This window comes from Hemitrygon akajei, chromosome 10 (genome assembly GCF_048418815.1).
Source record: "Hemitrygon akajei chromosome 10, sHemAka1.3, whole genome shotgun sequence".
Taxonomy (NCBI): domain Eukaryota; kingdom Metazoa; phylum Chordata; class Chondrichthyes; order Myliobatiformes; family Dasyatidae; genus Hemitrygon; species Hemitrygon akajei.
This window is the reverse complement of record NC_133133.1, coordinates 71,003,916-71,148,094: the sequence shown is the minus strand read 5'-3', so window position 1 is coordinate 71,148,094 and position 144,179 is coordinate 71,003,916. Positions and strand designations below refer to the sequence as shown.

The 144,179-nt window shown below is 42.2% G+C and overlaps 1 protein-coding gene across 2 annotated transcripts; it reads left to right on the top strand.

Moving 5' to 3' along the window:
- The first annotated feature begins 61,129 nt into the window (after window positions 1–61,129).
- LOC140734460 (fatty-acid amide hydrolase 2-like) lies at window positions 61,130–139,677 on the top strand. Of its 2 annotated transcripts, XM_073058434.1 has the most exons (12): window positions 61,130–61,541; window positions 80,750–80,832; window positions 93,174–93,310; window positions 111,837–112,046; window positions 112,520–112,639; window positions 115,733–115,868; window positions 119,999–120,116; window positions 124,639–124,758; window positions 125,813–125,924; window positions 129,287–129,481; window positions 132,887–132,970; window positions 133,726–139,677. In XM_073058434.1, exons 1-11 carry the CDS (start codon window positions 61,353–61,355, stop codon window positions 132,943–132,945), a joined length of 1,479 nt encoding a protein of 492 aa, XP_072914535.1. In that variant the 5' UTR covers window positions 61,130–61,352; the 3' UTR covers window positions 132,946–132,970; window positions 133,726–139,677. The 2 variants fall into 2 exon arrangements, with proteins under 2 accessions (XP_072914535.1, XP_072914534.1); XM_073058433.1 differs by lacking the exons at window positions 132,887–132,970; window positions 133,726–139,677 and adding an exon at window positions 131,799–132,452 and having other exon boundaries at window positions 61,136–61,541.
- The last annotated feature ends 4,502 nt before the right edge of the window (window positions 139,678–144,179 follow it).

Here is a 144,179-nt window from a genome sequence, read left to right as displayed (position 1 = left end):
GGGAGGGAGAAGGGGAGAGAGCAATAGAGAGGGAGGGAGAGGGAGAGGGCAGGAGAGAGAGAGAGAGAGGGATTATAGTATATAGTTCTGGATCACCGGTATTGAATGCCACAGATGTAGCCCTCAGCAGACTACTAATCTTCTGGCTTATCAATGGCTTTTGGTTTGGGTACGTCTGGTATGTTTGTGAAGACACACATTTATCCACACAGGTCTTGATGAAATCGGTGACCAATGTGGTGTATTCATTCAGATTCAAAGATGAGCCCCTGAATATTGTCCAGTGCAGAGACTCAAGCAGTACTGAAAGTGCTCTTCCACTTCCCAAAATTATACCTCCTTGGTAAACTCACCATTGGTGCTGTGGTCTTTAGTCTCTGCCCTATAAACTGGAGTTGAAGTACAGCCAGATGATCGGGCTTTCTAAAGTGTTGGCGTAGGATGGCACAGTGAGCATCGTTGATGGTGGTATCAGAAAAATATGTTGCTCCTCTGGTTCCACAGGTGATATGTTGGTGATAGCTGTTCAAAGACTTCTTCAAGCTGGGCCTGATTGAAACCCCCCGCAGTGACAGGGAAGGCATCAGGGTATGCTGTTTCATGACTGCTGATTACTACCAAATACATAAACTTACATTAAAAAAAAATTACAGCAAGGAAGAAATTCTAGTGCAATACTGCCACTAATCTATAACAATATATTCTCAGACAGAACAAGCTCAACTTCAAAATGTGACAATTTACATTAACAAATCTTTCCACAATTTTATTAAGCAGAAGAAGCAATATCCTTCACTAATTTTCCAGCTATCAATGAACTAATTATATAAGATGAACCTTGACCTCATAACAACACATAAAATGGCTGGTGGAATGCAGCAGGCCAGGCAGCATCTATAGGGAGAAGCCTCAATTTACTTTCTCATGATCTTGCACTTTATTAGTTACCTGTGCTACAATTTCTCTGTAGTTGTCACACTTAATACTGCACTGTTATTTTTTACCTTGTCCTACTTGAATGCATTCTCTAATTATTTGATTTGTAACAGTATGAATGGCATACAAGGCAATCTTTTTGCTGTATCTTAGTATATGTGACATCAATAATATAATACCAATACAGAAAATATTCATTGTCATCCAATATTTCAGTAATATTTGAGTAATCTTGTATATATATTGGTTGATTAAGCATACTTGTTTGTTTAAATAATTAATCAGAACCAGGTTTAATCCTCATGGAGGGATCAGAAGTGGAGAGAGTGAGAAATTTCAAGTTCCTGGGTGTCAATATCTCTGAGGATCTAACCTGGACGTAACTTATTGATGCAGCTTTAAAGAAAGCAAGACTGCGGCTATATTTCATTTGGAGTTTAAAGAGATTTGGTTTGTCAGTGAAAACACTCGAAAACTTCTACAAATATACCGTGGAAAGCATTCTGACTGGCCGCATCACTGTCTGGTATGGGGGAGCTACTGCACAAGATCAAAATAATTTGCAGAAACTTGTGAAATTACTCAGCTCTATCATGGGTACCAGCCGCCACCTCCATCCAAGACATCTTCAAGGAGTGGTGCCTTAGGGATCATTAAGGATCCCCACCACCCATGAGGCCATTCTTCTCATTGTTACTATCAGGATGGAGGTACAGAAACCCGAAGGCACACACTTATCAATTCAGGAACAGCTTATTCCTCTCTGCCATCTGATCTCCAAATGGACATTAAACTCATGAACACTACCTCAGGACATTTTTTTATTTCTGTTATTTTGCTCCACTTATTTGAACTTATCTATTTAATAGACATACGTATATACTTCATGTAACCCAGTTTTATTTTCTCAGTATTTATTTGTCATGTATCTGCCGTAAAGTTAAACAAATTTCACAACATATGCCGGTGATATTAAATCTGATTCTGAATATCACTGGCATATATCATGAAATTTGATATCATTTTGGCAGCAGTACAATGCAATACATGGGTTTGGGTATTTGATCCTCCACAATATTCCACGTGGGAATGTAAACTGGAGGTGGCAGTGTTTTTTTTACGAGGTTGAGGTGCAAGCTCGGCATCAACCCAGTAGAGATGGCGAGCACGCTCGGGAGTGGTCTGTCACTGGATCGAACTCGGGAACCTCCATTCTCGAGCCCGCCACTGATCTCACTGCGCCACCAGCCGACTATACACGATAAATAAACAAAAAATAGAATTACAATAAGTATTATTAGTTAACAAGATTAGTTGTGTAAGAAAGCAGAAATTTTTTTTAAGTATTGAGGTAGCGTTCATGGGTTCGATGTCCATCTAGAAATCTGATGGCAGAGGGCAGAAGTTGTTCCTGAGTCACTCAGTATGTGCCAGTATCCTACCTGATTGTAACAGTGAGAAGAGAGCATGTCATGGGTGGTGAAGATCCTTGATAATGGATAATTACAGGTTCTATGTAAAGATATGTTAATTGCACAAACCATCACGCTACCACATGATATGTGCAAACCTCACTTAAACTAAAAACAAAGTTTCCTTTGAATTAGTTTAATGATTTGAAGTTACAAAACACAACATTGGCGATGAGGTATTTATAAAATTTACCTGAGCAGCTTTCGAACTGCTGAAGTGCAACAAGAAGTTCAAACTAAAAAAAAATCAGCAAGAACAATGGTGGGTTAAAAGAAACAGCCAGCACATGCACAGATGGGTCGAGTTTTTTAAAAAAAACTGTTCTTTGGAAGGGAAGACATGATAGAGTTTTTTTAAAAAACAGAATTCAGATAATCGTAGAATTTAGGGTTCATGAATTATCAGTACCAGATGATAAAGTCATTTTTAAAAAATCAGAAATGGCTGGCTACATCAGAACGATTGAGGAGTTTGATCACACAATGGGCAATTTGCTCATGTATATTGAACTATTGGAACAGTACTTTGAAGCAAATGAAATAGCCAATGAGAAGCGCGTGCTAATTTTGCTAGGTTCATTAGGTTTAAAGGCATACAGTTTGCTTCAGCGATTTACAGCTCCAACCAACCCAGCAGAAATGAGCTTTGGTGATACTGTCAAAGTACGAGGGGTGATTGATAAGTTCGTGGCCTAAGGAGTCAATTTAGAAAACCTAGCACATTTATTTTTCACCCTCCCCTAGTGTTGCCACTATGTCCTCATGGCCCTCCTTGGGTGATAAGCCCTTGAGGCTGAGGTAGTGGATGACTTCACAAAGGCCAATGTTGTCCATTTTCTCAGACAGTGCTTACTTGCAATTTTCAATTATCTGAAACAGAAATACCCAAAAGTTATTAACTTCAAACTTTCTGCATAATCACTCAAAGAGTTAAACTGCACATGCTTGTAACGAGAGCTGTATAACTCATCTCCTTCTACCTTATGCCACGAACTTATCAATCATGCCTGCAGTGGACCACTTTCTGGAGGTCCAAGACTCTGACTTCTACAAAGAAGGGATCCGTATGCACCACGACCGCTGGACTAAGTGTATAAATGTAGGAGGGGACTATGTTGAAAAATAAATATGCTAGGTTTTCTAAATTGACTCCTTCTACCTTAGGCCACAAAATTATCAATCATCCTTCGTAATACAAGGACACTTAGAACAAAAGCCATTGTTGATTGCAGAATGTTTTAGGCTTCATAAGCACAATCACGAAGATTCCACTTATGAGTCCATTTCAGTGTATGGGGCTGAATTGAAGCATTTACCTGAGCATTGTCAGTTTGTTAATGGGCGTAATTATACACTGAGAGCTTAGGAAGAGTAAAGGCGCCTAACGCGGCTTCTTCGTTTGCATCTTCGGAAACAGCTCTATTTCCATCTTAATATTTCTATTTTTCCCTTTCAGGGTTCTCTTGAAGACCTTGATCTGGAGTTACGTGTTGACTTCGGTTCTTAGAGGGAATGTGACCCGCTCTTGGGGTTTCACAACTGGCCGTTGTTCGGCATGCCAAGGGCTCAGCCTAAGAGCTCCGCTCGCCTTCACAGGACCGAGATCTCGTAGCTCTGGAGACAGGTGGATTGAAGATTAGTATCACGGCAGGAGATCGGTGAATCATCAATGGAGTTGGAAGATCTATGGCTGTGTACCCAGATCTTTGGGCACGGAGCTTGGAAAAAGCGAAGCAATGGACTTTTAACATCATAAACCAGTGAGTTGTGTGTTATGTCTACCTTCTTGCTGTGAAACGGTGACACCCCCTTTCTCCCTTATTAGGGAGAGAGAGAGCCTGTGGTATGTCGAATACGGGGTGAACGAGTAGTCGTTGGGGTAACTGCAAGTCTGTGTCTTTGCTGTTGCTTTGTTCACGCTTGAGTGCTCGGTGGCGGGTGTGGGTGCTTTTATTTGCCGGTGGGAGGGAGTGATTGTTGCTTGCTGCTGCTTACACGTGGGAGGGAAGGGAGCTGGGGAGGACTTTGGGGTTCTAACATTTAATTGTCATTCACTCTTTGGGGGCACTCCTCTGTATTTGTGGATGGTTGTGAAGAAAAAAGCATTTCAGGATGTATATTGTTTCCATTTCTCTGACATTAAGTATACCTCTGAAACCTTTGAGTTTAGTTTCTGGAACCTTTAAAGAAAGCATTCAAAAATGGCTTCTAAATGAAGAACAATCTACATTAAAAGAGTAGTTCGAATTGATGTATCAATGGAAATTACAGACAGAGATGCAATTGGGTTGCAGTCAGGAATGAAAATGAGTGTGAACAAATCTGGCCTAGCCAAAGAAATTTTATCACCGTTGTGGCAGGGGCTCACATACATCAAACAAATGCAGATTTTAAAGGCAAAACTTACAGAAAATGTAACAAAGTAGGACACATACAAAGAGCGTGTTGAGCAGACAAAAATAAATGGACTGCACAGAAAAGAGGAAAAGATAAAAGTTCAGTTTGCAGTTTCAAAAAGAGCACTAATCTGCAACCTGTTGATAAAAAAATCAGGTGATGTTGAGAAGAGACACAGGACTTGAGATTTACAATGTGAAAGCTAACAATAGGCCTGCAGATTGGCTTGCACCAGGAGTGAATGGCAAATTAATTAAAATTGAATTGGATACTGGTTCAGCTGTTTCAATCATTCCACAAAATACGCTTGAATGGCATTTCAAAGATACTAAGGTGATGCTTGCAGATATCCAACTAAGAACTTATTCTGGGTAAATGATAACTCATATGGGAATGACCTCTCTAACAGAGAAATACAACAACCAGCAAGCTCATTCAGCTTGTATGTAGTAAAAACAGAAGGACCAGCATTGTGGGGGTGTGATTGGCTGAGGCAATGACAACTTGATTGGAGGTTCATCCACCATTCGGTTGATAAGCATATTGGAACAAGGAAGGACCATGCTGCTCAGAGGAAGTATGAAAGTGACAAAAGCAGTGGTGCAACTACACCAGTTTTTACAGCCAGCATATCTAAGAAAGCTTCTGACATGTTAATCTGGTAGTTACTTGCAAAATATGGATTGGTTTTAAGCTGGAAAAGAGTTCGAGGAGCTACAGGAAAGTTGTAAGCATCCGGCTTTTGCGAGTATAAAGAACTAGAATCTGTTCTGTGCAGATTAAGGTAATTGCATGAGCTTCAAGTGGGAGACAAAAAGCTGCTTGTAAAAATAGATGCAAAGACCAAAGCCCAGCTGGATGAATGGAATGAAAGGAGTCAATGGAGATAGGAAAACAGGGGATTTGTCAGATGATTTTGTGGATGTGGAAACCAAGGGCTGAAATCAGATTGTGCAGCGAACAATAAAAGGATTAATGGGAGAATACTCCAGTGAAGTAAAGGACCTTCCCAACATCAAGATGCACAATCTAGAAGAAGAAAAAGGAAGGAAGAAATGGAGAGGAAGAATCAGAATGAGAAAGAGAGTAGTGTGAAGGAGAGAAGGAACATGAGAAAGAAACAGAAAAGGATCAAAGTAGGTCCAGAAAGAGAAAAGAAGGAGAAAGTTGCTACCACTGTCTGAATCACTTCCTGCAGTTTCAGAGTCATCTCCTACAACCACCATGGAGGAAGCCCCAGAACCTGAGATTGTTTTCACAGCCACAATCTCACCTGCCAATCAGAGTGATTCTGCTCGTCAGGGAAGACTTTATCCCACAAGAGTAGGAAATCCTCCACAGCGATTAATTCATTAAGCCTGAATGGGACAATTTTAAATATACTATGATTTGGATGTCTATGTAGCAATTGTATTATATAATATACTATATGTATTATATAATATATAGTTGAAATATATATTCTCTTTTGAGTTGAAGTTTATAACTAAGCAGGGAGTACTGTTGTGTAGTTAATATTTCAGTAATATTTGAATAATCGTGTATATATATTGGTTGATTAAACATTCTGTTCATTTCAATAGTTAATGGACATGGGATTGACTTCAACAGTACAAAACTACTGTACCATGCCAATGGCTTTTGGGACCACCTGGTGAAGGAAGCCCTTGAAATAAGACTAGAGAATAAGAATTTTAACAAAGAGTAAGGTCCTTAAGTAAGAACTGGAATACAAGGTGGAATAGCAAAAACCTGATTGGTTGAGGACTAACCTATCAGGAGGAACAGATGGCGAGAGTTGAGTATATATACCACTGGACTAGACATGCCTAGGCATCATCCCTGATGGAAATGGCGGAGTTTGTCATTGAAACATTGGTTAAAATCGACACCTGTAATCGCCTGGAAACCTGAGTAACGTATTTGTGTTATTAATAGAAAACAGAAAATGTTTTAAATTTGTTTTGTGTCATATCCAGAAGAGGAACATCCTGTGCAACTATACCTTGGCATCAAACTCAGGAGAGAACATCATTGCTGCCCATATCTCAAAAGCTTACTTCATTTTGTGAATATGAACATGTTGCACCTGAACACCAAATTGCACTTCGAGGTATTCAATTAAATGAAAAAAAATCCAAATTGACATTACATATGGAATTGAATTATTTTATCATATTTATGATAATAAACAGAACAGCAAAGAAAAATGTATTTTATCTGACAGCATGCCAGTTAAACTAATATAAGATTATAATTTTATTTTCTTGGATTATTCGATGGTTCAAAATCAACACAATTAATGCAGTTAAAGAGAAAATTCCTATCCCAGGTGGGCTGTTTCCACATGTTGAAATTAATGAATGATAGACAGCAAAAGCTATTTATAAAACTTCATTGGATAAGGAGAATTATGCCAATGGACTGATTGATGTTTTTGCAACTCCAATACATGACATGGGACACAGAAGATCCAATAAAAACACAATCTAAAATCTTAAAATATGGTAGTTATCACAGATTTTAAAAATGAGAGTTGATCAACTTTATTTAAATCTTTGGTGAAGAAAAAGCAAGATAAAAATAAAGGTAACATAATATTATTTTGATTTCCAAATGCTTTCAATACAGATACTACAAGTAGGCTCACACACAACGTATCAGTATGCAAGCTCAGAAAGTATACCAAAACAAATACAGAGAAGAGCAGGTGCAAAATAGTTACTTAGTTTGGAGCAATACGAGAATCATTAAATATTTTTTAAAACTTTGAAACAATGGAGCAACTGGAATCCAAACTTCAAAATTTGCAGATAGTAACAAATAGTGGTGCTGGTGGTGGCTCTAGTGGGACTGATGGAGTTGATGGGGTGGAAGGTAAGGGGAAATGGTTGTTAACCTTACTGTTGTAATCTGTTTTCAGGTTCCAGATGTCCTTCGTGTTGGTTCTCTCAATACCTGTCATTGATCTAATCTAACAACCACGCCTTTCAGAACTCAACTAGTTCTGACTGTAGTGGTGTCTCCAGGCCACTCTTGTTGATGAATATTAATGGTTCTTCACCCACCTCACATTCTTAGTCACTGTTACTTCAGAGCTTCTTCCAAGTATTATTTAACATGGAGGGTGTCAAAATGGAAAAAGAAAAAAAAATGCAGCATCCCCACTTTGAGAATCCACATTTAAGTCCTCTCAAAGTAAGTCAGGAGTATTGCAAATGGTATTGATGACACGACCCACCCAGTCAGGCATTCCTGTCCAATCTGTGGAAGAATCTGCTGTTGCCGTATTGGTTTCATTACTGACTTCAGAATACGTGGAGCTGCAACAGAAGCAAATCAACCTCCATCCCTTAGCTCTGCTTAAGAAGTAAGAAAGTCTCTATGGCACTAATTGAAAATCTCCAAAAGTCATAGAATCATAAGGCTAAAAGCTGAAAACAAATCCTTCAGGCCAACTTGTCCATGCTGACCAGCATGCCTTCTGAGCTAGTTCCAAATGCCTTCACGTAGCTCATATCCTTCCAAACCTTTCCTATCCATGAGACTGTCCAAAGCTCTACATTACAACTCTACCCAGCTCTACCACTTCCCCAGGCAACTCATTCCTTATTCTACCATCCTCAGGTCCCATTTAAATCCTTCTTTCACTTAAACCTATGCCCTTTAGTTCTAGTCCTGATGAAGGGTCTCAGCCTGAAACATTGACAGTGCTTCTCCTTATAGATGCTGCCTGGCCTGCTGTGTTCCACCAGCAATTTGTGTGTGTTGTTTGAATTTCCAGCATCTGCAGATTTCCTCGTGTTTGCCCTTTAGTTTTAGACTGGTCTGGAAGATGACACACAATATGCCGGGCGATGTCTTACCAACATACTCTATAACTGTTCAAATTATGTCCCAGCTGCTTCTTCACCATCTTTTCTACCTGCATTTCCACTTTCAGGGAATTAAGTATTTCGAGCCAAAGGTTTCCTTGTTCTACAGCAGTCCTTAGGACTCTGTCATTTACTGTGTAAATCCTGTCCAGGCTTAACTTCCCAAAATGATTCACTTCACACTTATCCAAGTTATATACAATATTCCATTCCTTGGACCACTTCCCACTTCTTCTAGATCCTGTTGAAAACTTGGACAATCTTAGTCACTATTCACTACATCTCCAAACTTGCCAATTATGTCATCTATATTCTCATACAAATTATTCACATATATGACAAACAACATGCCCAGGCATCATCTCTGGGGAGGATGGTACGGTTTGTCATCAAAATGTCAGTAGTAATTGATACCTGTACCTGGCTGGAAGCATGAGAAGAGTTTAAAGGAAGATACATTTTCCAAAGTAAATTTCTAAATATATTTGTACATGAGATTCATTATCAAGGTGATTCTTGCACTTACATTAACATCAATCCAACTGTATATAATGGACTGGGTTTCACTCTGAAAATTACAGCAAAGCTAATAGTGATCATGTGAGACTAAAAGTGAAAATTTAAAAGTTACTCACTGAAATTGAAAAATTCTCAATAAAGCTACTTAAAAATGTAATCTCTTTGTCAGGAACTCCAATCAATTGTATGAAATAGCATGAAATTCTTATTCTAACATTGGGTGAGTTGAAATATTCAATAAAACTTTTGCCTTTGTTAAAAAAAGATTATTCACATATATGACAAACAACTTGAGACCTATAAACACGAGAGAATCTGCAGACGCTGAAAGACCTCACCCAACTTCTGTGCCTCCACACATCGATTACCACATTGATCCATAAGGTGTTCTATCTTCTCCCCAGTTACATTTTTGCTCTTAATATACTAATACAATCTCATAAGAGTTTTTCTTCACCTTTTTGCTAAGGATATCTCTCTTTTTTTTTGTCCTCTTAACTTCTGTAAGTATACTCCTATATCCCTTATACTTTTCAAGGAATTCACTTCATTCCCTTGGACCAAGGAACTGATTACTGACTTCAGGAGAAGGAAACAAGAGACCCATGAGCCAGTCCTCATCGGAGGATCAGAGTTGGAAAGGGTCAGCAACTTTAAATGCCTTGGTGTTAGTATTTTGGCGCTCCTTTCCTGGACCTAACATGTAAGTGCAATTACAAAGAAAGCATGGAGGCACCTCTACTTCCTTAAAAGTTTGCAAAGATTCAGCATGACATCTAAAACTTTGACAAACTTCTATTGATGTATAGTGGAGCATACATTGACTGGCTGCATCACGGCTTGGTATGGAAACAATGCCCTTGAATGGAAAATCCTACAAATCTACTTGGATGTGTAAAAAGATTTCTTTTTGTTAAAATGTGTACTCAATTCTTAATACATATTAGTTGATAGCTAATTTGGCTTAAGCCCTCATTGGAAATTAAATGGAAACGTATGTCATTATTATTATTAAAACCTGTAACTTGCAATGCAGGTGAATTTTGTCCTGTCCCATCAACGAGAAGATACCAACCTAGAATTGATTGCAGCCAGGTGAAGTATCAGCCACTCCACAGGTTGCCCTCATCCAGTTTCTCAAGTAACATTTGGCAGTCTAGTGCAGTACCTGACTCACCACGTTATATGTGACTTTGATTGTTGTCTGGGCGTGCTTGACCCTTGGGTGGAATGTTTTTTTAGTTTGGAAATTTTCTGGTTAAAATTGGCTTTGGTTGTTCTGGCATATCCTTGGAAATTGTGAAAATTTAGAGAGTCAGTTATCATTGTCCACGAAATTTTGAACAATGCTGTATGTTCCATTACTGCTCCGGGCACAGTCACGGGGTAGGAATTTGGCTAAATGTGACATAGGATCTGTGTCAGCCATCTGCATTCAAAGAATGTCTCTGACAGTCAGTGGAGCCTGTATTTGGGCTTAGTGGTTGCAAAATTGTCATTGGGACCACTGAATTTTCATGAACATGTTTGACAACCACAAACATACCTTAAACAAAAATAATATTTATTTGTGCAATATTTAAATCTATAAATAAACATCGATAATCATTGAAAAAGTTTCAGGGATTTTTAAAAAAATTCCATCTGCTGTTGCCTCATTTAAGTGGAGATTTCTGTGTTTTCAACACAATTGACCAGGCATGAACTCTGCACAGAAAATTTTTGTTTAGAACTGGAAAGGCTGCAGAAGTTCATGCTGCTTTGTTTGGCTCCAAGAGGAGTTGACTGGCAGGGGAGTAGAAAATGCCACTGCAGTCCTAGGCTCACACTTTTCTTTGAGGGAATATCATCCTGCCATCCAGGATGACATGGGAACAGAAGTTCTGGGAAATAATTTTAAGCAACAGTTTATTGATGTATTTGTTTTCTCTCTGTTTCACATTCTCCAAACCACCATTTAGTTAAGTGTGACCAGAGCTCCCATTTCTTCCTTATTCAGTTCTCACCTGTTTTATGTCAACATTTAAGTGTGTTTTTATGTGGGTTACTTCATAGTGGGTTACCTAATGTGGCTAAAGCTGAAAAAATAATGTTCCCCTTTTCCAGCCCTTTATGAACTAATTGATTCTGCTAATGTTCTAGACAAAATCTCTAGATATCATTGGGTCGGAGAGCAGGACAATCTTATGATCTATACTTAGCTACGTATTCTACTTGCCTATCAATTTTTTTAACTCCCTTTTACTTTGTGAATTTAGCTCCAAGTGTATTTATTAAACACAAGTTCCCACCCATGAGCTCAGCATTGCACTTGTCATGAGAAGAGTGGGGCCAACAAAAAAGCTTCATTTTTAAAATGATTTGTCTTAACAATTTGGACAAATAACATCAAAGTGCACTGAATAATAAACCACTGAGAGCATCGTAGGAGCTAAACAAGCTGCACCATTGTTTGGTGTTTGCAGAATAACTTGCCACATTGCTTCGAATATATTTGACTAAATGTGGTGACACATTTGCAATGGTGATTTGGTGTAATAACAGCACATTTTTCAAACAAATGCTTGTAATATATCTATTGAGTTACATTTTTAACAATGTTTTGTTTCTTTTAGAGAAGGTTATTAATTTTTTCAAGGCTATTCTTCCATGTCAAGATGCTATTTCTTTTAACACATTGCCAGGGTGCGTATTAATATTTGTGAAACTTTCTTGCAGTAGCCACTTCTCTCTGTAGCTCTCACACATCTGACCTTCAGTAAGCATGAATGCACGAATACTGTGTTTTCTTCCAATCATTAGGGTTGTACTTGAAACCTATAGCTATTTAATCAAATAGTTTTAAAAATTGTATTAAACCAAATGCAATAATTTCAAGTAAAGAAGTTTTACCAGAGTAAATAAGTTTAATTCTCTGCCAAGAGCCAGAAGATATTTTCTAAGTAAATTGGGTGCCACGGTAGTGTAGTGGTTAGTGCAACACTATTATGCCTCATGGCATCCGAGTTCAATTCCGGCATCCTCTGCAAGAAGTTTGTGCGTCCTTCCCGAGAAGGCATGGGTTTCGACCCGCATTCCAAAGACATGCTGGTCAGCAGGTTAATTGATTATTCTAAGTTGTCCTGTGGTTACACTAGGGTTGCTGGGCAATGCGGCTTGTTGGGCTGGAAGGGCCTGTTCTGCACTGTATATCAAATCAAAATTTAAATAAAAGTGGATATGGCACAGTCCATCATGGATAAAGCCCTCCCCACCATTCAGCATATCTACACAAAATATCGCAGAAAAGCACCATCCATCATCAGAGATCCCTACCACCCTGGACATCAGGAAGAAGGTACAAGAACCACAGGACTCACACCACAGGTTCAGGAACAGTTATTACCCCTCAACCACCAGGCTCTTGAATCAATGGAGGTAACATCTCTCAATGCCACTTGCCCCATCAATAAAATATTCCTACACCTATGGATTCACTTTCAAGGACTCTTCATCTCATGTTCATCCCAAGCAATTTTTATTGCTTATTTATTTATTTGTTATTATTTATTTCTTTTTGTATCTGCACAGTGCATTGTCTTTTGCACACTGGTTGGACACCCAAGTTGGCATTGTTTTTCATTAATTCTGTTATGTTTATTATTCAATTACAGATTTACTGTGTATGCCTGTAAGAAAGTGGATCTCAGGGTTGTATATGGTTACCTAGATGTGCTTTGAACTTTGAACCTTGAACTTGATTCTGGCTGACATATGCTACATTCTTCCTGACCAAAACCTCAATATCCCTCATCAGCCAGGATTCCCCAATCATCCTGAGCAATAATAACTGCAGAACCAACCACGCAAAGCAGTTTGTATATGCACGAGGTACATACAACTGCCCCACCTGCCATCTCTAATCCACCAGAACTGCAGAGCAAAGTGAAAGATCTTATTTTGTTTTTATTGCCAGAGCCTCTCAAGACAAGAGACAAAGCCTCAGCACTTCCATCTCACATACCACGTCAAGATGACAATTGCCAGTATCAAAGTTCTCTCCAATGCTATAAATATTTAAATATGTATTAATCTAATGGTTATTTATGGAAACTATCTGTTCATGGAATTGTCACTAGCTTTGCCTATATGTTCAAACACAAGGAAATCTGCAGATGCTGGAAATTCAAACAACACACACAAATGCTGGTTCCACCAGCATTTTGTGTGTGTTGCCTATATGATCTCTAGGATTCAAAATATTTAATTGGATATGAAGCACTTTGGAGTGGTTCTGTAATGCAAAGTTTTATACAAGTCATTTTTATAAGAAGAAAATAAACAAAGTTTAATGGTAAAGATTTATTGATTTAACCTTGGGAGTTAAGTTTTCCATCCTACCCTCCTCTGAGCTTGAACCAGTTCATTATCCACTTTGGACACAAATGAAGATCCCCCATCATTTTCCATGGAGTAGAATTTGACTTTCTTCATACATACTTCTTCATCAAGCCTTAGCCTTTTTAAATACAAAATTTACAGTGAAACAAATACATATGTATCAGTTAAAATTAAATAATGTATTAGTGCTCTTTAAACTACCATCAAAACCTTGCAGTTAAGTTTATTTTTATGTGTTTTTGTAAATGTCAGAAAATAACATCTTCAGGCAGAAAATTAAGATCAACAAACTGGTAACTTAAATCTGAAACCACAACAGCACTTTATGCTAAATTATTTGTGGAAAAGTACTAGGCAATTTCATCTGGTTATTATTTGACTTTTGTATAATAACTATTATTTCAATATGTATCATCTTCAAACACAGCAACACCCTCCCAAGAAGAATTATGAATGCTGCACAATATGCTTCAGGTAGCCATTTTACAGCTAGCTTTAAGATAAATTGTCCTAGTTTACAGATGAGGCAATTTACAGCAAAGCTCTAATTTCTCATTTTCCTGCGTCACCAACAGTTTTGATAAACATTTGACAATTGTATAAAATCAGTGAATGGAATTTAGTATTCTATATTTTGACTTCAATGCTTCAAAGATTCAATCCTGGACAAGACAGCACTAGTGAACCATGTGACCAATCACAACATTCTGCAGACAGTTCACAAAATGACTTCTGTCGTTTCTTCTTTCAAATAAGATTCTACGACTAAGCTGCATGTGATTGAAACCTGTGACTTACATTTTGATGGAGTGTTTTTGGGTCGATGGAGCAATTGGTGCTTTGCTGTCTCCGAGGGAGTTCGGCGAGGCTTGGAACAAAGTGTGTGGCCGGAAGCCAAGAAGCCGGGAGACAGCAAAGCCCATAATCAACTCCATTGCTTCTCTCTGACTGAGGCGTCAAGCAGGGTTGAAGTTGGCAAGGACGAGAGTGGAGGTCGGATGGGTGGCTGGCAACATCTGCCTGCATTTGACTGGTTTTCCTTGCCCTCTCGCTAGCTGCTGTCAGAGGAAAGTGCAGGAGCCTTGGATTACACGCTGCAAGGATTGATTAACAAGTCTGTGGACTTTTGGGGACTTTGTGGCTCATGGTGCATGTATTTCTGGAGTCTGGTTACTCTTTTTTTGCTGTTTTTGAGCAGTTTGATCACGGCGATCGATGTGGACTGGGGCACTTCGGCAAAGAACTGCTCTACGGCCTGCATTCTGCTAGTGGTGTGGTGCTGAACCGAACTAAACTGAATACTACTAGACTCCTGGTTTGATATTCTATGTGTTGAACAAATTCTTCTCAGGCTTCAAGCCAGGTATAGGTATTGATTATAACCGACATTTCAATGACTAACTCTGCCATCTTCATCAGGGGTGATACCTGGGTAAGTCTACTCCAATGGTATTTATACCTCCAGAGCCCATCCCTCCTGATTAGTTCGACCTCATCCAATCAGGTTTCCACTTTCCCACCTTAGTTACAATCAAATTCCAGTTCTTATCTTTCATTTTTGTTAAAATTCTCCTCTAATTTTATTTCAATGGTTTCCTCTACCAAGTGGTCTCAAAAGCCATTGGTGTGGTACAGTAGCTTTGTGCTGTCAAAGACAATAGTATGGCCATTGAGAAAACAGTGTTCTGCTACCGCTGATTTTTCCAGGTCACCCAAGGTACACACCTCCCGTGCTCGTTGATGCAGGTTTCCACCAGGTGTCCCATCTGGCTGATCTACACTGCTCCGTATTCACAGGGAATCCTGTGAATGCCAGTCCACCTGAGTCCCAGGTCATCTTTGACCTGCTTAAGCTGTGACTTGAGCTTCCTTATGGGTTTGTGGATGGTACTACTCCGATATTTCTTCAGGATCCTGGCAATCCTTCCAGAAACTGTGGAAATATAGGCAAGACAGGCAGTAGTGACGTGTTCCCCCTCGTTAGGTTTCCTGATTTTTCCTTGGCTACCACCTGTCTTTCCTATGTTGCCACAGTTTTTGGAAGGACCACCATGATCCTGAAGAAATATTCAATTAATACCACCCACAAAGCCAAAGGAAGCTCCAATCATAGCTTATGCAGGCTTTTGGGACCAGCTGGTAAAGGAAGCCATTGAAATAGAACGATAGGGAAAGAATTTTAATAAAGATGGAGTTTTCACTCTGAGTAAGAACTGGAATTTGATTGTAACTATGGTGGGCGAGTGGAAACCGGATTGGATGAGGTCAAACCAATCAGGAAGGATGGACTCTGGGGGTATAAATATCACGAGAATAGGGTTACCCAGGTATCAGCCCTGATGAAGATTGCAGAGCTTGTCATTGAAATGTCGGTTATAATCAATACCTCTTCCCAACATGAAGCCTGAGAAGTGTTTATTCATCATATACTCTGGGAAAGCACTAGATCCTTTTCCATTCTATATGCTGTTCGTTCACTTTTTGCCATTTGCACAGTTTGTTCTTTTTTTGCGCATTGGGTGTGTGGCGTTTTCTTGAACGGATTCCCAGGTGTTCCTTTGTTTCATGACTGCCTGTGGGAGGAGAAATCTCACAGTTGTATTGTGCATATAAATGATATGAATGTACTCTCAATCTTTGAATATTCATTGTTATGTGCATTCAATTAAATGAAGAAAACCAATTTATCTTGGTCAATCTTTGCGGAAGTGGTACAAAGAAAAAAAAGACATCTAATTCTGACCACAATGAGGTTTCATTGTCAGGGGTAAATCCATCAGTAAAACTTCCTTTAGCCTTTTAGAAGCTATTTCAGACAGAAAATTAAGATTAACAAACTAGTAGACTTCAATCTGAAATATATGACAGCATTTTAGGTTAAATTATTTGTAGAAAAGTATAAGGCATTCCATCTGCTCTTTATTTTACTTTTGTACAATAATAAATAATTTTTATTTCTATACTTCAAGTACACAATAGTTTCAAAAATTTCAGACAACATTCTTCTGCTATGCATAATGACACAGAAATAGCTTAAGGGTTAAAATAACATTGATGACACGGCATTTGACGGAGTTTGGGTTCAACGAAGCCACAGATAGAGCAAAGGGAAAACTTTAAAGACTTCGCTCACAATTGTTGCAAAGCCAGATGGTGGGTGATTCATTGCTGCTGTGGCAAGTCACTGCAAAGGATTCCAAATCTGTTCTCTATTCAAATATTTTTGTGTTAATCACCCTCCTGGCATCTATCCTTGCAAGTGGAACAGGTGCTACACCTGCCCCTACACCTCCTTCCTCACTACCATTCAGGGCCCCAAACAGTCCTTTGAGATGAGGCGCCACTTCACCTGTGAGTCTTTTGGGGTCATCTACTGTGTCCAGTGCTTCTAGTCTCCTGTACATCAGTGAGACCTGAGGTAGAGTGGGAGACTGCTTCGCCGAGCCCCTACACTGTGTCCGCCAGAAAAAGCGGGATATCCCAGTGGCCGCCATTTTAATTCCACTGCCTATTCCTACTCCAATATGTCAATCCATTGCCTCTTCTACTGTAACGATGAGGCCACACTCATGCCCCCCCCCCCCGCCCTGTCTTCCACCGGTCCCCATTCCGTCTCTCACCGTATCTCCTTGCTTGCCCATTGCCTCCCTCTGATGCTCCTTCCCCCCTCTCTTTCTTCCATGGCTTTCTATCCCCACCTAACAGACTCCTCCTGCTCCAGCCCTGTATCTCTTTCACCAATCAATTGCCCAGCTCTTTACTTCATCCCTCCTCCTCCTTGTTTCGCCTATCACCTTGAGTTTCTCTCTCCCCTCCCCCCCTTTTAAATCTACTCCTCATCTTTTTATCTCCAGTCCCGCCAAAGGGACTTGGCCCGAAACGTCAACTGTGCTTTTTCCCATAGATGCTGCCTGGCCTGCTGAGTTCTTCCAGCATTTTGTGCGTGTTGCTTGGATTGCCAGCATCTGCAGATTTTCCCTTGTTTGTGACTGACAGGTGGTTTACTTGTGAAGCCTTTAAACTTTTCCACTGTCTAGTACTTTGTCCAAACTGTGATGGATTGTTTGGCAATCACCCAAATAAGCCAGAGAACACAAACGAAAAACAAAATATCATATCACTTCCCTTGATTTAAGCTTCAGTCAGCAACCCCACTACCTGGACCTTGCGGCTGTAAAAAATGCATATTTATTTGGAATGCCTAACCACTCCTCAGCACGCAAAGAAATACAAGAAGTGCAATAGATACACTGCTACTCTGAAGTCATGCAGCATCTTGACTTTTGAATACATTGCTGTTCTTTCATTCTTGCTGGACCAATATCCTATGCAACGTCAGTATGAAAACATCATCAACCGAAGGACTGCTGATGTTCCAAAAGACTCATTGTCAACTTTGAAGTCAATTAGGAAAGGGAAAAATGTAGTTTCTTCCAGTTTTTTTTTTGCTCTATGGATTTTCTCCCTCCACTTTCCTAATACCAATACCTAATAACTTAGCAGGCATCTTTTTCATTGCTTGCCTTATCAGCAGCAGATTCTTCAGAAAGGACTGCAGGACCATCAGATATAGGAGCAGAATTAAGCCATTTGTCCCTTTGCACCTGAATCCACCATTTCATCATAGCTGAACCATTTCTTTCTCAGCTCCAATCTCCTGCCTACTCCCTGTAACCTTTCATGTCCTGACTAAATCAACCTCTGCTTTAAATATGCCCAATGACTTGGCCTCCACAGCTGCCTGTGGCAATGAATTCCACGGATTCACCACTCTCTGGCTAAAGAAATTCCTCCTCATCTCTGTTCTAAATGGAGGTCCTGCTATTCCGAGGTTGTGTCCTCTGGTCCTATACTCCACCACCAGAGGAAACATCCTCTCCACATCCACTCTATAGAGGCCTTTCAACATTCGAGAGGCTTCAGTGAGATCCCCCCTCATTCTTCTAAATTCCAGCGAGTATAGGCCCAGAGCCATCAAACACTTCTCATATGATAAGCCATTCCATCCTGCAATCACTTTCATGAACATCCTTTGAACTGTCTCCAATATCAGTACATCCTTCATTAGGCCCCAGACTGCTCACAGTTCTCCAAGTTAGGCCTCACCGGTGCCTTAGAAAGCCTTGGCATTACATTCTTGCTTTTATATTCTAGTCCTCTTGAAATGAATGCCAACATCACATTTGCCTTCTTCACCACCAGCTCAACTTGCAAATTAACCTTCAGGGAATCCTGCACAAATCCCTTTGCAGCTCAGATTTTTGAATTTTCTCTCTTTTTGGAAAAGAGTCCATGCTTTTATTTCTTCTACAGCAGTATATGACCATACACTTCCTAACACTGTACTCCATCTGGCACTTCTGCCATTTTCCTCATCTGCCTAAGTCCTCTACAACATCTCTGCATCCTCAACACATCCTGCCCCTCCACCTATCGTTGTATGTCCACAAATGTGGCCACAAAGACACCAGTTCTATCATTCAAATCTTAGATAAATAACTTCGAAAGAAAAGGTCCCAACACAGACCACTGTGGAACAGTTGTGGGGGGCCAAAGAAAAATATTTTGCCATAAGTTTTCCTGGAAAGTTTCATGATTAAAGAGTTTACATTTGGTAATTTCCCTTGATATTTTCAGTTTTCTCCTCCTTTCCTCTATGTGGTCATGCCTGTGTGTGTTTTCTCACTATAATGAATAGCTGAATAATGAACATAGGAGAGCTAGAAGGCAGCATGAGAATGACTTGGCGAGTAGAATTAAAGAAAATTCCAAGGCATCCTATACATGTGAAAAAAATGATATGACTAGAGTGAGGGTAGGACCAATTAAGGATAGGAGAAGAAATATCTGCCTATAGTTGGGAGGAGGTATGGGAAGTCCTTAATGAACATTTTACCTCAGTATTTGCCAGTGAGAAGGACCTTCATACATGAGGATCGTGTAAAACAAGCTGATGTGCTACAGCATATCAACAGAATGAAACAGATGTGGTGCAACTTGTGAAAAACATTAGGATAGATAAGTCCCCAGATTCTTAGAGACAGGATTTACAAACATCCAGGAAAGCATAGGGTTAGTAAAATTGCAAATGACATGAAGGTTGGTGGAGTTGTGGATGGAGTAGAAGGTTGTCACAGGTTACAACGGGACAGTAACAGGATGTAGAACTGGGCTGAGAAATGGCAAATGGAGTTCAACTCAGAGAGGTGTAAAATCAAATTTAAACGAAGAATACAGGGTTAATGGCGAGGTGGTTAAGAAGGCATTGACTTGATTAGATGAGGGATTGAGTTCAAGAGTCGTGAGGTAATGTCACATCTCTGTAAAACCTTGCTTGAACTACACTTGGAATATTGTGCTCATTTCTGGTTGCTTCATTATAGGTAATGTTGTAGAAGCTCTAGAAGGGTGCAAAGGAGATGCACCAGGACACTGCCTGGATTAGAGAGCATGTTTTATGAGAATAGGTTGAGTGAGCTAGGGAGTTTCTCTTTGGAAGAAAGAAAGGTAAGTGATGACTTCATAGTGGTGTAGAAGTTGATAAGAGGCATAGATCAAATGAATATTTGGATTCTTTTTTTTGGGAATAGTTAACACTGGGGAGCATAATTTTCAGGTGACAGGAAGAAAGTATAGGGGAGATGTCAGAAGTAGGTTTTTTTTTACACAGAGAGTGGTGGTACATGAAATACCCTACCAGGGATGGTGGTACTGGCAGACACATTAGGGTCATTTAAGAAATTCTTAGACACATGGATAATAGAAAAATGGAGGACTATCCCAGAGGAAAGGGTTAGATTGATCTCAGAGTAGGTTGAAAGATCGACACAACATTGGGGACGAAGGGCCTGTTTTGTGCTGTGGTGTTCTATGTTTTATGTTCTGATCTATAAATGTGCATAATAGTTTGAGTGTTTTTCTTACTTGGAAATGTTTGGGCCAGCCATGACCTTGAGCATTGGAATGAGATCCTCTGCATAACGACACAGGGGACCACTACACAGGAATTTCATTCTCAAACCTGTTACATCTGGAAACTGACCATCATTGGGTACCAAACCTGAAAAACAGAGCGTGAATTCAATCATATTGCAATTGCTCCACCTAGGGATGCCTCCATGATAAGATCATGAATTAATCTTATCTTCTTGTCCAATATTTAGCCTGGTGTAGCCAGCTCCCTGATTGGTTCCTAAAGATGCTGTCCAAAAGAAAATCCCCTCACCATTCTAATAATACTTAATTTAGTCTACTTTTGTCAATCTGAATTTTCCAGTTAATGATTTTAGACTAAAATTCCCTCATGTTCTTTATGACAATCATCCATTACACCTATTCTTTTAATTTGTCCTGCTCTGAAGATTTTGCTAGGAGGCCTGAACATCACTCCAATAAGTGTGACCTCCCAGTGATCCGATGCAGTGCAGTATGAGCACTTGTTATGTATACAAGGTGCGAAATCTGGTGTGAATAATTATACTCTCAGAGCTCCCATCTGATAAAATGGAATGCATCCTTCTAATCATGTCTTACCTATGTGAATATTGAGAAAAGATATGCAAGACCATAAATATATCAGACATGGGAGCAGAATTAGGCCAGTAAGCCCATTGAGTCTTCTCCACCATTCCAACATGGTTGATATATTATTGCTCTCAAAACTGTTCTCCTATCTCCTCCCTTCCTAATCAAAACCCTATCAATCTCCTCTTTAAATATACTCATGTTCACATCACTGTAGTGTTTTTATGGGCTGCAGGTAGTGATTAATGATTATAATTTGCTGAAAAGTTAAAACACAGTAAGTCAAGAGATTGAGCATTTCAGCAATACTCAGGGACCAAATAGGCTGTATTTGTTTTCTGGGGCAGGGAAGGCTGAGGAGGAAACTGTCTGATGTATACAAGATTGTGAGGATCATAGCTAAGGTAATTAATGAGTAATCTTCCCCTTAATAGTGGTGTCTATAACAAAAGTGCATAGGTTTAGATTATGGTGTAGGAAATGTTGATGTTAATTGGGGAAGGATTGAGGTAGAGGCACGTGCTCTCACAACATGCAGTAAGTATTTAGATGAACACTTGAAATGCCTTAGGGTTGAATGCTGTGGACTAAGTGTTGCAAAATGACATTCGTTCGTTGGTACCAATGTGATGGATCTAAAAGCCTGTTTCTGTGCTTTGTGGATCTGTGACACATTCACAATTAGAACTTACAAAAATAATTCTGTGAAAGGCTAATGCCACTTTTAATATATCATAATTTCCTGGGATTTTGACCACTACTCCTAAGGGATCATCAATGAAACAGTACTACCTCTGTGTCCCCAACAAAACAGCACCTGCAAATTTAGCTGTTACTTGAACCTGCAATGAAGAAAATATTTTCAGGAAAAACAGAAAATGGAGGAAAAAATTGTACAGAGTTAAAGATTCACATCAATAACATTCCATCAGAACAGAACTTCCATCCTCCTTCATAAATTTTATTCATTTTGAGCATTTGGATATTGTCAGCAAGCTGAGCATTTATTGCACATCCCCAGTTGACCACAAGGTGGTGATAGTGAACATTTCTACTGAAGTGCCGAAATGAAGCGAATTGCACCATCTCGGATTGCAAGACCCTGCAGCGGATAGTGAGGTCAGCTGAGAAGATCATCGGGGTCTCTCTTCCCGCCATTACGGACATTTACACTACATGCTGCATCTGCAAAGCAAACAGCATTATGAAGGACCCCACGCACCCCTCATACAAACTCTTCTCCCTCCTGCCATCTGGGAAAAGGCACCGAAGCATTCGGGTTCTCCCGACCAGAATGTAACAGTTTCTTCCCCCAAGCCATCAGACTCCTCAATACCCAGAGCTTGGACTGATACCTTACTGTCCTATTGTCTTGTTTATTATTTATTGTAATGCCTGCACTGTTTTGTGCACTTTATGCAGTCCTGGGTAGGTCTGTAGTCTTTTTTTCTGTGTAGGGTTTTTTTCTGTGTTGTTTTTTACATAGTTCAGTCTAGTTTTTGTACTGTGTCATGTAACACCATGGTCCTGAAAAACGTTGTCTCATTTTTACTATGTACTGTACCAGCAGTTATGGTCGAAATCACAATAAAAGTGACTTGACTTGACTTGACTTGGAAACTGGGACATATATGTAATGCAGAAAAGTTTGAAAACTTCCATATCTAGGTGCTGTACAAAGCACAAAAATGCTATAGCCAATACAAAGATGCTTTTTTCTTTAAATTAATACTTATCTTTGCTTCCACCCGCAGTACAATCCAGATTATATGGGTTTCTGGTTGTCCCATATAGATTGTTACTAGATTCATACCACATACACAGTTCACTGCAGTTTGTGACACCTAAAGGGATGGCACCAGCTCTTCGAAGAGCATTCACAACTGCAGCATCTGCAAAGGAAATTACGTTCTTTCGGCTTACAAGTCCACAAGAATTGTGGACATAAAAAAAGGACAAAAAATATCAAGTTCTGTAAATATACAACTGTATATTTAGTTTAGAAGTAAATGAACTACTACTTTGACAAGTGCAGAAATTGCAGGGACCATAGCAGAGATACTTAACATATCATTAGCTCCCGGTTAGCTGACAGGATAGTTAATGCTGTTCCATTGTTTAAGAAAGGCTCTCAGAATAAACCAGGAAATTATAGGCCAATAAGCCTGACATCAGTAGTGGGTAAGTTATTGGAAAGTATTCTTATGTTTAAGTATTTGGATAGACAGAGACTGATAAGGGATAGTAAACAAGCTTTGTTTTAGGTAGGTCATGTCTAATTAATTTTATAGAGTATTTTGAGGAAGTTGCCAGGAAGCCAAGATAGTGAATGTTGACTACATGGACTTTAGCAAGGCCTTTGACAAGGTCCTACATTGGAGGTTAGTCAAGAATGTCCAGAAACCTGATTGTCAAAACAAGGTGGTAATTCAAAACAAATTGAATTAAACATCGTCTTCGCAGGAGAAACCAGAGAGTGGTAGTAGATGGTCGCCTCTCTGGCTAGAGGCCTGTGACAAGTGGTTTATCACAGAGATCATTGCTGCGTCCATTGATACCTGTCCACCTATATCAATGATCTGGATGATAATGTGGTAAACTGGATCAGGAAATTTTTTTGCCACCAAGATTGGGTGTAGTGGATAGTGAGGAAAAATATCAAAACTTGCAATGAGATCTGGACCAGCTGGAAAAATGGGTTGAAAAATGGCAGAAGGATTTTAACGCACACAAGTGTGAGGTTTTGCACTTTGGGAGGACAAACCAGGGTAGGATTTTCGCAGTGAGCTGTAGGGCACGGAGGAGTGCGGTAGAACAGAGGGATCGGGGAATACTGATCCGTAATTCCCTAAAAGTAATGCCACAGGTAGATGAGGTCATAAAGAAAGTTTTTGGCACATTGGTTTTCATAAATCTAAGAACTAAATTGGTGTGGACTAATTTGGAGCATTGTATGATGTTTTGGTCACCTACCTACGGGAAAGATGTCAATAAGATTGAAATAGTGCAGAGAAAATTTACAAGGATTTTGACAGGGCTTGAGGACCTGAGTGATAGGGAAAGGATGAATAGGTTAAGACTTTATGCCTTAGAGCAAAGGAGAATGAAGGGAAATTTGATGGAAGTACTGTATACAAAATGATGAGGGGCATAGGTAGGGTAAACGCAAGAAGGCTTTTTCCACTGAGATTGGGTGAGATTGGACTAGAGATTATGGGTTAAGCATGAAAGATGAAAAGTTTGAGGGGAACATGAGGGGGAACTTCTTCACTCAGATGGTGTTGAGAATGAGGAATGAATCGTCAGTGGAAGTGATGGATGTAGGTTCAATTTCAATATTTAAGAGACATTTAGATAGGTACATACATGGGAGGGGTATGGAGGGCTACATGCAGGTTGATGGGATGAGGCAGATTATTCATTTGACATGGACTAAGTGGGCCAAAGGGCCTGTTCCTGTGATGTAGAGTTCTGTCATATGTGCAGGCAGCAGTATATTTATTTACCAAAAAGTTCAAAAAGTTAACTTCTTTGGAAGACCATTGATTTGAAATCTGTCAAGCAATTCAACTAAGTGAAAGTTGTGATGGTGATAGTCTTTTGTGTCTCGAGACACTCCCACCCATGCCAGCTTCTGAGATTTAAATGCACTAACTCTCCAGACTATGAATAGCTGGACTTTAAGGGCTTAGGATGTTCCCATTAATTGATAATCATGTTTTGGGCAACAAGAATTAAGTATTTAAGGAAAACCTGAACATAGATTCAGTGCTCAATTGTAAGCCTACCAGTGATTTCATCTTGTCGTCGTCTGAACCCTTCGTGCCTAGGTAGCACATGGGGCCTCAGTGATTTCATCTAGTGTTTGATTTATGCTCAGTTTCTTGATCCAGTTTGATACTGGGCCTCGGATACTCCAGCATTTGGGTCCAAGCCATCCTCTTCAAAGACTCTCATCACAGTACGATTGAGCCAACATGGACCCAGCTGGGTATCAGAGTCTATTGTTCACTGTGACCAGCCACAGCGAAGATATTTGCAGACCAAGCCTGGAGATCGATGACCTCCAGGTAGCCATTCTCAACTTTTGCAAGGAAGAAGCCAGAGTCGCTCAGGATAGCCGGTTGGTCCCACTCCCATTACATCTTCCGACCCCAGAGAGATTCGACGGTAACCCGGGCTCTTGCCGTGGCTTCTTCATTCAATGCTTGTTAGTACTTGCATATCAGCCATCCCAGTTCCCTTCAGAGCATGGAAAAGAGATCTTCTTTATCTGGAAGAGCCCTAGCCTGGGCCACCACGCATTGGGAACATAGGTCAGAGTTCTGCGTGAATTTGGAGGAGATGGTGCTGCCGTGACGAAGATGTTTTATGACCCCGCTGGAGCCAACAAGCCTCTGACCGCCTGATGAAGCTTCAATGGGGGGCGGTCATGGCTGACTACATGATCAAATTTGAGACCTTGGCCCAGGGGAGTGGTTGGAATGGGGAGGCCTTGGCCATGTTATACTGCCACAGACTGTGAGATGAACTGAAGGATGCCCTCACCTTGGGAGAGCCAGCAGAGAGCTCAGAGGTCCTCATTGACTAGTCCATCCATCTCGATAATCAACTGGCAGAGTGGAAGTGGGACCACTTCAGGAGGTCGAGCAGAGTTGGTCCGAGCCTAATCCCTATGCTTTGCAGTTCCACTCCCCAGCCTCAGGCCATGACCAGCCCGATGCATGTGCAAGATCCAGTCAAACGCATGCAGTCGATAGCACTAGACTCTCCACCGATGAGAGGTCCCAATGTCAGAGTCAAAGTTGCCGCTTGCTCTGGGGAAGCAGGTCAGCTCTGGGCCGAATGTCAACAACTGCAGCCACCTGGGGAACTGCTATGACCACCCAGTGTCAGGAAGACTGTGACGGGAGCAGCCACTATGCCCAATCCCACAGATTCTGGTTTTGTGCTGAATGTGGAGTTCACCTGGGTTAGGAATTGGAGGCAAGTGAAGGCTTTTGTGGACTCGGGGCAGCAGGAAATTTTCTGGATTTAGAAACCGCATGTTGGTTCAACATACCATTGTGAGAGTTGAGTCAGTCCTTGCCTGCAAATGTCTTGGGCAGCCAATCGCTAGGTTCCAGGCAGATCCCACAGGAAACTGGAATTGCATATGAGGCTAGTGGATCATGTGGAAGACATTAATTTCTACATTATTGACTGTCCACTCATACCCCTGACCCTCGGGTACCCAGCATAACCCATCCATGGACTAGAGAGAGGGGAGAATCATTGCTAGGTCCAGTCAAATTGTAAGATGTTTTGTTTATGACTTGGTGTTCCAACACCCAGACTCTCTAGTGACCAAGGGGTCAGACTGCAATGCAAGGGAACTTGAGACCTGCTGGAGACCTCGTCCAGTCCTCAATAGCGGACAAGCCAGTTCTGGCCAACAGGACACAGTCTAGTCGGAATCCCACAGGAACTAGAGAGGGGGAATTTCTAGCTCAGGAGAAGACCAAGAAGATGCCCGAGCAGTCTAAGATACTTGCCGTTAAGCTGAAGGAACCAGCCACCAGGTCTCAAGGAAGTGAAAGACTTCTTTAAGCCGACCCTTGAAGCCTATTGCAGGGAATGCAAGAACCCTCTGTAACGCCTCACAGCTATTTCCTGTGGATACGGACGGGAAGTTGGACTCTGATTTGGCTACTGTTTCCATGGATGAACTTTGTGTGCTCAGAGAGAGGACTCTGAAACCTGTTGAATTACCCCTCACCAAAGAAGTCTCAGGAGTCATCCTCAAAGGAAGTCTGGAGGAGATAGAAATACCCAAACTGGTCAAAATCCCCTCCGTTTACAAGGACTTAGAGGCCTTCAGCAAAGGAAAGGCCTTGATTCTTCCACCACATCAACTGTGCCACAGACATGGTACTTGTCCCCTGCGAGGTCAATTGTATATGCTCTCCGCCCAGAGAGATGCACCATGGAGGAGTATATAATGGAAGCTCCTGCCCTCCAACTCACCCACCAGTGCAGGTTTCTTCTTCACACAAAAGACAGATGGGAGCCTGTGGCCATGCATTGATTACAGGAGATTATACAGCATAGCGAGCAAGAATCCTCTTCCTCTTATGAATATGGCTTTCGAGATCCTCCAAGAGGGCGAAGGCATTCACAAAATTAGCCCCCCAGAATGTCTACAAACTGGTCTGTATCAGGGACAGAGATGAGTGGAGGATGGCATTCAGTACACTGACAGGGCACTACGAGTACCAGGTTATGCCCTTTGGCCTTGCGAATGCCTCAGCCATTTTCCAAGCTTTTATAAAAGACGTGCTTCGCGATACTCTCCAGAAGTATGCCTTTGTCTACTTGGATGACATCCTAATCTTCTCAAAGTCCATGGAGGAGCACGTCGCTCATGTCAGGGACATTTTAAAGAGGCTGTTAGACCATGGACTTTACGTCAGCTGCAGAAGTCTGAGTTTCATGTGACGACTGTTTCATTTTTGGGTTTCGCCATCTCCAATGATAATCTCGAGATGGACCTTACCAAGACTCAGGCAGGCAGAGACTGGCCACCACCATCCAATATCAAACAGGTCCAATGATTCCTGGGTTGCTCATTTCCACTGGAAGTTCATGAGGGATTTCAGCTCGGTGGCACTTCCACTAACTAAGAAATCCACAAGACCTTTTGTCTGGACTACTGAGGCAGAGGCAGCTTTTGCAGAGCTTAAACAGCAGCTTACTAAAGCTCCCATCTTGGTTTCTCTTAACCCAGGCCTCAGATATTTTAGTAGGTACCATCCTGTCTCAAAGATCACCTTTGGACAGTAAACTGCACTTGTGTACATTCTTCTTCAGACAGCTTTCCCCAGTGGACAGGAACTATGACATCAGAAATCGGGAACTTCTTGCAGTTAAGTTAACTTTGGAGAAATGGCATCATTGGCTAGAGGGGGCCAAGAACCCTTTCATCATTTGCACTGACCATAAAAACCTGACCTATATTCAGAAGGCCAAGAGGCTGAATTCCAGGCAGACCAGGTGGTCTTTTTTCTCCAGTCTTGCCGATGGGCTTTGGCCTGAAATGTCGTCTCTGTTTTTTTCCACAGATGCTGCCTGGCCTGCTGAGTTCCTCCAGCATTTTGTGTTCGTTGCCCAGATTTCCAGCATCTTCAGATTTTCTCTTACTATATGGTCTTTGTTTTTTAACCGTTTTAATTTCATCCTGACCTATCAACTGGGGTCTAAGAACCAGAAGCTGGATGTCCTGCCGCGTCAGTTTGACAAACCGGAACAGGAGGAGCAGCCACCGCCATTTGGGTGGCTGGGTCAGGGTCGCAGGGCCAATTCATTGGAGAATCTGGATATCACATTTTGGGCACTGAGAATTGAGCATTTAAGGAACACTTGAACAAAGGTTTTCTGCTCAATCGTAAGCCTATCAGTGATTTCGTCCAGAGTTTGTTTTGTGCTCAGTCCCTCGATCCTGTTTCAGACCGTGACTTGGTCTCGTCCTCGGGTACTCCAGCATTTGGCTCCAAGCCATCCTTGTCAAGGACACATGTCAGATTTTCTTCTTTTTAAGCAAATAAATAATGTATTTTTAATGAAATCATCAGCTGGTAACATGTTGTGCAGGAGCATGAGTTTGTTTACATAACGTACTAAAAACTAGTAGAACATCTCATGGTTCACATCATGCACAGTATTTGCAAATTTGCAAATTACCGGATGGCAACCAAATTTAGATCACTTTTCTTTCTTGTTTGGCCTTTCCTGTAAATAATTAGAGTCTCCCTAACAATAGTCAGGACAATGAAAGGGTAAAAGAGGCCAACAATATTCAATTGGTAAGGTAGGACAGGAGAAAGAACAAGTGGAACTGTTTTGAGATTCAGACAAGGTCATCACAATATCACAATAAATTACTTACTGACTCTTCTTCACCTCTTCAGCTTGACACCATCTTTCCTATGATAGGGTGACCAAACTTGTACATAACACTCCAAGGGTGGTCTCACTGACAACCTACGGGACTGCAAAAAGATGTCCCTAAACTTGATGCCTGACTGATGAAGGCCAGCATGCTAAATGTTTTCTTCACCACCCTGTCTACTGGAGAGGTCACTTTCTGTGAAATGTGCACTTGTTCTCTCTGGGCTCTCTGCTCCATAACGCTGGTTACCTTCTCATTCGTTCTATGGGGTCTCCAGGTTGGGGGTCTCCAAAGTGCATCACCTTACACTTACCCAAGTAGAAGTCCATTTACCATTTCTCAGCCCATTTTCCTAAATCTCTTTATAACTCATTGTAATCTGCTTCAGATCAACAAGACCCCCTAATTTTATATCATCAACAAGCTTGCTAATTGTATCATTTTCCTTCACATCCAAACTACGTACATAATTAATGAATAACAGAGACCCCAGTGCTGGCCTCTGAGGCACCCCACTAGTCACAGGCCTCCATTTGGAGAACTGACTTTCAACCATCACCCTCTGCTTCCTATCATTGAGACAATGCTGAATCACTAATCCCATGCAATTAGATCTAGCAGATCAGCCTGCCATGTGAGACCTTGTCAAAGACCTTACTCAAGTCCATATGGACAGCATACACTGCCCGACCTTCATCTATCCCCCTTGATACCTGCTCAAAAACCTCCAGAAGATTTGTTAGACATGTCATTACACATACAAATCCATGCTGATAATTCCTGATCAGGCTTGACTATCCAAATGATGGTATCTCTTGTCCCTCAGAATTCCCTCCAGTAACTTCCCTACAACTAAAGTTATTCTCAACAGCCTGTAATTCTCTGGCCTATCCTTGGTATCCTTCTTGAACAATGCATCAACAACATTATTTATTTATTTATTTATTATAACTCCAAAACATAAAACTAATTGAAAGAAAAACACAAAGCTAAGAATAACTGTGTATTTTTCATTTTCTACTTTAGCGAGGTGCATGCATATGATGTGGTAGCATAATAACACATGCCATTCACATACTTTTATATATAACCCACAGTGAATTATTTAAATGAACAAGAATGCTTAATCAAACAATATAATTACAATCTTACTCAAATATTGCCGAGATATTAAAGATCCAAGAGTGAACACAAGGGACAACCCAGGAACAACATAGATGGTGAGTTGTTGGTTCTGAAGTGTGCTACATTGTGATTTACAAGGAGGAAATTGGAGAGCTTCTGATTCAGTGTCAGTGTAGTGCCTTTGCTTGTAGTGTGCTTAGACCCTGGCCAAACCTCTGCACAAATCCATTTGAGTCTGGGTGGTACAGTGCAGATTTAATATGTCTTATTTTATTAATTTTCAGCTGATCCATTAAACATTAAAGTGTAATGCATTGTCACCAGTAAGTGTTCAGGAACACCAGTTCTTGTGATGAGGCTTCTCAACACATCAACAGTGTGTGAGGCTGTAGTGGCAGCTATTGGGAACACTTCTGGCCACTTTGTAGCTGCATCCACTAAGAGATTTGTACCTGTGAATGGTCTGGCAAAATCCACATGAATCCTCTGCCAGGGCAATGCAGACCATTCCCAGAGATGGAGAGATACTGCTCTTGGCATCTTCTGGATGTGTTGGCATCCAAAACAAGCTGCTTGATCAGTTGATCTATCCCAGGCCATCAAACAAAAATTTGGGACAAAATTTTCATTATGACCAAGCTAGGTGGCCAGCATGTAGCACCTCCAACACTTTAACTCCCAGCTTTAATGGTGCAACAACCCTTAATCCCCACATAAGACGACCCCTATCAAGGACAAGTTCCCATTTGTGCTGGTAAAATAGGGCATCTGGAGTTTCTGCTGTACATTCCAGCCATTTTGGGTGGCCATGTACACCTGAAATAGTATAGGATCTTTTCTGATTTCCTTTTGGATCATCTCTGCCATAATAGGGAGACTTTTGATTTGCATCTGGGAAAATACATCAAGAGCACTGTCCTCTTTTGTAAGTTTTTCAGTTATTTCCTTTTCCAAGGGTAAATAGGACAATCCAGCAATGTTTCAAGGATTAGCTGCCCTCTTGAATTCAATCTTGTAATTGTATTGTCCGAGGACCAGAGCCCATCTCTGCATTTGTGCTGCTGTTGTTAGTGGAAGACCCTTCTTTGGACTGAAAATGGAGAGTAATGGTTGATGATCAGTAATGAGGTGAAACTCTCTCCTATACAAGTGCTGGTGAAGCAATTTAAACCCCAAACCAGACTCAAGGCCTCTCGGTCAATCTGTGAGTAATTTAAACCCCAAACCAGACTCAAGGCCTCTCGGTCAATCTGTGGGTAATTTAAACCCCAAACCAGACTCAAGGCCTCTCGGTCAATCTGTGAGTAATTTAAACCCCAAACCAGACTCAAGGCCTCTCGGTCAATCTGTGGGCAATTTAAACCCCAAACCAGACTCAAGGCCTCTCGGTCAATCTGTGAGTAATTTAAACCCCAAACCAGACTCAAGGCCTCTCGGTCAATCTGTGGGTAATTTAAACCCCAAACCAGACTCAAGGCCTCTCGGTCAATCTGTGAGTAATTTAAACCCCAAACCAGACTCAAGGCATCTTGGTCAATCTGTGAGTAATTTAAACCCCAAACCAGACTCAAGGCCTCTCAGTCAATCTGTGGGTAATTTAAACCCCAAACCAGACTCAAGGCCTCTCAGTCAATCTGTGGGTAATTTAAACCCCAAACCAGACTCAAGGCCTCTCGGTCAATCTGTGGGTAATTTAAACCCCAAACCAGACTCAAGGCCTCTCGGTCAATCTGTGAGTAATTTAAACCCCAAACCAGACTCAAGGCCTCTCGGTCAATCTGTGAGTAATTTAAACGCCAAACCAGACTCAAGGCCTCTCAGTCAATCTGTGGGTAATTTAAACCCCAAACAAGACTCAAGGCCTCTCGGTCAATCTGTGAGTAATTTAAATCCCAAACCAGACTCAAGGCCTCTCGGTCAATCTGTGGGCAATTTAAACCCCAAACCAGACTCAAGGCCTCTCGGTCAATCTGTGAGTAATTTAAACCCCAAACCAGACTCAAGGCCTCTCGGTCAATCTGTGGTAATTTAAACCCCAAACCAGACTCAAGGCCTCTCGGTCAATCTGTGAGTAATTTAAACCCCAAACCAGACTCAAGGCCTCTCGGTCAATCTGTGAGTAATTTAAACCCCAAACCAGACTCAAGGCCTCTCGGTCAATCTGTGAGTAATTTAAACCCCAAACCAGACTCAAGGCCTCTCGGTCAATCTGTGAGTAATTTAAACCCCAAACCAGACTCAAGGCCTCTCGGTCAATCTGTGGGTAATTTAAACTCCAAACCAGACTCAAGGCATCTCGGTCAATCTGTGAGTAATTTAAACCTCAAACCAGACACAAGGCATCTCGGTCAATCTGTGGGTATTTTTCCTCTGCAGTGTTAAGAGAATGTGATGCAAATGCTCTGGGTTGTTCACTTCCATCAATCAACATTTCACATGACTGCACCTGTACCATAAGGCAAAGTATCACAGACCAGTTTCACTGAACAAGGTGGATCATAATGTGTGAGCACAGTGTCCACCATCACTAGTTCCTTTAACTTTTGAAAGCCTCTGCACACTGATTTGTCCATGGTCACTTCTTTCTGATCTGCAGTACTGAGTTCAAATGGTAGTGCACAATAGGCAGATTTAGCAGGAACCTATTATAGTACTTGACAGATCCTAAAGAACCACAGCTATGACATGTCCTTTGGCCTTGGGACATCCACTCTGCTTAATTTTCTCAACACACTTGTGTAATCCTAGTGCATTAATGTCATGACCACCTTAAGTAATGCTTTTTTTGAAAGAATTCACCATTTGTTGCATCATGGTCTGAGCCCACAATCTGCCAATCCTTTTTAACACAATCCAGAGATTTTGGAGATGCTCCTTGTAATCCTTACTGGTAACAATTATTTTACTAAGCTCCATGTACCTATCCAAAAGCCTCTTAAAAGACCGTATGGTATCCACCTCCACCACCATTGCTGGCAGCCCATTCCATGCACTCACCACTCTCTGAGTAAAAAACCCACCTCTGACATCTCCTCTGTACCTAATCCCCAGCACCTTAAACCAGTGTCCTCTTGTGGCAACCATTTCAGCATTGGGAAAAAGCCTCTGACTATCCACACGATCAATGCCTCTCATCATCTTATACACCTCTATCAGGTCACCTCTCATCCTTCTTCGCTCCAAGGAGAAAAGGCCAAGTTCAATCAACCTATTCTCATAAGGCATGCTCCCCAATCCAGGCAACATCCTTGTAAATCTCCTCTGCACCCTTTCTATGGCTTCCACATCCTTCCTGTAGTGAGGCGACCAGAACTGAGCACAGTACTCCAAGTGGGGAATTACTCTCACTGCAATCATTAGTGTGTAATATCACATTAAGCAATATACTTTTAAATCAACTTAATGCAATACAGATTTCACAATCTTATGAAGGACTCGATGGATGAAACTCTCAAGCAAGCAAGTATGCCACTCCCTAAAACAAGTCAGTGGTCGGAGGGTGGGGGTTGGTGGATATCTTCAAGCCAGGGCCGAAACACAGAGGATTGAGCCTTCCTGCTGATTCAGAAAAGGCAAAAGATGGAGATGTGTGCTACTTAATAAACTTCCTGTGGTGCTCTGGTGTGGTGGTTTTGTTAAACTCGTGTTCTCCTGTCCTTGAAAATCTAATGGTTAAATGCATTCCATTCTATTTACATAGGGACTTCTCCACCATAAACCTGATTGCAGCTGACATACCACCAGCAGTAGACTATAATCAAGTGCCTGACATCCCCAAACAGGAAATAATCCATTGTGACACATTTGAGATTCAGCTGGTGCCTTCAATCACGCTTATTTGAAGAAAACCCTGCTCAGTTACCATCAGCATATAACCTGCGGTACCAGAGGTCCCAGTGAACAAGACCACTGTTATACTAAGATAAGGAGTACCCACTGTTCCATGTCCAGATCACATTTCGATAAATCTGATTACTTGTCTGTGCTTCTCCAAAGTGCATACAAGTAGTTAAGGTGGGAAAGAACTGAATGCGTATTTGCTTCCAACAGTCAGAACATTGAGTATAAACCATCAGAAAATCATTTTGCCGCTGAAAAATCTTTAGTTAGTCTACAATGGAGTATTATGCACAATTGCACACTCCAGGATGGATGTGGGGTATTTTTGGTGGGCACAAGCTGAAGAGTGACCTGATAGAAATGTATAAAATCATGAGAGTCATAGATTCGGTACAGAGGCTAGATAGACACGTTTCTCCAATGTGGAAATGACAAATATGAGATGGCATTGGTTTAAGATTGGGGTGGAAAGTTTAAAAAAGAAATGAAAGACAAGTTATTTTTGTGCAGGTGTCTGGAACAGCTTCAGGGGAACATGTTAGAAGCAGATATGATGGTAATGCTTCAGAAGCTACTGAAATAGGCACAAGTGCAGGCAGGGAATGGAGGGATACAGACAATGTGCAAGTATATGGGATTAGGTACACACATGAAATGTTAGAGGAACTCAGCAGGTCAGGTAATCCTTGGAAATGAGTAAATAGTTTGACATGGCAAAATTGATCAACTCCTGGCTGATCCATGGTCAAGTTAGGACAGAAGGGCAAACGTTTTAAATAGTTCATCGACTGTTTCAAAGAACTTATTAACTTGAGGAGACAACAATTTTAAAACACCAATGGTATAAGTGCATAAAAACAAATTTGTTTTTTCTGAATGTGGCTTCAATGAAAAATACATCACCTGCTGATCAACTGATTGCTTAGATTTCATGGAATCCTGTTGTCAAATCTACATTTCAGGATTCTATAAAAATCCTGTCAAAATCCAAATCAATTGCACCACACCAAACTGGAAGAAAAATGTGGAACTACGTGATATCACCTTCCTGGTACAATTTTGCAACATAATTCTTTACTGACTGAAAATAAGATTCTGACATTGATTTGAATGCAGTAGTTGTCTGTCCCTCTCCAATGTACATACAGGCAGCAGCTAAACAGCAAAGTTTCTGACATTAGGACAACAAAGAGAAGGTTGCAGGAGGCAGAGGAGCATCTAGAAGACTACTTGGAGTGGTGAACTGGTCTGTGTTTAATGCTTCATCTGTGGATCTGAATGAATGCACCATGGTTGTCATTAAAACAGCTGAAGATGAGCCTGTCCCCACAAAATCATTCAGAGTCCTCCCCAACCAGAAACGCTGGATGAACCATGAGATCTGCAAACTGCAGAGGGCCAGATCAGAGGCATTCGAGTCTGGTGACCAAGAAAATTACAAGAGATCCAGGTAGGTTCTCCAGAAATCCACCTCAAGGGCAGTGTCAATTCTGGAATAAACTTCAATCAATGGAGGATGCTCCACAGCTGTGGCAGGGCTCGAATGTTATCATCACTGACAAAGTTAAATCAAGTGACAGAGACGACAACAGGGCTTCACTTCCAAATGAGCTGAATGCCTTCCATGCTTGTTTTGACCATGCAAACATGGAGAGCAATCACAAACTCCCACAGCCCCCAGTGATGTTTGGTCTGAACAACAACAAAACCTCTTGACCATGTCGGCATACTTTTATGCATTGGGTTGCTTCCATATGATTGGCTGATCAGCTATTTTCATTAACAAGTGAGTATATAGGCTTACCTAATTAAGTAGCCACATAGTTGAATGATCTGGATGCAAATGCAGGAAATCCGATTTGTAAGTTTGCAGGTAACATGAAAATTGGTGGAAATGCTGATAGTGAAAAAGATTGTCAAATATTATATCATCATTATGGGTTGCTTCATGTGACGTAGGCAATCATGGTCCCGTGACTATGATTGTTCTTGGCAATTTTTTCTCCAGAGGTGGTTTGCCATTAGTTTCTTCTGCAGACTCTTTTCAAGATGGGCGACCCCAGCCATTATGAATACTCTGCAGAGATTCTCTGCCTGGGGTGAGTGGTCACCTAACCAGTACTTGTGATGTGCACCAGCTGCTCATACTACCATCCATCACCCACTCCCTGTGACCCTGCCTGGAGCGGGAGGGTTTAAGCAGATACTACACCTTGCCCAAGGGTGGCCAGCAGGCTAGCGGAGAGAAGTAGTGCTTCACAGCTCCTTTGATGGAGATGTACAATATCTCCACCAGGCCAACCTGGGTTATTATTATTATTATTATTATTATTGTATTTTTAATTATTTTCACCTCAAGCTGTTAAAACCTGAGGTATGGGCAAACCAAGCATATTAATTTCTCAATTGCTAGTACCTTTCAGACTATTCGACTGGTGTTTAGTATTGTGGCTTTCTGAAGATTTACATACTGTAAATATTACTATGTAGGCATAATTGTTTAATGTTATTGTGCAGTAACTTGGGGATGATACCAGTGGTAGATGTTTTACTTTCTATCAAAAATTCAAGCACCTTTTCAGGATTTCAAGAACATTTTTGATATGTAGTAATAGTTATGGATAAAGACAAGTAAACTTTTGTACCAATAATTATGAATATTAATAATTCCCAGTTGTGGTTATTTTTGTAATTGCTTTTGTCATATTCATTGTAACTTCAGGGGTTTCCACATCTTCAGTAGTGTGAGTGCATTCATTTTCCTCCCGAATCCAGCTCGTTTTTTTGATTGTTTGACCAGATATTACACCAAAAGTTCATTATCTGTGTTTGCTGGTAGTTCTGTGCTAGCATTGGTGACATTTTTGTTAGCTTCATCATATCTTGTAGGGACACTGTATTTCCTTCGCTTTTCTCTTAATTTTCTTGCTTGGTTATCCATTTTATACTCTATTAACTAGGCTATTTCTGCTCTTAAGGTTTCAGTGTTTTTTTCTTAACCTCTTCTACCATTTTGGTACTTTCATTTCATTACCCAGTTTGGGGTTTCTATTAATGTGTGCCTCTATTCTGAAGCCATTGCACTGCGCTGCTTTTAATGCTGTGCAGTATGTTACTGTGTGTAGTTCTTCAAATGTTTCAAGTTATCCTAAATATGGTAATATAATATCATTGAGAATAATAACAATTTTTGTAATTTTTGATGACATGCTTTGTTTTGGTAGGCATTACCGTTTTGTTGGGTCAGTCCCCATGTATTCTGTTAGTCCGGTGTTGAATGGTAGGATAATTTTGGCTGTAAGCTCAGCTCTGTCATCAGCATTCTGCGGAGGCCCTACATCTGTGTTGTTGCTATTCCCGTCAGCTTGTTGAGCAGTTGTTGATGTAATTCTATCACTCAACATTGATCTGATATTCATAGGCATTTAACTTCCCTGAATGGATATTGTACTATAGACTGTTGATGAAGTTTGTCCCTGTATGCTATCATGTCAGTCTCAAGTTCCATCACTTGATAATATACATGCATTATGAGTGTGGTTTACTTCTGATGATGATTTTGTGCAAGTCTTGCTTCTCTTAACTGCTTGCGTGGACTCGGTTGTAAGTGGACTGCTCCTCTGAGAAGCTCCTACAACAGTCACACCCTATGATGCTGGTAGGCTACATTGAAAGCTGGCTGTACCTTTCTCCGGTTCCCTGCTGCCTGTCCGCCTACTCAACAGCACATCACTCACTCGCGGTTCGCTTACTGTCATGCTCAGTGGCCGTATCACCCTACTCCGTAGACATCTCTCCATTTCGAAAGCGCAAGGGTTTTTAATAAAGCACTTTATATACCTGCAGCCAGGGTTTTTGTTTCAGCAGCCCCTAACATGGTGAAGAAACACTGACTAGAGCACTGCCTAATCTGGGTACAGACATGCCTGGATTTGTTTCTGTTTTGGTTCACAGGTGGCATTTTATTTCTCACCTGCCCTGCAAACCTGCAGAGCTTTCCCCAATCCACCACTTGGGGATGTGCCTGATAGGGGACAGAAAACCCTTCGTGGGTTGTTATTATTATTAGAAATATAGCAGGATAAAAATTAACTGGAAATTTGGTCATATAAATGGCAAATAGAGTTTAATCCACATGTGAGATATTGCATCCTTGGGGGGGGTGGAATGTAAGAGGAAATTATGTGGTAAAAGTTTCAATCCTTAGATTAGATGTTTTGAGGGATCTTGGGGTGAAAGTTCATAGCTCTCTGAAACTGGAAACACACGTAATCAAGGTGGTAAAGAAGGTGTATGGCATGCTTGCCTCCGTCAGTTGGGACATTGAATATAAATGTCAGAAAATCATGTTGCTACTGTATTGGACTTTGGTGAGACCACATTTGGAGTATTGTGGGCATTTCATATTTCTACACTATAAGACAGATGTGGGAGCTTTTGAGTGGGTGCAGAAGAGGTCCACCAGCCTGATAGTATATGATTATGAAAGGCAGTGGAGAGAGTGTAGACAGGCAAAGTCAACTACTAGAGAACATTGGTTTTAGGTGAGGGGGGGACATTTAAAAGAGAAATGGAAGGCAAGATTCTCCCCCCACCACCAGTGTGGAAGGCATCTAGAATAAGCTGCTGGAGGGTGGGGGGGGGGGGGGTAAGAGAAACAGATATGATGGAAATAAGATAAGATTCAAAGCCAAGACCTGTATAATTCTATAAATACAGCAGACAAACACAACAGCAATGGCTGAAAAAACAGCTTAAAATTAACAATTTCAAATAGAACAGCAATTCTAAATACTGGAAACTATGCATACAGTACTTCGGAGTTGATTGATCAATTTGAGGTTTTTAGTTCTTTGTGTACTTTTCAATCAATTTCAAAGCGCAGGAAGTTCAAAGCACAAGTGGTAGAATTGAAACAGGTAAATATTTGTTATAGTGTCTTCAACAAATTCATCACCTGACTTTCATATTCAGATTTCTTAACTTATAGTTGGAAACTGTAGGGCAATCATTCAATCTGAGCAATGGAGAGCTATTTAGGTGAAACCCTGTGTTCCATCAAGGATGAAAAATATAGAGCCAAACATTTGTAACTGATGTAAACAATCATTTAAAATATTAGTGACATGTGATGACACATGGTCTATAGGCACAGCTTAAATGATCAAACTCAGTCGGTGATACCTTCCTTAAGTTCAAATGATATTAATTTCTACAGTCATAGATTATATAGATTATGTACATTACATGGAACAGTACAGCACAGATTGTGCCCTTTAGCCAAAGATGTTCACTGACCACTTAACCTACACCAAGGTCACTCTGTCTTTTCCCCTCTCACTTAGTCCTCCATTTACCTTTCATCCATTTGCATAAGGGACTATGAAATGCCCCTAATTTTTTGTAACTTGCATTTTTAACTCCAAAACATAAAACTAATTCAAAGAAAAGCACAGGAGTCTAGGAATGCAAGTTTAATTTCGAGTTTACATATCATGTGGTAACATCATGACGTATGCAATTAACATGTTTTACACATAAATTGTAATTAACTATTTAAACAATAATGCTTAATAAACCAATATATACAAGATTACTCAATTATTAAATACACAACACTCCTCCCTGCTTAGCTATAAACTCCACCTCAGTATAGAATGCATTTCAATGATGCACACAGTATATCATATAATACAGCTACTATATACGGACATCCACAGCATAATAAATATTTAAACGGTCCCATTCAGGCCTAAAGATTTAATCGCTGAGGAGGATTTCATTCTCTTGCGGGATAACATCTTTCCTAACAAGGGATTACTCTGCTTGGCCGGTGAGACCTTTGGCTGTGAAAATTATCTTTGGGAAATCCTCCATGGTGGTTGTAGGAGTTGACCGAGACTGCTGAAGTGGTTCTGACAGCTCAGAGGTGGGGGGGGGGGGGGGGTGGGCATGTCGGAGGGCAATTACCTCATGTTCGAGAAATCAATGTTATATTCCATCTGGGTAGCCTCCAACCTGATGGCATGGACTTCGAATTTTCAAACTTCTGGTAATTGGCCTTCTTCCTTCACCATTCCCATTCCTCTCACCTTACCTTCTTACCTGCCCATTACCTTCCTCTGGTGCTCCTCCCCCTTCCCTTTCTTTCATGGTCTTCCACCCTTCAGATTCACCCTTCTTCAACCCTGTATCTCTTTCACCTATCAACTTCCCAGCTCTTTACTTCACCCCTTTTCCTCTCCAGTTTCACCCACCACAAGCCACGTTGTACTTCTTCCTCACCTCCCCCTACTTTCTTGCTCTGACTTCTCATATTTTTTCCAGATTTGATTTAAGGTTCTCAGTCTGAAATGTTGACTGTTTACTCTTTTCCATAGATGCTGCCAGGCCTGCCGACTTCCTCCAGCATTCTGTGTTTTGCAGGCCTTTAACCCTAAGGCACTTAGTAAAACTGGTATTGGCTTCTTCTTGGTTATCTCATTTGCTTCAAGATATTGCTAAGTTAGCTCAGTACACATGAACCAATTACTCATTGTGTAAACAAACTCAACCTTTCTGATGTAATCATCCATTTCTGATTTTTTGAAATGATATCACTTGGTACTCACAGTTTTTGAACCCTGAACTCTTCCGTTTACTGACTTTAAAAACTTAATTGTGTTTTCCCTTCCAAAGAACCCGTGTTGGCTGCTTTTGTTTCAAACTCGACCACCTGTCCATGTGCTACGGTGTGTTTTTTACTCACCGATGCTCCCACAGCATTTTCTTTTATTCAGAACATCTTGCTGCATTCAACAGGTCAGTAGCTGCTTTGGGTTAGTTTTAAAATACCTCGTCCACAATGTTATATCTTGTAACTTCAAAACATTAAAGTAATTCAAAGAAAAACACAGCACTCCAGGAGTGCAAGGTTAACGTTGAGCTTACTTTTAGTGAGGCTTGTACATGTCAGTTGATAGCATGACAACGTATTGTGGTGAACTACATATACCTGTCTGGACTGGTCCTGTGGCTCCTCCCACAGACCTCTGTATAAAGGCGACTGAGGCCTGTTGCCCAGCCTCATTCCCCAGGATGTAGTGTTGTTCATTCTTCCAGTCAATAAAAGCCGATACCTCGCTTCTTATGTCTCAGAGTGAGTTATTGATGGTGCATCACGTATGCAATTAACATATTTTTACATCTAACCTGTAGTTAATTACTTAAGTGAACAAGAATGCTTAATCAACCAATATACAAGATTATTCAAATATTAAATACACAACAGTAATGACATATGCCATTCTCACACTTTTGCATATAACCTATAATGATTTCTCTAAACAACAAATGCTTAACCAAAGAATGTTTTTCCAATATTATTCAAATATTACTTTTATCTTAAATACACTACACACTGCCTCTACCACCGCTCCTGGCAGTGAATACTCTTTGTACATCTGTGTTTAAAAACTGCAGCATTTGACATCCCCAACAATACTTTCACTTAAACACCTGCATCTTTTGAGGGATCGAGAGATGTGAACTCCAAGATCACTCTGTTAAGAATCCTACTATTAACCCTCTATTCTGCGTTCAGGTTCAACCTTCCAAAATGAATCACTTCACACTTTTCTGATGAACTCCATCTGCCACCTCTCAGCCCAAATCTGCATCCTATTAATAGATAAGATAGCAATGTTTAAGAGGCCCCTTAGAAAGGCATATGAACAAGTAGGGAATGGAGTGATATGGATCACATACAAGCATAAAGAATTAGTGGGGGGAGCACTAGTGAGATGAGTGCAGTATAGACGTGTTTTTTCCAGCTCCTCACGGCACACCAAACTTTACGAGTTAAAACTGCCACTTTGAATGCTTGACTCTCAGTTCTTGTTGCAAGATCTCCGTTGTTTACTTCTCTTTTACGCTGCCAAAAAGTGTAACATGAACATGTCCAGTAAAACAGCATGAGGTGGGAAGGGAGCCGCTCGTCCACTAGCCGATGCTGCAGCTAATGTTAGCCAGGACCAAGCTAGCAAGAACTATCCAGAAATGTTGTCAGCCAAAGAGCAAGATGAGCTTCCTCTTATTTGGCAGAAAATGTTAAACAAGCTCTTGCAGTCCTTCAATGAGCGGTTTGACAAGTTTGAGCACAGTTTCCAGAGTCTGTTGTCCGCCCAGCAAGCACTCACTGAGAGAGTGTTGAACACCGAAAATCAGACTGCCGACCACGAGCAGCAAATCCACATCGTGGAAACTTCAGTCGCTGAGCTGCAGCAAGAAAATAAAAGGCTGCGGGCCAAGCTTTCAGATCTGGAATGGAGATCCAGACGCAATAACATAAAGACTGTTGGCGTCCCAGAAGGTGAGGAGAAAGGGAGGCCGCCTGAATTTGTCACTAACCTGATCCCCAAGCTGCTGGGGGATGATAACTTCACCAAGCCGGTCGTTATCGATAGAGCGCACTGCTTACAACAGCTCAAACCACCGGAAGGCTCAAGGCCCCGTTCGATAATTGCACGGGTGCATTTCACACAGGAGAAAGAAAACAATCTGCGAATCAGGAGGCAACACTCGTTGGATTACGGAGGTCATCGAATCTTAATCTACCCTGACTACACCGCAGAGGTTATGGAGCATCGGCGGAGTTTCCGTGAGGTGCTGCGACTGCTGAGAGAGAAGGAGGTCCGGCATTTGCTACGTTTCCCGGCCAGGCTCCATGTTCATCACCAAGGGCAAGTAAAAGTATTCAGCAACCCGGTTGAAGCCAAGACTTTTGTAGACCAAAAACCTTGAAAGGCTATTTTTCACAACATAAATGAAGAGAGTCTAAACGTGCTCTGAGCAGACTTTAATTATGGCAGTTCTTCTTTCTATCCTCAATTTGTTCTTTACTATGTGTGCTGTTGAGGGGCTGTTAGTTGGAGGTGTTTTTCTCAGCTTTTGTCCGGCGGTCCCAGATTAGGATGAGGGTAACTCTGCTTCATTTAGGGAAGCAATGGTTGGGGGTTTTGTTCATATATTTGTTAACTGTTCATGGTATTCTTTGTTGGTTTTTGCTGGCTGCCAGACTGAATGTTAAGTTTGCATTTTATTATAATGCAAAAGGTACCACAAATGAATAATACTCTTGACTCCACACCCCTTGGTCTCTTGGAATGTGCGCGGTTTAGGTCACCCAATAAAGCGAGGTAAAGTTTTCACACTTTTGAAGTCACTGAAATCTGACATTATATTCTTACAAGAAACTCAGGTTAAAGCCACTCAGCATAGGAAACTCACGTTAAAGCCACTCAGCATAGGAAACTCAGGGCTAATTGGATTCCACAGGTCCATCAGGCACCTTTCACTTCCAAAGCCAGAGGCATTGCCATTCTCTTCCGTAAGACTGTGCCTTTTCGTTTCTACTCATCCACAATTGATCCAAATGGCAGGTTTATAATTTTAACCGGGCGTATCAATTCACATCACATTACACTGGTAAACGTTTACGGGCCGAACTCCGATGATCCAGGTTTTTTACCATAAGGTGTTTGACTTGATCCCAGATGACGATTCAAGCCACATATTGATTGGGGGTGACTTTAATTTCTACCTGGACCCGTATTTAGATAGCCTCTCCTCTGCAACCCCACCCAATATTCTTGCTGTGCAAACTCTTAACAATTTGATGAAGTCGAAGAAGGTGGTGGATATTTGGAGACTACAACACCCATCTGACCGTGATTATTCTTTTTATTCTCATGTACACAGATCATATATGCAGATCGATTATTTTTTTAGTTGACTCTAGGTTAATCTCTAATATTGACCACACCAAATATCACAGCATATCTGACCATAGTCCTGTCAATCTCAATCTTCAATTGTTCCTCCCTAAGCAAGACTATAACAGGCGCTTTAATCCCTTTTTGCTCAAGGATCAGGCAATTAGAGAATATATTACGATGCACATTTTGCAGTTCCTTGAGACCAATGACAACGGCGAGGTGAATGGCTCAACATTCTGGGAAACACTTAAAGTGTATATCAGAGGACAAATTATTTCTTATGAAGCAACACTGAAAAGGGCTAAGCGAGGTAGATTGGAAATGATTGAGAAAGAATTACTAGCGGCTGAACAGGCTTACGAAATCTCTCTGCTCCAATCAGATTATAATAACATTCTCAAATTAAAATACGAATACAACACCATTCTAGGGGAACAAATTGGCAACATACTATTTAAACTTAAACAGCAACATTTTGAGTTTGGTGACAAACTATAGAAGTTATTGGCAAGGCAGTTAAAAGGAGAACAAGCAAAATGAGCCATTTACAAAATAAAATCCAAATCTGGCCTGATGCTTACGGACTTAAAGGATATTAACAAATGATTTAGTGAGTTCTATTCAGAAATATACACCTCCAAATCAACAGCTACACAGGAAGATTTTGATAAGTTTTTTGATCCGCTTTACTTTCCACAATTAGATGCAGCTTTCAGGGAGAATTTGGATTTGGATTTTTCGCTATCTGAGTTACAGTAGGCCATCAAAGCATTTCCAACCGGTAAGGCAGCTGGACCTGACGGGTTCGGGCCAGAGTTCTACAAAACCTTCTGAGATGTCCTTACACCGACTTCGCTGAGAATGGTTCAGGATACCTTTAAAAACAAGAGGCTCCTACCCTCTCTCAGTGAAACAAATATCTGTGTTTTATTAAAAAAAAGATAAAGATTAAACGGACCCTGGAAGCTATAGGCCCATTGCACTACTAAATTACGATCTGAAAATAATTACAAAAGTGTTAGCAAATCGGCTCGGTAAGCCTATAGCAAATATCATTCACCCGGACCAAATGGGATTTATCCCGGGCAGGTACTCCTTTTGTAATGTCCGCAAAATTCTCAATATTTTGTATGCTGATTATGGGAAAGATGATAGAGCTGCTATACTGTCTCTAGATGCACACAAGGCATTTGATATGATAGAGTGGCCCTATCTAATTGCAACACTCAAGAAGTTTGGATTTGGCGACACTTTTATAGAATGGGTTAAAATATTATATACCAATCCAAAATCCTCCATTTTCACAAATGGGGATAAATCCAATCTGATCTCTCTGCAATGTGGTGTTCGTCAAGGGAACCCATTGTCCCCCTTGCTGTTCAACATAGCGCTGGAGCCCCTGGCAACTGGCATTAGGGGCCACCCACACATTAAAGGTATTAAGTTGGACAATATTGAGACCCATGTGACCTGGTATGCGGACGACCTCCTTATTTGTCTAGCGGACCCAGTGGTCTCTATTCCCACCCTCTAGAATATATAAGTTCCTTCGGGAGCATTTTTGGCTATACCATAAATTGGGGAAAGAGTGAATTCATGCCCTTAGTGGATCAATTTACTGAAGACTTCCTGAAAAAATTGCCTTTTAGAGTAGAAAAGGACTGCTTCACCTATTTGGGGATTAAACTGACTAAGAATTCAAAGCATCTTTTCAAATTTAACTTTACAGAATCCTTAGAAAAACTGAGAACAAATATCGAGTCCTGGAGGACTTATTGGACGGGTAAATGCGATCAAAATGGTGACCCTACCCAGGTTTCTATATCTTTTTCAAAACCTGCCTATATACTGAAATGTATCCTTTTTTAAGAAACTTGACTCTATCATATTGCCCTTTGTGTGGGGCTATAAATCACACAGGATATCTAAGGCTCACCTACACAAACCTCTTAAGAAGGATGGTCTTAGTCTGCCAATTTTCAAACATTACTATTAGGCAGCTAACTCCAGGGCTCTTACACACTGGAAATGTGGAGGTGCTGAGACCGAAGAAAAACCTTCATGGCTACAGCTGGAAGCCTCTGTTGCTAAATATTCCTCACTTCCTGCTCTTCTGCTTTCCACTTATGCCTCAACAGACAAGCCAATCCAACAAAATTTTACCTTAAAGAATTCTTTACGAATATTAAACCAGATAAAAGTGGCTCACCAAATTCCCAGTGTTTCCATACACGCTCCCATTTGTCAAAATCACTCATTTAAGCCTGGACAATTAGATGGGGTATTAGCAGTCTGGAGAGAGAGGGGTATCAAAACTTTCTTAGATCTGTACATCGATGGCCAATTTGCATCATTCACACAATTAAGCACTAAGTTTAACCTTCCAAATTCAGATTTTTTTCACAATCTCCGAGTTAGTCACTACGTTAAGGGAACGGGAAAGCCCACACTTCGAGCCTATTTCCACCACCCATCCCTTTCTTGTAAACCCGTTGCTCCCTCCAGACTCCAAACAGTTAATATCAAAATTTGTGAATTGCTTTACTCCTTTGGTTTCTACAGATTTTACTAGGGAAGCCTGGGCTAGGGACTTGAACTCAGAGATATCAGCGGAGCTTTGGGAGCAGGCAATGTCCCGGGTTCACTGTTGTTCTATTAATTCACGCTGCAGGTTAATCCAGTTAATCCAGTACAAGGTGATGCATAGATTGCATTATTCAAAAACAAAACTGAATCGCATCTTCCCATCTGTGTCTCCTGATCGCGACAGGTGCTGCTCTGCTGAGGGCTCACCAGCACACCTTTTCTGGCTTTGCCCTACATTATACAACTTTTGGACTGCAATTTTTGAGTGGCTCTCAAAAGCCTATTCGAGAGACATTCAGCCCAATCACGACCTCGCTATCTTTGGATGTTCTGCAGTGACTCTCGAGTTGCCGCACGATGTGCAGATTGCTCTGCATCTAGGAATGGTGGTGGCTAAGAAACTTATTCTTCTGACCTGGAAGTCTACTACCCCACCTACCTTTGCACACTGGCTCAAGGAGATGTTGTCCATTATACAAATGGAAAGACTACGCCTGCACAAACCCAATACACCGAATATATTTGAGAGAGTATGGGGACCTTCCTTGGCTCAGTGTCATATTACCTCACATACATAGTGATCTTGACCTGTCTAGTCTCATGAGTGGGTGCGGTGCCTAACCGGATTCCTTTACTCATTTTATTTTACATTGCTTCCGTGATACCACTATTGTGTCAACTTTTTTTTTTGGAAGTCTATTTGTATACTATTGTAAATTGTATGGCAGCCATTTTGGCAGCCATCTGGAGCTGCATTTCCTTTGCATTGTTCTGTATGTCTTCAATATGTTTTTTCTTTGTAAAACTGAAAATTGTAAATAAAGTATTTTTAAAAAATAAAGAATTAGTTACATTGATGGGTGCAGATATGGTGGCTGAACCATATTGTTCTATGTTCTACACTGTCCTCCTACTCACTGCTGATACATGGTAGAGTGAATCATCCTGACCTTCTAAACCTGCTCACCTTCTAAACCTGCTCACCACAAATTCACTCTGAAAGATCTCTTCCCTCTCTACCCATGTCATTTTTACCAACAGGTGCTGTGGCTTCTGCTGCTCTGTTTCCAGCTTTGGAATTTTCTGTCCTCATTCTGATACATTCCTAACCCTGGCACAGGAGAGACAACAAATCATTCTGGAGGACTGCTCTTGGACACAGAAGTGACATCTAAGTCCACTTGCTAACAAGCACCCTGCTACTCAATCTGACCTGCACATTTCCTGTCCAGCTGTGCATCAAAGCCAGCCATGAAACTTCTGCTGCTGCTTCTTTACTCTGATTTGCCACCGCCCCATCCCACAAAATATCCAAAACAATTTAGCCATGTGAGAGAGGAATACCTACACAGGACACCCACTCAACCTACCTGACCTTACTGCCCAACCTGGTGGTCACCCACTTTCTCATTTTTGTAGCTTCAGCTGCTCCATGGGTTTTGACAAAGCAACAGCTGGATATACTTTCTGCAGCTATAGTCACCACCGATATTGGAATTGCCCCTCATCTCCCATATAGTCATAAAGTCATATTGCACCACAGCACAGAAATAGTCCCTTCAACACATCCAGTCCATGCCAAAATGTTATTTCGCCTAGTTCCATTGACCTGCTCATGAAACATAGCTCTCCATACCTGACTTATCCAAATACTTACCCAAATTTCTCTTAAATGTTGAAATTACTTCTGCTGGTGGTTGATTCCACACTCTGACCAAACTCTGAGTGAAATTCCTCCTGATATTCCCCTTAAGTATTTCACCATTCACCCTCAACCAATGACATTTTGCTCTAGTCTCACCCAGCCTATGACTTTCTTGGCAGAGTAGCATCAAGGGACAGAATAGCCATCTTTTGCTTCTAATTCTTATATTCCAAACCACATGCTAACCTCTAGATGTAAGTATTTTACATTTTTTTTTACTAACCTTTCTCCCCATTCCATTAAATTTATGATCCTGTTTTTTTTATCCCTCTGCTAATGTAAGATGTCATTCCTTTCTATTCTGACTAAATATTTATAAACCTCAGTTAAGTCTTCCCTCCAGCTCCCCGGTTTCAAAGATAACTCACAGCCATATTTTCTCACATATCAAATTGCCTACTGACGCAGTATTCCCTTCCAGGGCAATTATATTTGTTTACAAGATGATGACGAAAGTGTACAAAGTGCTCATCGGTGACCTAACTCACAGTCTATTTCATTCCAGACCGTTGTATCTGGTGCATTACTTTGTTCGATCCTTGGAAAGGGCAGCATCTAAATTATTTGGCTCAAAACACAAGGCAGAAGATAATATTACCCAACTAATAAACAAAATAATCAGGTAATAATCATGTATCTCTCATAAAAAGCTCAATCAAGTTGGTAAAACATGACCTGCCCAGCACAAAGCCATGCCATGCTGGCGCTCCCCAATTAGGCCATGGTTTTCCAAATGCTCATTATATCCTATATCTAAGAATTTTCTCCAGCACTTTAGTAAAACTGATGTGAGACTGACTGGTCTATAGTTCCCACTGTTTTCCCTTATTCCTATCTTAAATAAGGGTAAAAAAAATTAGCCACTTGCCAGTCTTCTGGGGCCTCGCTTGTACCGAGATAGGATATGAAGATACTGGTCAAGTATCCAGCAATCTCGCCTCCTGCCTTCCTCTGTAACCTGGGCTACACACCATCAGACCCTGTGGGCTTATCCACCTTAATACACATTAAGAGGCCGAACACTTCCTCCTCCTTGACCTCTAAATACCTGAATGTATTTATACACTCAGCACTGATCTTCTGGTCCTCCATGTCCTTTTCCTTGGTAAATACTGAAGCAAAGTACTCATTAAGTACCTCACTCACATTCTCTACATACAAGCAAATGTTCCTCTCTTTATCCTTGCGTGATCGTACACTCTCCCTCGTTATCCTCTTGCTCCTGATGTATGTATAGAATGCCTTGGGATTCACCTTAATGTAACATGCCAATGACTTTCCATGGCCCCTCCTGGCTTTCTTACTTCCCTTCTTTAGTCTTTTCTGGCTACTTTATAATCCTCATGTGCTCTGGTTGAATCTAACTTCTGAAGCTTTACATACTTTTCCTTTTTTTCTTGAATAATTTTATCACCTCTCTGGACATCCAAGGTTCTCTAATCTTTCTATCTTCTAACAGATATAACAGATGGTCCTATCTTCTAACAGGAACATACATTTCCTGTACTCTGTACAATTGATCTTTAAACACCCTCCCCATGCCTGATGTGAACTTGCCAGAAAAAAGGTGTTCCCAATTAACTCTTCATAGTTCCTGCCTCATGCCCTCATAGTTTGCCCTACTCCAATTGAAAACTCTCCCGCAATTTATATTGTGAAGTTGAAATTAAGTATTGCAAGTATTGTGTACAGTTTTGGTCTCCAGGGTTAAGGAAGGACATCCTGGCTGTAGAGGAAGTACAGCGTAGATTCACGAGGTTAATTCCTGGGATGTCTGGACTGTCTTACGCAGAGAGGTTAGAGAGACTGGGCTTGTACACGCTGGAATTAAGGAGATTGAGAGGGGATCTGATTGAAACATATAAGATTATTAAGGGATTGGACAAGATAGAGGCAGGAAATATGTTCCAGATGCTGGGAGAGTCCAGTACCAGAGGGCATGGTTTGAGAATAAGGGGTAGGTCATTTAGGACAGAGTTAAGGAAAAACTTCTTCTCCCAGAGAGTTGTGGGGGTGTGGAATGCACTGCCTCGGAAGGTAGTGCAGGCCAATTCTCTGGATGCTTTCAAGAAGGAGCTAGATAGGTATCTTATGGATAGGGGAATCAAGGGATATGGGGACAAGGCAGGAACCGGGTATTGATAGTAGATGATCAGCCATGATCTCAAAATGGCGGTGCTGGTTCAAAGGGCCGAATGGTCTACTTCTGCACCTATTGTCTATTGTGCTTCATACCAAAAGGTGATCCAGTGAAATATTTTATTCTGGTGTAAATTCACTTTTGAGTTTTAAAATGTGTTAGCGTGTCGAGGTTCCTCACAGCAGTTTTCTCCAAACCTTGGTTGTTTGAAAATGTGTGAAAGCTTTTCACGGTGAGAATTAACTGAGTAGTTGAGTGTTATAGTTACTTGAGAGGGTTCTGAATGAAGAAAGGTACAAGCATGGATTTTTGTTCTGTCTTATCAGTGTTATTTTCTGGGTTGAGTTTCTTTATTTGTTTTCCATGTGTGGTGAACTAGATATACCTGTCCGGGCTGCTCCTGTGGCTCCTCCCACAGACCCCTGTATAAAGGTGACTGTGGCCTGTTGCCCTGCCTCATTCCCCAGGATGTAGTGTTGTTCATTCTTCCAGTCAATAAAAGCCGATACCTCGCTTCCTACGTCTCAGCGTGAGTTATTGATGGCGCATCAATTTTATTGACTGGAAGTTAAAGCATGGAAACCGTTTTACACCCGGAACAGTTGGATTTGGACCCCCAGGACCCTGAAGCAGCTCTTGCCTTTGAACTCTGGCTTGCATGCTTCCAATCATACTTGGAGGAGGTTCGTGCAACTGACCCCGCTGTTAGGCACAGACTTCTCCTCTCGAGAGTCGCCCCCAAAAGTTTATTCATTCATCAGGGACCTCTCGACCTACGAAGGGGCGCTTGACGCCCTCAAAAGACAGTACCTGCGGCCGGTGAACGCCGTCTACGCCAGACATCGCTTGGCCACCCGAAAACAGCGGCCTACGGAGTCGACTGCTGAATTTCTCCGAGCTCTACAGGCACTCGTGCGGACTTGTAACTGCAAAACACTCACAGCGGAACAGCATGCGGAACTCTTGGTCCGAGACGCCTTTGTGACCGGAATCAGGTCAGTGTATGTGCGCCAGCGGCTGCTGGAAAAAGCTGATCTGACCTTACGCTCAGCGATCGAGACGGCTGATACGCTGGAGGCTGCTCAGTTCTACGCCGATGCAGTCCAGCCACGCGATTCCCCGCCGGATCCATGGACGTCTCCGGCCCCGCTGCCACCGGTTCCTGTGAGCGAATTCGCCAACGCCGCTGCCAGTCACGGTATCACGAAATCCCCGACCTCGTTAGGCAGTAAACTTTGTTACTTTTGTGGGCTCCGGAATCATTCTTCCAATCAATAATACTGAGAAAATAGACATTGTGGTCGGTGGAGGGAAGGGGGCCCTTAAAGTCAACACTCAGTCGCTCAAAAGGGCGGGTGGCCTTGACAAGCTGCGCAGTGTCAGGACGGTAGAAGTGCGGTTTGCACTCAGTGCAGATCTGGCAGTCCCTGGTCATCGTCTTGATGTCCTCCAGGGAGTACGGCAGGTTCCGGGCTTTAACGAAATGGTAAAATCGGGTGACCCCCGGATGGCAAAGATGTGCATGAAGGGCATACAGCTGGTCGAGCTGTGCGCTAGCACACGTTCCCCGGGATAGGGCATCAGAGGGTTCATTGAGTCTGCCAGGCACCACCTCCGGCACCTGTGCAATTGCAGCTGGAGCTACGTAGATCGCAGTGAAAGCTGTAAATATACTTGGGGACTCTTTTAAAACAAAGGGGGGGTGAATGTGGTGAACTAGATATACCTGTCCGGGCTGCTCCTGTGGCTCCTCCCACAGACCCCTGTATAAAGGCGACTGTGGCCTGTTGCCCTGCCTCATTCCCCAGGATGTAGTGTTGTTCATTCTTCCAGTCAATAAAAGCCGATACCTCGCTTCCTACGTCTCAGCGTGAGTTATTGATGGTGCATCACCATGTAATTGATTTCGAGAAACCTAGATTCCATACTGGCCATGTAGAATCTAGTTTACATAGAAGGAAATCTATGCATCTGTATTCTGGATCTGAGATGCCCACATTTCGGAGGGAAATGGGGATTTGGGGAAATTGCTCATTGGTAGAAAGCTAAATTGTGAATTTGAAATCAAAAATTTTGGTGAGTTTGGAATATTTTGGGTGCAATTCTATAAGTTGTTTCACTAAGAAGATTGCTTTCTTTTACAGAATATAAAAGATGTTGCCTAAGACTTTTGACATACTGATTTTGAATTTCAGATTCTTTGGAAAGTAGTTTTGGTGCAATCAGATCATTTTGACTCAGGACCACAGGGTAAGACACAGGCCAATTGTTTATCTTAGTGGTCCGTTAGACCAATAGCCAGAGTTCTACCAGGTTTCCTTTCAGCAGTGGTAGCCTCTTGCCTTGCTGTTCAGCACATGCAATCTCTGACTCTTAATCATCTTGCTCATGTCCATGTTCTACATTCAGTGGAAATGTTACTGACTCACTGTGCCACACAACACCCTACCCCAGCTAGGCAAACTAAGCACAAAATTGAGTTATTTACCAACCCGAATGTTAGAGTTACTCGCTGTACAACTCTGAATCCAACCACTGCTTTCCCCGTGGAATAAAATGGCAATGCACACTGCTGGGAAATGATTACAAGAAACAACAAAACACCTTGTGTACCTTACTGATAATCCCATTGTTAATCCCAATTTAATTTTCTTTGTTGACTGCTCAGCTTTACATGACAATTTGGGAAAACCTTGCACAGGATATGCAATTGTTTCCCTCACCCATGTTGTGGAGGCAGCGGCACTTCCCGTGTCTGCTCAGCACAACAAGCGAGCTCTTTGTGCTCTCTGGGGCTTGTATCCTTGCTAGAGGCTAGTCTGCCACCATTTATACTGAATCACGTTATGCACACGATTATGGACAGATCTGGAAATGACGGGGAACTTTGACCATGGTGGAAGGAGGTGGGGAGGTTTCCCTATTAAAAACTCAGTGCACATACACAACATATTGGCAGCCTAAACAGGTTGTGATTATTAAGTGTGCAGCACATACTGGACAAATGTATGAGGTCTCTAAGGCAATAAAGCAGCAGATTGTACTGCAAAAGAGGCAGCGATTAGTCCTACCCTTGTAGTGTCAAAAACAAGTAATCCCATTGTGGTGAACTACATATACCTGTCTGGACACCCCCCCCCCCCCCCCGGCTGACTGCTCCTGTGGTTCCTCCCACAGACCCCAGTATAAAGGCGATTGAGGCCTGAGCCCTGCCCTCGGTCTCCAGGATGTAGCATGGTGGTCAATTGCTGCTTGTTCTTTCTTCCAGTCAATAAAAGCCGATATCTCGCCTCACGTCTCTGAGAGTTATTGATGGTGCATCACCCATGTTGTGGGCCCTGATGACACCTCCCATTTTGGAGGTCTCACAAGCATATCAGTCCACTGCTCCATTAAGTGAAAGGGTAAAGTGGAAAAAGCAGGGTTGTGTGCAGCATGGTGCTAATTGGCTTAACCCCGATGGGCACATTGCGTCCCCTGGTAAATTGGTAGAATGGACTGTCCAATGTGTTTCCAAGTTCACACATGTGGGCAAGAGGGGAATAACTGATTAGATAAAACAAGCTTGACCCTGGTGTATCTCAAGTTTCAGAACAAATCTGTAGATGGTGTATGATAAGAGCCTTACAGAATCCAGGAAAACTGGTACAAGTAACAGGCTGAAACCCCGCCGACAGATGGCCCATTTATATATTTACAGGTGGACTTCATTGAATTGCCTCAACGTGAAGAGTATGAGTATGGATGAGTCATTATTGAGGTGTTCTCACAATTGGTTGAAGCATTTCCTTGCAGAAAGAATGATGCAGTTACAATAGTGTAATGTTTGTTGAAGGAAATAATCCCGTGATTTGGGATCCCCTTAAACAACGGTACCCATTTCAATGGTAAACTAATTAAAGTAGTAATTAAGTATACAAAGCCCTACAAGTGGATCAAGATATCCATCATCGCTATCGGCCTCAGTCGGCAAGCCTAGTGGAAAGGATGAATTGAACAATTAAAAATAAATTTAGCAAAATGTGTGAGGAAACTGGACTAAGCTGGAAGCAGGTGATCCCTTCAGTTCTGATGACAATTTGAGCCGTCGCTCGTAGAACCATTGGCTTGTCCCTATGTGAAATTATAATGGAACGGACTTTGCGCATGTCATTGGATGCACCACTGGGAGTTAAGCAGATGGATGTTCGTAATCTGGATGAGAGTATTCGGAACTATTGTATTGCCCCAAAAAAAGCATTTCCAAATATCTTTAACAGGAAAAGGAAGCCCAGCAACTGGCAGCAAACACTAAGTACCACGACATTGAACTCGGAGACTTTGTGGTTGTGAGGACATTTAAAAGAAAGAACTCTTTGGAACCTGGATTTGAAAGAACGTTTCAGGTATTGCTGGTCACCAATGTAGCCTTCCAGGTAGAAGAAAAGCCATTGTGGTTTTATGTCACTCACACTCATGAAGACGTACAAAAAAATATAACTACTGAGTGTTCCAATGACATTTGGATTAGTCCTCCTTCTTTCTCTGACAGATATAATGGCCACAAACATTTTCTTACAAATACTTTACGGTATGAATGTGCAGACAGGACTAAAATCTCAAGCAAGCTGCTGGATTTGTATGGCTGTCCTGGCAGATGTAGAAATGGGTGTGCCCCGTTTACCTGTACTCTTCAATGAAACAGAGATGAATTGTTACTTTAATTGGTCCAAGCCCTCTGCCCTGCATATGTTTGGTTCCTGGTACAATGGTGATGAGACTCAGATACGTAGACCCCCTTCTTCCCCTTATCGGTATAGCCAGAATGTCACTGGGGGAAGAACAGGATATCAATTTGGAAAAAATGAGAGGATGGTACACCCCCCATATGATAATGCTAACCCCAGCATAAAGGTACTTAAGTGTTATTCCTGGAGAAGGTAGCACTTACTTGTGGAACCGATAAAGTAGCACAGGAACTGATTAATATGGCATCAGCATTGGAAAAGTTAGCAACTGAAATGGAATATAGTCTCTGTCAAACCCAATAAGCAATATCTAAATAGTCGGCAGCATTGGTGGTGGTCAGTACAGAGGCATTGCAAAACCACATAGCTTTAGACTTGGAATTATGGTGTGTGCATGTGTGTTTGTTTACATAAGAGACAAAACTTTATGTGTTAATTTGGTGAGACGCAGCCACCAGTTGCAAACGGTGGTTGCCAGTGGTTCGGTATGCCAGATTGAGAGCGATTATACTTGTTTGGGAAATTTATTTTAGCATACGATTTTTGCAGTGTGACGCAAAAGAATGCAGCACGTAGCATGGGTTCAGATGCTCAAAAGTGGCAAATTGCAGAGTACGTACTCTGCGGTTTTAAACATGTGCTGTTTAACTGGTACCCATTATTTATATTTGCGTATTGTGGGGGTTATTGTGGAGATATTTCAGGGAGAGGTTTTACCCAGAGATATCTATCAGGATGGCACCTATTGAGGTCAGGCACCGTCAGGCCAAGAGTCCTGATGATCCGAGCCGACCCTTGAATCTGGTTACGACCATTCATAGGCCCTTCTCATCCTGGGAGAAACAGAGCCTTTTAACAGTCATCCTCATTTGAATTCGCATGTGGGGATTTGGAATTCTGGTGCAACCTCGAGGAAAAGGTTTGAATTTCACTTGGTGCACCCTAAAGATATTCATGTGTTGCTAAGAGCAAAATACACGAGGAATACGTCGGACGGTATGGCTCAGGGAGTGCGGGAGGGTACACGGGCAGCTACCGGGAATGCCAGCAATGAAAGGGAAGTGAGGCAGCGACTGGAGGGAGGTGAGAGCAACTGGGGAACGATAATGGCATTGATTCAAAGAGCTGATGAGACAGCCATGGATTATGCAGAACATAAATATAGAGCATATGAGGAGTATTCACGGTTGGATAATCCATTGAGGAATGACCCAGTCTTCCTGAAAAAGATGAAGAAAGGCCTGAGCTCAGCCCACCAGGAAGTTGCAGATTTAGGAACAGCGGTGGGGTTGACCTACTCCGCAATAGTTTCGTGGGTCGGTGAGATAGACGAAAGAAAGTACAAGAGAAATCCTTAAGTGGCTACAGTGGATGCAATGTTTGCCAGTAGCCAGGGCACGAAGCAGGGAATTTCTGAAATAGATGTGGGAGGTGATATGTCACAGCTGTGCCTATCGGGACATGGTTGGAGGCAGTGCCCAAAAAAGAGGAAAGAAAAACAGGTGGAAGTCACGGCAGACACGCAATCTCTCACCCCATCAGCACCCAGTCTGACCAATCAGTCTGTCGATCAGATAACAGAGCTGACGAAGACAGCTTCTAGGTCAGGAAAAGATGTGGCGGCGGCCTCCACTACCAGCGCTGGTGAACCGCAGATGTACACGAAAGGATCGTTTGAGGCCGGCAATGTGATACACTGGTGGACACAGGGGCATCGGTATCGATAACTGACCTGCCCTTGCCAGCGACCAGACAGACTATTTATATTCGGAGTGTAAGAGGGAAAACAGTGAAAGCAGAAAGGAGTGAGCCGCAAATGATCGAAAACGGTGGAGTGCAGCTTCCAGTGTGTTTCTGGGTCTGTCCAAATAATGAAGGTATTTTCCTTGGAATAGACATCTTAAGTGGCAGATGGAATACAGTGTCGGCAAGTGTGTGGTCATGCACTTTGGTAGAAGAAATGAAAGGACTGACTATTTTCTAAATGGAAAGAAAATATAAAAATCTGAGGTGCAAAGGGACACAGGTTAGTTTGAAGTGAGGAAGGTAAATGCAATGCTAGCATTCATTTCAAGAGGACTAGAACATAAAAGGAAGGACATAATGTTGAGACTTTATAAAGCACTGTTGAGGCCTCACTTGGAGCATTGTGGGTGATTTGGGGCCTCTTAGAGGAGATGAGCTGACACTGGAGAGAGTTCAATGGAGGTTCACAAAAATGAGTCCAGAATTGAATGGCTTGTCATATGAAGAGCATTTGATGGCTCTGGGCCTGTATTCACTGGAATTCAGAAGGGTGAGGAGTGACCTAATTGAAACCTAACTTGATAAAGTGGACGTGGAGAGGATGTTTCCTATTGCAGGAGAGGCCTAAGACCAGAGAACACAGCATTAGAATAGAGGGGTGTCCTTTTAGAACTGAGATGAGGAGGAATTTCTTTAGCCAGAGAGTGGTGAATCTGTGGAATTTGTTACCAAGATCAGCCAAGTCTTTAAGTATATTTAAGGCAGAGTATGATAGGTTCTTTATTAGTCAGGGCATGAAGGGATTCGGGGAAAAGGCAGAGATTGGGGTTGAGAGGAAAATTGGATCAGCAATGATGAAATGGCGGAGCAGACTTGATGGGCTAAATGGCCTAATTCTGCTCCTATATCATATGGTCTTACTGCCTTATGATATGGACATGGTGTAGGCCGAAGATACTGGTTTAGTTTAATTAGTTTGGCACAGCATCATGGGCCAAAGAGTCTGTTTCTCTGCTGCATTGTTCGGTGTTCTATCTTCTATGATTTCCCCATTCACATATTCCAGTCACGCAGTGCTTTGGAATACTGAAAGTGACATCGCGCGCTAAGCCACAGATTCACAAGCGCTAGCTGGAGTGGCTGGAGCGAAGTGGCAGTTGGAGCAGAGTGGTAGAAAACATGTGCAAAGCTGTCTCACAGGACGATTGAACTGGGGTGAGACCAAAAGAGTGTCAAGAATTTGCAAATGAATGTAGAGAAGCTGAAAATAACAGAAAATGTTGGAAAGACTCAACAGGCTTTCTGAATAAATTCACATGCTGGAAATCTGATGTAGTTTTTTAATGCATCAGCATTCAAACTTGCATCAGTTTTGCCGTTGATGTTCACTCTTCTTTCAGTCAAGTGGCGTGTATCTGACTCATCTTATCCTTTGCACTAATTCCAAGTAAAAAAAAGTTTGTGTTGGTGGCAAACAAAAATGTTAGTTTAGCCGCTATTGCTAGGGGGTTGGAGTTTAGAAATTATGTATTGCTGTAACGTTCTGATAATCGGCTATCTGAATTTTCTGAAATCCTGTTAGATCATCGTTTGGCTCACTGGGTGTCTTTAACAGGGTCCCTACTGTAATGCTCCTTTTAAAACACCGGGACCCTTCGCACTTCGATTGATACACCAAGTCTTCCCAATAACACACAGGGGCCAAAGTTCCAGCACTCTGTTTATCGCCATAAAATTCTGGATCCCCCAATCCCTTTAATTTACAGCGGTCACAGCTCCTTGTGCCCCCTTTAATATACTTCCCTCTCAGCATCCTTGTCCAAAGAAATAAATTACTTTTTCTCAGATTTATCCAACTATCCAGAAATTCCATTGGCTCACGATTGTGTCTGAGTTCCCTTCCAACTCACTAGGACCCAAATACTCATGCTGCTCGTCTGGTCCAGACCAGTGTTCTTGCATTCCTTCTCCACTCATGAGCTCCCCAGTTAGTGTGCTTCCCTTTCACTTACCCGACCCCAGCTGCAGCCCTTCCTTTCTGTTCGTGGGGCTCTAGTTCCAATGCACCATTTCAACTCACCACCGGACCTCAGATTCCACAATCCCTTCACTCTCAAAGGTGCCTTACATCCCACACTCTCTTTAAATTTACCCAATTCACTCATACATGTTTTAAAGTAATAGGAGCTATTACATAGAAATATCTCACAGTAGTCCAGAAAATCGCAAATTCCAGTGCAATCGTGCTGGATTGTCAAAGTTTTATTTTATCTCACCTCTAAACTCTGGGATATAGTGGCATCTATGATAAATACAACAGCTGTGATCTAACTAATGTCTTATATAGTTCCAGTATAGCCATATTCTATGCCTTGCCTAATAAGGCATATATAATATAAAGGCCCTATAATGGAGCGACTATTTGTATGTATGTGAACATGTACTCCAAGGACTTCCTGTTCCTCTGTGCTTCTCAATATCCTCCCACATTGTCTTACATTTTGAATTTCACATTTCTTGGAATTAATTCCATTTGCCCCTTTGCTGTCCAACCAAATTGACCACCCATATTATTCTGGTTGAAAACTTTTCCCCTCCCTGTCAATCACGTAGATTTCTTTTGTCAACTGTAAATGCACATAAAACAAACAAGGGGTTGAGCACATGGAACCCCACTAACCACAATGGAACCCCACTAACCACATGGAACCCCACTAACCACAATGGAACCTCACTAACCACAATGGAACCCCACTAACCACATGGAACCCCACTAACCACATGGAACCCCACTAACCACAATGGAACCTCACTAACCACAATGGAACCCCACTAACCACAATATTCCAGTCAGCAAGACAGGAGTCATTCGCAATTCTTGACATGCACCCCATGTCATTTTGCAAGTAGAAACATAGAAAACCTACAGCACAATACAGGCCCTTTGGCCCACAAAGTTGTTCCGAACATGTCCCAACCTTAGAAATTACTAGGCTTACCCATAGCCCTCTATTTTTCTAAGCTCCATGTACCTATCCAAAAGTCTCTTAAAATACCCCATCGTATCCGCCTCCACCACCGTTGCCGGAAGTCCATTCCATGCACTCACCACTCACTGCATAAAAAACTTATTCCTGACATCTCCTCTGTACCTACTCCCCAGCACCTTAAACCTGTGTCCTCTTGTGGCAACCATTTCAGCCCTGTGAAAAAGCCTCTTGACTATCCACACGATCAATGGCTCTCATCATCTTGTACACCTCTATCAGGTCACTTCTCATGCTCCGTCGCTTCAAGGAGAAAAGGTCGAGTTCACTCAACCTGTTTTAATTAGGCATCCTCCCCAATCCAGGCAACATCCTTGTAAATCTCCTCTGCATCCTTTCTATGGCTTCCACATCCTTCCTGTAGTGAAGTGACCAGTACTCCAAGTGGGGTCTGACCATGGTCCTAAGTAGCTGCAACATTACATCTCAGCTCCTAAATGCAATTCCATGATTAATGAAGGTCAATACATGGCCACTATTGCTTACCCCAGGTAGGCTGCTCCCCCACCCCCCATAACAGGAGTACTTATTATCAAGGGGTACAGCCACAGGGGTACTCTCTAGTACCTGACTCTTCCCCTTCCCCTTTCCTGACTGTTACCCACTTGTCTGTCTCCCGTGACCCCAGTGTGACCACCTGCCTATAACTCCTCTCTATCACCTCCTCGCTCTCCCTGACCAGGTGAAGGTCATTGAGCTGCGTCTCCAGTTCCCTAACTCGGTCTCTTAGGAGCTGCAGCTTGACACACCGGGCACAGATATGGCCATCCAGGAGGCTGGGAGACTCCAGGACCCCCGACATCTGACACCGAGCACAGAAAACTGGCCTCACTCACATATTCCTCCTTTCCACAAATAACATGGGTAAACCTACCTCACCTTGTTACGGCCTAAGCCCGATGAGCCAAAGCCCTCTCACTCCAAATGCTGCCCGCTGGATACAGTGGTCTTTTTAAACTTTTCCCGCTCTACTGGCTGACGTCACGGGCCTGCGCAGTCTTGCTTCTCTTTTACCCCGAGTAGGAAAACTGCCTTTGCTTTGGAAATCCTTAGCCGTTCACCCTTCAGCCTTCTTGCTCCAAGTGAAGTTGAGAAAGATCGGAGTCAATGCAAAAAGCCCTGCTCATGTTGGAGGTTGAAGTGGGCAGTGTATAAATGCAGACTATGATACTGGAGGCTGTGAGGAGTTTCCAAAGGAATACAGTTACTGTGTGGTACGATGTCCAGTCGTGTTCTAGCGGGACGCATAAGGAGCTGTCACACAGCTGACAATCAGCCAGCCTCTGCTCCCTGTAAGTAATGTCAAACAGCAAGAACATTTTCCTCGTCAGTAAATTGGATGAGAATGTCTCATTGATCCACGACACGCAGGTCAATGCAAGTTCACAGGAATGCAGTGGGAATGTTCAGTCAGCATGGCATCTCATGAACCCCCGTCCATTGACAGGTCATGGAGCACAGCCACTGTGCTCTGCCAGCCCTCCGATGCTTATCGCTCTCCTTCTATGCCCGCTGGCACTAGTATCAACCTCCAGCGCCAGCACACGCTCCGTCACTCTGCTCTGGGCCCTCCTTCCAGCTCGCTTACCGCCCATCTTCCACTTCACTCCGGCCATACCAGAGTGCGCTTGTGGGTTTGCGGCTGAGCGCAATGTCGCTTTCAGTGCTCCAGCGCGCTGCGTGGCTGCTGCTGCGCGCCCTGTCCAATCTGCTCCTCGCCCTGCTCGAACTCTTCCAAAACATCGGCGGGAACAAGAAGCCCCGGACTGTCCCGCCTGCGGTCCACCCGTTCCTTTTGCTCTCGGGACTGGAGTCAGCGCGCAGGATTCGGCGAAGGGAGGTAAGAAGCAGGACCGCAAAGGTAGTAATCTCGGCATTACCGCCTGTGCCACGCGACACTGAGAATAGGAAGAGGATAAATGCGTGGCTGAGGGATTGAAGTAGGAGGCAGGGATTCGGATTTCTGAATCATTGGGACCCCTTTTGGGGCAGGTGTGACCTCTACAAAAAGGACGGGTTGAATTTGAATCCCAGGGGGACCAATATCCTGGCGGGGAGGTTTGCTAAGGCTACTGGGGAGAGTTTAAACTAGAACTGTTGGGGGGTGGGAACGGAACTGAAGAGACTGGGGAAGAGGAGGTTGGCTCACAAATAGAGAAAGCTCACAAATAGTAAAAGACAGTGCGAGAGGGAGGATAGGCAGGTGATAGAGAAGGGACGCGCTCAGACTGACGGTTTGAAATGTATCTGTGTTAACGCAAGGAGTGTTGTGAACAAAGCGGATGAGTTTGGAGCGTGGATCTGTACTCGGAGCTATGATGTGGTGGCCATTACAGAGACATGGATGGCTCAGGGATAGGATTATTTACTTCAAGTGCCTCGTTTTAGATGTGTCAGAAAGGACAGGGAGGGAGGCAAAAGAGGTGGAGGCGTGGCACTGTTGATCAGATCAGAGAGAGTGTCACAGCTGCAGAAAAGGTGGACGACATGGAGGGATTGTTTACAGAGTCTCTGTGGGTGGAGGTTAGGAACAGGAAGGGATCAGTAACTTTACTGGGTGTTTTTTTAAATACGTCGCCCAATAGTAACAGGGATATCGAGTAGCAGATACGGAAACAGATCCTGGAAAGGTGTAATAACAACACAGTTGTCGTGATGGGAGATTTTAATTTCCCAAATATCGATTGGCACCTCCCTAGAGCAAGGGGTTTAGATGGGGTGGAGTTTGTTAGGTGTGTTCAGGAAAGATTCTTGACACAATATGTAAATAACCCTACAAGAGGAGAAGCGGTACTTGATTTGGTATTGGGAAATGAACCTGGTCAGGTGCCAGATCTCTCAGTGGGAGACCATTTTGGAGATAGTGATTGTAATTATATCTTCTTTAGAAGATAGGAACAGACAAGTTAGAAAAGCGTTTAATTGGAGTAAGGGGAATTATGAGGCTATCAGGCAGGAAATTGGAAGCTTAAATTGGGAACAGATGTTCTCAGGGAAAAGTATGGAAGAAATGTGGCAAATGTTCAGGGGATATTTGTGTGTTGTTCTGCATAGGTACATTCCAATGAGACAGGGAAATTAGGTAGGGTACAGGAAACATGGTGTACAAAGGCTGTAATAAATCTAGTCAAGAAGAAAAGGTTACAAAAGGTTCAGAGAGTTAGGTATTTTTAGGGATCTAGAAGATAATAAGGCTAACAAGAAGCAGCTTAAAAGGAAATTAGGAGAGTCAGAAGGCACCATGAGAAGGCCTTGGCAGGCAGGATTAAGAAAAACCCCAAGGCATTCTACAAGTATGTAAAGAGCAAGAGGATAAGACATGAGAGAATAGGACCTATCAAGTGTGACAGTGGGAAAGTGCGTATGGAACCGGAGGAAATAGCAGGGGTACTTTACTTCAGTATTCACTATGGAAAATGATCTTGGTGATTGTAATGCAAACTTACAGCAGACTGAAAAGCTTGAGCATGTAGATATTAAGAAAGAGGATGTGCTTGTTACAAGGACATGGCACCAGAAATGAACCCAAGTGCAGAACACGGGCGTGGGGGCAGAATTGGGAGGCGTTACTAATGTAGCGAGCGTGGAGTTGGTATCCAGGAGTGATGCTAGACCTAGAACTGGTGGTCCTAAGAACCAGGAAATGTGGTTACTCACAACAGAATCGACCAACGAACTGGCAGCTCCTTGTTCACAGGGTTTTTATACTGCATTTGCTGATGGAAAGCAGGTGTTTGTAGTTAGTGGAACCTGAGAATGATTAAAACTAAACAAGGTGATTGAGGCCCAATTCCTGAGGTTAATAGCCCAGTGGGCGGTTGCCAGAAGGGACCGTGACAGTACCCCTCCCTCAACGGGAGCCTCCAGGTGATCCTCCAGGCCTGTCTGGATGGTCCCGATGAAAATCCTGGATGAGGGAAAGGTCTAGGATGAAGGAGCAGGGCACCCAGGAATGCTCTTCTGGACCGTACCCTTCCCAGTCTAGCAGGTATTGGAGACCCCTGCCCCTATGGTGCACATCCAGTAGTCTTTGGATGGTGTATGCCGGATGGTTATCGATGATGCGGGCCGGTGGGGGAGACTCTGATGGGGGACACAAGGGGCTGACGGAATCTGGCTTTAACTGAGACACATGAAAAGTTGGGTATATGCGCATGGACCTTGGCAGCATTAGGCGGACCACTGTGGGATTGATAGCCCTTTCGACCTTGAATGGTCCCAGGAAGCGAGGGGCGAGTTTCCTATGTTTGTTTTTGAGCGGGATGACCTTAGAGGAAAGCCACACCGTCTGCCCAGGTTGGTACTCCGGCGCCGGAGTCCGGTGTCGGTTGGCTGTCTTCTTATTTTAATTTGTTGATCGGAGTAGGGCCGTGCGTGTTTCCTCCCAAATCTTAAGGCACCGATCAATATGGTCCCAAACCGACAGTACCGCAATCTCCTCTTCCTGCGCGGGGAACAGCGGGGGTTGGTACCTCAGGGAGCACTCGAACGGAGACCTCCCAATAGCAGAGCTCACCAGAGAGTTGTGGGCGTACTCAACCCACAGGATGTGGTCGCTCCAGGTCGACGGGTTTTCTGCCGTTACACAGTCTGAATATACCCCAGGTTCTTATGATCAGCCCACACCACAAACGGGCATTCTACCCCCTGCAACCAGTGCCTCCATTCTTCCAGTGCTAGTTTGACGGCCAGCAGTTACCGATTCCCCACGTCGTAATTCCGCTCGGCGGGGGACAGTCGGCGAGAGAGAAGGCGCGAGGTGAAGCTTTTCATCCGAACTTGCCCTTTGCGATAGGACCGCGCCTACCCTAGAGTCAGAGGCATCCACCTCAACGATGAATTGACGGGATGGGTCCGGATGGACCAGGATGGGAACGGTGGTGAAACGCCTCTTCAGGTCGGTGAATGCTGTGGTAGGTGAGGTAAGCCGGGTAAGGGGGGCTGCCACTCGACTGTAGTCTCTGATGAATCTGCGGTAGAAGTTTGCAAACCCCAGGAATCGTTGAAGTTGTTTGCGTGTCATGGGTCTAGGCCATTCCTCCACTGCCCGGATCTTCTCAGGGTCTGCTTTTACCTGATGTCGCCTAGGAAACTGACCGAAGGGACGTGGAACTCACACTTTTCTGCCTTTGCGAATAACTGGTTTTCCCGCAGTCTCTGGAGGACTTGACGGACATGGTGTATGTGTTCTTGGGGGCTGCAAGTAAATATCAGGATATCATCAAGGTAAACAAATACAAACCAATTGATAAAGTTCCTCAGTACGTCATTGATCAGGGTTTGGAAAACGGCAGGAGCATTGGTGAGGCCAAACAGCATGACCAACTATTCAAAGTGGCCCAGAGGTGTATTGAAGGCCGTCTTCCATTCGTCCCTCTCCCTCATCCTGACTAAATGGAAGGTGTTACGAAGATCCACCTTTGAGAAGATGGTGGCTCCATGCAGTGGTTCAAATACCGAACTAATGAGGGGTAGAGCGTACTTGTTCTTGACTGTTATATTATTTAGGCCTCGGTTGTCAATACAAAGACGAAGCGTCCTGTCCTTTTCTACAAAACAAAACCAGCACCTACCGGCGAGGATAAAGGCCTGATAATGCTTGCCGCGAGGGACTCGCTAATGTATTTCTCCATGGCCTCTCTCTCCGGTCGGGATAGGTTAAAAAGGCGACTGGTGGGTAGAGGGGCCCCGGGGAGAAGGTCGATGGCACAATCATATGGGCGGTGTGGAGACAGGGAAAGGGCTCGTTGTTTACTGAACACCGGTCCCAAGTCATTTATATTTTCATTTATATTTATCATTATTATTGTTATGAGCAGAGAGACAACATTTGCCGGAAGTAAATTCCTTGTATGTATGTGCATAGGTACTTGGCGATTAAAGTCTGATTCTGATTCTGATTCTGATACTCTGTGGGGATGCAGGACAAGTCAAGGGGTTCCAAAACAGTAGGGGTTGTAGTAGCTTCTCTGGCAGATGGGGCCGACCACAGACAGTTGGCGTGGCAAGACGGGCTCCATTCAGCTATCCTCGCGGTAGACCAGTCGATATGGGGATTTTGTTGGGTCAGCCATGGATACCCCAGAACTACCGGGGCTTGAAGTGAATGAATGAGACTGAACCGTACCTCCTCCCGATGTTTGCCGGATAGGATCAAGGTCAGGGGTGGCGCACACTGGGTTACCCGAGCCAGTAGTTTTCTGTCCAGGACCCAGGCCTCCAGGGTGGTGGTTAGCGGCTCACAAGGTATTCTGGCCTGGGTGGCTATCTCTTCATCCTGCAGATTGCCCTCAGCACCGGAATCCACCAAAGCAGATAGGGACAGGGACTGTTGTTGGTAATTCACGGTTGCCGGGATCTTCATCCGAGTCTGGGGTGCTGAAGGGAGTAACAACAACACACACAAAATGCTGGTGGAAAACAGCAGGCCAGACAGCATCTATAAAGAGAAGCGCTGTCGACGTTTCGGGCCGAGACCCTTCGTCAGGACTAACCGAAAGGAAAGATAGTAAGAGATTTGAAAGTAGTGGGGGGCGGGGGAAATGCGAAATGATAGGAGAAGACCGGAGGGGGTGGGATGAAGCTAAGAGCTGGAAAGGTGATTGGCGAAAGTGATATAGAGCTGGAGAAGGGAAAGGATCATGGGATGGGAGGCCTCAGGAGAAAGAAAGGTGGGGGGGGAGCACCAGAGGGAGATGGAGAACAGGCAAACAACTAAATATGTCAGGGATGGGGTAAGAAGGGGAGGAGGGGCATTAACGGAAGTTAGAGAAGTCAATGTTCATGCCATCAGGTTGGAGGCTACCCAGCCGGTATTTAAGGTGTTGTTCCTCCAACCCGAGTGTGGCTTCATCTTGACAGTAGAGGAGGCCATGGATAGACATATCAGAATGGGAATGGGACGTGGAATTAAAATGTGTGGCCACTGGGAGATCCTGCTTTCTCTGGTGGATCAAGCGTAGGTGTTCAGCAAAACGGTCTCCCAGTCTGCGTCGGGTCTCACCAATATATAAAAGGCCACACTGGGAGCACAGGACGCAGTATACCACACCAGCCGACTCACAGGTGAAGTGTCGCCTCACCTGGAAGGACTGTCTGGGGTCCTGAATGGTGGTGAGGAAGTGTAAGGGCAGGTGTAGCACTTGTTCCACTTACAAGGATAAGTGCCAGGAGGGAGATCGGTGGGAAGGGATGGGGGGGATGAATGGACAAGGGAGTCACGTAGGGAGCGATCCCTGCGAAAAGCAGAAAGGGGGAGGAGGGAAAAATATGTTTGTTAGTGGGATCCCGTTGGAGGTGGCGGTAGTTATGGAGAATTATACATTAGACCTGGAGGCTGGTGGGGTGGTAGGTAAGGACAAGGGGAACCCTATCCCGAGTGGGTTGGCGGGTGGATGGGGTGAGGGCAGATGTGCGGGAAATGGGAGAGATACGTTTGAGAGCAGAGTTGGTGGTGGACAAAGGGAAGCCCCTTTGTTCAAAAAAGGAAGACATCTCCTTCGTCCTGGAATGAAAAGCCTCATCCTGAGAGCAGATGCGGCAGAGATGGAGGAATTGTGAAAAGGGGATAGCATTTTTGCAAGAGATGGGGTGGGAAGAGGAATAGTCCAGGCAGCTGTGAGAGTCTGTAGGCTTATAGTAGATATCAGTAGATAGGCCATCTCCAGAGATGGAGACAGAAAGATCAAGAAAGGGGAGGGAGGTGTTGGAAATGGACCAGGTAAATTTGAAGGCAGGGTGAAAGTTGGAGGCAAAGTTAATGAAGTCGATGAGCGCAGCATGTGTGCAGGAGGCAGCGCCAATGCAGTCGTCGATGTAGCGAAGGAAAAGAGGGGGATGGACTTGGAACATGGACTGTTCCACAAAGCCAACAAAAAGGCAGGCATAACTGGGACCCATACAGGTGCCCATTGGCTACACCCTTGGTTTGGAGTAAGTGGGAGGAGCCAAAGGAGAATTTATTGAGAGTAAGAACTAATCCGCTAGACGGAGGAGAGTGGTGGTAGAGGGGAATTGGTTAGGTCTGGAATCCAAAAAAAAAGCGAAGAGCTTCGAGACCATCTCGGTGGGGGATGGAGGTATATAGGGACTGGACGTCCATGGTGAAAATAAGACTGTGGGGGCCAGGGAATTTAAAATCATTGAAAAAATCCAAAGCATGAGAAGTGTCATGAACATAGGTGGGAAGAGATTGAACAAGGGGGGATAAGACAGTGTCAAGGTATGCAGAAATGAGTTCGGTGGGGCAGGAGCAAGCTGAGACAATAGGTCTACCTGGACAGGCAGGTTTGTGGATCTTGGGTAGGAGGTAGAAATGGGAAGTGCGGGGTGTGGGGACTATGAGGTTTGTGGCAGTGGAAGGCAGATCCCCAGAGCTAATAAGGTTGGTGATGGTATTGGAGACAGTGGCCTGGTGCTCCTTAGTGGGGTCATGATCAAGGGGTAAATAAGAGGAGGTATCAGAGAGTTGTCACTGTGCCTCGGCCAGGTAGAGGTCAGTATGCCAGACAACAACAGCTCCCCCCTTATCAGCAGGTTTTATAGTGAGGTTGGGATTGGTGCGGAGGGAGTGGAGAGCAGAGCGTTTGGAAGGAGTGAGGTTGGAATTGGAACAGGGTGTGGTGAAGTCAAGACGGTTGATGTCCCGTTGGCAGTTAGCAATAAAGAGATCCAGAGCAGGCAGAAGACCAGAGTGGGGTGTCCATGAAGAGGAGGAGGGTTGAAGACGGGAGAAGGAGTCATCGGTGGGGGTTGGAGAGTCCTTGTCAAAGAAGTAAGCTCTCACCAGGTGGGAGACCGTTTCGCTGAACACCTACGCTCGGTCCGCCAGAAAAAGCAGGATCTCCCAGTGGCCACACATTTTAATTCCACATCCCATTCCCATTCTGATATGTCTATCCATGGCCTCCTCTATTGTCAAAATGAATCCAAACTCAGGTTGGAGGAACAACACCTTATATACTGGCTGGGTAGCCTCCAACCTGATGGCATGAACATTTAGTTGTTTGCCTGTTCTCCATCTCCCTCCGGTGCTCCCCCCCACTTTATTTCTCCTGAGGCCTCCCGTCCCATGATCCTTTTTCCCTTCTCCAGCTCGGTATCACTTTCGCCAATCACCGTTCCAGCTCTTAGCTTCATCCCACCCCCTCCGGTCTTCTCCTATCATTTCGCATTTCCCCCCCCCCCCCCACTACTTTCAAATCTCTTACTATCTTTCCTTTCGGTTAGTCCTGACAAAGGGTCCCGGCTCGAAACGTCGACAGCGCTTCTCCCTATAGATGCTGCCTAGCCTGCTGTGTTCTACCAGCATTTTGTGTGTTGTTGTTTGAATTTCCAGCATCTGCAGATTTCCTCGTGTTTGCTGAAGGGAGTATTATTCATTCGGCTGGGGAGAGACGGTTCTGTCCCAGCTGCATTGGTTCCTCCCCCAGGGGGTTGGGGACAGTCAGAGCAGAAGCCACACTGGGAGCGGCTGCGAAAGGGGGGGCTGGCTGAGACTGGTAAGGTGGACTGTGGGCTTCCCTGAGGAGCAGGTGACTGGTTCTCTCTCTCTCTCTGACGCTCCTGAAGTCGATAATCTAATAGAATGGCGAGCGAGATCAGAGTCCAGACAGTCCGTGTCGTCCCTCGCGGCCAACTCATCCTTATCTTGTCTGAGAGGCCCTGTCGAAACACCTCCCGCAGGGCCTCGTCATTCCACCCGGAGTCTGCGGCTAAGGTCCGGAACTCAGTGGAATATCTGGCCACACTTTGCGAAGCCTGACGAAGAGTAAGCAACCATTTCACGGCATCTTTACCACGAATGGATTGTTCGAAGACTTTCCTTATTTCAGCAACCGAGGAGGAGTAGGAGGAACAAACCTGTGGTTGGTTATCCCATATTGCAGTTGCCCAAGCCAAGGCATCCTCTCGTAGCATCTCCATGATGTACGCGATCTTCGATTTATCAGAAGCGTAGGTACGAGGCTGCAGCTCAAAGACTAGGGAGCATTGTAACAGGAGGGCCCGGCACCCACCTGGGTCCCCGGCGTAGGGTTCAGGCTCGGGCACATAACGGCTCTCGAGGGGATGGGGTTGCTGATTCCGGGGGCGAAGCCATCCCGAGCGGTGAGGTTTGGGTAGTCGGAGTTCTTGGAGGGGACGGAGAAACAGAAGTGGAGACCCGGTCCACTCATTCACTGATCTTCTGCACATTGGTGGTTAGTGTCCGAAGGTTTTCTGTGATCTCCCGAAGTAGTTGGTTGTGGGCGCCCAATAGGTAGCCCTGGCTAGCCAGGGCCTGTTGTACAGGATCCGTGTCCGCTGGGTTCATCGTGGCCAGTTCGTTCTGTTGCAAGGACATGGCAGTGGAAACGAACCCAAGTCCAGAACATGGGTGTGGAGGCAGAGTCAGAAGGCATTATTAACGTAGCGAGCATGGAGTCAGCATCCAGGAGCAATGCTTGAACTGGTGGTCCTAAGAACCAGGAAACAAGGTTACTCACACCAGAGTCAACCAACGAACTGGCAGCTCCTTGTTCACAGGGTTTTTATACTGCAGTTGCTGATGGAAAACAGGTGTTTGTAGTTAGTGGAAGCTGAGAATGATTGGAACTAAACGAGGTGATTGAGGCCCAATTCCTGAGGTAAATAGCCAGGTGGGCGATTGTCAGAAGGGACCATGACAGTGCTGGAGCTTTTGGAAAGCATCAAATTGGATAAGTCGCCAGGACCGGATGAAATGTACCCCAGGCTACTGTGGGAGGCAAGGGAGGAGATTGCTGAGCCTCTGGCGATGATTTTTGAATCATCAATGGGGATGGGAGAAGTTCCAAAGGATTGGAGGATTGTGGATGCTGTTCCTTTATTCAAGAAAGGGTGTAGAGATAGTCCAGGAAATTATAGACCAGCGAGTCTGACTTCAGTGGTTGGTAAGTTGATGGAGTAGATCCTGAGAGGCAGGATTTATGAACATTTGGAGAGGTATAATATGATTAAGAATAGTCAGCATAGCTTTGTCAAGGGCATATTGTGCTTTACGAGCCTGATTGAATTTTTTGAGGATGTGACTAAACACATTGATGAAGGAAGAGCAGTAGACGTTGTTGCAAGGATGAAGCTGAGGATGAATCAAGTGCGGGACACAGGCGTGGAGGCAGAGTCGTGAGGTGTTAGCACCGTCGCGAAAAGAGACCAGTATCCAGGAGAGTCTTTACACAGAGACAAGGTTTACGTAGAGTATCCAGGAAATTATGTGCGGCTTAGAACTGACAGTCCTAAGGAATCAGGAAACGAGGTTTACTCACACTAGAGTCGACCAACATGGTTGGCTGTGACACCCGAGTTTTATCCTACATTCACTAATGAGAACCAGCTGTGCTGTAATTAGTGGAACTGGGAATGATTGGAAATCAGATGAGGGGGTTAAGGCCCAATTAAGGAGGTAATGGCAAGATGAGGAAATGCCAGACGGGACCAGGAAGCGAGGGACGAGTTTCTTAGGCTCATTTTTGAGAGGGATGTCTTTGGATGAAAGCCACACCTTCTGCCCAGGTCGATACTCAGGTGCAGTAGTCTGGTGTCGATCGGCAATTCTCCTATTGCGATCGGCTGATCTGAGCAGGACCGTGCGTGTGTCTTCCCAAACCTTGTGGCACCGATCGATATGGGCCTGAACAGATGGCACCGTGATCTCCCCTTCTTGGGCGGGGAACAGCGGAGGTTGGTACCCAGGGGAGCATGCGAAGGGAGACCTTCTGATGGCAGTACTAACCAGAGAGTTGCGGGTGTACTCAACCCACGCGAGGTGGTCACTCCAGGTAGACGGGTTGTTGGTTGTTACACAATGCAGCGTTGCCTCCAAGTCCTGGTTGACCCATTCCGTTTGCCCTTTCATCTGTGGGTGGAAGCAGGATGACAGACTGACCAAGGGGACCTCGATCAGAGACGATATCCGCGGGGATTCCGTGGAGGCGGAAGATGTGGCAGACGAGAAGGTCTGTGGTTTCCTGAGCAGAAAGGAAGGGAGTTTAGGGAGGGCTACAAAGTGCACCATCTTGGAGAACAGGTCTACCACGATGAGTATGGTGGTGTTTGCGTGTGAAGGGAGTAGACCGGTGATGAAATCTAGGGCGATGTGTGACCAAGGAGGACCAGGGACAGGTAGAGGATGAAGTAACCCCGCAGGTGGCCGATGGGTGGCTTTTCCACGGGCACAGATGCAACATGCAGAGACATAGAACGGGTATCTACCTCCATGGAAGGCCACCAAAAGTGTCTTTTCAGGAGAGCCAGTGTCCTATCACTCCTGGGGTGGCAGGCGAACCGAGACGCATGCCCCCACCGGAGAACCTGAGATCTGACAAAAAGGCGATCAGCGGGTCCATTGCCGGGGTCAGGGGTCAGGGTCATCCCGTTGGGCTTCCTTTACTATGGACTCAATCTCCCAAGTGAGGGTTGCCACCACACAGGATGGTGGGAGGATAGTCTCTGGGCTGGAAGTATCCTCCTTGGAGTTGTATTGGCAGGAGAGTGCAGCCGGCTATCCGTTCTTGGACCCTGGACGGTATGTGAGGGAAAACCTGAACCGTCCAAAAAATAATGCCCAATGGGCCTGGCGGGAGTTCAGATGTTTGACGGTCTGAGTATATCCCAGGTTCTTATGATCAGTCCAAACAATAAACGGGTGTTCCGCCCCCTCCAGCCAGTGTTTCCACTCTTCCAATGCTAGCTTGATGTTCAGTAGTTCCCAATTCCCTACATTGTAATTCCACTTGGTGGGGGACAGTCAGCGAGGAAAGAAGGCACAGGGATGAAGCTTTTCATCTGGACTTGATCGTTGGGACAGGACCACTCCTACCCCAGAGTCGGAGGCGTCAACCTCACAATCAATTGACGGGAGGGGTCCAGTTGGACCAGGATGGGAGCGGTTGTGAACCGCCTCTTCAGGTCAGTGAATGCCAACTCAGCCTCGGATTCTCAACAAAAGTGTTGTAAGTTGGGTAAGGGGTGCTGCCACCCAACTGTAATCCCTGATAAATCAGTGATAAAAGTTTGCAAACCCCAAAAACTGCTGAAGTTGCTTGTGAGTCATGGTTCTAGGCCATTCTTCCACCACCTGGATCTTCTCGGGATCTGCCCTCACCTGCCCACTCTCGATGTAGCCCAGGAAGCTGACCAAAGGGACGTGGAACTCACATTAATCTGCCTTCACAAATAACTTGCTCTCCCACAGTCTCTGGAGGACTAGGTGGACATGGTGAATACTTTTCTGGGGGCTGCTAGAAAATATTAAGATATCATCTAGGTAGACGAACATGAAGTGATTAATAAAATCCCTCAGCACATCATTGATTAGGGCTTGAAAAACCGTAGGGGCATTGGTGACACCAAACAGCATGACCGAGTATTCGAAGTGGCCCAAAGGTGTATTAAAGGCCGTATTCCACGTCTCCCTCCCTCATCCTGACTAGATGGTAGGCACTATGAAGGTCCAACTTCGAGAAGCTGGTGGCTCCATGAAGTGGTTCAAATGCTGAGTTAATGAGGGGTAGTGGGTAACTGTTATATTGTTTAGGCCTCGGTAATCAATACAGGGACCCATCCTTCTTCTCTAAAAGGAAGAAACCGGTGCCCACTGGGGATGAAGGTTGAATTACGCCCGCCGCGAGGGACTCACTAATGTATTTGTCCACGGCCTCTCTCTCCGGTCAGGATAAGTTATAAAGATGACTGGTAGGTAACGAGGCCCTGGGTAGAAGGTCGATAGTGCAGTCATACGGGCGGTGTGGAGGCAGGGAAAGAGCCCGTGGTTTGCTGAATACCTGTCCCAGGTCATGGTATTCTGTGGGGACGCCGGACTGTTATGTGGAACCAGCAATAACGGATGTGGAACGGAGTCAGGGAATTACATCGCGTCTCTTAAACTCTATTATTGCAAAACAACTAAGTTTATTTACACCCAAGCAGAAACATGGACAATTAAACAAGTGACTAACTTAGCAGCAACTTTGTAGCAACTTAGTAGTTTGCTTAGTAGCAACATAACAATGTTAGCAGCACTATACGTCTATAGCTCCAAACAGTTAAAGTTAGAAACAATTCTTAACAGAGTCTTACTGGAGCACAGTCTCAGAACGTCAGTTCAGAAAGTTTCAAGGGATTCACAGGGGAATTGAGAGACTTTTAGTTTTGAAGTGTAGCGAAGTGACAATCTTGAAGACGGAGATTCGAAATACAGTGAAGAAGCAAGTCTCACAGAGATACGCCGGAATCGGCTTTCTGAAGGTGATTCGGCAGACACACAGTACCTCTCGAGCGCTGATCTCACAAAGTGGCTACCGTACCTTTACAGTGGAAGCGAGTTCACAATGCGGTCTGTTTCAAAGAGTCCACAAAAAGTGAGAAATTCACCACGTAACTGACAGCAGAAGTCCCTTTTCCAGGACTGATCACCACATACATGAGACTTCGCAGGGGTCACCAGAGTGGGTGCCAAAAATCCACGTTTGGATTACGAAATGTCAGTCACCTCCGAAATGCACAGCGTTATCGACTACCCACTCCCTTTTGGGTTCGATCGAAGCTTGCATTCTTCAGTCTCACTCACGACTTTGCTGTCCAAACACAATGACCCTCCAACAAAGTGGGTCTCTCCCCAAGCTGTGTCTCTGGAGCAACCTGCGCGGCTGCTTTTATACTGTTGGGGTAGGTCATCGCGTGACACTGCAAGAAACAAAGTCACAGATTTCCAGTCATCATGTACTGTTCCAAGAATTGATACTGGGGTACGTAACACACAGATTCCCAGTATATCACGTACCGTGCCAGGTGTTGAAACTGGGGTTCATAACAGGACAAGTTGAGGGGTTCCAAGACAGGCGAGGTTGTAGTAGCCTCCTTAGGGGATGGTGCCGACCGCAGACATGGCGTGGCAGAACATGGCTATCCTCCCGGTAGACCAGTCAATGTAGGGGTTGTGATGGTTCAGTCAGGGATATCCTAAAACTACAGGGGCCTGAGGAGAATGGATGAGATTAAATCGCACCTCCTCTCGATGGTTTCCGGACAGAATCAAGGTCAGGGGTGGCGTACAGTGGGTAACCCGAGCCAGCAGTTTTCTGTCCAGCGCCCGGGCCTCCAGAGGGGTATTTAACGGCTCCCAAGGTATTCTGGCCCAGGAGGCTATGTCCTCATCCAGCAGATTTCCCTCAGCACCAGAATCCACCAAGGCAGATAGAACAGGGACTGTTATTGATAGCTCACGGTAGCTGGGATCTGCATCTGGGTCTGGGGGACTGAAGGGAGTGTTCTCTGGATCCCTCTTTCTACTGGTGAGCTGTCCTTTTTGGTCACAGAGGACAGGTATCTCGGAAATGTCCTGGCTGGCCGCAATAGTAACAATCCCCATCACTCTGTCTCTGAGGTTGTTCGGCAGGGGAGAGATGGTTCCGTCCCAGCTGCATCGGTTCCTCCCCCAGGGTAGTGGGGACGGTCGGAGCGGGAGCTATACTTGAAGCGGCTGGGGAAGGGAGGCTGGCTGAAGATGGTAAGGTGGGACGTGGGCTGACCTGAGGAGCGAGGTGGCTGGTCTTTTCTCTCAGATGCTTTTGAAGTCGATTGTCTAGCCTGATGGCTAGAGAGATCAGAGTCCAGGCTGTCCACGTTATCCCTCACTGCCAGTTCATCTTTTATCTCATCTGAAAGGCCCTGTCGGAACACTTCCCGTAGTGCCTCGTCATTCCACCCAGAGTCAGCCACTAATGCTCGGAACTCGATGGAGTATTTTGCTACACTTCGCGAACCCTGACAGAGAGTTAGCAAACGCTTACCGCGAATGGTCTGTTTGAAGACTTTCCTCATTTCAGAGACAAAGGAGGGGAAGGAGGAATAGACCTCTGGTTGTTTGTCCCAGATTGCAGTGGCCTATGCCAAGGCGTCCCCTCGTAACAGCCCCATGATGTATGCAATCTTTGATCTGTCCGAGGTGTACGTACATGGCTGTTGCTCAAAGACCAAAGAGTGTAGGGTTCTGGCTCAGGTACTTACGGCTGTCGAGGGGATTGTGTTGCCAATCCAAGGGGCGTAGCCATCCCAGGCTGTGTGGTTTGGTCAATTGGGGTTCTTGGAAGGGACGGAATAAGGGAAGCAGGTACCCGGTCAACCTGCTCACTGACCTTCCTCACACAAAGGTTTTCTGTGACCTCTCTGAGCAGTTGGTCGTGGGCGCACAGTAGGTAGCCTTGGCTGGCTTTTCCCTGTTGCACAGCATCCGTATTCACTGGTTTCATTCTTGGCCAGTTTGTTCTGTTGCAAGGACGAGGCTGAGGATGAACCCAAGTGCGGGACACAGGCGCGGAGGCAGAATCGTGAGGCATTAGCGCCGTTGTGAATGGGGAACCGGTATCCAGGAGAGTCTTTACACAGGGACAAGGTTTACGTAGAGTATTCAGGAAATGATGCGGAGCTTAGAACTGACAGTACTAAAAAATCAGGAAATGAGGTTTACTCACACTAGAGTCAACCAACGAACTGGAAAAGCATGGCTGTGATGCCTGAGTTTTAGCCTATGTTCGATAATGGGAACCAGGTGTGCTGTAATTAGTGGAACTGGGAATGATTGGAAATAAGACGAGGGGATTAAGGTCCAAATAAGCAGGTAATGGCAAGATGGGGAATTGCCAGATGGGACCATGACAGATGTAGTGTATATGGATTTCAGCAAGGCATTTGATGAAGTGAGGAGGCATGGGATCCAAGGGGACATTGCGTTGTGGATCCGGAACTGGCTTGCCCACAGAAGGCAAAGAGTGGTTGCAGACAGGTCATATTCTGCATGGAGGTTGGTTACCAGTGGTGTGCCTCAAGGATTTGTTCTGGGTCCCTTACTCTTCAAGATTTTTATAAATGACCTGGATGAGGAAGTGGAGGGATGGGTTAGCAAGTTTGCTGATGACACAAAGGTTGGGTTTGTTGTGGATAGTGTGGAGGGCTGTCAGAGGTTACAGCGGGACATTGATAGGATGCAAAACTGGACTGAGAAGTGGCAGATGGAGTTCAACCCTGATAAGTGGTTCATTTTGGTAGGTCAAATATGATGGCAGAATATAGTATTAATGGTAAGACTCTTGGCAGTGTGGAGGACCAGAGGGATCTTGGGGTAAAAGTCCATAGGACCCTCAAAGCAGCTGCGCAGGTTGACACTGTGGTTAAGAAGAAATACAGTGTATTGGCCTTCATTAATTGTGGAATGAAATTTAGGAGCCGAGAGGTAATGTTGCAGCTATATAGGACCCTGGTCAGACCCCACTTGGAGTACTGTGCTCAGTTCTGGTCGCCTCACTACAGGAAGGATGTGGAAGCCATAGAAAGGGTGCAGAGGAGATTTACAAGGATGGTGCCTGGATTGGGGAGCATGCCTTATGAAAACAGGTTGCGTGAACTCGGCCTTTTGTCCTTGGAGCGACGGAGGATGAGAGGTGACCTGATAGAGGTGTAGAAGATGATGAGAGGCATTGATCATGTGGATAGTCAGAGGCTTTTTCCCAGGGCTGAAATGGTTGCCACAAGAGGACACAGGTTTAAGGTGTTGGGAGTAGGTACAGAGGAGATGTCAGGGGGAAAGTTTTTTACACAGAGAGTGGTGAGAGCGTGGAATGGGCTGCCGGCAACGGTGGTGGAGGTGGGTACGATAGGATCTTTTAAGAAACTTTTGGACAGGTACATGGAGCTTAGAAAAATAGAGGGCTATGGGTAAGCCTAGTAATTTCTAAGGTAGGGACATGTTCAACACAACTTTGTGGGCCGAAGGGCCCGTATTGTGCTGTAAGTTTTCTATGTTTCTGTTTCTAAGAGGAAGGGTGGTGATTGTCCATGATTTTGGGCAAGAGATGTATGACAGGGGAAATCATAGAACACCAGACAATATAGCACAGGAACAGATGCTTCAGCCCATGATGCTGTGCCCAACCAATTAGTAATCAAGTGGCAACTAAACTAACATCTTCTGCCTAAACCATGTCCATGTGATAAGACTCTAAGACCGTAAGTCATAGGAGCAGAATTAGGCCATCTAGCCCATCAAGTCTGCTCCGCCATTTCATCATGGCTGATCCAATATTCCTCTCAACCCCATTCTCTGCCTTTTCCATGTGTCCCTTCATGTCCTGACCAATCAAGAACCTATCAATCTCTGCCTTTAATATACATAAAGACTTGGCACTCACAGCTGCCCTTGTAACAAATTCCACAGATTCACCACTCTCTAGCTAAAGAAATTCCTCCCCATTTCTGTTTTAAAAAGATGTCTCTCCATTCTGATACTGTGTTCTTTGGTCTTAGCATCTCCCACAATAGGAAACATCCTTTCCACATCCACCGTATCAAGGTCTTTCACGCTTTGTTAAGTTTCAATTAGGTCACTCTTCATTCTTCTGAATTCCAGTGAATACAGGCCCAGAGCCATCAAATGCTCTTTGTATGGCAAGTCATTCACTTAGGAATTATTTTTGTGAACCTCCATTGAACTCTCTCCAGTGTCAGCTCATCTCCTCTAAGAGGCCCCAAATCACCCACAATGCTCCAAGTGAGGCCTCAACAGTGCTTTATAAAGTCTCAACATTACATCCTTCCTTTTATGTTCCAGTTCTCTCGAAATGAATGCTAGCATTGTATTTGCCTTCCTCACTGAAAAGAGATGCAGAAGCCTTAGGTCCCACACAACCAGGTTCAGAAACAGTTATTACCCTTCAGTCATGAGGGCCCTGAACCAGAGTGGATAACTTCACTGAATTGTTTCCACATCTTAAGGATTCAGTTTCAGTGACTATACATCTCATGTTCTCAATATTTGTTATAAGCAATTTGATTTTTCTTTTTGTATTTGCACAATTTGACGTCTATTGCACATTGGTTGGTTGTTTGTGTGTAGCTTTTCATTGATTCCATTTTGTTTTTTTGTACTTACTGAGTATGCTTGCAAGAAAAGAACATCAGGGTAGTATATTTGTACTTTGATAATAAATTTACTTTACTTTATTGTCACCAAACAATTGATACTAGAGCGTACAATCATCACAGTGGTATTTGATTCTGCGCTTCGCGTGCCCTGAAGTACAAATCGAAGTAAATATAATTACAATTTAAATTATAAATCATAATTAGAAAATAGAAAAGGGAAAGTAAGGTAGTGCAAGTCAGGACTGGATATTTGAAAGGTACGGCCCAGATCCAGGTCAGGATCCGTTCAGTAATCCATTACTTTAGAAAGTTTCCAAAATTTAAAAATGAATAAATCAAATAAACAATATATTCAAATATTTTAATGCTGTCAAATAACCAAACTTCAAAGCAAGCTTCATGAATTGATGAAAAATCACATTATCTTATTCTTACCCTTGCTTTTTACAGTCACTACTCTTTATTTAAAGGAATGAGCTTGCTGTTCTTACAAAATTTATACGCAGAAGAAAATTTAGTTTTCTAGCATAATTGTTGAGTAATTTGTCAAACTTATTCAATGCTGCTGGATTTCATTAGGAGAAAAATGCCATCACAGATCCAGGGAATGAATCAGGGAGCACTGCAAATAACTTCAGGATTTTTGTATTGCACAGGAGTTCGAGACTTCATGATGGAGTCACATAAACATTAGCATTTTGTCAGTATGTTTCAGATTCAGATTCAGATTATTGTCATTTATAAACCACAAATACAACACAGTTAAAAAATGAGACAACGTTCTCCAGAATGAGATCATGAAAAAGCACAAAACAGACCACACAAGAAAAACCACATAGCGTTTGGTAATCCCCAATCCAGAGTTTGGAGAGGCTGCTGCGCGTCGATATCACGCTACTGTCTTAGAACATTCCCCAGAAAGGAACTACAAACCCATCAGACAAAACTAAAGCTACAAGATCTACACAAAACCACATAGTTACATATAGTTATAGTTAACATATAGTTTCAACAGTGCAGACAATACCATAATTGATAAAAGACTAACTGACCAAGACCACATAATTATAACACATAGTTTCAACAGTGCAAAGCAATACCGTAATCTGATAAAGAGCAGTCCATGCATGGTTTAAAAGAAAGTCTCAAAGTCCCAACAGCCCATCATCTCACACAGACGGTAGAAGGAAGAAAAACTCTTCCTGCCATGAACTTCCAGCGCCGCAGCTTGCCGATACAGCACTCTGGGAGCCCCGACCACAGCCAACTCCAAGTCCGTCCGAAAACTTCGAGCCTCCGACCAGCCCTCCGACACCGAGCACCGAGCACCATCTCTGCCGAGTGCTTCGACCCCGGCACCGGCCACCAAGCAACAGGCAAAGCCAAGGATTCGGGGCCTTCCTCCCGGAGATTTTTCCGATCGCACAGTAGCAGCGGCAGCGAAACAGGCATTTCAAAAGTTTCACCAGATGTTCCTCCGTGCTTCACACGTCCGCCTCCATCAAATCAGGATTGTACACGGCATCCTACTTGACAGATTACAGATATTCATTCTAAAGTGGCCGCTGCACGCTGCGTCGTGCCGCCATCTTGCTTTACTTTCAGACCATATCTGTAATTTGGCATAAATTGAAATGATGACTGTCTTCATAAGTTACTTTATGTTTATCTGTGATGCCAATATAACTCTTCCCCAAAATGATCATGAAAGATAAAGCTTTATTCTCTTTACAGGTACAATATTTGAAGACATTTGGCTGAGTTCATATTCGTACTACACTTTATATGGTTGTAAGCATCTTGTGCACCTGTCAAATATAGAGAAATGGGAAATAATATGGTTACAGAAATAATTATTTCCTGCATATTACTAATGAAGCAGAACCCATATTGTAAGTGTTTTGGTAGTGTAAATAATGTGTATGTAGAACTCGTGTTTGGTAAGAAAAAGCATTGAATTAATGGCTGAATAGGCAGCTTTTTGCTGTAATGTTGTTTGGCTCTTGATCATGAACAAAAAAAACAACCAGTCATGATAATTTTCTGTGTGAGCATGTGAGTAAGTCTCAACGATGTGAATTATGATGTAAAACAATCTTCTTTTTATTTTAGGTACAGTGTGTGGATATAATACAAGCATATATCAACAGAATTAAGGAAGTCAATCCCATAGTCAATGCTCTTGTCACAGATAGGTAAGGAGTTTATTCTTGTAATTTTTTAAGATGACAATTTTGTTATACTTGATTGACAATGGTAGCACAGTAATTATTTTAAAAATTATCTGCTGCATTTTCCTGTTGGTTCAGTGCTTGTTATTGGTTCATCACATTCCTACTTAGATCTGCGACATTTCACATACTTTCAACTGATCACTTTGATCACTTTAAATTCCCTGGCCCTGTACTCCACATTTTCACTATGGTTATCCAGTTTTATCTCCCATCAGGAAGGCTTTAACACTTTCTTCTTCTTTTGAGATAATACATCTTCCCTTCATCACCCACCTCTGTCTGGCAGAAATAGTTCTCATTCTCAACAATTTCTCTTCCTGCTCTTCTCAATTTCTCCAAGCCCAAGGTGAAGCCATGGGTACACAAATGGGCTCAGCTATGCTTGGCTTTTTGCCGATTATGTGGAAGAGTCTATGTTTCAAGCCTACACTTGTAACACTTAACAATTATTTCAGTTCCACATTGATTACTGCATTGGTGCTGCTTCTGGCACCCATGCTGAACTTTTCAATTTCATCAGCTTTGTCTCCAACTTTACCCTGCCTTAAATTTATTTGGTCCATCTCTAACATCTCTCTCCCCTCGCTTGATCTCTTTGCCTCCATCTCTGGAGACAGACTGACCACTGAAAACAACTGACACTCACAACTATCTTGACTATAGCTCATCCCAACTCATCACTTGTCAAAATGCTATTCACTTTTCTCAGTTCTTCCATCTTCACTGCATCTGTTCTCAGGATGATGTTTTCCATTCCAGAACATCTGAGATGGTTTCCTTCTTCAAAGAATGGGGCTTCCCTTCCACATTATCGATGTTGCCTGCAAGCGCATCTCCAATTTCTACACACCCTCCCTCACTCCATCTTCCCACTGCCATAACAGGGATAGGGTTCCTCTTGCTCTTACCTACCACATGTTAGATTCTGATGTTTTAATCCAAAGTTCTTTCAGAAGTCAGGAAAGGGGCACAAAACTTGTTGCATCTCTCAAGTATATTGTATGTTCATCTATGGAACAGAGTTCAACTTTGTTCCATAATTACAGTTGTCGGGTTCACTCTATACGTTTTCAGACCTTCTTTAATTAGTTTACTTTATTTACTCCTTCCTATGCTGCTGTTTTTGCAATTACATCCATGAATGCATTTCCCTGCTTTTCCATTATAATCATTTTAGAGTAGCTTTCATGCTTTAATACAGCAGCTTCTGACAGCAGTTGACCATTCTTGATTGGGGTTCTTACAATCTTAAGAAATCCTCTTTGTCTCCATAAGTTTCCAAAGACATGAACAATTCCCAAACCATATTGAGAATTGGTGTAACTATTAGCTGATCTTCCTTCTGCCAACTTACAGCGTTCAATCAAAGCTTTTAAAGCCATGCTTCCTTGTGTCAGCACTTCAGTTCCAGAAACCATTGTCAATCCAGCCATTTGACTTCCTCTGTCAGTCATTGAGGAACTATCAGTGCATAGAATCAGGTCTTTGGCGGAGTAGTAGCCAATGGAATGCTGTTCAGTGTCCAGGTTCTTCAGATAATACTGCTATCATGTATTTCTCATTGATATTCAGGGTAATTGGCTTTCCTGTATCAGGGATCCCTAATGCAGGTGCAGACACAATGGCACCTTTAAAGTTTGTGTGGAGTTCTGCACAGGTATGTTCCAATGAGACAGGGAAGTTATGGTAGGTTACAGGAAACATGGTGTACAAAGGCTGTAATAAATCTAGTCAAGAAGAAAAGGAAACCTTACAAAAGGTTCAGAAAGCTAGGTAATGTTAGAGATCTAGAAGATTATAAGGCTAACAGGAAGGAGCTTTAAAAGGAAATTAGGAGAGCCAGAAGGGGCCATGAGAAGGCCTTGGCAGGCAGGATTAAGGAAAACCCCAAAGAATTCCACAAGTATGTGAAGAACAAGAGGATAAGATGTGAAAGATAGGACCTATCAAGTGTGACAATGGAAAAGTGTGTATGGATCCAGAGGAAATAGCAGAGGTGCTTAATGAATACTTTACTTCAGTATTCTCTATGGAAAAGAATCTTGGTGATTGTAGTGATGACTTGCAGGAGACTGAAAAGCTTGACCATGTAGATATTAAGAAAGAGGATGTGCTGGAGCTTTTGGAAAGCATCAAATTGATAAGTCGCCAGGACCGGATGAGATGTACCCCAGGCTACTGTGGGAGGCGTGGGAGGAGATTGCTGAGCCTCTGGTGATGATCTTTGAATCATCAATGGGACGAGAGAGGTTCCGGAGGATTGGAGGGTTGCGGATGTTGTTCCTTTATTCAAGAAAGGGAGTAGAGATAGCCCAGGAAATTATAGACCAGTGAGTCTTACTTCAGTGGTTGGTAAGTTGATGGAGAAGATCCTGAGAGGCAGGATTTATGAATATTTGAAGAGGTATAATATGATTTGGAATAGTCGGCATGGCCTTGTCAAAGGCGGGTTGTGCCTTACGAGCCTGATTGAATTTTTTGAGGATGTGACTAAACACATTGATGAAGGAAGAGCAGTAGATGTAGTGTATATGGATTTCAGCAAGGCATTTGATAAGGTACCCCATGCAAGGCTTATTGAGAATGTAAGGAGGCATGGGATCCAAGTGGACATTGCTTTGTGGGTCCAGAACTGGCTTACCCACAGAAGGCAAAGAATGGTTGTAGACGAGTCATATTCTGCATGGATGACGGTGACCAGTGGTGTGTCTTAGGGATTTGTTCTGGGTCCCTTACTCTTCAAGATTTTTATAAGTGACCTGGATGAAGAAGTGGAGGGATGGGTTAGCAAGTTTGCTGATGACATAAAGGTTGGAGGTGTTGTGGATAGTGTGGAGGGCTGTCAGAAGTTACAGCGGGACATTGATAGGATGCAAAACTGGGCTGAGAAGTGGCAGATGGAGTTCAACCCAGGTAAGTGGTTAAGTTTGGTCGGTCAAATATGATGGCAGAATATAGTATTAATGGTAAGACTCTTGGCAGTGTGGAGGATCAGAGGGATCTTGGGGTCTGAGTCCATAGGACACTCAAAGCAGTTGTGCAGGTAGACTCTCTGGTTAAGAAGGCATATGATGTATTGGCCTTCATTAATTGTGGAATTGAATTCAGGAGCTGAGAGGTAATGTTGCAGCTATATAGGACCCTGGTTAGACTCTACTTGGACTACTGTGCTCAGTTCTGGTCACCTCACTATAGGAAGTATGTAGAAGCTATAGAAAGGGTGCAGAGAAGATTTACAGGGACGTTGCCTGGATTGGGGAGCATGCCTTATATGAAAACAGGTTGAGTGAACTCGACCTTTCCTCTTTGGAGTGACGGAGGATGAGAGGTGACCTGATAGAGATGTATAAGATGAGGAGAGGCATTGATCATGTGGATAGTCAGAGGCTTTTTCCCAGGGCTGAAATGGTTTCCACAAGAGGGCACAGGTTTAAGGTGTTGGGAAGTAGGGACAGAGGAGATGTCAGGGGTTTTTACGCAGAGAATGGTGAGTGCGGGAATGGGCTGCCGGCAACGGTGTTGGAGGCGGATACCATAGGGTCTTTTAAGAGTCTTTTGGATAGGTACATGGAGCTTAGAAGAATAAAGGGCCATGGGTAAGCCTAGTAGTTTCTAAGGTAGGGACATGTTCAGCACAAATTTGTGGGCCAAAGGGCCTGTATTGTGCTGTAGGTTTTCTATGTTTCTATGTTTCTATTTCCATATACCCTCCTTTTTGTCATTTCATGACAACACCGTGAAGCACAATTGTTAAGGTAGGAGTGCAGTAATCGAAGAGAATTTGGATATTCATAAAATGACACAATCTCAGAACTTTAGTTAAGTTAAATACCCTTTTCCTAGTCCACACGAGCAGGTACTCATTTTCGATATCCTCTCCTTCTTAGTCCTACTATACTACAAAAAACTGCAAATGAATAACACTTATTATTATGATACCAGTGATATGCCATAGTGCAAGATAGCCACTCACCATTCACCAACGCCCCCCAACATCCCAAACAGCCACCGTCCACTTCCTGGAATGTTGTAATTGTGAAACTGATCTCCCTTTTCCGTGGCATCATGGATATGATCCGCCAAGTGAGTTATGTCTTCTGATACATCTGGTATGTAAATACAATATTCTTGTCCAGTCAGGGCACACATACCTCCTGCCTCGGCTTGGTAAAACAAAGTCTAAAGCTATGTGGTTTTGCAATGCCTCTGTACTGACCACCACCAATGCTGCCGACTATTTAGATATTGCTTATTGGGTTTGACAGAGACCATATTCCATTTCAGTTGCTAACTTTTCCAATGCTGATGCCATATTAATCAGTTCCTGTGCTGCTTTATCGGTTCCACAAGTAAGTGTTACCTTCTCCAGGAATAACACTTAAGTACCTTTATGCTGGGGTTAGCATTATCATATGGGGGGTATTCCATCCTCTAATTTTTTCCAAATTGATATCCTGTTCCTCCCCCCGTGATATTCTAGCTATACCGATAAGGGGAAGAAGGGGTCTATGTATCTGAGTCTCATCATCTTTGTACCAGGAACCAAACATATGCAGGGCAGAGGGCTTGGACCAATTAAAGTAACAGTTCATCTCTGTTTCATTGAAGAGTACAGGTAAACGGGGCACACCCATTTCTACATCTGCCAGGACAGCCATACAAATCCAGCAGCTCGCTTGAGATTTTAGTCCTGTTTGTATATTCGCACAATAAGTCATTCGTAAGAAAGTGTTCGTGGTGATTATATCTGTCAGAAAAAGGAGGAGGAGGAATTCAAATGTTATCATTAGAACTCTCAGTAGTTCTATTTTTTGATACATCATTAGGCACCTTCTTAAAATGAGAGACATGAATCCACAATGGCTTTTCTCTTACCGTGATGGCTATATCGGTGACCAGCAATACCTCAGAATCAGAATCAGGTTTATTATCATCAGCATGTAACGTGAAATTTGTTAACTTAGCAGCAGCAGTTCAATGCAATACGTAATATAGAAGAGAAAAAAAATAAAATTAAACTAGTAGTAATAATGAATAAATCTATCAGTTACAGTATACATATATTAAATAGTTCTTTAAAAATGTGCAAAAAGCAGAAATACTGTATATTAAAAAAAGTGAGATAGTGTCCAAAGGTTCAATGTCCATTTAGGAATTTTATGACAGAAGGGAAGAAGCTGTTCCTGAATCAGTGAGTGTGTGCCTTCAGGCTTCTGTACCTCCTACCTGATGGTAACAGTGAGAAAAGGGCATGTCCTGGGTGCTGGAGGTCCATAATAATGGATGCTGCCTTTCTGATACGCTTCTCCCTGAAGATGTCCTGGATACTTTGTAGGCTAGTGCCCAAGATGGAGCTGATTAGATTTACAACCTTCTGCAGCTTCTTTTGGTCCTGTGCAGTAGAGCCCCCCCCCCCCACCCCTCCTAACAGACAGTGATGCAGCCTGTCAGAATGCTCTCCATTGTACATCTATAGAAGCTTTTGAGTGTATTTGTTGACATGCCAAATCTCTTCAAACTCCTAATGAAGTATAGCTATTGTCATGTCTTCTTTATAACTACATCGATATTTTGGACCAGGTTAGATCCTCAGAGATCTTGAAACCTAGGAACGTGAAACTGCTCACTCTCTCCACTTCTGATCCCTTCATGAGGATTGGTATGTGTTCCTTCGCCTTACCCTTCCTGAAGTCCACAGTCAGCTCTTTCACCTTACTGACAGGTTGTTGCAGCGGTACCACTCCAATAGTTGGCACATCGCACTCTTGTATGCCCTCTTGTCACCACCTGAGATTCTACCAACAATGGTTGTATCATCAGTAAATTTATAGATGGTTTTTGAGCTATGCCTACCCACGCAGTCATGTGTATATAGACAGTAGAGCAGTGGGCTAAGCACACACCCCTGAGGTGCACCAGTGTTGATTGTCAGCGAGGAGGATATATAATCACCAAATTGCACAGATTGTGAACTTCAGGTTAGGAAATCAAGGATCCAATTGTAGAGGGAGGTACAGAAGCCCAGGTTCTGCAACTTCTCAGTCAAGATTGTGGGAATGATGGTATTAAATGCTGAGTTACAGTCAATGAATAGCATCCTGACACAGGTGTTTGTGTTGTCTAGGTGGTCTAAAGCCGTGTGGAGAGCCAATGAGATTGTGTCTGCCACTGACCTATTGTGGTGATAGGCAAATTGCAATGGGTCCAGGTCCTTGCTGAGGCAGGAGTTCAGTCTAGTCATGACCAACCTCTCAAAGCATTTCATCACTGTCGATGTGAGTGCTACCGGGCAATAGTCATTAAGGCAGCTCACATTATTTTTCTTAGGCACTGGTATAATTGTTGCCTTTTTCAAGCAACTGGGAACTTCTGCCCGTAGTAGTGAGAGGTTGAAAATGTCCTTGAATACTCCCGCTAATTGGTTGGCACAGGTTTTCAGAGTCTTACTAGGTACTCCATCGGGACCTTCTGCCTTGCGAGGGTTCACTCTCTTTAAAGACAGTCTAACATCGGCCTCTGAGACAGAGATCACAGGGTCATCAGGTGCAGCAGGGATCTTCACAGCTGTAGTTATATTCTCCCTTTCAAGGCAGGCATAGAAGGCATTGAGTTCATCTGGTAGTGAAGCATTGCTGCTATTCACACTATTGAGTTTCGCTTTGTAGGAAGTAATGTCTTGCAAACCCTGCCAGAGTTGCCATGCATCCGATGTCACCTCCAACCTTGTTTGAAGTTGTCTCTTCACCCTTGAAATAGTCCTCCGCAAATCATACCTTATTTTCTGGTGCAGGCCTGGGTCACCAGACTGAATGTCACAGATATAGCCTTCAGCAGATGAGGATTCTCCTGGTTCATCCATGGCTTTTGGTTTGGGAATGTACAGTAAGTCTTTGTAGACACACATTCATCCACAGAGGTTTTAATGAAGTCGGTAACATTTGCAGTATACTCATCCAGGTTCAAAGATGAATCCATGAATACAGTCCAGTATTCCTGAAACGGACTTTCAAATCAAGGTTCCGAACAATTCTTCCTTTTAAATGTCCTCACAACCACAAAGTCTCTGAGTTCAATGTCATAGCACTTAGTGGTTGCTGCTAGTTGCTGGGCTTCCTTTTCCTGTAAATGATATTTGGACAATACAATAGTTCAGAATACTCTCATCCAGATTACGAACATCCATCTGCTTAACTCCTAGTGGTGCATCCAATGACATGCGCAAAGGCCATCCCATTATGATTTCTCGTAGGGACAAGCCAATGGTTCTACGAGCGACGGCTCAAATTGTCATCAGAACCTAAGGCATCACCTGCTTCCAGTTTAGTCCATATTCCTCACACATTTTGCTAAATTTATTCTTACTTGTTCAATTCATCCTTTCCACTAGGCTCGCTGACTGAGGACAATAGCGACAATAGAAATCTTGATCCACCTGTAGGGCTTTGCATACAGTACTACTTTAATTAGTTTACCATTGAAATGGGTACCGTTGCCAGTATTTAAGGGGATCCCATATCACGGGATTATTTCCTTTAACAAACACTTCACTACTGTAACTGCATCATTCTTTCTGCAAGGAAATGCTTCAACCAATCGTGAGAACACCACAATAATGACTCATCCATACTCATACTCTTCACGTTGAGGCAATTCAATGAAGTCCACCTGTAAATATACAAATGGGCCACCTGTCGTCGGGGTTTCAGCCCATTACTTGTACCAGTTTTCCTGCATTCTGTAAGGCACATATCATATACTGTCTACAGATTTGTTCTGCAACTTGAAATACACTAGGGACAAGCTTGGTTTATCTAATCAGTTATTCCCCTCTTGCCCACATGTGTGAATTTGGAAACACATCGGACAGTCCATTCTACCAATTTACCAGGGGACGCAATGTGCCCATCGGGGTTAAGCCAATTAGCACCATGCTGCACACAACCCTGCTTTTTCCACTTTACCCTTTCACTTAATGGAGCAGTGGACTGATATGCTTGTGAGACCTCCAAAATGGGAGGTGTCATCAGGGCCCACAACATGGGAGCACTTGTTTCTGACTCAACAAGTGTGGGTCCACCTGCCGCCTCTTTTGCTGTACAATCTGCTGCTTTTTTGCCTTAGAGACCTCATCAATTTGTCCAGTATGTGCCGCACACTTAATAATTGCAACCTGTTTAAGCTCCTGTAATGCTGCCAATATGTTGTGTATGTGCACTGAGCTTTTAATATGGAACCTCCCCACCCCCTTCCACCATGGTCAAAATTCCCCGTCATGTCCAGATCTGTCCATAATCGTGTGCATAACCTGATTCAGTATAAATGGTGGCAGACTAGCCTCTAGCAAGGATACAAGCCCCAGTGAGCACAAAGAGCTCACTTGTTGTGCTGAGCAGACACGGGAAGTGCCGCTGCCTCCACAACATGGGTGAGGGAAACAATTGCATATCCTGTGCAAGGTTTTCCCATATTGTCATGTAAAGCTGAGCAGTCAACAAAGAAAATTAAATTGGGATTAACAATGGGATTATCAGTAAGATACACAAGGTGTTTTGTTGTTTCTTGTAATCGTTTCCCAGCAGTGTGCATTGCCATCTTATTCCACGGGGAAAGGAGTGGTTGGATTCAGAGTTGTACAGCGAGTAACTCTAACATTCGGGTTGGTAAATAACTCAATTTTGTGCTTAGTTTGCCTAGCTGGGGTAGGGTGTTGTGTGGCACAGTGAGTCAGTAACATTTCCACTGAATGTAGAACATGGACACGAGCAAGATGATTAAGAGTCAGAGATTGCATGTGCTGAACAGTAAGGCAAGAGGCTACCACTGCTGAAAGGAAACCTGGTAGAACTCTGGCTATTGGTCTAACGGACCACTAAAATAAACAATTGGCCTGTGTCTTACCCTGTGGTCCTGAGTCAAAATGACCTGATTGCACCAAAACTACTTTCCAAAGAATCTGAAATTCAAAATCAATATGTCAAATGTCTTAGGCAACATCTATTATATTCAATAAAAGAAAGCAATCTTGTTAGTGAAACAACTTATAGAATTGCACCCAAAATATTCCAAACTCACCAAAATTTTTGATTTCAAATTCACAATTTAGCTTTCTACCAATGAGCAATTTCTCCAAATTCTCATTTCCCTCTGAAATGTGGGCATCTCAGATCCAGAATACAGATGCATAGATTTCCTTCTATGTAAACTAGATTCTACATGGCCAGTGTGGAATCTAGGTTTCTCAAAGTCAATTACATGGAAAACAAATAAAGAAACTCAACCCAGAAAATAACACTGATAAGACAGAACAAAAATCCATGCTTGTACCTTTCTTCATTCAGAACCCTCTCAAGTAACTATAACACTCAACTATTCAGTTAATTCTCACCGTAAAAAGCTTTCACACATTTTCAAACAACCAAGGTTTGGAGAAAACTGCTGTGAGGAACCTCGACATGCTAACACATTTTAAAACTCAAAAGTGCATTTACACCAGAATAAAATATTTCACTGGATCACCTTTTGGTATGAAGCACAAGATTAATTTCAACTTCACAATATAAATTGTGGGAAAGTTTTCAATTGGAGTAGAGCAAACTATGAGGGCGTGAGGCAGGAACTATGAAGAGTTAATTGGGAACACCTTTTTTCTGGCAAGTTCACATCAGGCATGGGGAGGGTGTTTAAAGATCGACTGTACAGAGTACAGGAAATGTATGTTCCTATTAGAAGATAGGACAAAGATAGAAAGATTAGAGAACCTTGGATGTCCAGAGAGGTGATGATTTATTCAAGAAAAAAAGAAAAAGTATGTTAATCTTCTGAAGTTAGATCCAAACAGAGCACATGAGGATTATAAAGAAGCTAGAAAGGGTTAAAGAAGGGAAGTAGGAAAGCCAGGAGGGGCCATGGAAAGTCTTGGACAAGTAAGATTAAGGTGAACTTCAAAGCATCCTACATACATCAAGAGCAAGCGGATAACGAGGGAGAGTGTATGATCACTCAAGGATAAAGAGGGGATCATTTACAGGTAGATAGGGTAGTTAAGAAAGCTTGTGGGGTGTTAGCTTTCATAAGTCGAGGGATAGAGTTTAAGAGACGCGATGTAATGATGCAGCTCTATAAAACTCTAGTTAGGCCACACTTGGAGTACTATGTCCAGTTCTGGTCGCCTCACTATAGGATGGATGTGGAAGCATTGGAAAGGGTACAGAGGAGATTTATCAGGCTGCTGCCTGGTTTAGAGAGTATGGATTATGATCAGAGATTAAGGGAGCTAGGGCATTACTCTTTGGAGAGAAGGAGGATGAGAGGAGACATGATAGAGGTGTACAAGGAATAGACAGAGTGGACAGCCAGCGCCTCTTCCCCAGGGCACCACTGCTCAGTACAAGAGGACGTGGCTTTAAGGTAAGGGGAGGGAAGTTCAAGGGGGATATTAGAGGAAGGTTTTTCACTCAGAGAGTGGTTGGTGTGTGGAATGCACTGCCTGAGTCAGTGGTGGAGGCAGATACACTAGTGAAGTTTAAGAGACTACTAGACAGGTATATGAAGGAACTTAAGGTGGGGAGTTATATGTGAGGCAGGGTTTGAGGGTCAGCACAATATTGTGGGCCGAAGGGCCTGTAATGTGCTGTACTATTCTATGGATTTACTTGTATGTAGAGAATGTGAGGTACTAAAGAAGTATTTGCCATGGAAAAGGACATGGAGGACCAGGAGATCAGTTCTGAGTGTATAAATAGATTAGGGCATTTATAGCTCAAGGAGGAGGAAGTGTTGGGATTCTTAATGAGAATTAAGGTGAATAAGCCCTCAGGGAGGCAGGAGACAAGATTGCTGGGGATTTGACTAGTATCTCCATGTCCTACCTTGGTACTAGCGAGACCCCAGAAGACTGGCAAGTGGCTAATGTTTTTCCTGTATTTAAGACAGGAATAAGGGAAAACACTGGGAACTATAGACCAGTGACTCTCACATCAGTTGTAAAGTGCTGGAGAAAATTCCTAGAGATAGGATATACGAGCATTTGGAAACCCGGGGCCTAATTGGGCAGAGCCAGCATGGCTTGGCTTTGTGTGGGGCAGGTCATATCTTACTGACTTGATTGAGCTTTTTAACAAGGTGACGAGAGAGATTCATGAAGATAGGGCAGTGGGTGTCGTCTACATGGATTTTCATAAGGCTTTGACAAAGTCCCTCATGGGAGGCTAATCCAGAAGATTAAGACGCATGGGGTCTACAGCTAATTGGTGGCTTGGATTCAGAACTGGCTTGTGCAAAGTAGACAGAGGGTAGTGGTTGAAAGGAGATCTATAATTGCTGCTGTTCCACAGGGATCTTTGCTGGGACCTCTGCTGTTTGTAACTTATCAAATAGCCTGGATAAAATATAGATGGGTGAGTTAGTAAGTTTGCAGATGATACTAAGATTGGTGGAGTTGGGGAGAGAGTAGAAAACTGGCAAAGGATACAGTGTGATATAGATCAATTGCAGATATGGGCAGAGAAATGGCAGATGAAGTTTAATCCAGATAAAAGTGAGGTGTTACATCTTGGTAGGGCAAATGGAAGGAAATAGTGCACTGTTAAGGGCAAGATCCTGAACAGTGTTGCTGAGCAGAGAGAACTTGAGGTCCAAGTTCATAGCTCCATGAAAGTGGCTACACAGGTTAATAGGGTGATTAAAAAGCTTTATAAAATGCTTGCTTTTAATAGTCAAGATATGGAGTTCAGAAGTCAGGAGGTTATGTAGGCTGAGGGGAGATCTGACAGAGGTTTATAAGATTATGAGAGGCATAGATAGAGTAGACAGGGTAGGGATGTCTAATACCAGAGGGCATGCATTTAAGGTCAGAGAGAGGTAGGTTCAAAGGGGATGTGAGTGGTAAATGTTTTACTCAGAGCATGGATGGTAGAGGCTAATAGATTAGAGGCTTTTATGAGAAGATTAGGCAGACATATGAATGTGAGAAAGGTGGAGGGATATGGACATTTAGTAGGGATTACTTTTTGTGGGTTTTTGATTTACTTTTTAGCTCGCTCAGCACAATATTGTGGGCTGAATGGTTTCTTCCTGTGCTGTATTCTTATATGTAAAATGTGTAAACTGTCATACAATTTTCATTTGGCTATTATACAATGGATGTTATTGTATTTGCCTCAATAACAACAATATTACTTACTAACATTTATATTAAACTCACTGTTTCATAAAGCTAAAATTTTGACTGTACATCACAGAGCTATAGCATTGAATGTTTTTATATCCATTACATTTTTTTGTCTGCCATATTATTGGTCTAGATTTTCAGCTGCCTTGAAAGAGGCCCAGCAGGTGGATAAAAGACTTGCCGAAGGAAATGAAGATGAAAAATCACTTGAAGAGAGTGTTCCTTACCTTGGCGTCCCTTTCACTGTCAAAGAAGCATTTGCATTGGAGGGTATGTCAATACACTTAAATTATTGCTTGATTATTTTGTTTATTAGGTGGGTAATATTATCTTCCGCCTTGTGTTTTGAGCCAAATAATTTAGATGCTGCTCTTTTCCAAGAATCGAACAAAGTAATAATGCACCAGATCCAACAGTCTGGCATTAAACAGACTGTGAGTTAGGTCACCGATGAGCACTTTGTACACTTTGGTCACCATTTTATAAAAAGAATATAATTGCCCTGGAAAGGAATACTGCATCAGTAGGCAACTTGATATGTGAGAAAATATAGCTAAGTGAGTTATCTTTGAAACAGGGGAGCTGGAGGGAAGACTTAACTGAGGTTTATAAAGACTTAGTCAGTATAGAAAGGAATGACCTATTACAAAAAAAGCAGGATCTTAAATTTAATGGAATGGGTAGGAAGATTAGTAAAAAATGATGTAAAATACTTACATCTGGAGGTTAGCATGTGGTTTGGAATATAAGAATTAGAGTGAATTTGGTCTTTTCTCCTTGAAGTGATGGAGGATGAGAGCTGACCTGATAAACGTATAGAAGATGATGAGAGGCATTGATCATGTGGATAGTCAGAGGCTTTTTCCCGGGGCTGAAATGGTTGCCACAAGAGGACACAGGTTTAAGGTGCTGGGGAGTAGGTACAGAGGAGACGTCAGGGGTAAGTTTTTTACTCAGAGAGTGGTGAGTGTACAGAATGGGCTGTCGGCAACGGTGGTGGAGGTGGATACGATACGATAGGGTCTAATAAGAGACTTTTGGATAGGTACATGGAGCTTAGAAAGGTATAGGGCTATAAGTAAGCCTAGTAATTTCTGAGGTAGGGACGTTAGGCACAACTTTGTGGGCCGAAGGGCCTGTATTGTGCTGTAGGTTTTCTGTGGTTCTACGTTAGAAGCAAGAGATGGCCATTCTGCCCTATGAAGCTACACTACCAAGAAAATCATGGGTGATTTTATTTTAGGCCAGTGCCACTTCCCTGCATGAACTCATATCCAATTCCCACAATACCAGAATATATCCCTTAATCTTCCTGGATATATCCTATGATCTGATACTACTCTTCACTTTTGAAGGAGATTCCTGAGATCCACTCCTCTCTGGATGGGCAAGTTTGTTCTTTTGCTGATATTGAATTTGTTACACTTTATTTTGAGATCTCGTGGTTTTAGACAACTCAGCCTAGAGGGAAAGCAATCTTGCAACTAACTATACAAGCTCAATTAGAATGTGGTATGTTTCAATTAGATCAACTCTCATCATCTAAATCTGCTCAATCTCTCCTCATTGGCATTCCCTTGCCCCCTTTACCCCATCTCAGTAATTAACTCAGTGCTCCATTAAAAAATGGTGTCAAAGGAGACTACAAATGTTGGTTGTAAAACAAGGTTTCAAACCAAACCATTGACAATTGCTCTTCCACAACAGATGCTGCTCAACCTGCTGACTTTCTCCAGTAGATTATTTATTGTTATGTTAAAATATACTCTGCTTTTTTTAACTATTGCAGATGATCTCATTTCATACTATATTCTGTTTCCATGTCTCAGACATAATCTTTTTACATTCCCCTGAAGTTTAACTGTACTCACCTTATAACTTTCTACTTAGCCATCCTGCTTTATGTTGTTAGTAAACTTGGATAAAATACACCACGGCCCCTTAATGGAATTATTGACATATATTATGAACAGCTGGGGCCCAGCATTGAACCTGCCACAAACTGCTTGTCACAACCTACCCACTTGCAAGTTACGTATTTATTCCCACACTATTTTCTATCTGTTAGTGTGTTCTCAATCCATGCCTCAAGATTAACCCTGATCCCATTTACTCTCATTTTACTTCATGATTGGCACCTTATCAAAGGCCTTTTAAAAATACAAATAAATTACATCAATTCACTGTTTTGCTATTTATGAGTTCAAACAGTTCTAATCTATTTGACAAATGTGAATTTCATTTTAACCCTGCCTGGTCCCATTAGTATTTCCTTAGTATCAAAATTCCACTTCCTTAAGAATATTCTAGCACTTTGCCTATTATCAATGGTGGGCTCACTGGTCTGAGGTTCCTCCAAGTGGGATTATATTTTCTACCTTTCATCCGATAGGTGACATTTTAGAATCTATGGTACTTCGAAAAGTGATACCCAGTGTATCCACAATCTCCAAGCCATTCTTTTCAAAAACATGGGAGACAAGTCATTGGGTTCCAGTGATTTATAATCTTTCAGCCACATTAATTTCTTCAGTACACTTTTTTACAGATCCCATTTATCTTGACTTATTTGATGCATATTAAGTAGGGAAATTCCCAGGACTTGAACAAGTGCACCCCTTGCACATTATGGGAGGCCAGTGAAAAACTACAGATAGCCTCGTAGAGATACTTGCTTAGTAGTTAGTCACTGGTGAAGTTCAAGAAGACTGGAGGGTGGGCAATGGTAGTGTTGCTGTTAGTGCGATGCTATCACAGCTCGGGGGTTCCATAATTCAGAATTCAATTTGGGCGCCATTCTGTTAGCGGTCTCTGTATGTCCCCGCTGAGGAATGCATGGGTTTTCCCCAAGTGCTCTGGTTGCCTCTCATAGTTCAAAGATGTTCCAGATAGATTAATTGGTCATAGTAAATTGTCCTGTGATTAGCATCAGGTTACTCGGGGTTGTGGGGTTGTTTGCGGAGGTGTGGCTCAGAGGGCTAGAAGGGCCTACTCCACACTGTATCACTAAATAAAATTGGTGTGTATTTAATATTTCAGTAATATTGTACATTTATAGTTGGATTAAGCATTCTTGTTTGTTTAAATAAATCGTCATGGGTGATATGTAAAAGTAGGTCAATGGCATACATCATCATGGCACCACAGCATATGCAAGTGCCACACTAAATTTTAAAAAATGAAACGTACACAGTTACTCCTGGCTCTATATTTTCCTTTCAATTAGTTTTATGTTTTGGAGATACAAAACATAACTGTGGCAATGGATAAGTTTTAAACAAATGCAAGATTATTACTTACTTGTTGAAGCATAGCAAAATGTTCAAGTTTTTAAAAAATGCAGTGAGAAATGATTGATTAAAAAACCAGTAGATAATAATAGGTCAATAATTCCAGATAAAATTATTAGTTATTTGGGGGAAAAAAATAAAGATATCTACTAAAGTTATTTTGAACTCCATGGAGCATGTGGGGATTCTCCAATATTCGGGCAATCTTTCTTTCTTTCTTCTTTCTTTCTTTTTTTTTCTTTTTTCTTTTTTTTTAGACAGAGATGTTAAGGGGGGAAGGGTTAAGGGGAGGGGGAGGGCTAATATTAATTTTCATTACTATTATTCTATACATTCCATGTAATTCTCTTAAAAATTTAATAAAAAATATATATTAAAAAAAACCAGCACAGTATGTGCTTCAAGAACGAACAAAGATGGTCAGGTTAAAAAACAGACAGAAATCAGACAATTTCAAAGGTTTATAAACAATGTGTACTGGGTGATAATAAACAAATTTTAAAAAGCAGAAATGGCTCGCTACATTGGAAAGATAGATGCGTTCAATTGCACAATAGATGAGGGGATATTGTACACTGAGTGAACTGAGCAGTATTTTAAAGCAAATGGATAGACAATAAAAGCAAGTGCCAGTTTTGCTGAGTGCAGTGGGTGGAACAGCATACACTTTGCTTAGAAATTTGGCTGCTGTAATCAAACCCTGCTGAAGTGAGCTCTGCAGATATTGGGAAAGTACTACAGGAACATTTAGAATTGAAATCACTAATGATTACAGAATGGTTTTAGTTTAATAAGCAGAATCAAAAGAAAGGGAGTACATTTCTGGTTATGGGGCTAACTTGAAGAAGTTGTCTGAATATTATCAGTTCAATGATGTGCTTAATGATGCACTGAAAGATTGTTTAATTTGTGGGATCTTAAAAGAAAGCATTCAAAAACAGCACCTAACTAAAATGAAGCCTGCAGATATCCAACTAAGATCTCACACTGGAGAACTTTTACTGGATAATGCCACAGCAGTGTTCAAGGTATTGGAAAACGCAAACATATAGTTATAAATGAAAATGTCACACTCAAGTTTTACAAAGCCCACACTTTCCCTTATACTATCTGAAATAAAGTAGCCAGTGATGTAGATCACATGGAGACCGAAGGAATTCTTTCCAAAGATGAATGGAGTTCATGGGCAATGACAGTGGTCCAAGTAGCCAAGAAGAATTGGTCTGTCAGGAACTATTTTGATTTTAAGGTCAACATCAATCCAGTATTCTGCACCCAGTTCTGTGCAGAAAAGAAGATATCTTTGCAAATGTCCATAGTGGAAAACATTCCGCAAAGTGGGCTTAGCTGATGCCTACCTACAGATGGAGATGGAAGATGATTCTCACCATAAACACTCACAAAGGGCTTTATCACTATAATAGCTTTATTTCTGGAGTAGCATCTGCACCTGTACCCTGGCAGAAAGCTATGGACGAGATGTTGCAATGCTGTCCAAGCACTCAGTGTAACCTGGATGACATCATTGTTACCAGTAAGGATGACAAGGAGCATTTCCTAAATCTCAAGATTGTGTTAAAAAGGATGGAAGATTATGGGCTCAGAGCATGATGCAAAAAAATCACATAAGGTGGTCACGCCGCTAGGATTACACAAGTGTGCTGAGAAAATTAAGCAGTGGTGGATGTCCCAAGGCCAAAGGACATGTCATAGCTGTAGTTCTTTTAGAATCTGTCAAATACTATAATAGGTTTCTGCTAAACTATTTGAAATGTTGATTGATGGAAGTGAACAACCCAGAGCATTTGCATCACATTCTCTTAACACTGCAGAGAAAAAATACCCACAGATTGACCGAGAGGCCTTGAGTCTGGTTTGCGGTTTAAATTACTCACAGATTGACCGAGAGGCCTTGAGTCTGGTTTGCGGTTTAAATTGCTCACAGATTGACCGAGAGGCCTTGAGTCTGGTTTGGGGTTTAAATTGCCCACAGATTGACCGAGAGGCCCTGAGTCTGGTTTGGGGTTTAAATTGCCCACAGATTGACTGAGAGGCCTTGAGTCTGGTTTGGGGTTTAAATTACTCACAGATTGACCGAGAGGCCTTGAGTCTGGTTTGCGGTGTAAATTGCTTCACCAGCACTTGAATGGGAGTTGGATATGCCAGGAAGGCATGGCACCCTTACTGTGGTACACTGTCACTCTTTGTTTCCTTACCTGACTGTCATCCTCTTCCTCTATCCATCTAGGAATATCTGCAGGATGTCCATCATTAGCCGGATCATAAGGTTGCAGATCTCCCTTGCAAAAATCTTGAACCCCTTCGTGCTGAAAAAGTTCATTAGCCTTTCATTTTCCACCCATCAACCATTACTCTCCATTTTCAGTCCACAGAAGGGTTTTCCACTAACAGCAGCAGCACAAATGCAGAGATGGGCTCTGGTCCTTGGACAATACAATTACGAGATTGAATTCAAGAGGACAACTAATCCTTGAAATGATGATGAATGGTCCCCTTTACCCTTGGAAAAGGAAATAACTGAAAAACTTACAAAAGAGGACAGTGCTCTTGACATACTTTCCCTAATGCAAATCAAAAGTCTCCCTATTATGGCAGAGATGATCCAAAAGGAAATCAGTAAAGATCCTATACTATCCCAGGTGTACAAGACCACCCAAAATGGCTGGAATGTGCAGCAGAAACTCCAGATGCCCTATTTTACCAGCACAAATGGGAACTTGTCCTTGATAGGGGTCGTCTTATGTGGGGATTAAGGGTTGTTGCACCATTAAAGCTGGGAGTTAAAGTGTTGGAGGTGCTACATGCTGGCCACCTAGGCTTGGTCATAATGAAAATTTTGTCTCAAAACTTTGTCTGATGGCCTGGAATAGATCAACTGATCAAGCAGCTTGGCATGCATTGATTGGAATGCCAACATATCCAGAAGATGCCAAGAGCAGTATCTCTCCATCCCTGGGAATGGTCTGCATTGCCCTGGCAAAGGATTAATGTGGATTTTGCCAGACCATTCACAGGTACAAACATTTTGCTAGAAGTGGATGCAGCTACAAAGTGGCCAGAAGTGTTCCCAATAGCCTCCATTACAGCCCCACACATTGTTGATGTGTTGAGGTCTCATTACAAAAACTGGTGTTCCTGAACACTTATTGGTGACAATGGATCACATTGTTGCAGAATTGCTTCATTCATTCCTGAAATTTAATAAAATAAGGCATATTATATCTGCACCAGACTATATTATATATTATATTATATCATATTATATATTATATCATCCAGACTCAAATGGGTTTGTGGGAAGTTCTGGCCAGGGTCTAAAGAACACACTACAAGCAAAGGCACTACACTGACACTGAATCAGAACTTCACCAATTTTCTCTTTGTATATCACAATGTAGAACACTTCAGAACCAAAAACTTACCATCTCTGTTGTTCCTGGGGGTTGTCCCTTGTGTTCACGCTTGGATCTCCTCGAACTTAATCTCTGAAGGAATATGCAGGGCAAGCAGCTGAGACAAATTAAGGGCTCCTCAAGCAAGGAGGTTTTATGTTTCACTCCCAAAGTTGGTGAGGGACTACAGAGGTGATCAAAAGTGGGTACTTGGACAGATTAAGGACAGAACTGACCTCTCTCCTACACAGTGGAGATTGTGTCTGATATCATCTGATACATCAATCAGTTGAGGAAACAGTGTCAATTGTTGGAGGAAAAAGTTGTTCAAAGCTGTCAGAACTACTTCCTGCAGTCCAAGAATCGACTCATGATTTGGATGTGAATGAATATGATAAAATTAGCAAGTTTGCTGATGATATTAAATTAGGAGGTCTTGTTGATCTGAAGCAGATTACAATGAATTACAAAGCGATTTTGATCACTTAGAAAAATGGGCTGAGAAACGGTAAATGGATTTCTACTCAGGTAAGTGTAAGGTGATGTGTAAGGTGATGCATTTTAGTGAGACCAACCAGGAGACCCCATAGAACGAATGAGAAAGTAATGACCAGCATTATAGAACAGAGAACACACACAAAATGCTGGTGGAACGCAGCAGGCCAGGCAGCATCTATAGGAAGAAGTACAGTCAACGTTTTGGGTCGAGACCCTTCATCAGGACTAATGGGAAAAAGAGATAGTAAGAGATTTGAAAGTGGGAGAGGGGGGAGACCGGAAATGATAGGAGAAGACAGGAGGGGAAGGAATGAAGCTATGAGCTGGGAAGTTGATTGGTAAAAGGGATACTAGGCTGGAGAAGGGGGAGTATCATAGGATGGAAGGCCTTGGAAGAAAGAAAGGCAGAGGGGAGCACCAGAGGAAGATGGAGAACAGGCAAGGAGTTATTGTGAGAGGGAAAGAGAGAGAGAAAAAAAAGGAAGAAGAAAAAATATATAATAAATAAATAGATAGATAGATTGGGATGGGGTAAGAAGGGGAGAAGGGGCATTAACAGAAGTTAGAGAAAACAATCTTCATCATTGCTACTATGATGCAAGTGATTGCCAAGCAAATATGTGTAAGCCATTCTAGGAAATGTGTACTTTGTTCAAGCAGCGATATTTGAACTTTTGAGCCATTGTGTTGTGATGACCTTGTCTGTATCTCCAAACAGTTCCACTTGTACTTCCTCCTGCCCTGCCTTACCAATTGAATATTGCTGGCCTCTTTTACCCTTTCATTGTCCTGACTGTTGATAGGGAGACCCTAAAAAGGCCAGACAGGAAAGTAAAGTGATCCAAATTAGATTGCCATCCAGTAATTTGCAAATTTGCAAATACTGTGCATGACGTGAGCCATGAAATGTTCTACTAGTTTTTAGTATATTATGTAAACAAACTAATACTCCTGCACAACATGTTTTATTTGCTTAAAAAGATCAAAATCTGACATATGTCCTTGCCAAGCATGGCTTGGAGCCAAATGCTGGAGTATCTGAAGCCAAGACCAAGACATGGTCTGAAACAGGATCGAGGGACTGAGCACCAAACAAATGCTGGACAAAATCACTGATAGGCTTACAATTGAGCAGAGAACCTCTGCACAGGTGTTCTTTAAATGCTCAATTCTCAGTGCCCAAAATGTGATTATCAATTAATCGAAACATCCTAAGCATTTAAAGAGGCCACGTCAGCTATCCATACTCCAGAGAGTTAAAGTGTTTAAATATCAGAAGCTGGTGTGGTTGGGAGCATCACCTAACAGGACCCCTTCCCTGTGGCTGACTCCTCACAGCCTTGATTGCTTGGAGAGGCAGTGATGGAAATCTTCGATGAGATGGAAAAAAGTACAGTTGACATTTTGGGCCAAGACCCTTCTGCAGGACTGGAAAAAAAAGACCACCTGGTCTGCCTGAAATTCAGCCTCTTGGCCTTCTGAATATAGGCCAGGTTTTTATGGTCAGTCCAAATGATAAATGGTTCTTGGCCCCCTCTAGCCAATGATGCCATTTCTCCAAAGTTAACTTAACTGCAAGAAGTTCCTGATCTATGATGTCATAGTTCCTGTCCACTGGGGAAAGCTGACTGGAGAAGAATGTACACAAGTGCAGTTTACTGTCCAAAGGTGATCTTTGAGACAGGATGGTACCTACTCCAATATCAAAGGCCTCCACCTCTACAAGAATGGGAAGTTCTGGGTTAAGAGGAACCAAGATGGGAGCTGTAGTAAACTGCTGTTTAAGCTCTGCAAAAGCTGCCTCTGCCTTAGTAGTCCAGACAAAAGGGCTTGTGGATTTCTTAGTTAGGGCTGTCAGTGAAACTACCACCGAGCTGATGTTCCTCATGAACTTCCAGTGGAAATGAGAACACCCCAGGAATCATTGGACCTGTTTGATATTGGATGGTGGTGGCCAGTCTCTGACTGCCTGAGTCTTGTTAAAGTCCACCTCGAGATTACCATTGGAGATGATGAAACCCAGAAATGAAGCAGTCGTCACATGAAATTCATACTTCTCCAGCTGACATAAAGTCCGTGGTCTACCAGCCTCTTTAAAATGTCCCTGACATGAGCAACGTGCTGCTCCACGGACTTTGAGAAAATTAGGATATCGTCCAAGTAGACAAAGGCATACTTCTTGAGAGTATCGCGAAGCACGTCTTTTATAAAGGCTTGGAAAATGGTTGGGGCATTCGCAAGGCTAGAGGGCATAACCTGGTACTCGTAGTGCCCTGTCGGTATACTGAATGCCATCCTCCACTCATCTCTGTCCATGATATGGACCAGATTGTAGACGTTCTGGAGGGCTAATTTTGTGAATGCCTTCGCTCCCTTAGAGCATCTCGAAAGACATATTCATAAGAGGAAGGAGTGGTGATTCTTTCTCATTATGCGGTATAAACTCCTGTAATCAATGCATGGCCACAGGCTCCTATCTTTCTTTTGTGTGAAGAAGAAACCTGCACTGGTGGGTGAATTGGAGGGCTGAATGACGCCAGTGGCAAGAGCTTCCATTATATACTCCTCCATGGTGATTCTCTCTGGGCCTGAGAGCACATACAATTGACCCTGCTCTCTAGTTCCTGTGGGATTCTAACTAGATTGTGTCCTGTTGGCGAGAACTGGCTTGTCCACTATTGAGGACTGGACGAGGTCTCCAGCAGGTCTCAAGTTCCCTTGCATTGCAGTCTGACCCCTTGGTCACTAGAGAGTCTGGGTGTCGGAACACCATGTCATAAGCAAAGCATCTTACGATGACTGAACCAAGCAATGATTCTCCCCTCTCTCTAGTCCATGGATGGGTTATGCTGGGACAGCCAAGGGTACCTGAGGGTCAGGGGTATGAGTGGACAGTCAATAATGTAGAAATTAATGTCTTCCACATGATCCACTAGCCTCATATGCAATTCTAGTCTCTTGTGGGATCTGCCCGGAACCTAGCAGTTGGCTGCCCAATATATTTGCAGGCAAAGACGGACTCAACTCTCACATTTGTATGTCAAACCAATGGCAGATTTCTTAATTCAGAAAATTACCTGTTGCCCAGAGTCCACACAAGCCCTCACTTGCCTCCAATTCCTACCCCAGCTGAACTCCACCTTCAGCACAAAACCAGAATCTGTGGGATTGGACATAGTGGCTGCTGCCGTCACAGTCTTCCTGACACTGGGTGGTCTTAGCAGTTCCCCAGGTGGCTGCAGTTGTTGACATTTGGCCCAGAGCTGACCTGCTTCCCCAGAGTAAGAGCAGTAACCTTGACTCTGAAGCCAGGACCTCTCATCGGTGGAGAGTCTAGTGCTATCGACTGCATGGGTTTGACTGGATCTTGCACATGCATCGGGCTGGTCATCACCCAAGGCTGGGGAGTGGAACTGCAATGCGTAGGGATCAGGCTCGGACTAGCTCTCCTCGACCTCCTGAAGTGGTCCCACTTTCACTCTGCCAGATGATTTTCGATATGGATGGACTAGTCAATGAGGACCTCTAAGCTCTTTGCTGGCTCTCCCAAGGTGAGGATACTACAGCACTGAAACAGGCTCTTCAGCCCACTTAGTCCATGTCAAACTATTATCTGCCTCGTCCCATCAATCTGCACATAGCCCTCCCATCTATTTCAGCTGAACATCCAAGGATATACGGTGTATCGGAAAGCTAGGTTAGTAGGCAGAGGGGGATGGTGTGGCCCTGTGTATAAGAAATAATATTAAATCATTAGAAAGGGATGACATAGGATCGGAAGGTGTAGAGTCTCTATGGGAAAAAGGCCAAATTTGAAGAAATCAGAAAGGATCTAAAAAGCGTGGATTAGGACAGGTTGTTCTCTGGCAAGGATGTCATTGGTAAGTGGGAGGCCTTCAAAGGAGAAATTTTGAGAGTGCAAAGTTTGTATGTTCCTGTCAGGATTAAAGGCAAAGTGAATAAGAATAAGGAACCTTGGTTCTCTAGGGATACGGTATTGGAACTCTGATAAAGAAGAAGAGAGAGATGTATGACATGGATAGGAAACAGGGAGCAAATAAGGTACTTGAGGAGTATAAAAAGTGCAAAAAAAACTTAAGAAAGAGATCAGGAGGGCTAAAAGAAGACATGAGGTAGCTTTGGCAGTCAAGGTGAAGGATAATCCAAAGAGCTTCTACAGGTATATTAAGAGCAAAAGGATAGTAAGGGATAAAATTGGTCCTCTTGAAGATCAGAGTGGTTGGCTCTGTATGGAACCAAAAGAAATGGGGGAGATCTTAAATGTTTTTTTTGCTTCTGTATTTACTAAGGAGACTGGCATGGAATCAGTGGAAATAAGGCAAACAAGTAGTGAGGTCATGGAACCTATACAGATTGAAGAGGAGGAGGTGCTTGCTATCTTGAGGCAAATCAGAGTAGATAAATCCCCAGGACCTGACAGGGTATTCCCTCGGACCATGAAGGAGACTAGTGTTGAAATTGCAGGGGCCCTGGCAGATATATTTAAAATGTCAGCATCTACGGGTGAGGTGCTGGAGGATTGGAGGATAGCTCATGTTGTTCCGTTATTTTAAAAAGGCTCTAAAAGTAATCCGGGAAATTATAGATCAGTAAGTTTGATGTCGATAGTAGGTAAATTATTGGAAGGAGTACTAAGAGATAGGATTTACAAGTATTTAGATAGACAGGAACTTATTAGGGAGAGTCAACAGGGCTTTGTGCGTGGTAGGTCATGTTTAACAAATCTGTTAGAGTTTTTTGAGGAGGTTACAAGGAAAGTGGATGAAGGGAAGGCAGTGGATGTTGTCTACATGGACTTCAGTAAGGCCTTTTACAAGGTCCCGCATGGGAGGTTAGTTAGGAAGATTCAATCGCTGGGTATACATGGTGAGGTAGTAAATTGGATTAGACATTGGCTCAATGGGAGAAGTCAGAGAGTGGTAGTGGAGGATTGCCACTCCGAGTGGAGGCCTGTGACTAGTGGTGTGCCACAGGGATCAGTGCTGGGTCCGTTGTTATTTGTCATCTATATCAATCATCTGGATGATAATGTGGTAAATTGGATCAGCATATTTGCTGATGATACAAAGATTGGAGGTGTCATGGACAGTGAGGAAGGTTTTCAAAGCTTGCAGAGGGATTTGGACTAGCTGGAAAAATGGGCTGAAAATGGCAGATGGAGCTTAATACAGTCAAGTGTGAGATATTGCACTTTGGAAGGAAAAACCAAGGTAGAACATACAAGGTAAATGGTAGGGCACTGAGGAGTGCAGTAGAACAGAGGGATCTAGGAATACAGATACAAAATTCCCTAAAAGTGGCATCACAGGTAGATAGGTTAGTAAAGAGAGCTTTTGGTGCATTGGCCTCTATAAATCAAAGTATTGAGTATAAGAGTTAGAATGTTATAGTGAGGTTGTATAAGGCATTGGTGAGGCTGAATTTGGAGTATTGTGTGCAGTTTTGGTCACCAAATTACAGGAAGGATATTAATAAAGTTGAAAGAGTGCAGAGAAGGTTTACAAGGATGTTGCTGGGACTTGAGAAACTGAATTACAGAGAAAGGTTGAATAGGTTAGGACTTTATTCCCTAGAGCGTAGAAGAATGAGGGGAGATTTGATAGAGGTATATAAAATTATGATGGGTATAGATAGAGTGAATGCAAGCAGGCTTTTTCCACTGAGGCTAGGGGAGAAAAAACCAGAGGACATGGGTTAAAGGTGCTGGGGGGAAAAGTTTAAAGGGAACATTATGGAGGGCTCTTTCACACAGAGCGTGGTGGGAGTGTGGAATGAGCTGCCAGATGAAGTGGTAAATGCGGGCTCACTTTTAACGTTTAAGAAAAACTTGGACAGGTACATGGATGAGAGGTGTATGGAGGGACATGGTCCAGGTGCAGGTCAGTGGTACTAGGCAGAAAGATGGTTCAGCACAGCCAAGAAGGGCTAAAAGGCCTGTTTCTGTGCTGTAATGTTCTATGGTTCTGTGGTTCTATGGGTTGAGTTAAGAAATGGCAAGGGTAAAAGGACCCTAATGGTAGGTGTAAGCAAGCCTCCAAACAGCAGCCGGGATGTGGATTACAAATTACAGCAGGAGATAGAAAAGGCATGTCAGAAACATAGAAACATAGAAAATAGGTGCAGGAGTAGGCCATTCGGCCCTTCAAGCCTGCACTACCATTCAGTATGATCATGGCTGATCATCCAACTCAGAACCCTGTACCTGCTTTCTCTCCTTCCCCCCGATCCCTTTAGCCACAAAGGCCATATCCAACTTCCTCTTAAGTATAGCCAGTGAACCAGCCTCAAATGTTTCCTGTGGCAGAGAATTCCACAGATTTACCACTCTCTGTGTGAAGAAGTTTTTCCTCATCTCGGTCCTAAAAGGCTTCCCCTTTATCCTTAAACTGTGACCCCTTGTTCTGGACTTACCCAACATTGGAAGCAATCTTCCTGCATCTAGCCTGTCCAATCCCTTTAGAATTTTATATGTTTCAATAAGATCCCCCCTCAATCTTCTAAATTCCAGTGAGTATAAGCCTAGTCGATCCAGTCTTTCTTCATATGAAAGTCCTGCCATCTCAGGAATCAATCTGGTGAACCTTCTTTGTACTCCTTCTATGGCAAGAATGTCTTTCCTCAAATTAGGGGACCAAAACTGCACACAATACTCTAGGTGCGGTCTCACCAAGGCCTTGTACAACTGCAGTAGAACCTCCCTGCTCCTGTACTCAAATCCTTTCACTATGAATGCCAACATACCATTTGCCTTTTTCACCGCCTGCTGTACCTGCATGCCCACCTTCAATGACTGGTGTACCATGACACCCAGGTCTCGTTGCACCTCCCCTTTTCCTAATCGGCCACCGTTCAGATAATAATCTGTTTTCCTGTTCTTGCAACCAAAGTGGATAACCTCACATTTATCCACATTAAATTGCATCTGCCATGAATTTGCCCAGTCACCTAACCTATCCAAGTCACCCTGCATCCTCTTAGCATCCTCCTCACAGCTAACACCGCCACCCAGCTTCGTGTCTTCTGCAAACTTGGAGATGCTGCATTTAATTCCCTCATCTAAATCATTAATATATATTGTAAACAACTGGGGTCCCAGCACTGAGCCTTGCGGTACCCCACTAGTCACTGCCTGCCATTCTGAAAAGATCCCATTTACCCCCACTCTTTGCTTCCTGTCTGCCAACCAATTCTCAATCCACATCAATACCATACCCCCAATACCGTGTGCTTTAAGTTTGCACACTAATCTCCTGTGTGGGACCTTGTCAAAAGCCTTTTGAAAATCTAAATATACCACATCCACTGGCTCTCCCCTATGCACTCTACTAGTTACATCTTCAAAAAATTCTATAAGATTCATCAGTCATGATTTTCCTTTCACAAATCCATGCTGACTTTGTCCGATGATTTCACCTCTTTCCAAATGTGCTGTTATCACATCTTTGATAACCGACTCTAGCATTTTCCCCACCACTGATGACAGACGAACTGGTCTATAATTCCCCGGTTTCTCTCTCCCTCCTTTTTTAAAAAGTGGGGTTACATTAGCCACCCTCCAATCCTCAGGAACTAATCCAGAATCTAAGGAGTTTTGAAAAATTATCACTAATGCATCCACTATTTCTTGGGCTACATCCTTAAGCACTCTGGGATGCAGACCATCTGGCTCTGGGGATTTATCTGCCTTAAGGGCAATGTCATGATAATCGTTGGGGAATATAACATTAAACTGGATTGGGAAAACCAGGCCAATACCAGACCTCAAGAGAGAGAATTTGTAGAATATCTAAGGGATGGCTTTTTAGAACAGCTTGTTGTTGAGCCCACTAGGGGATCGGCTGTGCTGGATTGGATGTTGTGCAGTGATCTGGAGGTGATAAGAGAGCTTAAGGTTAAGGAACCTTTGGGAACAATGATCACAGTATGATCGAGTTCACTTTGAAATTTGTGAAGGAGAAACTAAATTCCAATGCATCGGTATTTCAGTGGAATAAAGGAAATTACAATGGCATGAGAGGGGAACTGGCCAAGGCTGACTGGAAAGGAACACCAGCAGGAAGGACAGCAGAGCAGCAACGGCTGGAGTTTCTGTGAAAAATGAGGGAAGTGCAAGACAGATATATTCCAAATAAGAAATTTTTGAATGGAAGAAGGACACTACCGTGGCTGACAAGTGAATTTAGAGCCAAAGCAAAAGCAAAAGAGAGGGCACACAAGGAAACGAAAGCTAGTGGGAAGATAGAAGATTGGGAAGCTTTTAAAAATTTGCAGAAGGTAACTAAGAAGGTCATTAGGAAAGAAAAGATGAATTATGAAAGGAAACTGGATACTATTATCAAAAAAGATACTAAAAGCTTTTTTAAGTATATAAAGGGTAAAATAGAGTTGAGGGTAGATATAGGACCAATAGAGAATGATGCTGGAGATATTGTAATGAGAGATGCAGAGATGGTAGAGGAACTGAATGTGTATTTTGCATCAGTCTGCAGTATACCGGACATTGACGAGTGTCAGGGAGGTGAGGTATGTGCAGTGAAACTTACAACTGAGAAGGCGCTCAGCAATCTTGGTGGTCTGGGGGTGGAGAAATCTCTTGGCCTGATGGAATGAACTCTCACATTTTGAAGGAAGTAGCTGGAGAGATTGTGGAGGCATTAACAATAATCATTCAAGAATCGATAGATTCTGGCATTATATTGGATGAATGGAAAATTGCAAATGTAACTCCGCTATTTAAGAAGTGTAGGAGGCAGCAGAAAGAAGACTATAGACCTGTTAGCCTGACATAAGTTGTTGGAATCAATTGTTAGGGATGAGATTATGGAGTACCTGCAGGCATGTGACAAGTTAGGCCAAAGCCAGCATGGTTATCTGAAAGGAAAATCCTGCTTGACTAACCTACTGCCATTTTTTGAGGGAATTACAAGCAGATGGCTTGTAATGTCAAAGGAAATGCAGTAGATGTGGTGTACTTGGATTTTCAGAAGGCCTTTGACAAGGTTAGCAAGATAAGAGCCCATGGAACTATAAGGGAGTTACTAGCATGGGTGGAGCATTGGCTGACCAGCAGTAAACAGGGAGTGGGAATAAAGGGATCCTATTCTGGCTGGCTGCCAGTTACCAGTGGCGTTCCACAGAGGTCGGTGTTGGGACCACTGCTTTTTACGATGTATGTCAATGATTTGGACTATGGGATTAATGGATTTGTAGCTAAGTTTACCGATGATACAAGATAAGTGGAGGAGCAGGTAGTATTGAAGAAACAGAGAGCCTGCAGAGAGACTTAGATAGTTTAGGGAAAAATGCAATGAAGTGGCAAATGAAATAAAATGTTGGAAAGTGTATGGTCATGCACCTTGGTGGAAAAAATAAACGGGCAGACTATTATTTAGATGGGGAGAAAATTCAAAATGCAGAGATGCAAAGTAACTTGGGAGTCCCTGTGCAGGATACCCTAAAGGTTAATCTCCAGGTTGAGTCGGTGGTGCAGAAGGCAAATGCAATGTCGGCATTCATTTCTAGATGTATAGAATATAAAAGCAGGGAAGTGATGTTGAGGCTCCATAAGGCAATCGTGAGACCACACTTGGAGTATTGTGTGCAGTTTTGGGCTCCTTACTTTAGAAAGATATACTGACTTTAGGGAAAGTTCAGAGAAAATTCACAAAAATGATTACAGGAATGAAAGGGTTATCATATGTGGAGCATCTGGCAGCTTTTGGGCTGTATTCCCTGGAGTTCAGGAGAATGAGGGGGGATCTCATAGAAACATTCCAACTGCTAAAAGGACTGAACAGTTTAGATATGGCAAATTTATTTCCCATGGTAGGGGAGTCTAGGACAAGAGGGCATGACTTCAGGATTGAAGGATGTCCATTTGGAACAGAGATGCGGAGAAATTACTTTAGTCAGAGGCTGGTAAACCTGTGGAATTTTTGCCACGAGCGGCTGTGGAGTCCAAGTCACTGGGTGCATTTAAGGCTGAAATAGATAAGTTCTTGATTAACCAGGGCATCAAAGGGTCTGGGGAAAAGGCAGGGGAGTGGGGATGACTGGAAGAATTGAATCAGCCCTTGATTGAATGACGGAACAGATGCGATGGGCCAAATGGCCTACATATGCTCCTATATCTTATGGTCTTATGTACCTATCCAAATGTCTCCTATATATTGAAATTGAACCTACAATCACCACTTCCACTGGCGACTCATTCCTCATTCTCAACACCATCTGAGTGAAGAAGTTCCCCCTCATGTTCCTCTCAAACTTGTCATCTTTCATGCTTAACCCATAATCTCTAGTCCAATCTCAGTGGAAAAAGCCTTCTTGCGTTTACCCTACCTATGCCCCTCATCATTTTGTATACAGTACTTCCATCAAATTTCCCTTCATTCTCCAATGCTCCAGGGCATAAAGTCTTAACCTATTTTATCCTTTCCCTGTCACTCAGGTCCTCAAGTTCTGTCAACATCCTTGTAAATTTTCTCTGCACTGTTTCAATCTTATTGACATCTTTCCTGTAGGTGGATGATCAAAACATCACATAATGCTCCAAATTAGTCCACACCAATTCAGTACTTTGATTTATGAAAACCAATGTGCCAAAAACTTTTACGACCCATCTACCGGTGGCGTTACTTTTAGGGAATTACAGATCAGTATTCCCAGTTCTCTCTGTTCTATTGCACTCCTCAGTGCCCCACTGCTCTGTGAAAATCCTGCCTTGGTTTGTCCTCCCAAAGTGCAACACCTCACATTTGTCTGCATTAAAATCCTTCTGCCATTTTTTCTGCTGGTCCAGAGCTTACTGCAAGTTTTGATATTTTTCCTCACTATCCACTACACTCAATTTTGGTGGCAAAAAAATTTCCTGATCCAGTTTACCACATTATCATCCAGATCATTGATATAGGTGGACAGGTATCAATGGACACAGCAATGATCTCTGTGATAGACCACTTGTCACAGGCCTCTAGCCAGAGAGGCGACCATCTACTACCACTCTCTGGTTTCTCCTGCGAAGCCATTGTTTAATTCAATTTACCACCTTGTTTTGACTATCAGGTTTCTGGACATTCTTGACTAACCTCCCGTGTAGGACCTTGTCAAAGGCCTTGCTAAAGTCCATGTAGTCAACATTCACTATCTTGGCTTCCTGGCAGCTTCCTCAAAATACTCTATAAATCAGACATGACCTACCTCAAACAAAGCTTGTTTACTATCCCTTAGCAGTCTATGTCTATCCAATTACTTAAACAAAAGAATACTTTCCAAAAACTTACCCACTACTGATGTCAGGCTTATTGGCCTATAATTTCCTGGTTTATTCTGAGAGCCTTTCTTAAACAATGGAACAACATTAACTATCCTGTCAGCTAACCTGGGGCTAATGATATGTACGGTAAGTATCTCTGCTATGGTCCTTGCAATTTCTGCACTTGTTAAAGTAGTAGTTCATTTACTTCTAAACTAAATATATAGTTTTATATTTCACAGAACTTGATATTTTTATGTGATAACCTTTTGTATATGATACTCTCTTTTCTGATATAAATCTATTTCACATTTTCCCAGGTTCACCCAATTCTTGTGGACTTGTAAGCCGAAAGAACGTAACTTCCTTTGCAGATGCTGCAGTTGTGAATGCTCTTCGAAGAGCTGGTGCCATCCCTTTAGGTGTCACAAACTGCAGTGAACTGTGTATGTGGTATGAATCTAGTAACAATCTATATGGGATGACCAGAAACCCATATAATCTGGATTGTATTCCAGGAGGAAGCTCAGATAAGTATTAATTCACAAAAAAAAATCTTTGTATTTGGCTACAGTAATTTTGTTCTTTGCATAGCACCTAAATATGGAAGTTTTGAAACTTTTCTCCATTGCATATATGTCCCAGTTTCCAAGACAATGCTCATTAATAAAGCATGGTATCATTGTTGACAATTTTCCCAAATGTATGTTTTCCTATCTTGAATTCACATTCATAAAAAAAAATGTGCTGCACAAATTGTCTTATGTATTATCCAGCATTAGCTGGAATTGAAAAGTGGGTGTGTTTTCTTCTGAATGAGATATTCCTGCCTCCTAACCACAATCCTTCCCCAAGTGACAGTACTTTATTTCTTTTTGTTTTCTTTATTTTCTATCCTGTCTTAAATTGCATAATTCCACTTAGTTGTCTGTAATAATAATTTCACCATTTTGGATGTTTTTTATGGAAAGTTGGAAAAAATGTATTGCTATTTTTTCTGCAGGTGGTGAGGGGTGCATTATTGCTGCAGCGGGCTCGGTAATGGGCGTGGGTTCTGATATTGGTGGCAGTATTCGAATGCCTGCCTTCTTTAATGGAATTTATGGACACAAACCTACCACAGGTCAGGCAAGATTTTACCTTTTACATATGTTACTGTGATTTGTTGCAATTTAATTATTTAAGAGAAGTTTAGATTTGGAATGCTGCTGATTTAGTGGCAAATTAGAGTGTTTCTTTATTTTTAAATCAAACAATTGAAGCTTTGTTCCATTAAATTTCTTATTAACTTCAGGTCAGGGTAAATAATTTTCCACATTTATGCAGTAACAATATTATTTACTATATTACTTATACTGCTTTACACTGCAATTTTTCCATTTGAGACACAAAAGATGTTCAAATCTAGTTTCTCCACATTGATATTTGAGCTTATGTTATCTTATTTTCAGTAGGAGATGCTCCATTTTAAAGCTGTGAATTGTTATGTAGACTTGTATATCAAAGGATGAGGATAATGTTGTTAAATCAAAACCAGAATTAGAATTCTGGTCTAGTGATCTGAAGGTCACTGGTTCGAGCCTCAGCTAAGGCAGCGTGTTGTGTCCTTGAGCAAGGCACTTAACCACACATTGCTCTGCTCACCGGTGCCAAGCTGTAACAGCCCTTGCCCTTCCCTTGGACAACATCAGTGGCATGGAGAGGGGAGACTTGCAGCATGGACAACTGCCAGTCTCCCATACAACCCTGCCCAGGCCTGCACCTTGGAGACTTTCCAAGGTGCAAATCCATGGTCTCTCGAGACTAACGGATGTCTATAAAACACAGAATTAGAATCAGGTTTACTATCACTTACATGTTGTGAAATTTGTTGTTTTACAGCAGCAGTACCATACAGTATATAAAAAGCTGTAAATTACAAAAGGATATATATATATTATAATATTTATGCTAAATAAAGAGTGCAGAAATAGTTCATTGTCCATTCAGAAATCTGATGGCAGAGGGGAAGAAACTGATCCTAAAATTTTGAGTGTTCCTGCTCCTTTACCTCACCTCTGACAGTAGCAATGAGAAAAGGGCATGTCTTGGGTGATGGAGGATTTTAATGATGGATGCTGCCTTTCTGAGGCACCACCTTTCGAAGAATCCCTCGATGCTGGGGAGACTATTGTCCCTGATGGAGCTGACTGCAAAGTTCTGCAGCTTTTTCCCAACCTGTGCAGTGGCCCCTCCATAGCAGACTGTGATGCTCTCCATCGTGCATGCAGAAATTTGCTAGAGTCTCAAACTCCTAATATAGCTTCTTTTTAATCTTCTTTGCAAACTTTACTGTATTACTCTGGAAATCCTCAAGTGCATTTAATTACTCAATAGATTTCCACACAGGGCATTTAGCATTGAATAAATAGATAATGCTTTTCACAGTTGCACACAGCACTTAAAATAACATTTAAAAAGGCCCAAGCTTTTATCTTTCTGTAGTTTCAGGGTCAGACCACCAGGTGATGCTGCATAACTTTATTTTGCATTTGTGCATGGTTTGCTTCATTTCGGCACTTCAGTAGAAATGTTCACTATCACCACCTTGTGGTCAACTGGGATGTGCAATAAATGCTCAGCTTGCCGACGACGCCCAGATGCTGGAAATGAGTAAATTTTATAAAGGAGGACGAAAGTTATGTTCTGATGGAAAGTTATTAACACAAAAATTTAACTCTGTGCAATTATTTACTACATTTTCTGTTTTTTTTAAACATAGAAAACCTACAGCACAATACAGGCCCTTTGGCCCATGAAGTTGTGCCGAACATGTCCCTACCTTAGAAATTACAAGGCTTGCCCATAGCCCTCTATTTCTCTAAGCTCCATGTACCTGTCCAAAAGTCTCTATGATTTTTCTGAAGATATTTCCTGCATTGCAGGTTCAAGAAACAACTAAATTTGCAGGTGCTGTTTTGTTGGGGATGCAGAGGTAGTACTGTTTCATTGATGAGTAGTTGTCAAAATACCAGGAAATTATAGTATATTAAAAGTTGCTTAAGCCTTTCACAGAATTATTTTTGGAAGTTCTAATTGTGAATGTGTCACAGATTCACAAAGCACAGAAACAGGCTTTTAGATCCATCACATTGGTACCAAGGAATCTCATTTTGCAAAACTTAGTCCACAGCATTCAACCCTAAGGCATTTCAAGTGTTCATCTAAATACTTACTGCATGTTGTGAGAGTATGTGCCTCTACCTCAATCCTTCCCCAATTAACATCAACATTTCCTACACCATAATCTAAACCTATGCACTTTTGTTATAGACACCACTATTAAGGGGAAGATTACTCATTAATTACCTTAGCTATGATCCTCACAATCTTGTATACATCAGACAGTTTCCACCTCAGCCTTCCCTGCCCCAGAAAACAAATACAGCCTATTTGGTCCCTGAGTATTGCTGAAATGCTCAATCTCTTGACTTACTGTGTTTTAACTTTTCAGCAAATCATAATCATTAATCACTACCTGCAGCCCATAAAAACACTACAGTGATGTGAACATGAGTATATTTAAAGAAGAGATTGATAGGGCTTTGATTAGGAAGGGAGGAGATAGGAGAACAGTTTTGAGAGCAATAATATATCAACCATGTTGGAATGGTGGAGAAGACTCAATGGGCTTACTGGCCTAATTCTGCTCCCATGTCTGATATATTTATGGTCTTGCATATCTTTTATCAATCTTCACATAGGTAAGACATGATTAGAAGGATGCATTCCATTTTATCAGATGGGAGCTCTGAGAGTATAATTATTCACACCAGATTTCGCACCTTGTATACATAACAAGTGCTCATACTGCACTGCATCGGATCACTGGGAGGTCACACTTATTGGAGTGATGTTCAGGCCTCCTAGCAAAATCTTCAGAGCAGGACAAATTAAAAGAATAGGTGTAATGGATGATTGTCATAAAGAACGTGAGGGAATTTTAGTCTAAAATCATTGACTGGAAGATTCAGATTGACAAAAGTAGACTAAATTAAGTATTATTAGAATGGTGAGGGGATTTTCTTTAGGACAGCATCTTTAGGAGCCAATCAGGGAGCTGGCTACACCAGGCTAAGTATTGGACAAGAAGATAAGATTAATTCGTGATCTTATCATGGAGGCATCCCTAGTTGGAGCAATTGCAATATGATTGAATTCACGCTCTGTTTTTCAGGTTTGGTACCCAATGATGGTCAGTTTCCAGATGTAACGGGTTTGAGAATGAAATTCCTGTGTAGTGGTCCCCTGTGTCGTTATGCAGAGGATCTCATTCCAATGCTCAAGGTCATGGCTGGCCCAAACATTTCCAAGTAAGAAAAACACTCAAACTATTATGCACATTTATAGATCAGAACATAAAACATAGAACACCACAGCACAAAACAGGCCCTTCGTCCCCAATGTTGTGTCGATCTTTCAACCTACTCTGAGATCAATCTAACCCTTTCCTCTGGGATAGTCCTTCATTTTTCTATTATCCATGTGTCTAAGAATTTCTTAAATGACCCTAATGTGTCTGCCAGTACCACCATCCCTGGTAGGGTATTTCATGTACCACCACTCTCTGTGTAAAAAAAAAACCTACTTCTGACATCTCCCCTATACTTTCTTCCTGTCACCTGAAAATTATGCTCCCCAGTGTTAACTATTCCCAAAAAAAGAATCCAAATATTCATTTGATCTATGCCTCTTATCAACTTCTACACCACTATGAAGTCATCACTTACCTTTCTTTCTTCCAAAGAGAAACTCCCTAGCTCACTCAACCTATTCTCATAAAACATGCTCTCTATTCCAGGCAGTGTCCTGGTGCATCTCCTTTGCACCCTTCTAAAGCTTCTGCAATATTGCCCATAATGCAGCAACCAGAATTGAACACAATAATCCAAGTGTGGTCTAAGCAAGGTTTTATAGAGCTGTGACATTATCTCACGGCTCTTGAACTCAATTCCCCATCTAATCAATTCAATGCCTTCTTAACCACCTTTCAATTTGTTCAGGAATTTTGATGGATCTCTGGGCCTGGACCCCAAGATCCCTCTGTTCCTCCACACTGCTAAGAATCCTGCTGTTACCCCTGTATTCTTCTTTAAAGTTTGACCTTCCACTTCTCTGGGTTGAACTCCATTTGTCATTTCTCAGCCCAGTTCTGCATCCTGTTAAAGTCCCGTTCTAACCTGTGACAGCCTTCTGCTCTATCCACAACTCCACCAGCCTTCACATCATTTGCAATCTTACTAACCCAATGCTTTCCCAAATGCTTGTAAATCCTGTCTCTAAGAACCTTCTCCAATAATTTACCCACCACTCAAGTAAGACACACCAGTCTATAGTTCCCAGCTTTATCCCTACTCCCTTTCTTGAACAAATGAATAACATTTGCCACCCTCCAATCACCTGGTATACCTCCCATGGTCAGTGATTGCAAAGAGCATTGCCAAGGAGACAACAGTCTCTTCCCTCACTTCCTGTAGTAACCTGGGATATATGCCATCCAGCTCTGGGGACTTATCTATCCTAATTTTTATCACAAGTTCCACACATGCTTCATTACGTTGATATGCTCTAGCACATCAGCCTGTTTTACACTACGCTCATAAGTATCAAGGTCCCTCTCACTGGCAAATACTGAGGTAAAGCATTCATTAAGGAATTCCCATACCTCCTCCAACTATAGGCAGATAATTTTTCTTCTATCCTTAATTGGTCCTACCCTCACTATACTCATACCTTTGCAACAATTGAGAGTGAAGTCATTGAAGTTTTCCCTTTGCTCTATCTGTGGCTTCGTTGAACTCAAACTCTGTCAAATGCTGTGTCATCAATGTTATTTTAACCCTTAAGCTATTTCTGTGTCATTATGCATAACAGAACAGCATTGTCTGAAATTTTAAAAGCTATTGTGTACTTAAAGTATAGAAATAAAAATTATTTATTTTGTACAAAAGTAAAATAAAGAGCAGACTTACACTTTTCTTAATACCTTAATGCCTTAATACTTTTCTACAGATAATTTAACCTAAAATCCTGTCATGTATTTCAGATTGAAGCCTACCAGTTTGTTAATCTTAATTTTCTGTCTGAAATAGCTTCTAAAAGGCTAAAGGAAGTTTTACTGATGGAATTACCCTTGACAATGAAACCTCACTGTGATCAGAATTAGATATCTTTTTTTCTTTGTACCACTTCCGCAAAAATTGACCAAGATAAATTGGCTTTCTTCATTTAATTGAATGCTCATAACAATGAATATTCAAAGATTGAGAGGACATTTATATCAAAGCATGTATGCACAATACAACTGTGAGATTTGTCCTCCCACAGGCAGTCATGAAACAAAGGAACACCTGGAAATCTGTTCAAGAAAACGCCAAACACCCAATGCGCAAAAAAAGAACAACCTGTGCAAATGGCAAAAAGTGAACGAACAGCACATAGAATGGAAAAGGATCTAGTGCTTTCCCAAAATATATGATGAATAAACACTTCTCAGGCTTCAAGCCAGGTACAGGTATTGATTATAACCAACGTTTCAATGACAAACTCTACCATCTTCATCAGAGATGATGTCTAACAACGAGGAGGAACATGTTGCTACTGCATTTCTTCCCGATATTTCCACGGGTTCTGGAAGGATTACCAGGATCCTGAAGAAATACCAGATTAATTCCATCCACAAATCCATAAGGAAGCCCAAGTCACAGCTTAAGCAGGTCAAAGATGACCTGGGACTCAGGTGGACTGGCATTTACATGATTCCCTGTGAATCCGGAGCAGTGTAGATCAGCCAGATGGTAGACATGGTGGAAACCCGCATCAACGAGGACGGGAGGTGTGTACCTTGGGTTACCTGGAAAAATCAGCGGTAGCAGAACACTGTATTCGCAACGGTCTTTAACAGCACAAAACTACTGTACCAATGGCTTTTGAGACCACTTGGTAGAGGAAACCATTGAAATAAAACTAGAGGAGAATTTTAATAAAGATGAAGAAAGAACTGGAATTTGATTGTAACTATGGTGGGAGAGTGGAAATCTGATTGGATGAGGTCTAGCCAATCAGGAGGGATGGACTACAGGAGTATAAATATCACTGGAGTATTCTTACCCAGGTATCATCCCTGATGAAGATGGCAGAGTTAGTCATTGAAATGTCGGTTATAATCAATACCTGTACCTGGCTTGAAGCCCAAGAAGAATTTGTTCAACACATAGAATATCAAACATCAAACCAGGAGTCTAGTAGTATTCAGTTTAGTTCAGTTCAGCACTACACCACTAGCCGAATGCAGGCCACAGAGCAATTCTTTGCCAAAGTGCCCCAGTCCACATCGATCGCCGTGATCAAACTACTCAAAAACAGCAAAAAAAAAGTAACCAGACTCCAGAAATACATGCACCATGAGCCACAAAGTCCCCAAAAGTCCACAGACTTGCTAATCAATCCTTGCAGCGTGTAATCCAAGGCTCCTGCACTTTTCTCTGACAGCAGCTAGCGAGAGGGCAAGGAAGACCAGTCAAATGCAGGCAGATGTTGCCAGCCACCCATCCGACCTCCACTCTCGTCCTTGCCAACTTCAACCCTGCTTGACGCCTCAGTCAGAGAGAAGCAATGGAGTTGATTATGGGCTCTGCTGTCTCCCGGCTTCTTGGCTTCCAGGCCACACACTCTGTTCCAAGCCTCGCCGAACTCCCTCGGAGACAGCAAAGCACCAATTGCTCCATCGGCCCAAAAACACACCATCAAAATGTAAGTCACAGGTTTCAATCACATGCAGCTTAGTCGTAGAATCTTATTTGAAAGAAGAAACGACAGAAGTCGTTTTGTGAACTGTCTGCAGAATGTTGTGATTGGTCACATGGTTCACTAGTGCTGTCTTGTCCAGGATTGAATATTTGAAGCGTTGAAGTCAAAATATAGAATACTAAATTCCATTCACTGATTTTATACAATTGTCAAATGTTTATCAAAACTGTTGGTGATGCAGGAAAATGAGAAATTAGAGCTTTGCTGTAAATTGCCTCATCTGTAAACTAGGACAATTTATCTTAAAGCTAGCTGTAAAATGGCTACCTGAAACATATTGTGCAGAATTCATAATTCTTCTTGGGAGGGTGTTGCTGTGTTTGAAGATGATACGTATAGAAATAATAGTTATTTGTTATTTGTTATTGTACAAAAGTCAAATAATGACCAGATGAAATGCCTAATACTTTTCCACAAATAATTTGGCCTAAAGTGCTGTTGTGTATTCCAGATTAAAGGTTACTAGTTTGTTGATGTTAATTTTCTGCCTGAAAATGTTATTATCTGACATTTACAAAAATACATAAAAAGAAACCTAACTGCAATGTTTTGATGGTAGTTTAAGGATCACTAAAACATTATTTAAATTTTATCTGATATATATTGCTTCACTGTAAATTTTGTATTTAAAAAGGCTAAGGCTTGATGAAGAAGTATGTATGAAGAAAGTCAAATTCTACTCCATGGAAAATGATGGAGGATCTTCATTTGTGTCCAAAGTGGATAATGAACTGGTTCAAGCTCAGAGGAGGGTAGGATGGAAAAATTAACTCCAAAAGTTAGGTCGATAACTCTTAACCATTACACTCTGTTTATTTTCTTCTAATAAAAAAAAGCTTATATAAAACTTTGCATTTCAGAATCACTCCAAAGTGCTTCATATCCAATTAAATATTTTGAATCCTAGAGATCATATAGGCAAAGCTCGTGACAATTTCATGAACAGATAGTTCCCATAAATAACCATTAGATTAATGCATACTTAAATATTTATAGCATTGGAGAAAACTTTGATACTGGCAATTGTCATCTTGACGTGGTATGTGAGATGGAAGTGCTGAGGCTTTGTCTCTTGTCTTGAGAGGCTCTGGCAATAAAAACAAAATAAGATCTTTCACTTTGCTCTGCAGTTCTGGTGGATTAGAAGAGGCAGGTGGGGCAGTTGTATGTACCTCGTGCATATACAAACTGCTTTGCGTGGTTGGATCTGCAGTTATTATTGCTCAGGATGATTGGGGAATCCTGGCTGATGAGGGATATTGAGGTTTTGGTCAGGAAGAATGTGGCATATGTCAGCCAGAATCAAGTTCAAGGTTCAAAGTTCAAAGCACATCTAGGTAACCATATACAACCCTGAGATCCACTTTCTTACAGGCATACACAGTAAATCTGTAATTGAATAATAAACATAACAGAATCAATGAAAAAGCATGCCAACTTGGGTGTCCAGCCAGTGTGCAAAAGAATGCACTGTGCAGATACAAAAAGAAATAAATAATAACAAATAAATAAATAAGCAATAAAATTTGCTTGGGATGGACATGAGACGAAGAGTCCTTGAAAGTGAATCCATAGGTGTAGGAATATTTTAATGATGGGACAAGTGAAGTTGAGTGAAGTTATCTCCTTTGATTCAAGAGCCTGGTGGTTGAGGGGTAATAACTGTTCCTGAACCTGTGGTGTGAGTCCTGCAGTTCTTGTACCTTCTTCCTGATGTCCAGGGTGGTGGGGATCTCTCATGGATGCTGCTTTTCTGCAACATTTTGTGTAGATGTGCTTAATGGTGGGAGGACTTTACCCATGATGGACTGGGCCATATCCACTAATTTTTGTAGGATTTTCCATTCAAGGGCATTGGTGTTTCCATACCAAGCTGTGATGCAGCCAGTCAATGTATGCTCCGCTACACATCAATAAAAGTTTGTCAAAGTTTTAGATGTCATGCTGAATCTTTGCAAACTTTTAAGGAAGTAGAGGTGCCTCCATGCTTTCTTTGTAATTGCACTTACATGTTAGGTCCAGGACAGGAGCGCCAAAATACTAACACCAAGGCATTTAAAGTTGCTGACCCTTTCCAACTCTGATCCTCCGATGAGGACTGGCTCATGGGTCTCTTGTTTCCTTCTCCTGAAGTCAATAATCAGTTCCTTGGTCCAAGGGAATGAAGTGAATTCCTTGAAAAGTATAAGGGATATAGGAGTATACTTTAGGAAATTAAGAGGACAAACAAGAAATAAGAGATATCCTTTGCAAAAAGGTAAAGAAGAATTTTTACGAGATTCTATTAGTATATTAAGAACAAAAAGGTAAACGGGGAGAGGATAGAACATCTTATGGATCAATGTGATAATCGATGTGTAGAGACACAGGAGATGGGTGAGGTATTGAATGATTATTTTTCATTCGTTTTTGCCGTGGTATGAGTCATGGAAACTAGGGAATTTGTAGAAGAGAACAGTAAAGTCCATAAGTATAATGAAAGAGGTACTAGTGATCTTGAGGTAGATAATGGTGACCGAGTTGGACATTGTGGAAAACAAGAGGTCCTACCACTGATATTTGCATCATCTTTAGCCATGAGTGAGGCACAGGAAGACTGAAAAATGACTAATGTTATGCCTTGATCTAAGGAGGGCTGCAAGGACGAGTCAGAGACCTACTGGCTGCTCAGTCTGACATCAGTGGTGGGAAAATTAATGGAGGGAATTCTGAGAGACAGGATCGACGTGAATTTGGAAAGTCAGCATGGCCCTGTGTGTGGGAAACCATGTCTCACAAATTTGTTTTTTTCTGAAGAGGTGATCAGGGCAGGGTGGTGGACATTGTGTATACTGTATGAACATTAGCAAGGCTTTTGAGAAGATCCTACATAACAGGCTGGTCCATGTGAGGTCATATGTGATTCAGAGTGAGCAAGCTAAATGGATTCAAAATTGGCTTAGTGAAAATAGTCGAAGTGTGGTACAGTACACTTGATTTTCAAATTAGAGGCCCTTGACTGGTAGTGATTTGTAGCGATTTGTACCAGGTCTCTAGTACAAATCAGTAGTGATGAAGAGTCTCAGCCCAAAACATTGACAGTTCCCTCTTTTCCATAGATGCTGCCTGTCCTGCTGAGTTCCTCCAGCATTTTGTGTGAGTTGCCTTGCTTTTTCAGCGCCTGCAGATTCTCTCGTGTTTGTAGGTCTCGAGTTGTTTGTCATATATGTGAATAATTTGTATGAGAATGTAGATAACATCATTAGCAAGTTTGGAGATGTAGTGAACAGTGAAGAAGATTGTCCAAGTTTTCAACAGAATCTAGAAGAAGTGGGAAGTGGTCCAAGGAATGGAATATTGTATTTAACTTGGACAAGTGTGAAGTGAATCATTTTGGGAAGTTAAGCCTGGACAGGATTTACACAGTAAATGACGGACTCCTAAGGACTGCTGTAGAACAAGGAAACCTTTGGCTCAAAATACATAATTCCCTGAAAGTGGAAATGCAGGTAGACAAGATGGTGAAGAAGCAGCTGGGACATAATTTGAACAGTTATAGAGTATGTTGGTAAGACATCACCCGGCATATTGTGTGTCATCTTCCAGACCAGTCTAAAACTAAAGGGCAAACACGAGGAAATCTGCAGATGCTGGAAATTCAACCAACACACACAAAATGCTGGTGGAACACAGCAGGCCAGGCAGCATCTATAAGCAGAAGCACTGTCGACGTTTTGGGCCGAGACCCTTCGTCAGGACTAGAACTAAAGGGCATAGGTTTAAGTGAGAGAAGGATTTAAATAGAACCTGAGGATGGTAGAATAAGGAATGAGTTGCCTGGGGAAGTGGTAGAGCTGGGTAGAGTTGTAATGTAGAGCTTTGGACAGTCTCATGGATAGGAAAGGTTTGGAAGGATATGAGCTACGTGAAGGCATTTGGAACTAGCTCAGAAGGCATGCTGGTCAGCATGGACAAGTTGGCCTGAAGGATTTGTTTCCAGCTTTTAGCCTTATGATTCTATGACTTTTGGAGATTTTCAATCAGTGCCATAGTGACTTTCTTACTTCTTAAGCAGAGCTAAGGGATGGAGGTTGATTTGCTTCTGTTGCAGCTCCACGTATTCTGAAGTCAGTAATGAAACCAATACGGCAACAGCAGATTCTTCCACAGATTGGACAGGAATGCCTGACTGGGTGGGTCATGTCATCAATACCATTTGCAATACTCCTGACTTACTTTGAGAGGACTTAAATGTGGATTCTCAAAGTGGGGATGCTGCATTTTTTCTTTTTCCATTTTGACACTCTCCATGTTAAATAATACTTGGAAGTAGCACTGAAGTAACAGTGACAAAGAATGTAAGGTGGGTGAAGAACCATTAATATTCATCACCAAGAGTGGCCTGGAGACACCACTACAGTAAGAACTAGTTGAGTTCTGAAAGGCGTGGTTGTTAGATTAGATCAATGACAGGTATTGAGAGAACCAACACGAAGGACATCTGGAACTTGAAAACAGATTACAACAGTAAGGTTAACAACCATTTCCCCTTACCTTCCACCCCATCAACTCCATTAGTCCCACTAGAGCCACCACCACCACCATTTGTTTAAATCCGCAAATTTTGAAATTTGGTTTCTGCTTGCTGAAATGTTACAAATTTTTAAAAAAAATATTGAATGATTCTCATATTGTTCCAAACTAAGTAACTATTTTACACCTGCTCTTTTCTGTTTTGTATTTGTGTTGGTATACTTTCTGAGCTTGCATACTGATACCTTGTGTTATGAGCCTACTTGTAGTATCTGTATTGAAAGCATTTGGAAACCAAAATAACATTATGTTACCTTTATTTTTATCTTGTTTTTTTCTTCACCAAAGACTTAAATAAAGTTGATCAACTCTCATTTTTCAAATCTGTACTACTATATTTTAAGATTTTAGATTGTGTTTTTAGTGGATCTTCTGTGTCCCATTTCATGTATTGGAGATTTAGTCCATTCACATAAATCTCTTTATCCAATTAAGTTTTATAAGTAGCTTTTGCCATCTATCACCCATTGATTTTAATGTGTGAAAACAGCCCACTTGGGATAAGAATTTTCTCTTTAACAGCATTAATCATGTTGATTTTGAACAATCGAATAATCCAAGAAAATAAAATTATAATCTTATATTATTTTAGCTGGCATGCTGTCAGATAAAATACATTTTTCTTTGCTGTTCTGTTTATTATCATAAATATGATAAAATAAATCAATTCCATATGTAATGTCAATTATGGATTTTTTTCAGTTAATTGAATACCTCGAAGTGCAATTTGGTGTTCAGGTGCAACACGTTCATATTCACAAAATGAAGTATGCTTTTGAGATATGGGCAGCAATGATGTTCTCTCCTGAGTTTGATGCCAAGGTATAGTTGCACTGGATGTTCCTCTTCTGGATATCACACAAAACAAATTTAAAACATTTTCCGTTTTCAGTTAATAATATGAACACATTACTAGGGTTTCCAGGCGAGTACAGCTGTCAACTTTAACCGATGTTTCAATGGCAAACTCCACCATTTCCATCAGGGATGATGCCAAGGCATGCTGGTGGTATATGTACTCAACTCTCACCATCGTTCCTCCTGATCGGTTAGTCCTCAACCAATCAGATTTCTGCTGTTCCACCTAGTATTCCAGTTCTTACTTAAGCAAGACCTTACTCTTTGTTAAAACTGTTATTCTCTAGTCTTATTTCAATGGCTTCCTTCACCTGGTGGTCCCAAAAGCCATTGGCACGGCACAGTAGTTTTGTGCCGTCGAAGTCAATCCCATGGCCTTTGTGTATGCAGTGTTTTGCTACCTCGATTTCTCTGGGTAACCCAAATGGATACACCTTCTATGTTCCACCGTGCGCCCCATCTGGCTAATATATGCTGCTCCGAATTCACAGGGAACCCTGTAAATGCCTTCCTAAGTCCCAGCTCATCTTTGACCTGGATAAACTGGGATCTGTGCCTCCTTAAGGGTTTGTGGATGGTATTAAACCAGTATTTCTTCAGGATCCTGGTGATGCTTCCAGAAACCATGGAAATATGTATTTTTTTAATAACCATGAATTTAACCATGGTCATGTAACATCATAGAAAGAGAAAAACAGGTAATATCTCCCATTGATGAACTTTTATTGACCTTGAATATTGATCCTGTTTTTCTTTCTTCACCAATGCTGTCTGCTAGCATTTTGTGTTTCAGATTTCCATTATTTGCCATATTTGGCTTTTGGAGCTGAATTTATCCCATTTAACAATGATACAGCTAATGTACAGATAAAATTATGCAAAGGATTGACACTAAGATGATGGTTAAAAAAACTTCCCAGTCTATATTCCATAGTGTCAGGCTTAGATCAGTAAGAAAAGGAAGACTCTACACTGAGACATAGTCATTTTTGATTATAGTATAACTCTATTTTAACAGGAATATCAGCCTTTCAAAGATTTGTTGGAAGATTGTGGGAAGAAATTTAAACCAGTGACGGAACTTGTGAAGAAAATTCTGGGACAGTCCTCACACACAATTCCTGCTATAGGTACAGTTCATCTCAGCAGAATGCAAATCATTTGTGATGCGACTGTTAAATTAAAATGCATTTGTACTGCACTTCAACTGAATGCTGAAAATGAATGTAATTGTTTGGACAGGTATTTTATCAGATCTAAGGGTAATCAATGTGGTGTCTAGCATTTTAAAAGCACACAGGCAGGACAATGAGACTCATGAAAATATTAATTTAGTAATATTTTCATAAAGAAAAGAGATATTTATGCACACATACCTTAAGAAACCAACTTAGAAGAGAAACATAATATGCAAAACTGATGATGTTCAGTAAGTAAGAGACACATCTGATCTCCTGAACTGTGGATTCTAATCTGGAATGGATACTTGTGATGAATTAGGTCCTTAGTCGAAATGAAAGTAACTGAAAGTAAAATAAAATGAAAAGATGAATTAAGATCCAAAGCATATCATGTACTGTGGTGCAAAAGGGAAAGAGGGAGAAGAGGGGAGCGGTAGAGATAAAGGACTCAATAATTAGAGGAACAGATGGGAGATTCTGTGGACGCAAACAGGACACCCAGGTGGTATGTTGCCTCCCAGGTGCCAGAGTCAACGATGTCTCAGATCGCATCCACAGCATTTTCGAAAGGGAGGGAGAACAGCCAGATGTCTTGGTACATATTAGGACCAATGACATAGGAAGGAAAAGCAAAGAGGTCGTGAAGGGAGAATTTAGGGAATCTTATAAGGACACTGGCCAGAAGAAGGCAATGACAAACCAGTTCTGTAGAAAAGCTAGCTAAGGACAATCATGGTTATGACAGATGGAAGACCATGGTTGCCCACTTCATATGGCACAGCACAAGATGATGATGATGATATGATAAATCATGGAGGAATCCGCACTAATCCATGTGGCACAACACTCATCATAGGCCCCCAGTCTGAAAAATAACCCTCTGGCTTAATTCCACAAGTCATTTTACCATTCATTTGGCTAGTTCACCAAGGGTCTCAGCTTCCAGACCAGTTTACCATGTAGCATTTAGCAAAAACACCATGCTGAAGTTCACAATGACGACATTTACTGCACTTTTGTCATTAATCCTCTTGCTCACCTTTTCAAAGATCTCAATCAAATCTGTGACACACTATTCCCTACGCACAAAGACATATTGACTGTCTTTATCAGTCCTTGCCCTTCAATATTCAGGTAGATTCTATCTCATAGAATCCCCTCTGGTAACTTACCCATCACTGATGTTAGCCTCACCAGTAGTTGTTCCCTGTTTTTTTCTTGCAAGCTTTCTTAAATAAAAATATAACTTTAGCCACCTTTGAATCTTCTGATATCTCATCCATGATTAAGAAAAATACAAATACCTCTGCCAGGTTTCCAACCTGTTTCTTCCCACAATGTTGTAAGATACACTTGGTTAGGGAGTTATTTATCTTCATGTGCTTCAATACTATCAGCACTACCTCTTCATAAAATCTGTTTCAGAATATTGCTGTCCTCTAGGCTGAATCCCTCAGCGTTCATGAGCTCTTTATGATAAACACAGACAAAGAAGTGTTCATATGTGACCTTGCTCATCTCCTATGACTCCAGATGTAGACAACAGCATTGAGGTCAGTGGGTTGGCTTCTACAATCCTCTGTGGCTAGCTTCACCAGCCTTTGAGTCAAAATATTTCACTTCATCTCAGACCTAATTGTATTGCCCCACATCCTGAGAGATTAATCACTCATTTCTTCCCTACAGTCAGCTTCTTAAGTAATGTTAGAATTTTGAATATTTCAATGAGATCCTCTCTCATTCCTTATATGTACAAGCCCCCATCAAGCTAACCTCCGCACATCTGACAGCCCTGCTATCTCAGGAACCTTCCCTACATTTCCTTTATGTCCAGATGTGAGATGTGGTTTTGTAAAAGCACTTTGGAATTGTGACAAGACATCTTTGTCTTTTACTCAAAACCTCTTGAATAGAAGGCCAGCCTACCATTTGTAATCTTGTTGCATTAACATTGTTACTATTATTGATTGGTACACAATGCTTTAAGGTTTCTCAATAAACATTATGAAGCTTTTGATGAAAGGTTGCAGCCCAAAATATCAAATGATTATTCTGCTCAATAGATGTTACTTGACTTGCTGTTCCTCCAGCATTTTGTGCATGTTGATCAATAAATCTGCTTTTACACTCTTGATGGTTGTTGAATCTATTCTTTCAAGGCTTACAATTGCAAAATTCATTTTCAGTTTGTTTTAGTATCCTGGTTTAAGGAGTTTGGAGAAAATTCCTAAAGTCTATGGATTGTGATTTCTGTTTTTACTCCTTCAATTTAATGGTTCTATGGAGAAGAATGTGCCAGTTAATACAAAAATAACAGAAATCAGTAATAGAAAATGCTCAGCAATATCTGTGATGAGAGAAATACTGTGGATGATAAAATGCTTTGAAATATATTCATGTCAATTATTGATAATCTCACCTTAGCTTCTTTTTGCATAAACAGAAATAACTAAGCTCCAAGTTATGTCATGTGTAACATCGTGCAGTAGTAGTTAGTTGCTTATTTCAGATCGCTTACTCTGTCCGTTTTTTTTTATTAAATACTGCAGTTAACGTGAATATTTTAGTTAACAGTGTTGGAAAACCTGGATCAATGGTCTTAAGGTCTTTCAAGACCATCAACACAATTGGGTATAACAGCAAACACGAGGAAATCTGCAGATGCTGGAAATTCAAGCAACACACACAAAATGCTGGTGGAATGCAGCAGGCCAGGCAGCATCTATAGGGAGAAGCACTGTCGACGTTTCGGGCCGAGACCCTTCATCAGGACTAACTGAAAGGAAAGATAGTAAGAGATTACTATCTCTTACTAAGATCTCTTACTATCTCTTACTATCTTTCCTTTCAGTTAGTCCTGACGAAGGGTCTCGTCCTGAAACGTCAACAGTACTTCTTCCTATAGATGCTGACACAAAGTACGCTGCAGATGCTGTGGTCAAATAACATGTACAAATAAGCTGGATGAACTCAGCAGGTCGGGCAGCATCCATTGAAAGGAGCAGTCAACATTTCGGGTCGAGACCCTTCATCAGGACTAAAGAAGGGTCTTGGCCCGAAACGTTGACTGCTCCTTTCAACGGATGCTGCCTGACCTGCTGAGTTCATCCAGCTTATTTGTATGTGTTATTCCTATAGATGTTGCCTGGCCTGCTGCATTCCACGAGCATTTTGTGTGTGTTGCTTGGGCATAACAGTCCTATTACATATTTTATATCATTGATGTCCTTTCTAAACATTAATTCTGCTATAAGTATGAATTTTAGAACATGATTGCATCCTAATTGACTCTGTTTGGTTTCTTCTTGTAGGTCTTTGTATTCTGGAGGATTATGTCAAGATAAGTGAGCGTAGTTTTGCTGATCTAACGAGCATGTGCCAAAATCTTGAAGCTGAGTTTAGCAATCTTCTAGGAGATGACGGTGTATTTTTGTACCCATCTCATCCAAAAATTGCGCCCAGACACCATTACCCTAAATTGATGCCTTTTAACTTCGCATACACAGGTAAATTGTGGAGAGTTGAATTTCTTTAAACATAAGATCTCAAATAAGATGGTACAAATGTACTTTCTTGTAATGAAGAATGTGTATTTTGCAGTTTTTCTTGCCAAGGTGTACAAGTTATAGGATTGTGGTGAATAATGTTAGGTCGGGTTGAGGCATTTGATGTTACAGTGCTTGCCAAGCTTGGCATTTAGCTTGTGGACATTTCATCACCAGTCGAGGTGACATTCTGAGTGCACATTTGTTGGTGTTTTTCTCTTGGCGTGCACCCACTTATATTGGCCCCCATTTGCTTGCCTCAGTCCTGATTGGCTAACCCTTCAGTTGACCTGCCTCAGTATGGAGACATTTTCGCTGATCTTGGTACATAAAGACCAAGGACACCACTTAAACTGGGACACCGCAGAGGTTCTAGGCAAATGAACACAAAGCTGGCATGAGAATTTTTAGAAGCATGGTTAACTCTGTAAACAAACATATTGAAATGGAGCCATCTGTGAACCCCTCAGAGTCAAAGAAACGTGAGCCAATAGAATTCAAAGGCAAACTGAAGAGGTAGCCTATCAAGACTAAGGGAATCGAATTGAGGCCTATATAAAGATAAACACCAACAACTCTGCACTGAGGATATCACCTCATTGATGATGTAATGTCTGCAAGCTCATTGCCAAGCTTGGCGAATACTGCTACATCAGAAAGTATAATTTCAGAACCTGTCTTGTTATTTGTTGTAACTCAAAGTGTAAGGAGCCTCATTTGAAATTTTGAATAAAGTCAAAGAGTTGTAAAGCACAGAATTGGGTTCTTCACCCCATCAAGCCCATGCCAACAGTTCTGTCCCTTTATACTGTTCCTTTTACTGTCACTAGATATGTATCATTCCATGCCTTGATTTTGACATACACCAAGGAAATTGATTGGGCTAATTAGCAGTTTTGGATTTGTGTAGATCATCTACATCTTCCTCAGAATAGTGGGGCGTTCTTTTAGAATGGAGATGAGGAGGAATTTCTTTAGCCAAAGAGAGGCAGCTGTGGAGGCCAAGTCTTTATGTATATTTAAGGCAGAGGTTGATAGGTTCTTGATTGGTCAGGACGTGAAGGGATATGGGAAGAAGGCATGAGATTGGGGCTACAGGAAAATTGGATAAACCAAATGGCCTAATTCTGCTCCTATATCTTATGGTGTTAAGATCAGCCAAGTATCTTCCTTATGCAGTAGGCAGCATTCTTTCTTCAGTGTTATTTTTAGGTTTACATAAAAAGCAAGGTACGCTTTATTGTTATTTATTCTTTGAGTTTTCTGTGTTCAAGTTAAAATACTGAAGAACTTTCTCATGTATTCTTTTTAGTCACTTTGTAGGGATGATATCTGAAAGATGCTTCAGAAAGAGTGCCACCAAATTAGTGATTATTTTAGCTTGGTTAGATTGATTCAACCTTTTTTTTAAATTTAGATTTAAATTTGAATTTTACATGTTTTAAGAGTACAACTGAATGCAGAGTTTTGATACAGCCTTTTATTAACAGGAACTAGTTAATGGTATCTGATTCTTCAGGTCTTTCTTCAAGGTACAATAGTGACTTCAAAACTTCTCAAGAACATTTTCTCACTGCTTCATGGATACTTGCTGAAGTTCTGTTTTTGATAATTAATTTGAGAATATTCTTGGTGTTAGTCACTCAATTCGGTGCTTTCTAATTTGTGTTTACCGTTTTGCATTTTTTTCTCTTGACTTTCAATTTTTAATGAAGTAGTTTCATTTAATTAATTTTTTCTAACAATGTGGGAAGAGGAGGGAGAGTTACTTGAATTATGGAGAAGCAGATGTTGTAGAATTGTATTTTTAACTTTAAAAACTTAAATGTCAAGAATAACAAAGGGCCAACAGGTAACATTAACATGCTTTTATTACAAACATGAGAAAATCTACAGAGGCTGGAAATCCAAAGCAAAACACCGAGAATGCTAGAGGAACTCAGCAGGTCAGGTAGCATCTATGCCAATGTATAAATAGTCGATGTTTCGGGCCAAGACCCTTCATGAGGAGTCTTAGCCCAAAACATCAACTGTTTATTCTTTCCTGTAGATGCTGCCTGGCCCGCTGAGTTGCTCCAGCGTTTTGTGTGTGTTGCTTTGGCATCCAGTTATATTTTACTTCTTTGCATTTTATTTACTTATGTTTTTGCATTGATAATTTAGAAGATTATTAGATATGTTTCACCCTAAATAAAGATCCTATCCTTTCAATTATTTTACAGTGTAAGCTTCATTTAAAAGCCTTGCAATTAATTATGTTTGTAACTTCCTGTTTTAGCCATTTTTAATGTGCTTGGGCTGCCAGTGACTCAGTGTCCACTTGGACTGAGCAAAGATGGACTGCCAATTGGAATTCAGCTTGTGGCCAATCACCATTATGACCACCTTTGTCTAGGAGTGGCTCGACATTTGGAGAGTGCCTTTGGTGGATGGCAAAATCCAGGAGCTCCCTGAATATATTTCAAATTAATTTGTTCCTGCTTAAACATTTATTAAATATTGCTACTCAATAAGAGATACAAAACCAAATTTCAATATTTTCTTCTTTAAGAAATAATCACATTCTATCAGTTCAATAGCAATGCAATTGAGAAATATAATTTTGGAAGAGCACTGTTGCATATAGTTTCACATTGCTCCCATATTAGTACCTTTCAACTCTAATCTTTCTTCTAATCTACCTTTCAAATCTGTACACTATATCAAACAAGTTGTATTAATAATGCAAAATTGTGTATGATCATTCATTCTATCAGTTGTAATTAAAGCTAATCTAGTACACTCAAGGTTTTCATTAAAGTTTTCTTCTAAAAGTGTACATCTAGAATTCTTTTAAGAATTGCAGGATTTAATTACTCTTTTCCATAGCCTGAAATTTAGCAAATTGCTTTCTTTTGATGTATTAAAAAAATCATTACAGTCAGTTTAAACAGTTTTGTGTGGATCTTTTTCATTATTTGTAACCTTTCAGCAAAACTGTTTCTAACATTGTTGTGTTTTGTAACTTCAAAACTTTAAACTAATTCAAATGAAGACATGAAAGCCTGAAATTTGAGTCTAACTTTGTGTTTACTTTATGTCATGTGCACATGTATCATGTGGTAGCATGATGACAGATGCAATTAGCATTTTTACATATAAATTCTAATTAACTTTTAAAAGGAACAAGAATGCTTAATCAACGAATACATATACATGATCATTCAATATTATTGAAATATTAACTACACAACAGTCCTCCCTTCTTAGTTATAAACTTTGACTCAAAAGAGAATGCATTTCAGCTATATACGCAGTATATTATATAATACAGCTACTATATATGGACATCCACAGCATAATAAATATTTAAATTGTCCCATTCAGGCTTAATGAATTCATCGCTGTGGAGGATTTCGTACTCTTGTGGGATAACGCCTTCCTGACAAGCAGAATCAGTCTGCTAAGCAGGTGAGATTGTGGCTGTGAAAACAATCTCAAGTTCTGGGGCCTCCTCCATGGTGGGTGTAGGAGTTGACTCTGAGACTGCAGGAAGTGGTTCAGACAGTGGTAGTCAACTTTAGGGGATATTTGTGTGGAGTTCTGCATAAGTACGTTCCAATGAGATAGGGAAGGTAGGTAGGGTACAGGAACCGTAGTGTGCAAAGGCTGTAATAAAACTAGTCAAGAAGAAAAGAAGAGCTTACAAAAGGTTCAGAAAGCTAGGTAATGTTAGAGATCTAGAAGATTATAAGGCTAACAGGAAGGCGCTTAAGAAGGAAATTAGGAGAGCCAGAAGGGGCCATGAAAAGGCCTTGGTGGGCAGGATTAAGGAAAACCCCAAGGCATTCTACACGTTTGTGAAGAGCAAGAGGATAAGACGTGAAAGAATAGGACCTATCAAGTGTGACAGTGGAAAAGTGTGTATGGAACCGGAGGAAATAGCAGAGGTACTTAATGAATACATTACTTCAGTATTCACTATGGAAAAGGATATTGGTGATTGTAGTGATGACTTGCAGTAGACTGAAAAGCTTGAGCATGTAGATATTGTGATGGAATCTTAAGTTTTATTCATTATGGACTGTGCCTTTAAGAACCATGTCCGTAAGACAGAGAGAGACAGCGCCAGCAGCTTGTTTCCGAGAGAGAGAGAGGAGCTACATGATGGACAGCTGGTGTTCAGCTCAATGATATTTAAACGATCATCACTGTTTGTTTCACAGGACACAGAAGCACGAAGGCTGGTGGCGGAAATTGCCACTAAACTTTTAAGTACCCACAAAGGGGAGGGGCTGAGGATCGATTAAGAGGAAACGATCCATGACTATTAGTGCGTGTAAAGGGCGACCCTGTGGAATCTACCGGTGTGTCTAACCCTTGCCTGGGTTGGTAGATTAGCACTTGACGACAGCGCTCTAAAGTTGGTCACGCTTGGCTGACTCAGAGGATGTGGAGGATATCGAGGAGGATCGATGACACCTGTTTATTCAGATTACAAGTATCTCTCTCTCTCACTTCAATCCCATGCATCTGAACTGAACTTTTCTTACATACCATCGTAACACTGTAACTCTTGCCACCTGAGCTTGAATAAGTTTGGGAACTTTATTTACTCCTATATATGCATAACACTGTTAACTCTTGATTTACCTGGTTTAAGTTACTATATAACATAGTTACTAATAAAATGGTGTTTTGTTAACAGCAAAACCAGACTCCAGGTATGTTCTATTGCTGCAGATACTTTTACAGGGTTGTGTGTATGTGACAATGATTGGTGGCTCATCCAGGATCTGAACAAATTGTTTGGAGCCATTTTAAAATTGTTGGAGGCTTAATTGATTGATTAATGGTCGATCTGATTGGGGAAAATCCCTTTGATTTGCTTGAGTGGGAAATCAGCAGCAATAGAGGTTGAGGTTGGTAAGTTTCTGGCAGAACCAACCCCTGAAGCATTTGGGGATACTAATAGGGTTATGCTGTGGGAGATCACTCAAAAACTAAAGCTTGATGTGAACACTAAAATGAGGAATGCTCAGCTACAGACATTAATAGCTCAGCATTTTAAAGCCAAGGGAAAGTTTAATGAGGATGTGTTGGAAATGTTTGCTGAAGGTACACCTACTGAGGCTGAGCTTCAGCTTCGGGTAGAAAAATTCAGGATAGAGGCTGATGATAGGCAAAGACAACATGAGTTGCAACTAAAACAGCTCGAGGCTAGAGAGGCAGAAAAACAGAGTTCAAAAGGGAGATATGACAGCAAGGAAGTCAAATGCCAGAGCTTAGTGGTGGATTAGTGTCAGTCGGGAAATTAAGTTGGTGCCTCCATTTGATGAAGCAGAAGTTGATAAGTACTTCCTGTATTTTGAAAAAGTGGCCCAGAATCGGCAGTGGCCAAGGGACCAGTGGGCTGTTTTGTTACAAAGTGTGATTAAGGGGAAGGCTCAGCAAGTGTATTCTGCTCTGACACTTGAAGAGGCAGCTGATTATAACACAGTGAAAGATGCTGTGCTGAAGGTTTACGAGTCAGTTCCGGAGGTGTACAGACAAAAGTTCAGAGATCTGAGGAAGTCTGGGAACCCAATGTATGTGGAGTTTGCCTATGAGAAACGTGTGTACTTCAATCGTTGGTGTAACTCAAAAGGGGTGAATGAGGATATTAACAACTTGAGAGAGTTGATTTTGATTGAAGAATTTAAAAACTGCATCCCTGCTGACATGAGGACGTACCTAAATGAAAAAGAGGCTGCGACCCTGACAGAGTCTGCTAAGTTAGCGGACGCGTTTGCCTTAACCTATGAGGTTAAGTTTTTCCTGAACAGGGGCTACCAAAAGAGTGGCAAGTTTAACCCGCAGGCTAAGCCAGAAAGTAAACCCGGGACTAGTGACAAAAGTAGGGTTGAAGGGAAACAGTCGAAGGAAAAATTTTCACTTGTCACTTTTGTAAGAAGCCCAGTCATGTGGCGTCTAATTGCTTTGCTCTGAAGAAGGGGAAAGAAAAAGAAAAGGAGGCAACCCCAAATGCATGTGTTCAGACGGTTGAGACACCACCAAAGAAGGGGGGGGTGGTCTGACCGAGCTCAGGAGGGATTCGATCGGTTTGTCTCAGATGGGGTTGTGTCCATAAAGGAGGGGTCAACCCCAGTCCCAGTGAGGATCTGGCGAGATACTGGGGCTTTTCAGTCACTAATATTGGACATTGTTTTGAAATTTGGTGCCAAGACAAAAACTGACGAAGTAAATATTGTTAAAGGAATTGGAAAGGGGACAGTGTCTGTGCCTTTGCATAAGGTGATTTTGAATTGTTGATTGTTATCAGGACCTGTCAAGATAGGGGTACAATCTAAATTACCGGTGAAGAATGTTGATCTGCTATTGGGCAATGACATTGCAGGAGTGATGTTTATCCAGCAGTACAGCTAACGAGCCAGCCTGCTGCTGATGACTCACACATGGATACTGATATTTACCCTGTATGCACAGTAACCCACAGCATGACTAAAAGGTCTGCTAATGTTGGTAGTTCTGGATGGGTCAATTTTGATGCCCATGATAGCCAAAATAGGGGTTCAGATCTATCAAAGACTTTTCTAACGACCATGTTCCAACAGGATTTGAGTAGCAAGGCTGATGAGAAAGGTTTATCTTTGTCCAGGAAAGAATTTATAGCGGAACAAAACCGAGATCCTGAGATAATGGCTTTAAAAGAAACAGCTCCTTCTGAGGAGGAGGTTCAGAGGGAGTCAGTGGGCTATGATCTTAAAGATGGGGTGTTAATGAGGAAGTGGAGACCACCTACTGTACTTGTAAGTGAGGATTGGGCCATTGTGCACCAAGTTGTGGTCCCGAAAGTTTACAGGGCTGAAATTCTAAACATGGCTCATAATATGCCTTAAGGTGGACATTTTGGAGTGAATAAGATAGTGAACTGGATTATGAAAGAATTCTACTGGCCTAATGTAAGGAAAGATATTGTGACTTTTTGCAGAACCTGTCACACTTGCCAATTTGTAGGGAAACCTAATCAGGCCAAACCAGTAGTCCCACTTTGGCTGATACTTGCTTTCGGTGAACCTTTTTCCAGAATCATAGTGGATTGTGTTGGCCCATTGCCAAAGACTGCAGCTGGCCATCAGTATCTGTTAACCATTATGTGTGCTGCGTCTAGGTTCCTTGATGCAATTCCTCTCCAAAATATTAGGGCTAGTAGTGAAAGCTCTCATCAGGTTTTTTACTATGGTTGGTTTGCCCAAAGAGATTCAATCTGACCAAGGCAGTAACTTTACCATGGGGGTTTTCCAACAGATAGTTTGTGCCCTGGGAGCTAAACAAATTATATCATCTGCATATCACCCAGAATCCCAAGGAGCATTAGAAAGATTTCATTCTACCCTTAAGACTATGATTAGGAAATATTGTATTGAGAATGGGAAAGACTGGGATGAGGGTATGTATTTGCTTTTGTTTGCTGTAAGAGATATGATTCAAGAATCCTCGTGGTTTAGTCCATTTGAAATTATATTTGGTCACAGAGTGAGGGGACCTCTGACCCTGCTCAAGGAACAGTGGTCTGATGGGGAGGTACAAGTCAGTTTATTGAGTTTTGTTTTGGAATTCCAAGATAGACTTCACAATGTTTGTAACCCTGCGAAGCAGAATTTGCAGAGTTCTCAGAAGCGGGTGAAGCCCTGGTATGATCGATGAGCGCGAGAACAGATTTATCATGTAGGAGATAAGGTTCTGGTCCTGTTTCCAGTTTTGACCAACCCCCCTCCAAGGTTTAATAAACCATACCAGATAATTAAAACAATTGACTCTCTGAATTAGGTTATTGAAACACCTGATTGTAGGAAGGCCACTCAAGTGGTTCACATCAATATGTTAAAGCTGTATCATGGTTCAGAGATGGCACCTGTGGGTATTGTTATGAAAACAAATGGGGCTGTAGAGACTGGGAATGTGTACCAGATAATTTTAACAAACTGAATATGGTTTCTACCAGGCTGATGAATTCTGTTGTTTTGGGAATCATTAACGATAAAGTAAAACATTTGGAGCCTGAGTAGCAACAACAATTGAAAGGACTAATTTTTAAGTATGAGAATTTGTTCCTCGAAGTATCAAAACAATGTACAGCTGCCGTGCATGACGGAATTGTCGGTCAGGCTGACCCAGTGAAGCAGCACCCTTACAGAATGAATTTAGAAAAGAGAAAATTGGTTGAACAAGAAATTGAATACATGCTAAAAAAAATGGTATCATTAGGCCATCTACATCTGATTGGGCTTCGCCATGCATTATCGTGCCAAAGCCCGATGACAGTGTGAGATTCTGTACTGATTACAGAAAAGTAAATGCCGTGACAAAGACAGACGCTCACCCTATTCCTAGGCTGTATTGATAAGGTTGGGAAGGCTAAATTCCTTACAAAGATTGACTTGTTGAAAGGATACTGGTGTGTACCCTTAACAGAGAGGGCCAGAGAAATTTCTGCATTTATAGCACCCTCAGAATTGTATAAGTATAATATTCTACCCTTTGGTATGAAAAATGCTCCAGGGACATTCCAAAGGATGATTAATTCTGTGATTCAAGGATTAGAAAATACAGAGGCTTATATTGATGATTTGTTTGTACGGAGTGACATGTGGGAAGAGCATATCTTAGCAGTAGAGAAGCTGTTTGATAGGCTTTCCAAGGCCACCCTTACTGTTAACCTCGCTAAAAGTGAATTTGGCTATGCCACTGTAACTTATCTTGGCTACGTAGTAGGCCAAGGACAATTGGCTCCTGTTCAAGCCAAGGTTCAGGCCATTGCTGGGGTTCCTGTTCCGATGGGCAAGAAAGCTCTGAGAAAGTTTTTGGGAATGGTTGGGTTCTACCGTAAGTTTTATAAAAACTTTGCTGATATCACTCTTCCCCTGACAAACCCACTAAAAAAGGGTGGAAGGTTTGTTTGGAATGAGTCCTGTCAAGAGGCATTTGAATGTCTGAAAACTATTCTATGGTATCAACCTGTGCTCAAAGCACCTGATTTTACAAAGCCATTTTCTATAGCTTTAGATGCCAGAGATGAAGCAGTATTGTTGAAAAAGAGTGATCATGATATTGAACATCCTGTAGCTTACTTTTCTAAGAAATTGAATGAGCATCAGAAGAATTATTCCACTGTTGTAAAAGAGCTATTATCACTCATTTTGGCCTTAGAACATTTTGATGTCTACATTTGTCCTGCACAGAAATCACTTGTGATTTACGCTGACCATAATCCATTAGTGTTTCTGAGTAAGATCAAGGATAAGAATAGAAGGTTATTGAACTGGAGTCTGATCTTGCAAGAATATGACATGGAAATAAAACATGTGAAAGGTACTGACAACATTATAGCAGATTGTTTGTCCAGGTGTTAAGTTAAAGTCTGTGTACGCTCTGTAACATGTTACCTGGAAGTTACATATGTATTGCTTTACGCTTTGTAATCTGCAGATGAAAAAATTTTGCTTATTGATCAAAATTTTTCCCACAAGGAGGGAGGTGTGATGGAATCTTAAGTTTTATTCATTACGGACTGTTCCTTTAAGAACCATGTCTATAAGACAGAGAGAGACATTGCCAGCAGCTTGTTTCCGAGAGAGAGAGAGAGAGAGAGAGAGGAGAGACTATATGATGGACAGCTGGCGTTCCACTCAATGATATTTAAACGATCATCACTGCTTGTTTCATGGGACACAGACGCACGAAGGCTGGTGGCAGAAATTGCCACTGAACTTTTAAGTACCCACAAAGGGTGGGGCTGAGAATCGATTAAGAGGAAACCATCCATGACTATTAGTGCGTGTATAGGGTGACCTTGTGGAATCTACCGGTGTGTCTAACCCTTGCCTGGGTTGGTAGCTTATCATATGACAACGGTGCTCTTAAGTTGGAAGATTTGGAGGACATCGAGGAGGATCGATGACACCTGTTTATTCAGATTACAAGTATCTCTCTCTCACTTCAATCCCATGCATCTGAACTGAACTTTTCTTACATACCATCGTAAGACCGTAACTCTTGCCACCTGAGCCTGAATAATGTTGGGAACTTTATTTACACCTATATATGCATAACACCATTAACTCTTGATTTACCTGGTTTAAGTTACTATATGACGTAGTTACTAATAAAGTAGTGTTCTGTTAACAGCAAAACCAGACTCCAGGTGTTTTCTACTGTTGCTGATACTCTTACAGGGTTGCATGTACATGACAATATTAAGAAAGAGGATGTGCTGGAGCTTTTGGAAAGCATTAAGTTGGATAAGTCGCTGGAACTGGATGAGATGTACCCCAGGCTACTGTGGGAGATGAGGGAGGAGATTGCTGAGCCTCTGATGATCATCTTTGCATCATCAATGTGGACAGGAGAGGTTCTGGATGATTGGAGGGTTGTGGATGTTGTTCCCTTATTCAGCAAAGGGTGTTTCTTAAATAAAACTCAAGAAATGTTTTTTTGAATTATCGACCAGTGATTCTTACTTCAGTAGTTAGTAAGTTGATGGAGAAGATCCTGAGAGGCAGGATTTATGAACATTTGGAGAGGTATAATATGATTAGGAATAGTCAGCATGGCTTTCTCAAGGTAGGTTGTGCCTTACGAGCCTGATTGAATTTTTTGAGGATGTGACTAAACACATTGATGAAGGAAGAGCAGTAGATGTAGTGTATATGGATTTCAGCAAGGCGTTCGGTAAGGTACCCCATGCAAGGCTTATTGAGAAAGTAAAGAGGCATGGGATCCAAGGGGATATTGCTTTGTGGATCCAGAACTGGCTTGCCCACAGAGTGCAAAGAGTGCTTGTAGATGGGTCATATTCTGCATGGAGGCCGGTGACCAGTGGTGTGCCTCAGGGATCTCTTCTGGGACCCTTACTCTTCATTTTGGTAGGTCAAATATGATGGCAGAATATAGTATTAATGGTAACACTCTTGGCAGTGTGGAGGATCAGAGGGATCTTGGGTTCCGAGTCCATAGGACACTCAAAGCAGCTGCGCAGCTTGACTCTGTGGTTAAGAAGGCATACGGGTATTGGCCTTCATCAATCATGGAACTGAATTTAGGAGCCGAGAGGTAATGTTGCAGCTATATAGGACCCCAGTCAGACCCCACTTGGAGTACTGTGCTCAGTTCTGGTCACCTCACTACAGGAAGGATGTAGAAACCATAGAAAGGGTGCAAAGGAGATTTACAAGGATGTTGCCTGAATTGGGGAGCATGCCTTATGAGAACAGGTTGAATGAACTCTGCCTTTTTTCCTTGGAGTGGTGGAGGATGAGAGGTGACCTGAGAGAGGTGTATAAGATGATGAGAGGCATTGATCGTGTAGACAGTCTGATGCTTTTTCCAGGACTGAAATGGTTGCCAAAAGAGGGCACAGGTTTAAGGTGCTGGGGAGTAGGTACAGAGAAGATGTCAGGGGTAAGTTTTTTTTACGCAGAGAGTGGTGAGTGCGTGGAATGGGCTGCCGGCAATGGTGGTGGAGGTGAATATGATAGGGTCTTTTAAGAGACTTTTGGATAGGTACATGGAGCTTAGAAAAATAGAGGGCTATGGGTAACCCCAGTAATTTCTAAGTTAGGGACATATCTAATCTGTTCAGGCCTTTTGACATTCATAATGTCTCTATGAGATCTCCCCTCGTTCTCCTGAACTCCAGAGAATACAGCCCAAGAGCTGCCAGACATTCCTCATCTGGTAACCCTTTCATTCCTAGAATCATTCTTGTGAATCTTCTCTGTAACCTCTCCAATGTCAGTATATGTTTTCTAAAATAAGGAGCTCCAAACTGCACACAATACTCCAAGTGTGGTCTCACAAGTGCCTTATAGAGCCTCAACATCACATCCCTGCTCTTATATTATATCCCTCTAGAAATGAATACCAACATTGCTTTTGCCTTATTCACAACTGCCTCAACCTGAAGGCTAACCTTTGGGGAATCTTGCACAAGTGCCTTTGCATCTCTGCATTTAGAATTCTTTCCCTACCTAAATAATAGTCTTCCTGTTTATTTCTTCACCAAAGTGCATGACCATACACTTTCCAACATTGTATTTCATTTGCCACTTCTTTGCCCATTCCTCTAAACTATCCTGCAGGCTCTCTGTTTCCTCAACACTACCCGCTCCTCCACCTATCTTTGTATTATCAGCAAATTTAGCCACAATTCCATTAATAGACAATAGATAATAAACAGTAGGTGCAGGAATAGGCCATTCGGCCCTTCTAGCCAGCACCGCCATTCACTGTGATCATGGCTGATCATACACAATCAGTACCCCGTTCCTGCCCTCTCCCCATATCCCTTGACCCCGCTATCTAACTCTCTCTTGAATGCATCCAGAGACTTGGCCTCCACTGCCTTCTGGGGCAGAGCATTCCACATATCCACCACTCTCTGGGTGAAAAAGATTTTCCGCATCTCTGTTCTAAATGACCTATCCCTTATTCTTAAACTGTGGCCTCTAGTTCTGCACTCACCCATCAGCGGGAACATGCTTCCTGCCTCCAGTGTGTCCAATCCCTTAATAATCTTATATGTTGCAATCAGATCCCCTCTCATCCTTCTAAATTCCAGTGTATACAAGCTCAGTCGCTTCAATCTTTCAACATATGACAGTCCCGCCATTCCGGGAATTAACCTTGTGAACCTACGCTGCACTCCCTCAATAGCAAGAATGTCCTTCCTCAAATTTGGAGACCAAAACTACACACAATACTCCAGGTGGGGTCTCACCAAGGCCCTGTACAGCTGCAGAAGGACCTCTTTACTCCTATACTCAATTCCTCTTGTTATAAAAGCCAGCGTGCCATTAGCTTTAATCCGATTAATTAAGGAAATCCATTAAAATCCATTAATCCGATAGTCCAAATCTTTGACATACATCGTAAAAAGCAGCAGTCCCAACATCAACCCCTGTGAAACTCCACTGGTAGCCGGCAGCCAGCCAGAATAGGATCCCTTTATTCCAACTCTCGGTTTCCTGCTGATGCTCCACCCATGCTAGTAACTTCCTGTAATTCCATGGGCTCTTATCTTGCTAAGCAGCCTCATGTGCGGCACCTTGTCAAAGACCTTCTGAAAATCCAAGTACACCATGTCTACTGCATCTCCTTTGTCTACCCTGCTTGTAATTTCCTCATGAATTGCAGTAGGTTTGTCAGGCAGGATTTTTCTTTCAGGAAACCATGCTGGCTTTGGCCCATCTTGTCATATGCCTGCAAGTACTCCATAATCTCATCCCAGTCAATTCTAACAATTTCCCAAACACTGATGTCAAGCTACCAGATCTATAGTTTCCCTTCTGCTGCCTCCCACCTTTCTTAAATAGTGGAGTAACTTTTGCAATTTTCCAGTCATCCGGAACAATGCCAGAACCTATTGATTCTTGAAAGATCATCATTAATGCCTCTGCAATCTCTCCAGCTACTTCCTTCAGAACCCGGGAGTGCATTCCATCAGGTCCAGGAGATTTATCCACCCTCAGAACATTAAGCTTCGTGAGCACCTTCTCAGTTGTAATTTTCACTGCATGTACTTCACTTCCCTGACACTCTTGAAAGTCTGGTGTACTACAGACGTCTTCCACTGTGAAAACTGATGCAAAATACACATTCAGTTCCTCTGCCATCTCTGTGTCTCTCATTACAATATCTCCAGCATCATTTTGTATTGGTCCTATATTTACCATCAACTCTCTTTTACCCTTTATATACTTAAAAAAGCTTTTAGTATCTCCTTTGATATTAGTCACCAACTTCTTTTCATAATCAATCTTTTTCTTCCTAATGACCTTCTTAGTTTCTTTCTGCAAGTTTTTAAAAGCTCCCCAATCCTCTATCTTCCCACTAGCTCTGGCTTCCTTGTATGCCTTCTCTTTTGCTTTTACTTTGGCTCTGACTTCACTTGTCAGCCACAGTAGTGTCCTTCTTCCCTTTGAAAATTTCTTCTTACTAGGAATATATTTTCTTGCACTTCCCTCATTTTTTGCAGAAACTCCAGCCATTGCTGCTCTGCTGTCCTTCCTGCAAATGTCCCTTTCCAGTCAACTTCGGCCAGTTCCCCTCTCATACCATTGTAATTTCCCTTATTCCACTGAAATACCAACCAATTGGATTTTTTTCCCTCTCAAATTTCAAAGTGAACTTGATCATATTGTGATCACCATTCCCTAAGGGTTCCTTAAGCTTAAGCTCTCTTACCACCTCCGGATCATTGCACAACACCCAATCCAGCACAACCAATCCCCTTGTGGGGTCAACAACAAACTGTTCTAAAAAGTCATCTCTTAGACATTCTACAAATTCTCTCCCTTGAGGTCCAGTACTGACCTATTTTTCCCAATCCACTTTCATTTTAAAATCCCCAACGATTATCATGACATTGCCTTTCTGACATGCCTTTTCTATCTCCTGCTATAACTTGTAATCCATGTCCCGGCTGCTTTTTGGAGGCCTGTATACAACTGCCATTATGATCCTTTTACCCTTGCCATTTCTTAACTCAACACATATAGACTCTACACCTTCCAGTCCTATGTCATCTCTTTCAACTGATTTAATATTATTTTCTATACACAGAGCCACACCAACCACTCTGCCTACAAACCTGTCATTAAAATACACTGTATATCCTTGG

Excerpts from the sequence above, each read along its gene's own strand:
- LOC140734460 (XM_073058433.1), top strand. The coding sequence starts at position 61,353 with ATGTCGCTTTCAGTGCTCCAGCGCGCTGCGTGGCTGCTGCTGCGCGCC. Across the intron at positions 112,047-112,519 it reads TATTCCAGGAGGAAGCTCAG|GTGGTGAGGGGTGCATTATT; the intron begins ATAAGTATTAAT and ends TTTTTTCTGCAG. Across the intron at positions 124,759-125,812 it reads CTCCTGAGTTTGATGCCAAG|GAATATCAGCCTTTCAAAGA; the intron begins GTATAGTTGCAC and ends CTATTTTAACAG.